Source organism: Ictidomys tridecemlineatus, chromosome 13 (assembly GCF_052094955.1).
Source record: "Ictidomys tridecemlineatus isolate mIctTri1 chromosome 13, mIctTri1.hap1, whole genome shotgun sequence".
In the NCBI taxonomy this organism is placed as follows: Eukaryota; Metazoa; Chordata; class Mammalia; order Rodentia; family Sciuridae; genus Ictidomys; species Ictidomys tridecemlineatus.
The window spans coordinates 86,557,989-86,702,167 of record NC_135489.1 but is presented as its reverse complement, the minus strand read 5'-3'; the positions used below and the strand labels follow the sequence as shown (position 1 = coordinate 86,702,167).

The 144,179-nt window shown below is 36.7% G+C and overlaps 1 protein-coding gene across 1 annotated transcript; it reads right to left on the bottom strand.

The window, feature by feature from the left end:
* Positions 1–42,210: 42,210 nt before the first annotated feature.
* LOC144369948 (3',5'-cyclic-AMP phosphodiesterase 4D-like) lies at positions 42,211–92,293 on the bottom strand. The gene is given in 11 exon segments (XM_078030419.1): positions 42,211–42,624; positions 43,177–43,359; positions 43,852–43,974; positions 44,831–44,985; positions 52,914–53,013; positions 54,082–54,246; positions 55,326–55,362; positions 55,364–55,422; positions 56,003–56,175; positions 57,695–57,788; positions 92,045–92,293. Coding segments are annotated over 11 exon segments (1,752 nt in total).
* Between the last annotated feature and the right edge of the window lie 51,886 nt (positions 92,294–144,179).

Sequence of the window (144,179 nt, the reverse complement as noted above, 5' to 3'; positions counted from 1 at the left end):
AATCAAGTCTAGATACAGAATAATAAGCATTTGTTGGTCTATTTTTTTCTTACTGTGTCCTGGATTATTTTATATTTTATTCCAAATTCATTTATAGATATATACTTTACATATGTGCCTCAATTTCATATTAAAAATAAAATTGAGAAAAGAACTAAGAAATTCTCCTTTCTCGTGAAACTTGCATTCTAGCAACCTCAGGCCTACTCTACCTAGCTATTTTTTGACCAGTAAAGATAACTGAATTCGGACTGGGGCTGCAGCTCAGTGGTAGGGTCCTTGCCTCGTATGTGGGAGGCACTAGGTTCAATCCTCAGCACCACATAAAAATAAAGATACTGTAAAAAACTAAATAGAGCTTTAAAAAAAGATAACTGAATTCTCAAGAGTTATTTTGGTCTATATGAGATTCAGTTGTATTCTCCCCATGTTTACACTTTCTTGAGATGTTCAAGAAAATGAGTAATCATACTTTACCTGCTTAGTTCATTTAGAACAATATCTTCCAAGTTCATCCACATTGTCACCTACTGCAGACTTTCCTGCTTTATTAAGGATGAATAAGGGCCCATTGCAGGCATATATCACATTTTACATGTGATATTTAAAATATTCCAATTCATATAAACAATGAGTAGAATGGTGTTTTCCAGAGGCTGTCAGGAAGGGAAGAAAGGGACTTGTTCAAGGACTCTAAAATTTCAGACAGTAAAGATGACTAAATTCCAGAAATAATCTGTAAATTATTGTATCTATACTTAACAATACAGCATGTCGAACTTAAAAATTTTGTTAAGGTGATAGATCTCATGTTTTGGTTCTAGTTACCACAGTGAAAAAAAATGTTCCAAAACAACAGAATAGGGGCATGAAAAACTTTTGGAGGTGATGGATATACTTGTTATCTTGATAGTGAGATAGAAATAGGTATGTATATATTCAAACTCACCAAAATGTATATATTAACTCACAATAGCTAAACTATAGAACCAATGTAGATGTCCTTCAACATATGAATGGATAAAGAAAACAGGGTATGTATGCACAATGGAATATTATTCAGCCTTAAAAAAGAATGAAATGATGGCTTTTGCCTCTAAATGGATAGAGCTGGAGAATATCTTGCTAAGGGAAATAAGTCAATTCCCCCAAAAAAACAACAGTCAAAGGTTTTCTCTGATATACAGATGCTAACTCACAATAAGGGGTGGGGTAGGGAAGAATAGAGTCACTTTGTATTAGGCATAGACAAGTGAAGGGAGGGGAGGAGAACAGGGGTAGTAAGATACAATGAATTGGACATTATTACCCTATGTGCATATATGACAATGTGACTGGTGTGATTCTACATCATGTACAACAAGAATGAGAAGTTATATACCATTTATGTATGATGTGTCAAAGTGCATTCTACTGTCATGTAAAAATAATTAGAACAAATAAAAAAGTATATACTAAATATATGCATTTTTGTATATCAGTTATATCTCAATAAAACTATTAATCAATCAAAATGTCCTTCCTTATTTACATGTTTTGCAAAAGGAAAGTGAAGGTAGTAGGATGGCAGGAATTAAAACTGCTAACCATTACAAAGGCAAATATGGTCTTACCCTCTTATTTTCTATTACATCCCAGCCAGCTGCCCATCCCTGGGGAAGGTAGCTTTTGGTTTCTAATCAATCTTAATTGGCATATGTACATGCTCCCTCCGTCTGAATTGCCAATCTCCATGGCAAATTCATGCTTCCCACTAACTACTCAAGGAAATTTCTAGGGTGCAGTGATGAGCATGTTTGCACAAACATTGGCTTCTCAAAGATTGTACCACATGATGCAATACTTCAAAATATTTGTTTTTGTCAAACAGGATTTCATTGTAGCCTCTTCTTTTTTTCCCTTCCTCTTTCTTTTCAAGGTGCTAAACACAGGTATTTTGTGTTAGGACAGCCTGAGTTCAGTCTTGCTTCCATCTACTGAATAAGTAGTAGTGTAATTTGTAGTATATTTTAAGTCTCAGTCTCCTTAAGAAGAAGGGTAAACTTAGTTATTTTGTGTGAAAATTAAATGTGATCACAAATGCAAAGTGATTGGCATACTATTTGACATGATGATACATTTAGGTCAAGTTGGTTGCACTGAAAACTGGCGAACCAGGCAGGTCAGGCTGAAAGTAGCGAGCACAGAGAGTGTCCCAAAGCAGTGGAGAACTGCAGGAACTGCTAGGTGCAGCTGTCAGATGATCTCCAGGGAACTGTTGGAAGCAGCTGGCTACTGATCCCAAGAAGGCAACATGAGAGTTGCTACCACTAGGACCTGAGGGTTCTTGACTTTCAATCTCAGGGCTATTAACACTAAGATCTGAGATCCATCAGTTAGTCCTCAGACCTCAGAGTTGGGAGATGTGCTTTGCCTCTTTGTGACTTCTCTTCACAACAGGCCCTCAGATGATTGGTAAGGGAGATGTTTAAGGGGCACAGATCATGGAGAGATGTACAGAGAAGATCCCCTAAACCAAGAGAGGCCTTTTCCATGGGGTGATGAGTTGGGTTTTGGGATATTGTCTATTTTCTCCCAGGATTAGGGGGAGGAGCAGTCAAAATTTGGAAACAAGACCCAATAGATGGATGCTTGTGAGTCCTGGCAACCCCAGTTCTCCCATCTTGGTTCTCACTGCATGGAGGTGCACAGACAACATGGCAGAAGGCAGCAGCTGGAGAAGATTTTTTTCCTACCAAACTGCCTTTATTCCCAGTGACAGTCAAACAAGGTACATCTTCCCACCCAGGATTGAACATTGTGAACCCTCCTCTCAGTACCTCCCACAACCCCTTTTTTCCTGACAACCCACAGGAACTGTCCTGTGTGAGGAAGAACCTTTGGCCTTTCCAGCACAGAATGAGGCAAAGGTGAGATCTTGCCTGAGGGGCAGCCACCCCAGAGGTCACCAGCCACCACGACTGTCCTCAAGGCCTCTTCTTCTTTTGGTTGCCCAATGACATGCCCTTCCTCTTTTGAGGCTGTGAGGTTCAAACCAGCTCCAGATCCACATCTTGCCCTCTGGTGGCCTGGAGGGGAGACCCAGAGCAGGGCATCTTTTCCACATTGAATGAGCATCCAGTGAGAGCACTCTTCATGGACATGGCACCTGAAGGAGGGTGGCAGCTGAGGCGTCTTCTCTGGGGAGGTGGGGCCTGGAGGGCTTGATCTTCTGAGCACAGGCTTTCCATTCTAGGAGTCTGGCTCTGCAACAGTCCCCAGGGCAGTAGGCACTACTTGGAGCTAAGGAGGAAAACCAGGCTTTGGAGGTCATTGTCCACACTGTAGCCATTGGCTGTCTTATGTAGCCACCCAAATGAAGTGGCTTTTCTGGGACCCACCATGCCTTTGTTTCCCAGGTTTAAGGAGGAGGATCTGTGGTTCTGGGGAGGATGGTTGGAGTGGATGTCCCCCAATGAGGAAGACCAGTGATTGCCTTGGAGGATAGCAGTGTCCTTCGAACCCAGTGGCCCTGCTCCTCTTCACAACCTGGAAAGCCACATCTGTGGACCAGTCCTCCATGGTTGTCCCTTGATCAGTGCAATGTTTCTGCTTCTCTGCACCTTTGTTGGTAGCTGCCTTAAAAGACTTTTTGTCCAGTTGGAACATACCATGAACTTGAGGCACCTGCAAAGGTGCTTCTTCACAAGATTCAGGAGGATATGGGCACTGGCCAACTCTTCTTCATGCATGAAATGGGCCATAGGGACTGGGACAATCATATTTCAGTGGGAAGTGGCGCTGTCACTCTTCTTATTCTCAGAGAGACATGCTGAGTGTCTGCCGGCCACCCTCCTGGGCTTCCTTTCTGCTTGATATTCTGAGCCCTTCCATGGCTCTTGTGTCTCCTTCCTTTTTTTTCCATCCTACATCCTGTGTCCTAGAACAGACGCACTCAGGGAGCCATCACAGACAGGATAATGACAACGTCCTGTGGGCCACATGAGTAAGGTCCTGTGCCTTCCTCATCTACCTGGTATCCCTTTCTTCCCTCTCCACCTGTGGTCACTCCCTTTCCTGTATACTTGTGTCCCTTTGTCTCCTAGTCTGCCATGTATTGCTCTGTGCCTTGGTGTCTGTTCTGAAACCCTGGCAAACCTGGTGTCCCTACCTCCTTTGTTCTACCTGGTGCCCCTTTCTCCTTGTCTACCTTTTGTTTCTTCCCAACCCCTGTTGTTCATGGTGTTCCTGCACTTCTTTATCAGGTGTCCCTGCCTCTCTTCTGTATCTCCTACCCCTGGTCTACTGGGAGACCTTCCTTCTGCTTTCTATCTGGTCAGTGGTGAGTCCTTCCTGCTGCTCCAGCTTTTTTGTTAGGGCCAAGATATTTATATATGGTTTGGAGGAAAGTACTTCTTCCAGGCAGCAGGAATGAATCATATTCTCTACCTGGGGATGAGAAGGAAGAGAGTGTGAGTGACCTTGGGAGGAAATGGCCCCAAGTCAGGAGTTCTTCTAGGAGAAAGAGGAAGCACTAATAATCCCATGCTCATCTGCACCATGGGGTTGTTATATCCCAACTACCAGCTATACCCATGTACGAGTCCACATGTGTGCATACACATTCTCTATCTCTCTTACACACACACACACACACACACACACACACACACACACACACACATATACACATAAAATGCTGAGATTCTAGGCCAGGAAGCTCAATTTGCAGGAGGATGTTGGCACTGGAAGACCCCTGGCAACTGCATCCTTGGATTCTCCATCTCCTCTGTAGCCTCAAACTCCATGAACCTTGGTGGGATTGGGGTAAGGGAGGCACTGGCTGAGCTGAGAATCTAGGTTAGCCATAGAGGGCAAGTGCTGGTGTGTGATTCTAGGCTATGGAGTATTCTAAGCTACCAGACAGGAGCTGGTGGCAGGGATATGGAGCTATGTTCTGGGGTGGGTCAGGCCAATCCCAGGAGGGAGCTGCTACACAGGAATAACAGCCATTCTCAGGAAACACTACATCAACTATTACCTGAAAGGAATCAGATATGAGGGACCCAGACAGGGCTCCTAGCTGTCCCTAGTTCCAGCTCTCTCCTGTTTCTTCCAGGAACCACACAATCATATTACTTCTAGAAACTGGTCAGGGATGTGATTTATTTCAGGGAATATCAGGTGTCCTGAGACAAATCAGGGGTATTGAGGCTGGGACCATGGGCCTTGAAAGGATCGCCTGGGAGATCAAGTTACAGGCATGGTTATGTAAAAGTGGAAGCTAAGCTGAGATCATTGGGTTGCTTCCAATGAGGGCAGGTTCTTCCTTTCCCTTGTTAGAATGGCATGGATTGCATAGAACAAAGGGAATAAAGACCAGACACATATCCTCGGGGCACCTGAGGTGCTGGCTGGCCCTGTCCATGCACTCCCCACCACCACTCTCTTCTGGAACATCAGGCTGAAGTAATGGCCACTTTCATGAGTTATAATTGACCCCACTCCATAAAGAGGTACCAGTGCCCAGGCAGGTGGTCTGAGTGAATCCAGTGCTACTTTTCCCCTCTACCGAGCCAGCAAAGCAGAATCAGACCCTCTGGCTGGGCTGTTTATTACCCAAATCCTGATCCTGAACCACAAGGCAGAGTTGGAATCAGGAGTATGGAGCCTGGAGTTTCTGGGATTGTTGCAGAGAAAATGTCCAGGCCTCCAGCTAGAGGGAGCTACTCTTTGGAGAGCTAGAGGCCTTGGAGCCAAACATAGGTAGGTAGGTGACAGGATGTACCATACCTTGCTGTGCAAACCATGGTCACCCACCAGTAGGCTGGTGTGCTGCCATTCCTGCAAATCCTTCCGCAGGCCCTCTCCATGGTCATGGTGGGCTCCAGTCAGGACAGAGTCCGAAGCACTAGGCTGGAATTCACCAGGATCAGTGTCCACGAGGTCACCCTTCTTTATCAGCAGACCAACAACATAATTTCCTACCTTTGTTACATTTGCCCCATCATGTTCAACTCAAAGTATCGATATTGTGACTCCAGGACACTTACACCAAACATGAACACCGAGAGCTGCATTGACCAGCATGATTGTGCTTGGATTCCTCAATGATATGGTGAACTATGTGCTGAAAGTTTTATCCTCCAACATTTACCTGTTGAAGCCTTTATCCCCACAGGGATGGTATCTGGTGATTGGCTTTAGTGCTTAGAGGGTTAGATGAGATCCTGAAAGTGAGGCTTCATGAGGATATTAGTGTTCTTCCTGGAGAAGGAGACACTGCAGAGATGTCAGTCATGAGAGGGTACAGGTAAGCCAGCTGTCTTCTCCAGCAAGGAGAAGAGAGAGAATTCATGGGACTTTAGGTTAAGTACCCTTTACCTTGGAATCCTGACTCTAGAACTGTGAGAAAGGAATGTCTGTGTTTGTGTCTACATGTTCCATAGAATTGTATGGTGGCCCAGGCTGACTAAGACAGTGCACAGACTGTCCTGGGAGCACAGTTATAAACTGGAGCAAAGATGAACATCCCCATCCAGTATCCAAAAACAGCTTCCCCATGAGTGCCACATCACCAGAGGGTCCCGATCAGGAATTCATGACAGTGTGTATGGGTATCTACAGAGTTCTGTGTTGTCGCCAACATCCCTAACTCCATTTGTGGTTGTGATGTCCCCTGTGCTGGGAACAATCAGATCTATGGTGGAAGGTGAAATGATTGGAAGAGGCAGGTACCCCCAGGAACCTCTGACCTCGAGTCCTCCATGTGATGGTGATGATCATTGGAAACAAAGATTGCCTGCACTCACAGGCCTGGATGGGCACCTGACATAAGGCACATTTTATTCCCTGGTGTGAGGGGAAAATATCTGAGAATATAAGTGTCTCAGCTTGTCCCCTCACCCTCAGGACCTTTCTTCCAGTTCCCCTACATCCCAGTCTCCTCTTTCCAACCCGTGTTTTTCCTCCTCAGAACTCAAGGAAGAGCCTGAGGAGAACACTCACTCAAGGAAGAAGGAAAGCACTTCCACATCAGGAGTCTGAGAAAGGTACCTGTGGACCAGGGTCTTGAAGCGCTGCCAGCGCTACAAGTTCTCATAGATGCTGTGAGGTCTGCTGGAGTCATCTGTTAGCACCACAGCCGGGAAGGTGCGCAGTGCGCCCTCCTCATATACTGTACTTGGCTATTGGTGCACTTCATTGGGAACATGATTTTAGGTGGGTCTGTTTTGTTAGTGCAAAGATAACTGGTTGTGCCTATAGGGTATTTATTGGGTATATATGAGCAGTGTGTTTTTTGTATAGGTATTTGCCTGGCCCATGCTGTATGTGTATGCTCAATTGTGGGAATACACATGAATATTTAGGATAAGTAGGGTATTTTTCTCCAAACATTTATGTAGTAACAGGTGGTTTCTCTGTATGTTTAGGTGGAGATATCAAATGTTCACCTGTTCAGAAGCCATGTAGTGCATTTTTGTGTGGAGATGTTAATGTGGTTTTGTTTGTGCATTAAGGTTGGAATTCAACTTAGTACCCTGGGAACAGGTGAATTTTGTACACATATTCTTTCTGTGCTTGAGCTGCCAGGAACCAGCTATGGTAGCTGACACTGTCTGACCTTTCAGTTTGATGTTCAGTGGCATCAGGTCTTAGGTTGAAATTAGTCTTGAGTTAGGTATATCTCATGAACTAAAAGTCAAAGCTTTCTTACTTACTCCTATATATTGTATCTTATTGTTTACTAAAAACCTCTTGTATGCATGTGTGCATGCACGTTTGTTGTGCATGTGTGCTCACATTTATTAATACTAGGCATTCATGTGAAGTAAATGTATTCAGATAACAATGTGTTCATATATTGGAGATTGTCCATGTATTGTGAATGGGGCATCAGGGACCCTTTTGGGAAAGTGTTGATCCTGATCATTCTGACCCACAGCATTGCTCCTAACAGGGATAGTTAATTCTTCAGGGGCAAAGAATCCACATGTCTATTGATTTTTGGCTCTTACTCATGCAGGTGGGTTCAGCAGTGTATGCTACTTAGGCAAGCAGGTTCCTCTGCAGCATATGTGTGGTCTAGGAGTCTCAGTTATAAGATAGCTGTGGAGAAAAGAAACTTTTAAATAGGCATCATGTTTGTGATGGGCAGCAAGCAAAAAAAATGTGAGGTTTTCAAGACAGGAGGTGAGTTGGGAAAAGTCCTTGTCCATGCCAACACACTGAGCATCATCTGGGCAGTGACAGATGCTGGTGGCTACTCTGAGGCTAAGCTGGTGGATGAAAACACTGTGCTCCACAGTGTGAGGCTGCTGAAGCCTGTAGAACCTCTCCCCCACTACCACAGGTGCCCTGGGTGGTGTTTGCTGGTGGAGATCAGATAACCCTTCCTGGAAAATCTGAGGCTTCAGGGCTAGTCAGGACCTCCAGAGCCCCCAAATCCCAGAGAAGATTTGAGTTTATGTTTTGGTAGCTATGTTCCATTGGGTCATGTATTGAATTAAAATTCTTTTTTCTATTCTGAAGGGTAAGGATTCTCTTTCTGTGGAAAGCAAATCCCTACTTCATGTTTGTCTCACAGTGTGGTGCCACCTTCATTTTCTCTATTCCCATTGAGTGGCTGACCTATCAGTTGCATGCTCAAGGTGGTAACCAGGGGACCCCATAATATGCCCTTCCTTACTGGGACTCACCAGAGGTTTTCTGTGCCTGGCTCCTTCGGCTGATTCTCCTTCTGGCTGTGACCCAGGGATGGTTCCTGAGCAGGATAGGATGGTACGTGTGTGTGTGTGTGTGTGTGTGTGTGTGTGTGTGTGTGTGTGTGTGAGAGAGAGAGAGAGAGAGAGAGAGAGAGAGAGAGAGAGAGAGAGAGAGAGAGAGAGAGATTTGGTAGAAGGAATAAGTGAGGGAATCTCAGTTCCCTCTGAGGGTTGGATAATCACCATCTGAGAAAGACTCATGAGTTAAAGTTTGGTCTCTAGTGGATAGTGCTATTGGGATGTAAGGGGAACTTTTAGAAGGTGGTATATATTTGATGTTACTCATGTCACTGGGTTGTTCTTCCGAATGGGATACTGGAACCTAAGCCTTTCCCTCTCCCTACAACCTTTCTTTTTCACTTTTCTTCCTGGCCATAGTTTTTCTCCAGCATATTATACTGCCCAGCTTCAGGTCCAAAAGCAACAGGGTCAAGTAGTCATGGATTGTAACCTCCAAACAATGAGTCCAAAATAATTATTCATTTATGTTGTTGATCTCAGATATGTTAATACTGTGACAGATGACTGACTAACCCAGAAAAAATGGTGTGAATAGTGTGCACATTTTTGTTCAGGTGACTCAAAAGTCTTTGGAACTGGTTTTCAGGATATATTGGCAAAGCTTGAAGAAACAGGCTAGAGAAAGCCTAGAGTGCTAAAAGAGAGCTTTGTAGGTGATGCTGATTTGAGGTTTAGAGGTGAAATGATTGGGTTTTGAGAGCTTAATCCTAATGAGTGCATTAAACCACTGGTATGGATTCACTGGATGGTAATTATAGGCAAGTAGGGTAGACCTAGAAGTATTCAATCTAAGGGGGCATGCCTTTGGGGTTCATAGTTTGTTCCTGGTGAACAGAGTTCTCTCTCTGCTTCCTCATTGCCATATCCTGAGCTGCTTTCCCACTCCCTACATTTTCACGACTATGTTCTGCCTCACCTTGGCCCCAGAGCTATGGAGTTGGTGGTCAGTGGAGTGAGACCTCTGAAACCATGAGCTAAATAAACTTTTCCTGCTCTAATTTTTGTTGTTAGATCTTTTAGTCACAGTGATGTACAATGCAACTAAAATACAGACTGATTAATCCAGCAGAGAATATTTCAAGGCAGTACAGCATCTGAGATGGCCTGGGTGTGTCTAGTGCTTTCAGCCTGATTTACAGTGGGGCTCAGGAGCAAAAGCCAGAGTAGAAAGACTTAAATTACTTGCAGGCTTTTCAAAAAAGAAAACCTTGTAATATTAGGGCCAAGGATGGTGCGGTTGTTAAAGATAGTTCTGATATACAGAAGCTACCTTTAGGCATCTCAGGAATGGGAAGGACCCTACCTTCAGAAGGCTCAAAAACTTGTGGAGAGGAGAGTGTCAGGGTGCCTTGCTTGCTTACAGCAGCCTTGGAATACTTACATCAATATTCATTTTTCTGTGTAACTAACACCATATGGGCTCCCTTAGGCCTTGGTCCAGGTGGGCCTGGCTAATGTTCTAGTTCATAGCTTACCTTGATATTATCCACGTGATGCTGGTTATCAGGCTTACAGAATGAATAGTTGTAGGGTTGTGAAGGTTTGCATCGATACTTCAGAGGAAAGGCTGGTGACCAGGAAGAGCATGTCACAGTCAGAGCGCAATCCAGTAGCCCCAGAAACAGTGATTTGTCAAACTGTGAGAGTGGAGCCAGTGTTGTGGTGGAGACCTGAGTAAGTTAGCACTGTCAAGCTTATGAAATGCCTGCTCAGGGAAGTGAAAGCCAGTGAGCACACCAGCTCTAGGGAGTGGTCCCACATCAGACCAGGCTGGAGGGGTGAGGATGCTCAAGCTCTCGGGGACCCATATCACACCATCAGGTGCCCTAGTTTCACACCTGGAGCACTAGACTTGACATGTTCCCTGCTGTGCTTTTTTACTCTCCTCCTTGCTGGTTTCCTGTTCTTCCCTTTGGGGCTAGTTGTGTTTCCCCTGTGCAGTTGTATCTTGGAAACATGTTAACTTTCTTTTTGATTATGAAAGAAGATTTTACCCGATGTAACTAACTTCAAAAGGTTTGATTATCCTGCTTTGTTTCCACCCTTGACAGCCAGTAACTCAAGAGGCAGAGAGGTGGGAGAGCAAAAGGCTTCATTTGCAACTGTGCAGTGTTTCAGAGATGAATGGCTGTCTCCTGGCTTCATCTTGCTTAGTGCTGCTGAGTGAAAGTGTATATAGTGTGTTATGTGGGATTTTTCTCTCAGTCTTGGGCAGTACGGCACAAGGGCAGTTCACTAGTCTTGACACAATGTCCTTTAGAGGGGGCTGGGGTCGTGGCTCAGTGGTAGAAACCTTACCTGACATGTGTGAGGCATAGGGATCAATTCTCAGCATTGCATATAAATCAATAAAGATCAATTGACAGCTAAAAACTTATATATTAAAAATAATTCCCTTTAGATGAGCTGGGGTTGTGTGGGTCCTATCTGGGTCCAGTGGACACTGACCCATCTTAGACCTGTGAGTCAAAGAAAATGAGATTGTTTAGATGCTTGCATTCTGAAGGTGTGTGTACTAGGTTTCCATGCTAGTCAGTGTCTTCTCTACGCTTCTGCCAATACCTTTTCATTTGGACATTTCCTGTGACATAGTAAGGAGGAGTGCCCAGTGCAAGGGTTAGTCATTAAGATCCTCATATGACTAATGACTAACCATAACTCTATGGTTAGTCATTAAGACAGAGGTGAGGGTGTAGGGAGAAAAGAAAGCTATGCTCATGAATGAAAAAAAAAGAGAGTGGCAGAAAATATCCTTTCAATTCAGGTTTTAGCATCACTGTGTTTCCCTTAAGTCTCAGAGGAGACTTTGGACAAGGACTATTGAGAAATGCACTGTTGATATTTGTGGACTCTTGGAGTCCAAATGCCTATCTATCTATCTATATCTATATCTATATATCTATATCTATATATATACAAATAGATAGATATAGATATTTAATTTATTTAATTTATTTATGCTGTGAGAGGGACATGAGCTTTTGGAGATAAGTGGTAAATGTTCTGGTGTTGGCATTTAGTGTCCCTCAAAGGCTCTCCTCAAAGTGTCCCAGAGGACCTTCATCTCCAGAGGCATTATCTGAGAGTGTTGTCTTTATATTTGAAGAGTTTTCCTCTGTATTGAACAGTTATTGAGTGGCTGGAAAGTACCTTTCAGTTTTGTAGGAGGAAATGTGCTCGCTCCTTTGTACTTTTATAACACCAAGGTATGTGCCTGAAGTCTGCTTCTTCACCCCTCCACCTCTGTGTGCAGGGCTCGCAAGATCAATATCATTGAACAAAAGGCTAACTGGATGTGTCAATGTTCAGATTATGTAAGTGGTGTCTGTGTGTTTGTGTGTGTGTGTGTGTGTGTGTGTGTATGTATGTGTATGAACTTGTGCCTCTAGCACCAGGACTTTGTATTCTCGTGTGTTTCATGTGTATAGGTATGGAAAGGATATGAAACAGGATACCATGAATTATCTTGTGTGTGAGTGTTTGACTGTTGTGTGTAAAGATTGCGTTTGAGTGATTTCTTTGGTCAATGTTGGCTGAGTACCTTTTGGCAGGACATGTGTTTAGGGTTTTAGTGCTGCTTCTGTAGGTGTTGTTGGCATTGTGGACTATTGTGAACATGAGTGCATGCATTTGAGAAGAGCTAGGATATTGTCTTACCATTCTGTGTTGGATCTGTGCATTTTCAGGTTTTAGAATGTATATGTATATTCATGGTGTCTAGGTGAGAATTTAGGAACATAGTCTTTGGTGTACAGAGATTTGAAGAGAATGGAATCATTGGGTATCTTGGGGTGTTAGGAGTTATGTATATGTGGCCCATGGATGTGTACAGATTCTGTTGATAATGTCTCAAGATGGACTGCCATGTATGCTCTTATTTAGGGCTTTGAGGTGATCCTGTTGTTCTTGGGAATGGAGGGATATTCTTTGTGAGTATATAGGAAGAGTTAGCAGTGTCTGTGTGTGTCTGAGATTTGCTGAACATCAAATTCTGATGAAAGTTTTCAACTTACAGGTGATTGTATATGTTTTTATTTGAGAATAGAAATTGATGTCATATATTAATAAGTATATTTGTTTGGTCCGAGTCTATTCATTTATTGAGGGAAGGTTTGTGTGATTGTATTTTGGATGATTCTCACTGCTGTGTGTTTTTCTGGGGTGTGAGAACATATGTATCTGAAGTACACCAAATGTTCCCACCCAAAAGACCATTGCCATAATTAAGCTTCTCCTCTTGTCAGATCAGCAGCATGTCTGCTGAGGTTATTGTGGTTGGTAGCTTCCTCATTCTTGTAAATGCCAGGTTTGCACACAAAAGGTATGACAAAGTTAAAGTCTGTAAACTTGCTGTATAAAAGACATCATCTCTCTCTCTCTCTCTCTCTCTCTCTCTCTCTCTCTCTCTCTCTCTCTCTCTTTTTGGTATAATTTTCTGAAACCTATGTCTGGCCTAGAGGATGGAATGAAAAGTACTTGTCAAGTGAATCTTCGAATCTTCAAGCCCCCTTTCCCCTCATGGGATGTAAAACTCAAAATATTTCCAAAATATCTGTGCAGAGAATGATTCAGGCACAAGCCACACTCTGGACCAGTCAAATGCAGCCAGTAAACATGCTTTCTGAAAATGCCTCTGGTGTCCAGCTTCTTCTGTCCTACTTCATATCTATTTCAAGTGTTTCTTGGAGGTGACTGGAATATAAGACTTTGTAAGGAAGGTTATTGATCATAATTGTTAGGATTTTGCTGTGTATTTGTTTTAATTTAGGCATGAGGAACTCTGGGTTTACAATCAGGCATTTGGATGATAGGAAGTTTATGCAATTGAGGGTTTTCAGAGTTCCACAGTGTTGTGTGCTGTTGACTGTATATCAGGATGTATGAGCAGTTCTGTACATACCCATTAATAGTGAGAGAGTGGCTACATGTACATTGGGTCTGTGGGAGTACTGTGGATTTGTAGATTCAGACAGACATTTGTGTTCTCAGACTGTCTAATCTAGGACTGTGGGTGTATTTAGGAAGTGTGATGGCTAAATATTCATTCTACAACTGTATATGAGTGGTGTGTGTTTCTGCTGAGGGAATGTAAGACTTATATTTATATGGGAATACAAGTTAGGAGGCTTGGGTACTGACAGTGTATATGGGTTATTAATGACATGGTGGGACTTGTGGTTAATCATTAAGAGGAGTATTTAAATGGAGTATTTTTGTGAATACTTTTTGGTATTCACAAAATTTTGAATACTTTCTTGGTTTGGGAAGGATGTGAGATTAGAGAGTGCAGGGATAAAATATGTGTATTAGGGCCACACATATGTTATGTATGTATTAGGGAAATGATGAGTAGATTGTAGTTGACATCTTTGTTATGTACATTTGGAGAGGGTTGTGAAAATTTATTTGTGTTTGGGACTTGGTGTTTGCACATGAAGTGATTCTGGGGATATAGAGTCATATTTGTGTGTGTATGTTGGTGGTTATGCCTGTGTCCTTTAGGGTTATGGTTGTCACATTTTTATAATAAGAATGTATCAAGTTGCATTCAATCTTGGGGAAGTTCTAAGAGCTTTTATGTTGGGAAAGAAGCAATGTTACTTACATTTATTGAGTGTGTATTTCTGTTGAGAGAATAGAGTCTGTGAGATTTTACAGAGGATTTAGGATTTTTTTATATGACTTCTGGTAACAAGTGGGGTTTTGTGTGTGTGTTTTTGTAAGTTGTGTTTCTGTATGTGTGCATACTCAGGGTTTGGTGATATCATGTGCATGTCTTCAGGAAGTTAGAGTATATAGGAAGGTATAAGCCTGCATTTGGAAAAGTATACATTGAAGTTGCATGCCTGTCAGTATGTGGGTAATAACAGGCATGTGCATTTCGGATTATGCATCAAGTATATTTTTTTTTGGAAAGGGAGGGGTGATTCATGTATTCAGAGAAGGCAGATAAGGGCTATTTATGCATCTGTGGTTGGTGAGATTGCAATGAGTTGTGGGTCATGCACCCATTTACAATATTTGCTTTGGGAGGGGTTGTAATGAGTGTGCATCCTCACGTGTATGTGCCTCAGCAAGGGGTGTGTGCCCAGGTGTTTGTGGTTGGGTGGCATGTGTGTGCATCTGTGGCTATAAGGGGTGGCAGGAGCACATTGGTGATGGCAAGCCTTTCCTATGTGCACTGACTCTTGTTCCTGTTGATCTGGAGCTCAAAAGTGATTTCTGCTTTCTCATCTTTATCTGATATCTATCTGCATTAGTTGTGGTGTTGGGTGGAGGTGGATGTGCTTCTTGTGCTTGAGTGGGGCTGGCTTCCATGATCCTTGGCTGGTGGGTGTAAGCTGTCATGGCATGGTGGATGGAAAGTGATCTGGGATGATCCCTCAGGAGTGGTGGGGGGAGCTTTTCTTCCAAGGTGTGAGATATGGCCATTCCTCTCCAGAATGGCTCAAAGGGACTGACTCTGGAAGGAAACTTCCAGGAGTTTCATAGATCCAAGGACAATTGCTGAGAGAGTTGTTTGTTTGTCCACCTGTTGCATCCTCCCTTGAAATTTTTCCTCTGCCAAGACAAAGACCAAGACCCTAAGCACAAGTCTCCACAGAACCCTCCAAGCCTGGCGGTGTCCTTAGCCCATGTGTGCACATGACTGACCTCATGGTGTGCATGCTCCGGCAACACCATGAGCTCTATCATTATTACATAGTCACACCTCAGTCACATAAGAGAGGAGTTAAAAACTGATTGTAAAATTATACTTGCTTTAAATTTTCCTGAGGAGCTACCCTCATTGTATTCTTCATTTCTTGGCATGACCAAGTGAATGATCCCTCCTTTCAACCCAAATGATCCTTTCACATTTCTACTCATGGAGAACTTCCTTCTGATCAGTTCTACAGTAGAGAACTTTCTTGGTTTTTATTTGTGCAGAAACAAATAAAAGGAGTTTAATTTTTTTCTAAGTTTCAAATATTCACAGCAAATTTTACCGTGTCAACTATTTGGGAAGGCATATTGGTGGTGTTCATTACACTAATTTTTCCATTCTTCTGAAACCAGCATGCAATCAGAGTACTTTTTTCATCTTGCAAAATTGAAGCTCATTTATTAGACAATAATTGTCAATTTCCTTCATGCTCTAAGAAATTACCATTTTCTTTTCTGTGTTATTTCAATTACTCTGTGTACTGTACTTCATATAAGTAGGATCATACAGTATGTGTTCTCAAGGTCCATCCCTGCTCTATTGTTGGCCAGGATTTTCTTCATTTTTCAGACCAAATCATATTTCATCATGTGCTACATGTAAAACATTCTTCCTTGGGATAGGCAAAGGGCACAATAGTGGAATGAAATTGACAAAACTGTCCTATATACATGTATGAAGAGACCACAGTGAATTTCATCTTCATGAATATCTGTGAAGCTCAAGTTAAGAAAACTCTAAATACATGGAAGGAAGACCAGTAGAGAAGAAAAAAGGAAACAGGGTCAGGGAGGAGGGGAGAGAATGGGCAAGTTCTCATTTTTCCAAGCATACATACCCCATTTGATTCAAATGTATGATATGTCAAGATGATTGTATTGTCATGAGCAACTAATAAAAAAAAGAATGGTCAAGTTCTGAAGCCTGAATTGGAACAAATTATATTCCATGCTTATGTATAATTATAATGCACAATGAAAAAAATAAAAATATTCCTCTTTAGTGGACCCTTGGTATAATAAATAATCCTGAAGCGATTAAAAGCATATAAATATCTCTTCAAAAGAAGTAGAATTGAAGGATCATTTGAATTACCTTTTGATAATTTGAGGAACCACCAATCAGTTTCCCATAGTTTCCCTGCACTACTTGGAATTCTAACCTACAGTGCACTAGGGTTCCAACTCCATCACATTCTCAGCAGCACTGTTTTCTTCTGTTTCTTTGATGGTATCCCTCATTATGTGGGAAGCTGGATCTCATTGTGATTTTGATTTTTCCACTGATTATTGAGGTTGAACATCTGCCATGTGCTTCTCAGCCATTTGTATATCTTCTTTGAAGAAACATCTGTGGAAGTCCTTTGCTCATGTTAATATTGGGTTGTTGCCTCTTTATATCATAACTTCTAATCACAAATATGATATTCAAATGTTTTTTTTTTTTTGCATTTAGTGGGTCATCTTTTTACTAAAGACTTGATGAATTAAGTTTTCAGGTTGATGTAGTTCAGTTTCTTTCTTTCATTTGATGCCTGCACTTTTGATTTTCTGTCTAAAAAGCCACTGTCAAATCCATTGTCATGGACTTTTTCTCTTGTGAGTTATGAATTTTATAGTTGCAGGTCTTACATTTAAGTCCCCTATCCATGTTGAGTTATTTTTGTCTATGCTGTCAGATAAGGGACCAACTTCCTTATTTGGTGTGTGGCTGTCTATTCAGTTTTCTCAACAGTATTTGTTGAAAAGACCATCCATTTCCATGGAAAGGTGTTGTCAGAAATCACTTAAGAACTTCTGTGAGAGTGGTTGATTTTTTTCTTTCTTTAATTTCTGGATTTTCTTCCCTGTTTTATTAATCAACATTTCTATCTTTTGTGTTTACTCTGTATGACTGGTAACTTTACAGCAGGGAGTTTTGAAATTATGATGTGATAGAATGCCAATGTTGTTCTTGTTCAGAATATTTCAGTAGTTGGTTGCTTTCATATTCCATATCATTTTACGATAGAATTTAAAATTTTCACAGCAAAGAATCTCTGCATCATGTACAAGACTGGGATCCTAATTAGAATAAGATGTATTCCATGTTTGTTGAAGCCACAGCTGCAGCTCCTTATACACAACATTTTAAAAATCATTCATGGGGGCTGGGGATGTGGCTCGAGTGGTAGCACGCTCGCCTAGCATGCGTGCGGCCCGGGTTCGATCCTCAGCAGCACCACATACCAACAAAGATATTGTGTCCGCCGAGAAAAAATAAATAAATGTTAAAAAAAATCATTCATATATTTTAGGGCACCTAGATTGGTTCCATAGTTTAGCTATTTGTGAATCAAGCTGCTATGAACATTGATGTGGCTGTGTCACTGTAGTATGCAGATTTTAAGTTCTTTGGGTATACACCAAGGACTGGGTTAGCTGAATCAAATGATGGTTTTATTCTAAGTTTTCGGGGGATTCTCCATACTGCTTTCCAGAGGGGCTTCACTAATTTGAAGTCCCACCAGGAATGTATCAGTGTACCTGTTGCCCTGCATCCTTGCCAACATTTATTGTTGCTTGTATTTGTGATAATTGCTGATTCTGATCAGAGTGAGATTAAATCTAAGTGTAGTTTACTTTTCATTTCTCTACTTGCTAGAGATGTTGAACAATTTTAATATATTTGTTGACAATTTGTATATATTTTTCTGTGAACTGTTCAGTTCCTTTGCCCATTTATAATTTGGGTTATTTGTTTATTGTGCTAAGTTTTTTAGTTCTTTATATATCCTGGAGATTAATGCACTATCTGAGATCTTTCCATTTTCTTCTAAGATCTTCTTTCTTTAATGTTCTGCAGATATCATTTGTTAGATTTATTCCCAAATATTTTTTCTTTGAGGCTATTGGGAAAGGGACAGTTTTCCTAATTTCTCTTTCAGTGGATTCATCACTGATGTATATAGGAACACAGTTGATTTATGGGTGTTAATTTTATACCATGCTACTTTGCTGAATCTATTTAGGATTTCTAGAAGTTTTCTGGTGGAGATTTTTGGATCCTCTAAATATAGAATCTTGTCATCAGGAAACAGGGATAGTTTGAGCTCTCCCCGCCCCATTCTTATCCCTTTAATGTCTTCCTTTTGTCTAATTGCTCTTGCTAGTTTTTCCAGGACTATGTTGAAGAGAAGTGGAGAAAAAGGGCATTCCTGCCTTGCTCCAGTTTTTAAAGGCAAGGCTTTCATTCTTTCTCCATTTTAGAATGATGTTGGCCTTTGGTTTAGCGTCTATAGCTTTTACAATGTTGAGCTATATTCCTACTATCCCTAGTTTTCCTAGATTAGTGGATACAGTATTTTGTCAAATGCTTTTTCTGCATCTGTTGAGATAATCACGAGATTCTTATCTTTAAGTCTATTGATGTGGTGAATTATATTTGTTGATTTGCATATGCTTGTCAACCTTACATCCCTGGGATAAACCCCACTTGATCATTGTGCACTATCTTTTAAATATGTTTTCTATGCAATTTGTCCATTTTTTGTTATTAGAGAATTTTTAATATTTGTTCTAATTACTAATACATGAAATTTTGATGCATCATATTTAAGTGGAGTATAACTTCTCATTCTTCTGGTTGTACATGAAGTAGGATTACACTGGTCATGTAATCATATATGCACATAGGATCATAATGTCATATTTATTGTATTATGCATCTGACTTCCATACCCCTCCTCTCCTTTCACTCTACTGTCTAATCTAATGTACCTCTATTAATACCTACTTCCACCACCTTTATTGTGAATTGCAATCTGCACAAGAGAGAAAACATTTGGCCTTTGGTTATTTGGAATTGGCTTATTTTATTTGGCATAATATACTCCAGCCACATCCATTTACTTACAAATGTCATAATTTCATTCTTCTTTAAGGCTGAGGAATATTCCATCGTGTGTGTATAACTATCACATTTTCTTCATGCATTCATCTGTTGAAGGGCACCTAATCTGATTCCATACTTTACCTATTGTGAATTGAGCTGCTATAAACATTAGTGTGGCTGTATCACTGTAGTAATACTGATATAAACCTAGGAGTTGTTGAGCTGTGTCATAAACCTTTGGATAAAAACCTAGTAGTGGATAGCTGGGTCAAATGGTGGTTCATTCAATTTTCTGAGGAATCTTCATACTGCTTTCCAGAGTGGTTGCACCAATTTTCAGTCCCACCAGCAATATGCAAATTCTCACCCATATTCTCACCAACATTTATTGTTGCTTATACTTTTGATAACTGGCATTCTGACTGGAGTGAGATTTTAATCTTAGAACTTACTCTAAGTTTTACTTATATTTCTCTAATTGTTAGAGGTATTCACTATATATGTATTTGTTGACTGATTGCATTTCTTCTGTGAAGTCTCTCTTCAGTTTCTTAGTCCATTATTGATAAGATTATTTGGGGTTTTGGTGTTGGAATTTTGGCATTCTTTATATATTCTGGAGGTTAATCATCTATCTGGGGTGCATGTAGTTAAAAAAATTCTCCCCATTGTGTCAGCTGTCTCTTCATGTTATTTTTTCCTTTCCTTTATTGTTTGTAAAGGAAAGTTTCCTTTCCTTTCCTTTTACCTTGATTCCATCCCATTTATTGATTATTTACTTAAATATATTTTTTAGTTGCAGATGGACATGATACATTATTTATTTATATTTTATATTGTGCTGAGGTTTGAACCCAGTGCCTCACATATGACAGATAATCACTCTAACACTGAGCCACAACCCCATCCCCCAATTACTGATTCTTGATTTTACTTCTTGTGCCTCAGGAGTCTTGTTAAGGAAATCAGTTCCTAAGGTGCAGACATAGTGCAGATTTGGGCCTACTTTTTCTTCTCTTATTTGCAGGATGTCTGTTCAATTATTCACTTTGAGTTGAGTTTCATGCAGGATAAGATATAGGGGTTTCATTTTATTTTGCTATATATATATTTCCAGTATTCTAAGCACCATTTATTGAAGAGGCTCTCTTTTCTTCAATGGATGTTTTTGACACTTTCTTCTAATGTGAGATAAATGTGGATTTCTCTCTGTATCCTCTATTCTGTACCATTGGTCTACAAGTCTACCATGTCATTTTTGTTACTATAGCCTTTTAGTATACTTTAAGGTCTGGTTTTGTGATGCCTCCTGCTTCACTTTTCTTGCTAAGAATTGCTTTAACTATTCTGGGTCTCTTATTTTTCCAAATAAATATGATTGCTTTTTTTTTCTTTCTGTGTAGAATGTCACTGGGATTTTAATAGGAATTGGATTAAATTTGTATAACATTTTTGGTAGCATAGCCATTTTGACAATACTAATTCTGCATTTGTTCTGTACCATTGGTCTAGGTGTCAAAACCTTGCCATTTTATTACTATGGCTGTGTAGTATAGTTTAAGATCTAGTATCATGATGCCTTCCGTTTCTCTCTTCTTGCTAAGGATTGCTTTGGCTACTCAGGGTCTCATTTTTCCAAGTGAATTTCATTATTGCTTTTTATAATTCTATTAAGAATATCATTGGGATTTTAATAGAATTGCATGAAATCTGTATAATACTTTTGGTAGTATGGTCATTTTGACAATATTACTTTTGCCTCTCCAGGAGCATGGAAGCCTTTCCATCTTCTAAGATCTGCTTCAATTTCTTTCATTAGTGTTTTTTACTTTTCATTATAAAGGTCTTTCACCTCTTTTTAAAAAACTTATTCTCAATTATTTTGTTTTTTGAAGCCTTTGTGAATGGAACTGTTTTCATAATTTCTCTTTCAGTGGATTCATTACTGATTTACAACAGCGGGTTTGATTTATGGGTGTCAATTTTATATTATACTACTTTGCTGAATTCATTTATGATTTCTAGAAATTTTCTGGCAGGAATTTTTGCATCTTCTAAAGATAGAATTATGTCATCAGCAAATACTGATAGAGTTCTTCTCCTATTCTTATTTCTTTAATTCATTTATTCTGTCACATGGCTCTGGCTGAAGTTTCCAGGACTATGTTGAATAGGAGTGGTGAAAGAAGGCATTCTTGTCTTGTTCTAGTTTTCAGAGGCAACACTTTCAATTTTGGCTCATTTGATGACATTGGCCTTGGCCTTATCTTATGTAGCTTGTACAATGTTGAGATATGTTCCTACTATACTGAGTTTTAGTAGTGTTTTGAACATGAATCATTGATGTATTTTGTCAAATGATTTTTCAGTGTCTATTGAGATGCCCATATATGATTCTTGTTTTTAAGTCTACTGATATCATGAATTACACTTATTGATTTCTCTGTGTCAAAACAATATTTCATCCATGGGATGAACATCATGGTGCACTACTTTTTAATGTTTTTGTATGCAATTTGCCAGTTTTTTATTTTGAGAATTTTTGCATCTATGTTCATCAAGAATATTTATCTGACGTTTTCTTTCCTTGATATATGTGTCTTTGGTTTTGGTATCAGGGCGATGGTAGCCTCATATTTCCTATGATGTCTACTCTGGAGAATGGATGAGTTATTGGCTGATCCTTTTGGGGTAGGTAAATGCCAAGCATGGGAAACATTACTTGCCAAAATGCAAGGATGTGAACCAACCCTTGACACTGGGCTCTGACACTAATAATTATCAGAACTTCCAGTATGATTGGTTTTCTTTTTTTTCTTTTTATTTTGATGAAAGATTTTGCATTTACTTAGTATTTAATGAGTTGAGAATTATCCTGGATTATGTCAAAACATGACAGCCTTTGAAAAGTAAGATGATGTTAGTCACATGTGGGACCCATCTGACAAGCACTCTTTCAGTTTTTTCTTCCCTAGTTTAATAGCTACTTAAAGCTAAGGCATCCTTCTCCTTATTATTCCTGTCTTAGGAAGGAGTGTGGCTCTTTCTAAATGTAAATTTTGACCCTCTTCCAAATCTTTTGAAAGCTTATTCTATTGATTCTTCCCCTCCCATAGTATTTCTCTCATGCTACTGCTTTCTCCTCCTAAAACAACTGCTGTCACAATCTATTTGTCACTTCTGTTAGTATAATTGATTTTCTAGAACCAGCAAGATAGTTGCAGGACTTACCTAACACTTACCTAACAGCAGGATAGTTACAAAAATGTTTTTAATTCTGTAAGTTTTTAGTGCACAAAGAAACTTCTTTTAAAAAAATTTTTACTTTATAAACTTTTAAAATTTGTTTTCATTAGTTATATATGACAGTAGAATGCTTTTATACCTTTTGATATACATAATTAGGGTATAATTTGTCATTTTTCTCATTGTACATGCTGTAGAATAACATCAGTCATACAGGCATATACGTACATAAGGTAATAATGTCTGTCTAGTATCATTCCTATCCCCCTATCTCCTCCCTTCACTCCACTGTCCTCTACCTAATCTAGAGTAACTATTTTTTTCCCAAGCATTCCCACCATTTTCTTGTGATTTAGCACCTAGTATTAGAGAAAACATTCAGACTTTGGTTTCGGGGGCATTGGCTTATTTCACATAGCATATTCTCCAATTTCATCCATTTACTGGCAAATGCCATAATTTCATTCTTTCTTAAAGCTGAGTAATAGTCTATTGAATATATATACCAGACAAAGACATCAAGGATAGAAAACTTCAGACTAATATCCTTGATGAACACAGATAGAAAAATCTAAATAAAATTCTGGTGAATTGCATTCAAAAACATTTAAAAAAGTACTTCAACATGATGAAGTGGGGTTCATCCCAAGAATGCATGTTTCGTTCAACCTATAGAAATCAATAAACATAATTCATCAAATCAGTAGACTTAATCATATGATCATCTCAATAGGTGTAGAAAAAGCATTTGACAAAATGCAGCAAAAATGGGAGTTCATAACCCACTTGAATCTAATGTATGAAATATGATATGTCAAGAGCTTTGTAATGTTTTAAACAACCAATAAAAAAATACAGCATCCATTTATGTTCAAAACGCTAGAAAGCCTAGGAACTTACCTCAACATCTTAGAAGCTATATATGCTAAGCCCAAGGCTAGAATATTTTTAAAATGAAATTATTTATCTATTTTGATTTGTTATACATGATGGCAGAATGCAATTCATTTCATATTACACATATACAGCACAATTTTTCAAGTCATTGATTGTGCACGAAGTATTTTCACACTATTTGTGTCTTCTTACATGTACTTAGGCCAATGATGCCTAATTTATTTCACCATCATTCCTCACCCCTTGCTCCCTCCCATCCCCTCTCTCCTCCTTGCCCTACCTAAAGTTCCTTCATTTCTTCCATGTTCCCTACCCATTTCCATTATGAGTCAGCATCCTTATATCAAAGAAAACATTCAGCCTTTGGTTTTTTGGGATTGGCTTGCTTCACTTAGCATTATATTCACCAGATCCACCCATTTACCTGAAAATGTCATGATTTTATTCTCTTTCAACGCTGAATAATGTTACATTGTGTGTGTAACACACACGTTTCCCTATCCATTCATATACCTAAGGGCATCTGTATTGGTTCCACAATTTAGCTATTGTGAATTTTGCTGCTATAAGCATTGATATGGCTGTGTCCTGTAGTATGCTCTTTTTAAGTCCTTTGTGTATAAACCAAGAAGTGGGATAGCTGGGTCCAATGCTATCATAATTTTACTCTACCAAGAAAATTTTTTAATATTTATTTTTCAATTGTATTTATACATAATACCTTTCTTTCTTTATTTATTTTTATGTGGTTTTGAGGATTAAACCCAGGACCTCACATGTGCTAGGCAAGTGCTCTAGGTGAGCGTACTAGCTGAGCCACAACCCCAGCCTTCAAGAAACTTATTAATACCTCACAAAGCTTGAACAATCTACAATGCCCCTATCATTAAACTTCCTAGTTATGAGGCCCAATATTATAAATTTGTAGAGCTAATTCTGGGTCAATATTCCATCAGAGGGAAGTGTCCCACCTGGCCCCAGCTTTGCTTAAAAACATCTCTGTGTCTCTTTTGTTTTTCTTAATCTCCCATTGCCCCTACTCAAGATCCTTTGTCATTGCCATGTTGCAGCAAGTGGCACCTGCCAAGGCACTCAATTTCAGGGGAACTTTAAAATAGAATAATCAGTTGATGCTCCTTGGAGATGTGTGTAGAAATTTTTGAGATCATGTCAAAAGAAGAGGTCATTATGTAGATTTTCATCCACATTGTCTCATCTAACAAGGGGGTACATGGAACAGGATAGAGGAGAGTATAGCTGCGAAGTCACAATTTAAGACCTCTAGAGACCAAGGTGGAAGCAGGTCTGATTTGATTATGTAGTTACCATTTATATATGTGGGCAGTAACTAAGCAGATTATAGATGGACACCAATACAATTATTTGCCAACTATTCTTGAGGCAACCAATCAAAGAGTGGGCCATGGAGCAAGTGCTGTGACTGCAACACATAGTCCTATACCCAAGGCTGCACTTACAGGGTGAATGATTTGCCACTCAGGGACCCCTAACATACACCACGTATGTAGTGCATGCAACTGTCTCCACATGGAATAGCAAAATTTTGAGGCAACCAAAGAAGATGTCTCAGGTAAAGAGTAAGATATCAGCTTACTCTTAGTGGAAATATGAGATTCTCAAGAGGACCCTTTATGTACAAATGCCCCAACAAAGTGCTAACACCTTAGATGGGAATACCCTGAAGGTAATATCAGATTGGTTAAGCCTTATGTTCTTGATCATCTTCCTGTTAATTTCTGGGATGAATGTCCTATTATTCAGTCCCACTTCAGTGGTAATATCTCAAGTGTTAAATCAAAGTTTTGATCTTACTAAAAGATTAGGTACAATACAACAAGGCAGACTGCTTCCAATCCTCACCTCTCACCAACATGGGTGAGTAGGGCTAGGCTATAATGATTCCTCAACTTTTCATTAGGGGCCTTCATCATTTCTCCGACCCCCCCTCAAGAAAATGGCTGCTGAAATTATCTGATAGCCCTGTTTGTGTTGATCAATGTCCCTTAATGGGAGGGAAACTTCAAGCAGCTCAAATATTAGTATAAGACTAGCTTTTTAAGCTATTTTTATGATTAAGGAAAAATTTGGAAGATGGAGGCAACTACAGGACATTAGGGTAGTCAACTAAATTATGTAGCTTATAGTCCCTCTCCAGTCTACCCATCACTACTGCTATTTCTTTATCCTATTTATTCTGGATCTGAAGAGTTGGTTTTTTTCCCACAATACCTTTGCACCCTGAGGATTGTAAATATTTTGTTTTTGTGTCTGTATGATAAATTTTAAAGAGCCAGCCAAACCTTATTGCTGGAAAATGTTGCCCTAGGGAACACAGAGCCCTACTTTATGCCAACACTTTGTTGAACTAGCTCTCTCCCCTATTCATATAAAATATCAATTATATGGATGGCATCTTAAGTGCTCATGCAGAATTGATAGGCACTTTGTATATATTCTAGGTGACATTAATTGGTTACATCCTTTAAAATTAACTACATCAGTGGCTGTGGTTGTGGCTCAGTGGTAAAACATTCACCTAGAGCATGTGAGGCCTTGGGTTTGACCCTCAGCACCACTTAAAAATAAATAAAGTGAAGGTATTTTATCCAAGTACAACTAAAAAATAAATATTAAAAAAAATTAACTACATCATATTTAGGACCTTTGTTCAAAATCCTCAAAAGATATCCTTCTCTCTCTCTCTTTCTTCTCCTCAACAACTTACTCCAGAAGCTGAAGCTATACTGACTTGGGTAGAGTCTGGCAGTATTCCACAAGTGAAGTAATACCATAGGCAGAACTCCTGGAGACACAGGTTTAGGAGAAGTTTATGCTTAGGTAGGCTGGAGATTTAAAGTCCACATATCTCCAGGGCCCAGAACTTGCTGGTCCACACTGGAAGACTGCACCTCAGAGATTTCCCCTGGATTCCACTTGTGTGGTGGAGCCAGTTCTTAATCTACTACATCACCTGGTACAAACTCAGTCTTTCAAATTCCTGGCCCGGTGCATCTATCAAGCAACCAGTTTGGACCAGGGAGAGTGGGTTAAGTTTCTCCTGTTCACTTAGGCACACTCAATGTCATGCAGTGTGGGTGTGTCAGGCCTGGATTTCATGCCATACATGGAATTAGGTCCCTTTGCTGTCTGCCCCTGAGCTGCTCCTGCAAAATGGTTCCTCCTCCTGTTCTCCATATGCCACTGGGAGAAATGCAGTTTCTTTCCTGTACAAGGATATTGTGCAGTGAGAGCACCTTTCAGTTCAGTTGGGCAGTGTCTGATTTCTAAACTCTCCATATCCATACAGGCCCCTTGTGTTACTTTAATTCCCTTATCCCTTCCCTCTACTGTGCTCATGGAGGGATTGCTCTGGCTGATGCCTCTGGCTGCAGCAGTAGCTGTGGCCCTAGGGATTTCTTACTTTTCCAAAATTATTTTCTTCATTGTAGATTTTTATGTGGTGCTGGGGATTGAACCCATTGCCTCACACATGTGAGGTGAGCACTCTACCCCTGAATCCCAGCCATCTTTCTTATTTCTTGTTTTACTATATCCAAACTCCTTTCTGAGTCTCTGATCAGTTTTGAGTGGCCATTATTAAACTGCAGTAAAGTCACCCCCCACCATTTTTTTTACTCACCTTGCTGCAAAGCTAATTTCTTTGTTTCACACCATGAAACAGATAGGAAACAGACCTCTTTTCCACCATCTTGAAATCATACTCAAACCAAACTCAGCCTTCTGCTTCTTTCTTGCAACTTTCAGACTAAATGGACCCTGTAGTGAAGTCAATTCATGTATCTTGGGATCATGAGAAAAGATCCAAGTTTTTTGGAAAATAGATGATGCACTGATCCCCAGAGAGAAATGCTGTTAGATAACCTAATTAGAATAACATGTACTCCATGTGTGTATGTATGTCAAAATATTCTCTACTTTCATGTAAACTCTATCGTTTTTGTCTCTCATACACCCACAAATGCTGCAAAAACCATGTAGGTACAGTTTTTTTTATATACAACTGAGTCCCATTGTTTTTTCATTAGAACCCATTATAAGGTTGTAAGGAATGTTCAAGTCCTTGAATGCCTTTTAGGGTCCAAACTCCATACTGTTTCTATGAGTGCCCATTCAGAAGGAAGGTCCCATTATCTGTTTACAAACCCTGCCAGTTTTAAAAAAATATACAACACTTATACATTGTTGATGAAACTGTATATTAGTACAAGCCCTATGGAAATCAGTGTGGATGTTCCTCAAAAGAGTAGAAAAGAAAGCACAATATGACCTAGAAATACCATTCCCAGGTATTTATCCTAAAGATTTTAAATCCTCAAACTATAGTGATACATGCACACTTGGATTTAGAGCAGCATGATTTACTATAGCCATATATGAAACCACCCTACAAGTCCATCAAAAGATGGATTAAGAAAATGTGATATGTATTCCTAATTAACCAAAAAGTAAAATAAAATTCTGTCATTTGAAGAAAAATGGATGGAACTGGGGATCATTAAGTCAATCAATATATTCTAAAATCAGAACATCATGGGTTGGATACATTCTCATATATAAAAGATATAGAAGAAAAAGGAAAAGAGTTGAAAACAAGGACCCATTTGGCACCTGCTCATGAAAATCAGAAGCAAATAAATCAGTTGGTGAAAGGTACTATGGGCAAGGAAAGGGGAAGGGGAATTCTATTGTTTAAATTACACTCCTAATTATATATATATATATCACAACCATTTCCTTAAGAAGACTTCAATTAAGCTACATCAGAAAACATCCAAAACCAACTGAATTTATAACCCTAGGCCTTAGGAGCATTAGAAAACTCTGTAGCTATATCCATATGTGATACTAGTAAATATAGTCCTAGATCCATTAGTGAAAGATTCTGCAGTACCTGGTTGACCTGGGATGAGTTCAGGCCAAACTCCAAGAGTGAGGAAATGCCTGTTGGCCATTCCCAGTAAATCCCATAGAGATCCAGAAGAAAGGAAAAGAGGAGGTCAAGTTCTACTTAAGACCTGGAAGGTGAGGGAGTTATCAAAAAAAACTACAACCTACATGGAAATTATCTGACACCCTCATTTTAGCTCCTACTATGGCTATAAAGGTTCAAGGCATTCCAAGTTAGATCAATCTCTACTGGGTAAAACCCTGCTACTTGGATCCTAAAGATATCATATACACCTTCAAAAAATTGATCATGCACCTCTAAACTTCCCAAAGATCTCTGCTTGCTGTTCTGGCATTATAATTACTCAAACTCTGATACATAATTCATAATTATTAAGTGTGATGCATAAAATCTTCTCTTAGATTTGGGGTCCCCAGAAGTCCTGGCTAGGAAGCCTCAGGTTTCCACAGGGAAGGGTTTCCTGTTCTCCACCAGCAAACACCACCCAGGGCAAATGTGGTAGTGAGGCACAGGATCTGCAGGCTTTCAGAAGCCTCACTTTGTGGAGGACAGTGATTTTGTCCACTGGCTTAGCCTCAGAGGAGCCACCAGTATCTGTCACTGCTCAGATCATGCTCAGGGTGTTGGCAAAGACAAGGACTTTTCCTATCCCACCTCCTGTCCTGGAAACCCCAAGGTTTTATGACTGCTGCCCATCACAAACATGATGCCTATTTAAAAATTTCTGTATCCCACAGCCTGGAACATACGCATGCTGAAGAGGAACCCACTTGCAAGAGGAAATCAATAGACATGTGCATTCTTTGCCCCTGAAGAATGCACTAACAATGTTAGGATAAATGCTGTGGATCAGAATTACCAGGATCAACACTTTCCCAAAAGGGTCACTGATGCTCCCCTCACAATACATGTACAATCTTCAAGATATGAACATATTGTTGCCTGAATACATTTACTTCACATGGATGCCTGGTATTAAAATATGAGAAAATACATGCATAAAACAAATACACACACACACACACACACACACACAAGGTTTGTCAGTAAACAATAACATAGAAGGGTAGGTAAGGAAGCCTTGACTTTTAGTGTATGAGGTATGTCTATCTCAAAACTAATTTCAACCTAATTACCTGATGCCACTGAACACTAAACTGAAAGGGACGGACAGCATCAGCTACTATAGCTGATTTCTGGCAGCTCCAGCACAGAAAGAATATGTGTACAAAATTCACCTGCCCCCAGGGTACTAAGTTGAATTCCAATCATAAATGTACAAACAGCACCTTCACATTAACATCTCCAGACCAAAATACACCTCATGGCTTCTGAGCAGATGAACATCTGATATGTCCACCCTAAACACACAGAAACACCATCTGTTACTACATGAATGTTTGGAGAAAAATACCCTATTCATCCTAAATGTTCAAGCACATTCCTTCACGTATTCATACAGGTACAACATCGGTTGGATACATATATGTACAACAAATACACTGCCCATATATACCCAATGAATATCTTACAGGCACAGACTCTGGCAAACCAAAAAGTATGCAACCAGTCATCTCTTACGCTACCCAAACAGACACATGTGAAATCTCACAGTTCTAAACTACACAACACCTGAAGACAATCTATTTGTAAGCACACAATAAACCTCTCACCTCTGCCAGAGTACACACCTCAAGAGCCCCATGAATTCAAGACATGCTCAGCCATCAACAAACTAGACTTCTCAAATGTATGAGACTAAAACATAATTATATACCAGAACAATACCATTCACTAACACAACCAAAATCCTGAAAAATATCATTCCACAATAAACACAAACGCAATTCCTGAGCATCTTATATCCACGCAGATTCTAAATACACAAATCTACAAATCTATGTACATACACCTAATCAATTGGGTGCCTACACACAAAACACAAAAATAGTAGTCTTGTAGGCATGAGTCAGAGAGTTTAATACCAGCACACACGAAAAACCATGCCCACATTAACCTCTATCTATGGATCAATATATACATAATTTCCACACAGGCAAGACAGACACAGAAATATATCCAAAACCTGAATATAGAGATTCCCTAAAACACTGCACATAATTCTACATATTCAGAAAGTACCCTGCTAACCTCACCAGCTAAACATTTCTATTCACACCTAGAAATGTCACGCAATCTCCAAAGAAATTTACTTTGAATACCCATAGCAACCTCATTCCCAATGAAGAAACTTATAGAATCCACAAACCAATCTGCATGCATAAGACACAAAAATAGCTCCACCAAATTATATAAAATACACATAAGCTCACTTACAAATCCCAAATTATCATGGGTGAGTAGAATACACTTTATCTCTACCCAAATTCTAAGAAATAACTGTATCATGTATCCCCAACACATGTAAACACAATTCTCACACTCCTTTGTGTAAATGCACAACGTCACCTCTCCATTACATACATATATCCTTACTTCCCAGTTACAAATAACTTTCTACTTAATACATATATGGCCCCAGAAAGCAGACAACAACTTTCATGTCCCTTAAATGCATCTACTAATGAATACCTAAATTTTCTTCTTCCTCACAAGTATTGCTACTACTGTAACACACACACACACACACACAAACACACACACACACGCACACACACACATACACCTGAGGTGAAGTAGTTAATACAAACTCAATATACAAGTAACTCTCCATAGACATGACATCTCTACACAGCTACTCACTACATGCAAATATACCCAAGTATACACAAAATATCATACTATCTTAATATATAAGCTGACACACTCCCAATATGTAAGCATGGTCAAATCCATTACCAACTTGAACATGATGCCAACAGATTGAGCTAATATGTGTAAAGCTGTGCTAAATGGAGGACAATACTGTTATGGAAGGTTGCCAATGAGGAATTTTGCAAGGAGACGGCTAGGCGAAATGCAGCAGCTGGTTATCCTCAGAGAAATCGAGATATGTTGTTAGGAAAGAGACTTTATGAGGATCTGCAGCAACAAATTGCATATGATCCTGGTGTATACTTACAAATTGCTGTTGATGTGGATAGGGTATGGAAGACTTTACAAGGACATGGAGGTTTACAAGGTCAATTATCTAAGGTAATAAAAGAAGCTAATGAACCTTATGCTGAATTTGTAGATAGGCTTATTCCCAGAGCTTTTGGGAATACAGAACAAGCAATGCCATTAATAAAACAACTGGCTTATGAGCAAGTGAATCGTTGGTGCAGAGAAGTCATTAGATGATGGAAACATGAAGATTTAAATACATATATTAAATTATATAGAGACATTAATGAACAAGGGTGAGTTGTGTCAGCTGCAGTACAACAGGTTTTAGATGCCAGGCCAAAACATGCTACAATTGTGAACAAACAGGACATTTTTAAAGGAATTGCCACATAGGAGGAGGGTTTAACAAAACTAGGTATCAAAGGAGCAGAATACTGGTTATTTACCCACGATGCCATAGAGGGAGACATTGGGCTTATGAATGCCATTCTCAAACCACCATAGAGGGTACTTCATTATCAAAAAATGAACAAGGACCAGGTATCTATCCACGATATCATGGAGAAAGGAATTGGGCTCCATTCCCAAAAAATGGACAGAGGGGCCCAATGCTCTGGGGCCCAAGACCACAAATATACGGAGCACTGGAGGAATGCAGCGACCCCATCAGGGTAGTGCCCAGGACACATTGTCCATTAAATACCTCACTAGACAAACCAGAGGAAGTGCAGGATTGGACGTCTGTGCCTCTGCCAGAACAGTACTAACTTCAGAGATGGGAGTTCAAATCATTCCCACAGGGGTAAAAGGACCTCTTCCCAAAGGAACAGTAGGCTTATTATTGGGACGTAGTTCTTCTACTCTAAAAGGACTTATGATCAGTCCTGGAGTAATTGATCCTGATTATGAAGGTGAAATAAAAATTACAGCCAGTTCTCCAAAGGGTATATCAGTAATTTCACCAGGTGATAGAATAGCACAGTTACTAATAATACCCAGCCTACATGATACATTCTCCTGTTGTACTATAGAAAGAGGTTCCAGGGGATTAGGCTCCACAGGTATAGATTGGGCTATGCTTTCTTTAAATTTAAATTCTTGCCCCATGCTAAAACTAAATATTCAAGGACATGAATTTAATGGGCTACAGGATACAGGTGCAGACCTTAGCATCATATCTCGTCAAGAATGGCCAATGTTTTACAACAAGGCACTCAAACGCTTCAAGGTCTAGGTGTAGCGACTAATCCCCATAGAAGTGCAATGGTATTAGATTGCCAAAAACTGGACAAGGGGAACAATTAGATTGGAAGGATCCTGAAGGATGTGAAGGAACTATACAGCCATATGTATTGGATCATCTTCCCATAAATTTATGGGGACGTGATGTCCTAGATCAATTAGGTTTGACATTAACAAATAACATCAATCCAAATGCACCCACTATTAGGGCTAGACAAGGTTTTAGGAAAGAAAAAAGATTAGGAGAACAAAAACAAGGTATAGCAGCATCAATTCAAATAGATCAAGGAATAAATAGACATGGATTGGGTTTTCCGAAGGGGTCACTGAGACAATAAAAATTACATGGAAATCAGAAAGACCAGTATGGGTTCCTTAGTGGCCCCTGACTAAAGAAAAGATACAAGCAGCCCATGACCTGGTCAAACAACAATTAGCAGAAAGACATATACAACCTTCTATATCTCCCCATAATACTCCCATTTTCATCGTCAAAAATAAATCTGGTAAATGCAGATTATTGCAAGATTTAAGAGCCATTAATAATGAAATGCTTATTATGGGACCTGCTCAATCGAGGATTCCTCAATTGTCTGCTTTGCCAGAAACCTAGTATATTTTAATTATAGATATTAAAGATTGTTTTTTTCAATTCCAATTCATCCTGAGGATAGTCCACGTTTTGCATTTACTATCCCTGCACTGAATCATGAAGGTCTTGATCAGAGATATAAATGGAAAGTACTCCCTCAAAAGATGGCTAACAGCCCAACTATGTGTCAAATTTATATTAACAAAGTAATCCAGCCAGTTAGAAATCAAAATCCTGAACTACAAATATTTCAGTATATGGAAATATTAGCACAAAAAGATAAAAACACATTGCTAGAATGTTATGCCACACTTACAAACTTATTAAAAAATTATAATCTAGAGATAGCAATAGATAAAGTACAATTAAATTTTCCAATTAATTATTTATGAGTTCTATTATCCTCAACCATGGTCCATCCACCAAAAATTCAAATATTAGTAGATCAACTCAAATCACTTAACTACTTTCAAAAGTTATTAGGAGACATAAATTGGATAAGGTCTTATCTAGGTATATCAACAGGAGAGTTGGGACCTTTATTTGATATCCTAAAAGGTCCATCAGATCCAAATTCACCCCAAATGTTAACGCCTGAAGCAAGACAGGCATTAAAAATCATTGGAACATATATGGAAAATATGCATTTGGATAGTTTGCCTTTATTATTTATTGTACTACCAACAAAAAAATATTCCTACAGGAGTATTTTGGCAAGAAGGTCCATTATTATGGATACATTTATCTTATTCTCCTAACACTATTCTTACTAGGTATCCTGAGGCTGTAGGACAATTAATACTCAAAGGAATAAAAGCAGCAAAGGGAGTGTTTGGAATTTCTCCCAATAAAATTATTACTCCATATACTATGGATCAAGTTGATTAGTTGGCTAATGAATTAAATACTTGGGTAATAATCATGTTCAAACTAATGTTTCATTTGATAACCACTTACCATCTAATCCTTTATTGTCTTTTTGGTCATTGCATCAATTCAATTAACCCAGATAGAAAAAAAATTGCATGTGTACAGAACATCTGTACTTTTTTTTTGGTCACTATTCCCTAAATAACATAGTATAATAACTATTTACATAATTTGCATTATATTAGGTACTATACATAATCTACAGATTATTTAAAGCATACGGGATGATATGCATAGGTTAAAGGCAAATACCAAACTATTTTATAAGGGACTCAAGCATCCTTAGATTTTGATATCAGCAAAGGATCATGGATAATGAACAATGATGATACATCCATTACCAATTTGGTGGCTTTAGTCAACACATATTAAAAACCTACTGTGTCCCAGGCATAGTTTAAGTGCTAGGAATATACTAATAAGCAAAGAACTTGCCTTATGAGTTGAGTTTTGGCAGGAGAGACAAACAGCTATGCATATCAATTTTGGGTAAACATTATAAATAAAATAAAGCAGAGTTAAGGGGGTAAGGTGATAGAATAGGGGATGCTATTTTACATAGGATAATTAGGAATTGACCTTAGAACCTGTCAACCTCTCTGTTGCTATCCCTCAATTTCTCCTGATGTCCCAAGTTCATTTGTACCTCAGGGATTTTGCAAATAATCTTTCCACTGTCTGGATCTCTTCCTCTTCCTATTAACTCTTTTTTCCCAGTTACCTCCCACAGTCCCTCTGATGTTAGCCCCAGAACCCTTCCTCCAGAAAGCCTTCTCTGGATGTCAAAACAAGTCAATTTCAGGTTCCCTCTGAATCGTGGCACTGACCTTCATTATGTTGAGCACAATAATAAGGACATGTGCATTTAATCATTTAATTCCTTTGTCTCCTCCAGACTATAAGCTCCATTAAAGCAAACACTGCATTTCTGTTTATTGTTGAATACTTAGAAGCATGGAGTTTGCACATAGGTATCCAACAAATAATTGTTGAATGTCCAAGAAATTTTCAACATGAAAGAATAATGTTAAGCATGGAAAGTGCCTTCTGGAGAGTGCCTTTTTAGAAAACACTGTGCTTGATCTTATAGGCCATATATATAATGTTGGGAAATATTTTGTGTAGCAAAAGTAATCAACAAAATTTAGTTTCATTTGGTTATGAATATCAATACTAACTTACGATGTCCCTATCCTTTTATTTTAACAATGTTCAATACTTTTGGACATGTGTGCAGACTGAACTACAACCTAAAACCAATAATTATTATTTGTAAAAGATCAAGTCATAAATAGGCAGAGTCAACCCATGCTTTTATTTTCATTGCATATAAAAATCTCATATAAAGATATTGATGTACAGTACTATCCCCATGGTCTGTAAGAGAGGCTAAGAAAACCACTAAAAGAATCATCATTTGTAATGCTCACACACAATTTACCACTCTGAAAACATATCCAAAGAAATAAAATTTAAAAACAACTAAAATAAGTAAGGATGTAGTTTGTAATTATAGTGTCCCCTTTGTACTGTTTAAAACAAAAGTAATTAAATTCCTTTGGGCCAGGGCTGCTAAAATCTACAGTTTGTGTCAAAAAATAAAATAAAATAATAGGAGGCTCATTTTTCCTAGAAAAACAATCTCTTCTTTCACTGATGAGTCACATGTTCCAAGGGGTGGGCAGCTGTGGGAGGTTTCCACATTATACACTGGGGAGTTTTCATAGCTTTCAGGAGATGGCCATTGCACAAAGTTAAATGTAATAATTCTAAGTGGATATAAGTTTTGCAGAAATAAATTTTAGATAACAGTGAATCATTTATGCTATATGAATTAGCACCACAAAAATGGTGTTTAAATTGATGTGGGTTTACATACATATAAAAAAATTTGGTTGATCTTTTTATTTTTATTTATTTTTATTTTTTTATTGTTGGTTGTTCAAAACATTACATAGTTCTTGATATATCATATTTCACATTTTGATTCAAGTGGGTTATGAACTCCCATTTTACCCCGTATACAGCTTGCAGAATCACATCAGTTACACTTCCATTGATTTACATATTGATATACTCATGTCTGTTGTATTCTGCTGCCTTTCCTATCCTCTACTATCCTCCCTCCCCTCCCCTCCCCTCCCCTCTTCTCTCTCTACCCCCACTACTGTAATTCATTCCTCCCCCTTGTATTATTTTCCCCTTTCCCCTAACTTCCTCTTGTACGTAATTTTGTATAACCCTGAGAGTCTCCTTCCATTTCCATGCAACATCCCTTCTCTCTCCCTTTCCCTCCCACCTCTCATCCTTGTTTAATGTTGGTCTTCTTCTCGTGCTGTTCTTCCCTAGTCTGTTCTTAGTTACCCTCCTTATATCAAAGAAGACATTTGGCATTTGTTTTTTAGGGCTTGGCTAGCTTCGCTTAGCATAATCTGCTCTAATTCCATCCATTTCCCTCCAAATTCTATGATTTTGTCATTTTTTAATGCAGAGTAATACTCCATTGTGTATAAATGCCACATTTTTTTATCCATTCGTCTATTGAAGGGCATCTGGGTTGGTTCCACAGTCTTGCTATTGTGAATTGTGCTGCTATGAACATCGATGTAACAGTGTCCCTGTGGCATGCTTTTTTTAGGTCTTTAGGGAATAGACCGAGAAGGGGAATAGCTGGGTCAAATGGTGGTTCCATTCCCAGCTTTCCAAGAAATTTCCATACTGCTTTCCAAATTGGCTGCACCAATTTGCAGTCCCACCAACAATGTACAAGTGTACCCTTTTCCTCACATCCTCGCCAGCACTTATTGTTGTTTGACTTCATAATGGCTGCCAATCTTACTGGAGTGAGATGGTATCTTAGGGTGGTTTTGATTTGCATTTCTCTGATTGCTAGAGATGGTGAGCATTTTTCCATGTACTTGTTGATTGATTGTATGTCCTCCTCTGAGAAGTGTCTGTTCAGGTCCTTGGCCCATTTGTTGATTGGGTTATTTGTTATCTTATTGTCTAATTTTTTGAGTTCTTTGTATACTCTGGATATTAGGGCTCTATCTGAAGTGTGAGGAGTAAAAATTTGTTCCCAGGATGTAGGCTCCCTATTTACCTCTCTTATTATTTCTTTTGCTGAGAAAAAACTTTTTAGTTTGAGTAAGTCCCATTTGTTGATTCTAGATGTTAACTCTTGTGCTATGGGTGTCCTATTGAGGAATTTGGAGCCCGACCACACAGTATGTAGGTCGTAGCCAACTTTTTCTTCTATCAGATGCCGTGTCTCTGATTTGATATCAAGCTCCTTGATCCATTTTGAGTTAACTTTTGTGCATGGCGAGAGAAAGGGATTCAGTTTCATTTTGTTGCATGTGGATTTCCAGTTTTCCCAGCACCATTTGTTGAATATGCTATCCTTCCTCCATTGCATGCTTTTAGCCCCTTTATCAAATATAAGAAAGTTGTAGTTTTGTGGGTTGGTTTCTGTGTCCTCTATTCTGTACCATTGGTCCACCCACCTGTTTTGGTACCAGTACCATGCTGTTTTTGTTACTATTGCTCTGTAGTATAGTTTGAAATCTGGTATCGCTATACCACCTGATTCACACTTCCTGCTTAGTATTGTTTTTGCTATTGTGGGTCTTTTATTCTTCCATATGAATTTTATGATTGCTTTATCTATTTCTACAAGAAATGCCGTTGGGATTTTGATTGGCATTGCATTAAACCTATAGAGAACTTTTGGTAATATCGCCATTTTGATGATGTTAGTTCTGCCTATCCATGAACAGGGTATATTTTTCCATCTTCTAAGATCTTCTTCAATTTCTCTCTTTAGGGTTCTGTAGTTTTCATTGTATAAGTCTTTCACCTCTTTTGTTAGGTTGATTCCCAAGTATTTTATTATTTTTGAGGATATTGTGAACGGAGTGGTTGTCCTCATTTCCATTTCAGAGGATTTGTCGCTGAATGAATGCCTTTGATTTATGCGTGTTGATTTTATATCCTGCCACTTTGCTGAATTCATTTATTAGCTCTAATAGTTTCTTTATAGACCCTTTGGTTGATCTTAATCAAAGAAAAATTTTAAGGTTAAAAAAAGGACTTTCTCTATATGATACAGTCTCTTAACATGACTGAAAGCTAATGGAACAGATAACTAACCAAGATGAGTGACACATGGCTCCAGTTTCAAATCAAGTTCATTTCTCTATGAATTTGTGGAAGCCAAAAGATTTTCAATAATCACTGGACAAGAATATATTTCCCCAGTAGTGTCTGAAAGTAAAAACCATCAAACATAACTAGCTGAAGTAGCTCCTTATCTATATCTGGAAATAATTATCATACATGCAGTGTCACTCCATGGCAATAAGTACCTACAAGCTTCCATCTTGAAAGGGTTCCAAGATGTGTCAGAGGTGTTTTGACTTTATAAAATCCAGCTACTTCCAGAAATCCAATCAATTGAAAGCTTGGATATAAATGCTCAGCCCTAGCCCCACTATTACCTTACTTAGAAATGCAGCAAAACAGAATAAAATATTGATTAAAGTTAAGGCACAGCCCTGGGACCAAAGACCTGTAGCTATGTTATTTAAATTTATATATCTTTATGTATTTTATAGTTTTTCTCTAAGGTTACAAGACTATATTACAGGAGAAAATAAAAATGTACAAGGAGTATGTATACACACCATTCATTCTCTCACCAAGAGTTTCCAAATATATCAACATCATCCTATCATGGGATGATGTTTTAATAAGAACTGATAATTTACAATTAACATTACAGTATTTACATTGCAATAAATTCATGGTTGTAAACAGACAAACAAGACTGTATTACAGGTAAGGTCATTTGGTGAGAAAAAAATGCATGGCACAAAAAATAAATATGCATTCAAAAATTATCATAAAGCTTTCTGTATAATCCATTTTATTCAAGTTTTTTCTTTCCTCATCTGTAATTTGTTCTATCTACATTATTTTCTTGTGAATTTTAACTGATGCAAAAGAAAACAAAATTAAAACAGCATTATTGTGTTCAGTAACTTGCAAGCTGAAATGTACTCGTTTTATGCAAACTTGGACATAATTTTTTCCCCATACAGTATCCAGATATTGCATTTTCTTATGGTGTTTTAGGAAATGTAAAGCCACTTGTAAAACCTTCTTTTTAAAGCAGTGTGTATTTCTGAAGCACACTTTGGAGAGAAGGAATGGGGGGTGGGGCATACAGGAGGGAGGGAGAGAGAGAAGGGAGAGGACAAACAGATTGTACAGTGCATTAGTCTCTAACTCTTGGATATTATGCCTTTGCTACAATTTGATTGTCCATTGGTGGGTATCTTAATAACATGGGACCATTAAAAAGCAGAAAACTGTGGAGGAAAGCCTCTATTAGTGCAGTTAAAAACCCTTTCAGGTCTGGATTTTTTTTACATATTGCTGTTTATTTTTTCCATTATTAATATTCTAGGCACTCTGAGAGGGAAATGCCAAGTGAAGGGAGAAAAAGGAAGGAATGAGAGTGATTTGGAAAGAGGAATAAACTAGACATTTTGCTTTTCCTTTTAGGCCTCTCATAGGGAAAATAAAATTAAAACAGGATTAAGTTCTCAAATATTCTTGTGAAACTAATTGGTCAAACATAGACCTCTATGTGCAAGATACCTGTCTATCTTTACAAGGGCAAAAGGGTGGAAATGCAATAATTAGTTGATTCCTCTTCTGTACCATCTAAAAGATCAGAGACATACTTTTTCTATCAAAGGCTGTAAGCATCACTTGGATCTCAGGAAATTAAAACAGGGACTATCTTCAGCCTGGATTATTTTCCTGGCTGATAACTTTGTTCTGCAGTCCCCAGATGGCTCCATGAGAAGTTCCAAATGTGAATGTTTTTAGGATTGTAATTTTTCTTAATGTTTCATGTATTTTCTGTTTAGTCAGATCTCTCTTTTAGTCTCTATCTTAATTTTTGAATATCAATGTGAAAGTGGATTATGTGAGCTCCAAACTCTTCAGAGAAAAGGTAAACCATTTTTTAAGAACTGGGAAGAAAGGTCAGACTAAACAGATGCTTCACGAGTCTAGCTGCTATCAGCAGAAGATACTGGGAATTCATCTTTAATATTAAAATACAGTTCCAGGAGCTAAAATCAGCCAAGAGTAATCTCTATTTTTTTATTTAGGTAGAATCTTTTTACCAATCCAATACTTTAAACTATATCATACCCTCTGGTGCTAGTACCATCATCAACTGCTTCTTCTTCAGCATGTTTAAGGAAAGTAGTTCCCTCCTTCAAGACATAATTATGGATCAATGAAAACTGGTAAAGCAGTGCCTACATGTTACATGACTATCCATTAAGAATGAGTAGCTGCGACATCTTAAGACAACTGCTCAAGGATACTCCTCACATAGTTCTTAATTGCATGGCAAAATCATAAAAGCCAAAGAGAACTTAGTTGTACTGGTGTTTGATAATATATTCAGTTACTATTCTTAAAATCTGTATAGTTAGCTGTACACTTTTCTCTATAACCTCAGAGTGAAAGCTAGTCATGACATACAACTCTCATGGTAGAAAATGAGTGCTAACCCTAACTTGACTACCTGTTTCTTTTCATCCATCAGAATGGAGATAATAGATTTGATAAGACCCCATCTAGTGAACATGGACAGAAGTTCAAACACACATCAAATAATAAAGCAGCACAAAGGGGAAAATTTTTTCTTACTATAACTGGCAATAACAATAAAAATGAGCACACAATGTGTGGGTTATTAGAAGGACATGCAGTTATGAAATGCATGTCTCTTGACAGAGCAAAAAGTCATCAGAAGACACTAAGTAGGAAAATATGTAAAGAAGACAGACCATTTTAGCTACTGGGTGTTTATATATCTCCCATTTGCTTCAGACAACACCAACTGATGATTGAGTTTCTATGAGACTTAAGACACATTTGATATAACACACATCAAAGTATTACAGAACAAATATTCACTTTGCACACTGTGAAGAAAAACATTGATGGAGAGCAACTCTGCTTATCTAGAAAGAGTGATCTAAAAAGCAAACGAAGACTTACAAAAAGGGTTTCCAGCAACATAAAGTTGTTTTTTTGTTTTAAAATATGGAAGTTGTTGGTATATAAAACAATGAATCACTACAAATCAGTTAATTTCTATGAACTATAAGGTGCAAGTAAAATTTCTAAATTAGATTGATCCAGTGTAGCACAGATTTGTACTAAAAACTTGCAAGTTACTCCTTAGAAAAAAATAATAACCAGTGGCAGATGAAGTTCTGAACATAGTTTTTTAAATATAATACCTCAATACATTTAATAATAAAAGTAAGCTCTACAAAAAATCTATTTAACATATCATACAAAATGTAGAGGTGAATGCAGCTCACTGAACTACACTATTCAGTCATGTATCAGGAAGACTTGAAATTAGAAAATTATGCAATTTCTGTAGCTCATCCTCCTCCTGGAAACAGACTCATGCTGTGTCCTATTTGTGACATTTTTGTTGCTCCATCTACTAAGTTCACTCCATCCATGTAATCCCTTCTTTCTTCCAAAAAATATTGCAAACAAATAAAAGAAACCCCAAATCCAATCTACTACTGGGCTGCCTGATGAGCCACTCTCCCTTGAAAACATTTTGGAGTTGATTTTATCTGCTTTGTCAGCTCTCCCAAGCTGAAATTCTGTTAAAATGTTTTCGAAGATATCCCCCTTGCTCTGATGACATGGAGGTGAAGAAACTGGTTACGATATTCCTGAGTGCCAGACTAAGTAGTCAAGGTCAGTTTTGTTCAACAAACTTCCTGGCAGATGAGAGTGAGGTGTGACCATGGTTGTGGCACATGACATGCACTTTGGAAACAATTTTCTACTTAAAAAAAGAGGCGTGGCAGTCTCTGTACTGTTATGTGTCAGGAGAACAATCATCTATTACAGGAGCTTCTGGCTGGCTTTCCTCTTCTCCTACTGCCTCCTCTTCCACCTGTTCATCAAGGGGAATTTCAGTAGACTCTGAGTCTTGAGTACACAGAGTCTTGGAGTCACTGCACCTAGTGTCTTCTTTGACTTGACTTCCACTGTCCTTTTCGGTGTCTGACTCACCATCTTCCTCTAAAGTTAGTTAAAACTGGAATTTCTCCGTTTGACTCTGCCAGCCCTCTTCTTGGTCATCAGGTGCAGAAGAGGGGCTCTGAGGGATCGTGCTCTGGTACCATTCACGATTGTCCTCCAAAGTGTCCAAAATATCCTGGGCATCAGGATGTACAAGGTCTGCCCATGTCTCCCAGAGAGGATGAACAATATAGTCTATGAAGCCCACCTAGTTAAAAAAAGAAATCCAATATGAGCAGTCCCATTGGACTAAGATACCATTAAAAAGATTAAGTAGATCATGGCCCACAAATATAATAGCAATCAGAATACTACTAACCTTAGTTTGGTAAAATAGTCATTATTTGAGATAAGAGACCATATAAAAGTGTTGTTTCTAGCTGGTGAAAGTTTCTAGCCTCTAGAATGATTAGTAGTTCAAGAATATGTTCACAATGCAAAAACATTTTCAGTTATTTACATGGCAGGATATGGGGTCTGGAACTTATTTTAGAATAAAATGTGAATCTAGATAACTGAAATAAACAAATACTCTATGTACATGAACATGGTTATAATGAATGAACAGAATGCCACACCAGTAGAAGCATGGCTATGTAAATCTAAGTTCTACAATTGCTGGTTTTCTATATCATAAGTGGTAAGGTGAAACTGATTCTGTCAAAAACAAATAATTTTAAAAGCCCAGGAAAACACTATGAGTAAACAAATGCTAGCTGCATCTTTCTTCTCTTGGAAGGCTTTCTGTGTCATGCATTACCTGTGATTTTTCCACAGATGCATTGTGCTTGTCACACATGGGACTTATCTCCATGCCACACACCCTCTCTCGGTCTCCTTGGTGGAAGAACTCCTCCATTATCCAGTCTGTCCACTGGCGGTACAGTTGGAAAGGCTTTGTGAGGTTGCTCAGGTCTGCACAGTGCACCATGTTCTGAAGGACCTAAAGTAGACAGAGGAATTCTCTACTCAGCACTTGCTCCATTTTTTTTCAAACTAGAAATTCAAGTTGGATGACTGTGACACTTAAAAATACACGTAGTGTAGGATTTATTTCAAACAGCTCAACCAAGATGTGTCTGTGTGTGGTTCACACTTGTATAAATAGTTCCAAATTATGCCACTTCTACTGCATCTAAGTATCATAGGAGAAGCTGTTTATGAGTGTGGTTAATGAAATTCAGGCCTCGTTATGTGGATGGTTTTTGGGAGGTTTTAGATGTTTTTGTTTTTTAAATATATGGGCAACTAAAAAGAACAGTAAGTTTCTACCTGGTTAATTCTCAGGATGAGAGTGTGAGTAAAAATCCTGCCTATAGTTACTGAAAGTATAAGATGGGAGAAATGAATTTTATCAAAGCAGAATACACAGACACATGTGCATGTGTACACAAACACACACAAACACACAACACAAAATCAAATAATGATTTACCTGAATCCTGTCAGAAAAGTTATCAAGAAGAAGAACCCCAGAACTTGTCACTTTCTTAGTTTCAATCATAGTTTTCAAATCAACCAGTAGATTCATGTGTTTTGACATGTCTGTTGCAAGTACCTTAGAAGATAAAGAATATTTTATTAAGTCCAAAGGGAAAAGTCAGAATTTGCATATGAAAACTTTTTTTTTCCAGAATGTGAAAAGGAAGGAAAACTACTATGACTTCTAATGGCAGTATATGGAAATGAATCCTTCTAGGGGCACAATCTTTTCCCTTTGCTAACGACTCTTGGAAACCTAGCTAATTATGTACACTATGCAGAAACATCAGGCACTGACCACCACTTTCCTGGTGAAAACATGATGGTATCTCTGAGGATAAGATATCATCACACATTTTAAAGTTTTTTCATTCCCTGGATTAGAAAGTGGTTATTGGACTACAATGAGTGATTTAAGGTTGCTCACAGACCACTTCAGAAATAATATTCTGGTTAATTTTCTGCTTATCCAAGAAAAATAATTTCTTTCTCTGTATGTGCAAAGCAAGTAATTTTTTAGAAACAAGATATTTTTCTATGTCTCATAATCACTCTGAATAATACACATAGAGAAAATAGTAAAATCATGTATATCTCTAATTGGAAGGAAAAAGGCAGGGGATATTCAAGTGATAGCCCAAGCCCTCTATTTTTGCTTATTCATCTTTTTCTGTCTGCCATGTGGAGCTCAGAAAATAAAAGCTGAATAATGAGGTTCAACTATTATTATTCTTAAATCCAAACTGTTAAAAGTAGACAACCTGTTACAGAATAGCACTGCCAGTAACAGATGCAGCTTCTAGAACATAAAGGGCCATAGAAGTTTGGAAATACACATGCTTTTACCTAATACTCTCATTCTCACATTTGAATTTTTTTAGACTACTTTCATCACATTTTTTTTGCTTTTTTTGCTTTTGTTAACTACTTACAATGTCAATGACAATTTTCCTTAAAGATTGTCTTTGCTTTTTGGTCAAATTCTGAAAAATGTCACAATTTTCTTCCTGTAGCAACTTAAAGCCCACGGCCAAATGATGGTTCTCTAAGACAGAGGAGTCATTATACATCAAGGCAAGTTCAGAGTCTGAAAGGAAAAAAGGCAGATGATCACCAGAGCTGTTTAATTAGAGCTTATTTTTAAAGTTTTATGATACTTTGGGTTTAGGATGCAATTTCCCCTAAACTTCTCTGCCACCCTTACCATTACATGATAATAACAAGAAGAAAATACATTGAATAATGAAGGAGCAGAAATAACACTGGAACCTTTAGGAGTGGACTCCAATGTTACTGACACGTGGAGGGGCATTTCACTCTGTGGGCCTTAGCTGCCTCCAGACCTGATAAACTCAGTGGAATATGGAATTATTCTTAACATAGCAACATGTCTACAGCATAAGGTCTTATATTCCTGATAATTGTGGATTCTCTGCCCTACAACTTTTATGTGAGGATCATGCAATGCCAAGAAGTGTAGCAAGAAGTCTTGAGCCATGAACTCTAGTAGTGAATCAGGAAATGATAAACATGATCCATTCAGTACCTGGCACACACAAATAACTATATAAAGCATTCTCTATTTTATTGAGGGACCATGCATTTCTTTACAAATCCAAAGCCACAATTTTATTACAGAGAGACTAATTATGCTCATTTGTAAGAACTACCCTGGATCATCAAGAGTAAATTACAACATTCTCAATATAATGCTACTAATGAAGGCATAAAGACCATTTAATCTATTTCTCAGTCTTCACTGGCATGGAGATAGAGGGTGGAAAGGTACTACCACTTAACTGAAGTCATGTACTTCATTTGGCAGACACATACTAAGTGCATGTTCTCAATAATATAATACTGAATGATAGGAGTTGGCTCAGGCAATTATGCAAGCCAGTGAGGACATCATCTGCAAGCCGGAGAAGCAGAAAAAGCCAGTGGTATAATTCAGTTCTAGTGTGACCACTGAGAACTGGAGCATGGGGAGACTGGTGTAAATTCTCTCTTGTAACCAGAAGCACTGATGTCCAAAGGCAGGAGAATATGGATATCATCGCTCAAACAGAAAGTGAGTTTGCCTTTCCTCCACCTTTTGGTTTCATTCAGGCCCTCAATGGACTGAGTAATGCCTACTGCACAGGAGAGGGGAATCTTCTTTACTCAACTTACTGATGTAAATGCTAATCCCTTCTGGACACACCCTCAAAGACACACGGGAAAGAATATTTACCAGCCATGTTGGCAACCTAGTTGAGCCACACATAAAATTACCCATCACAAGGTTCACCCCTTGCCAAACTGGTACCTATATGCATTTCCTTAAGCTGTATTTAGTCTCCAAATAAAGACAATAATAAGGTCACAATTCCACCTAACATGGTACAATTATGAACACAGTACCCCTTCTCCATAAGAGGTAAAGTTCTAGAATGATGTTTACTCTTCTTGTGATATTCCACAACTTAAATACTACGATGCAAAATTAACAATACCTTAAAACTAATGTAAAGTCAAAACATCTTATATTGCATGATGAGGGAAAAGGAGGAAAAACAAAGAAAATTTCCCAATATAAGTATATTTACATACACAAAGGTGTACTCATGATGATTAGAGTCCTCATTTCTATAACTGGTCTTGTGCTCATAGCTGGTAATTATAACCACATTCTCCTCTTACTCATTCTTTATCTCTTTTGTCTTTAGAAAGTACCTAGTCATGGCTCTTTTTCTACTGGGTTGACCCAAATTTTCACTCCTGTGAAGGGCCATTAGTATTTCCACCTGGATTGGGTTGTTGTAGTTTCCCATTGACCTAACTCACAATGGCATAGTAATGTAAGAGATACCATAAGAAATTTCCTGTATTCCACACACACATTCTTCCCTACCTACACTGTGGAGTAATAACCCAGTTTCCCCTTGACAGTCCACATCAGTCCTCACAGTTAACACTGTAACTCCTTTCTTGGTCTCTTCTTCATTTGGAGACATAAGGAATCCAAAGGGGAATTCCTTCTAGGTCAGTGAATTATTGTCATGCTTCCTAGTCATTCCTCCCTATGGAATTAAGACCTATGGGCCACAGAGCATAATGTTGTCAGAAGAGAAAACAAATTTTGCCTGTGGGGTAACTAGAGGTAATAGTGAATAGTGCTACTTCCATGTCCATCTTTGATTTCTGGACTTGTGACTCTTGGTTATGGGAGAAGTAGCATTAGATACTGAACACTGGTTTTGATTACATATGGCCTTCTGGAACACTTTGTCCCAGGCCTGAAAGGTATTGCCACCTGGCTGGTGCTGCAACCGAGGCTTCAAAAAGGCCATTCCACCATTCTAATCAAGCCAGTTGCTTCTAGAGGGTGGGCATCCTTTGGCAGCTCTAAGTGAATCATGGCACAACTACTGAATCTGCTGAATATATGGCTCAAGTGGCAGAGTAACCTGCACAGCAGCCTGCACTTCTGCAGAACCTTCTCTTATTCTGTGCCACCACACAAAACCAGCAGCTTTTTAGATCACTCGGCCGGCCGGAATAACACACCCAAACAAGTAAGTTTCCTCCGAAATCCTAACTGGTACGAGGCATTGTGCCTTCTTCATAGTTGTAGGAGGAGCCAGATGTAACAATTTACCCTCTTCTTAGAAGAGATATCTTACCATGCCCCATACCACTGGATCCTTAGAAATTTCACTAAGGCAGAAGGCCCTTGAATTTTATTTGGATTTATTTCCTAAGCAATGTCCTCAATTTTCCAGTAGACATCCTGGGAAGCTGGGAGCTCATTTTACATTGTATTTAGTCAATAACAGGAGAAGGTTCTGCCTTTGATTTCCAGCAATTTCAGCCCTGCAGCTACAGAGGAGAGGGCTGGCACACCTAGAAGCACTTAGTCCACTGATGGTGGTGCTTGATCTGGGAATTCCAATCCTCAAGCTCATCCCTTTACTCCACCACTTGATTCACTGACATCAGGAGTAACCAATCAATGTTGTTACATTCCTGGGTTTCCTAAAAATGTGTGAGAGTATCATATGCAGAATCACTTCGCTCCTTGCTTCAAATGTAAGTGGTTGATTGGGAGTACCCAAGGCAGATATTTTATGTATGAACAGTTCTCCCCACAGACTATCAGTGCTTTTTCTCTTACTGGAAACAGCACTGCTGTCTTCAAACTTAATCAGATTAAAAAGCCAATTCCAGAAACCCCATAATTAATTCAGAAAAGTCATCCTTGAAACTTTCTTCCTCTACATTCTTAATTAAAAAAATATCTATTATGGGTTATCCAGAGAAAAAGAACCAGTCGGATAAAGAGATATAGATATTTCAATGTGCTTATTAGGAACTGGCTCAGGTGATTATGGATGCCAATAAGTCCCAGGATCTGGAGAAGCAAGAGAGATAGCTAGGGTTGCTATTCAGTCTGAAGATCTGAGTTAGGGAATGAATGGGGAGGGAATGGAAGGAGTGGAGAAAGTAATTGATGTAAGTCCCAGCTCACGTTTGAAGGCCCCAAAAGCAGTGGCATGGATATCTGAGAGCAGGAGAGAATGATATCCCAGCTCAAACTGAAAACAGGAATTTGCCTTTTTCCATATCTTCTACTCTGTTCAGTCCCCAGTGGCTTGGATGATGTCCACTCACAATGATGACCATAACCTTTACTTAATTTGCTGATTCAAATGCTTATGTCTTCTGAAAACATTCTCACAGATTCACCCCAAATCATTTTTGGCCAGCTCCTGGGCACGCCTAAGCCTGGTTAAGTTGTAAATAAAATTTACTCTCCCATCCTCAGACCATAGGCCCCTGAAGGGCATTCTTGTGCTTTAGTACAACTGCAGATCCATTCCATATATACCTATGCTTATATCTTCTTGATGAAAAACACTTTTAAGAGTAAACTAAGTGCATATTCATTGTATCAGGGTTTGAGGTTAAATGATCCTGAGCTTAGAAATCCAACAGACCTGGCTGTGAAATCAGCACCCCAACTCTCTTCCTTTGTTCTCATTTGAAAAGTAAGAACAACCCCTACCAAATTCCTGGGAGGATTATATGCCAGTAACTAACAGAAATGTGGGGGCTTCTAGTAATCCCCCAGGAGTTTCCTCCGCAAACTGCGGAAACCTCATTTCATCAGCTCAGTCTAAGAAGGGAAACTGGAAACAATTTTTTCAACAGTAAGAGCCTGTTTAAAAGGCACAGGAGCAAGAGAAGATTGGGCCTTAATGTGAAGGTAAGAACATCCGTGTGGTGGATCCAAGCCTACAACAGGAGATTGGGCTGGCATGCTTAGGACTGGGGTGAAGACTGGATATGGATACCACAAGTAAGAACTACCTCTCACTGTTACTACAGCTTCACTATGTTGAACCCAGAGCTTGAAAATGACAGCAGGCTACACTGTGACTCTAAGTTACGAAAGACAAGAGCAAAAGTCTTCAAAAGGACTTCTGAACATAATATTTGTCCTTGAAATGGGGAGAGGAAGTGGTGGTTTTAACTTAATATTGGTGCTGAAGTCCAAGGGTTAAAGCTGCTTGCTCACTCCCTCAACTCCTCTTTCTGTGCCACAAGCCTGCACTGTTTCCACTGCCCTGAACACCATCACATGCCACATGTTCACGTAAGCTGTCTTTTCCTGCAGAATGCAGGTTCCTAATAGCCAATGCTCAATTTTGGCCACCCTGAATTCATAGTGCCCAGAACCAAATTTAAATATATTGTTATTGAATAAAATAATCTCAATAGTTACAACTATACCACATTTGTTAAAAATGAATTTACCTTCTTTTAAATGTTAGTTAGGTTTATGTAGAAAAACAAAACTATCTATATAATTCACTAATATGACTATGGGAACTGTATTTTTAAATTACATCAGAGAAATTAAAAAGTATATGCACTGGTTCTTAGACATAACTTCACCTTAATATGATATGATGCTTCTCTGCTCTTAGAAGCCAAAATATATATGCTTTGATTATGTACCTAATGTAAATAAGTCTTTCTCCCCACAACTTGGCCATCTTTGATAGAAACAAAAAAGGATACTTTTCCAAAGAAAATGCAATGCTATGTATATTTTGTACTTTTGATAGTGCTTTATTTTTTTCCAGAAAATAAAGCTGTGAAGTTAAATAGATTTTTAATGACATTCTAGAATGTTCTGTTCAAGACTTGATGATGTAGTACACATTTTGCAGGTTTAATTACCTATATTATCCTTAAAAATAAAAGACTTAAGGAGCTTCCCATGTGGAACTTCAATTTCTCTATGTCACTTTCCTCTATATCACCAAGTTTTCATTAAAGCTCAACCAATTCCACCAGGCAGAAAAGATCTCTCTGCTTTTAGAACCCCCAAGCTGCTTAGAGTGAGTACAAGCACAATTAGTGTCAAATCATTTGGCACCCCAAAGTAACACACATCAAATGATTCATGAGAACCAGGATCACAACTGAAAAACAGGACCATAACTGCACTGTGAACCAGCCCAGTGAGCCCTAGTGCTCCTCTGAGATTAGCCACATAACCCAAGGTATCCCTTTACCTTGCTGCACTCAACAGTCTCCTTTATAGTATAGCAGATAACTTTCCAACTCTGGGTTTATACATCTTATAATCAGGACTTTTTAAAGTTCCTTATTATAAAGAATGGATTCAATCTTTGGTTTTGGGCAGACTGGAGTTTCAGCTCTGAGCCAAGAGCAGAGCTAGTGCTAGTCTGACTCACTGATGCTCAACTCATCCATAAATGTAGGAGAAAATACCAACTTAAGTCTGTTAAGGAAAAAAAAAAGACATTTATAGCAGATCAAAAACAAATTGCCAGAAGTGGCACATGCCTGGAAGACTGCAAATTTGAGGCCAGCCTCCACAACTTAGCAAGACCCTATCTCAAAATAAAAAAATAAATAAATAAAAAAGAGACTGGATATGTATGTGGCTCAGGGGTTAAGCAATCCTAATTTTAATCACTGGTACTAAAAGTAAATAAATGTATAATACTGTTAATTTCACAAAGCTATTTATTACTAGTTATGAGAGATTTCTTTATTGTATGTTATGAAGATAAAACTTTTTATTTTACCAGCTACTAAGCCCTTTCTGTGTTCTTCAAAGGAAAATAAAAGAACCTACCTCACATGATCCCTTGTCAAAAGCTTACTAGGGCAGTAATTCTGATCATGCCCTGTTACTATCATCAACCATGGGATACTTTCATACACCAAATGACAATGCTGATTCATTTGCTCAGGAATAACACAGTCCCATTACACTCTAACATCAAAAATATTAGCAATCCAACCTAAGCTGCTCTGTGGATTGTGAGCTTTCCTGTGTTCCTGTGGTTCGATAGAAAGAAGATCATCACAGCATCACTGGTAGCAAGGAACTTTCAGGTTCAGGATTGTCATCTTTTCACCCCAAGTAGGTGACCAGAAAAATGAGCTTAAGTGGACATCTCTGGCTACTCTCTCAGTATTTATAATCATCCTCCAAATTTCTAAATTATCTGTTTCAGTGCCTCTTAAACTTCAATGGGTATTAAATTTATCTGTAGATGGGCTATGCTAGCTTAAATGACCTAACCTGTATAAATAAGTTCCTAAACCAAGCTTCTAACCACACATCTCTGGACACTTGTTATAATCCTTTAAATATGTGGATCACTAAAGTGTACTTTACTGTAAGGTAGGACAGAGGTTGTTAAAAGAAAGATAAATAGATTTAAATAATCCTAAAGTTTGAGTTAAGTGTCTCAAAGCAAGATTGCATTTAATTTTTCTCTTTAGATCGGAGTACAGCCAAGTATAAGAAATAAACAGTAAGCATTGAGAATTGTACATGGCAAGATGGTTATCACATATAGGAAGACTATTATCTACAAATTCAAGCAGAAGGGAAAAAAAGGCAGTTTTTTTTTCCAAAAATTTTTTTTTGTCTATTTCCTTTTTATTCTAAGATTGGAAAAGAAACAAGGGGGTATCCATATTCAACTGGCCAATTAACTATGGCTTGGGCAGATATCTCTCTTGGTTATCTTCACCTCACAACTTAAATCTTCTTAGTGTGTTTTCTTACTAGGGATAGCCATTGATCCTAGATAGTCCTATATCCATATTTCTCTTATCTTAAAATAAAAATCTTGATTTCCCTTTTAAGAAGGCAGATTATTAACATGAAAAAAACATTTTCAACAACTTTGCATTTTTTTCATATATAAAATTAAATTTATAATATTAATATATTTTAGTGGCAAGGAATTAAATCGCAGTAAATGTTTAAGTAATTTACCTACTGACTTCAATGACCAAATAACTTCTGTAAACCTAAGCTCTTTCCAAAGAAAGAGGTGGAACATCACCTCAACATTTCCTACAGAGGTTTGCTGTGTAGCTCCCAGAGATGTCCACATTGAACAGTCCTACCATCCTTATATTTCCAAATTCAGCAATGACTTGTTATACAGATTTGAGAGGTTACCACTGAGGAGAAAAAGACTTAATGATTAAAATATCAAATTAAGAGAGAAGTTCCTGTCACCCTCATTACAAGATTTAAAAAGGAAAGAAGAGGGTTGGGCCTGCTGAGGGTGGGGAAAGGTAAGCTACAGCTTTTGAAGGGATGAAATGATGATCTACATAAAGTAAAGGTCTACTAGCACTCACTTTCACCTACCTTTGCTTTTTTTTTAACCTTTAAAGGCAGCATAGCTACCTAAATGTCTCTTCCCATTTTTACTTTTGATTCTCCTTATTATCCCTATTTAGTGAAATAGCAACATATTATTTTCAGAGAAGTCCTAAACACATATTTTCAAACATCATAATGCCTCTTGGGATGTAATGATAATTTTCAGAGATAAATTACATTAACATACACTATCATTAAAACACATATTTACACATCTCCAAAGAACTTTATAGACCTGAAAAAAAAATTACACAGATCCTCAGAAAAATTTGCTCTGAAAAAAATCACTGAACTTTACTTACTTGTATTGATCAGAAATTGATTTGACACACCAGGATGATCTACATCCTGTATTGCACTAGCAAAAATTGCTGCAAGAATCTCCAAATCTGTAAACACAGCCTGGAAAATCAGATAATATCAATATTACTATTCTATAAGGATATGAATAAAAAGTATTAATAAAATGACAAATGACTTCCTAGAATTTAGATGGAAAACAAACCTTCAAATCACCATGTATTTTGAACAGACTTTTAGCTAATGAGGTACCTATAAACTTTTTAAGCATAATTCTGGAAGAAAATATTTCAACTTCATTATATCTGCGGATCATCATACCTTTTTAAAAAATAGAAAAAAAGAGTGTCTTAATAAGACATGGGAAATTATTTTCTTGGATCCAAATCAGGATTTCTCGACCTCAGCACTGTTCACATTTTGTGTCAGGTCACACTATGTGTGATGATGTCCTGTACTGGTACATTATAGATACTTAGAAGAATTCTTGGCTTGACCATGACATGCCAGTAACATATATAAACAAAAATGTGGTACAACCAAAAATTTCTCCAGGCTTTCCAAGTGTCACTAGAAGCTGAGGGGAGGGGGGAAAGGGGCAAGAAATCATCTACAGTTGAAAACCACTCATCTGAATGATGAGGTATTAACATAATTTCATACTGAGAACAATGCAAACTATATCCAAAAAGAGAATCTTTCCCAAAAATGATTAAGGAAATCAAATTGCTTTAGTAAACACTTAGCAGAATAACATCTTAGAATTTAAAAAAAATTAAAGTATTTTTTCCTAATAAATTCTATGGAAAATATCAATGCATTCACTGTTTACATTTTATAAATTAATAATTCTTTGAACTCTAACTTAAAAAGTCATCAAAATGAATTTCCAGAAAACAAACAAAAGTCCAGATGTGCATTATGACATATCCACTGGATCATTTCAAAAAAGAAATATAAGCAGATGAATCCCTAAATCTCTGATCCACTTTTATAGACAAATTCATCAAAGCTGCAACTGCTTTATTAACCACAACATTTATCCCCTATAAGTCAACATATTTCCAATAAAGCCAATTACTATATGCATCACAAATTCCTCAATTTGAAAGTTTAAGACACTCATGAATGGCAAGTTAGTGTTCTTAACGTTTTTAAAAACAGATTTACCTCCAAAGCAGGAGTAGACAGTAGCACATGAGTGGACTGGACAACATCTGCAGCATGGATGTTGTTATGATAGGCCACATCAGCATGGTAATGGTCTTCAAGGGTCATAAGGTATGTAATTAGAGTGTCTACTGGAATTTTAAATGTTTTTAACAAATCCCGTTCCTGTATGAGAAGATATCCTTGTAACATTTTTGTCTTTATATTTTTTTTAAAAAATGTTTCACATAGAATGTTAGAACAAACAAACAACCCCCCTTGCACACACACACACACACACACACACACACACACACACACACACACACACACAAAACCACCAGGGCTTCCTACAGATGACTCAGAAACAGAAATAGCACTTTCCCATGTGCAGTGAGAGACATGGAAATATTTGGGAAGATCTAGGAACTTATGGGACAATATCAGAGTTGAGTTGTCCTTCTGGAGGACAATACTGCTTTATCCAAACCTAAGGTCTCAGGAATGTACTACCTACTATAAAAGCTTCAGTATACCATGACCATGGAGGCACCAGCGCTGGAGCACCATTGCCTCAGCCCCACCAGCTCCAACCTCATTCTAGAACTGAAGTTTCCCATTCTAGTCCCAGTGTATCAATAACAGACTCAAATTCTCATTTAAATCTCACTCTGAGCTGAGGCAAGGGCTCCAAAAGAAAATATAGTGGATATGGAAAAGGTAGTAGCAGATTAAAGAAATTATGTTCTGAGGTTAGTCTGCAGGGAAGTTACTCATTTTTTAAAGTTAGCATTCCATTCCCTATGCAAGTCAGGGTCATGAAGATGAATCTTAAACTGTTGTTTTAATGAATTGCTTCATTTTCCCATATCACATCTTTTTCTTAGATGGAAAAAAAACAAAAATAAAATTTATTTTTGTTTTATCCACACTCCACATTTCTCTACCTTTATTTGTCCCTTGGAATAGGAACAGATAAGGGAAAAGATACTATCAAAATGAACAACAACAAAAAAGGGTGGGTGGGGCTGGGGTTGTGGCTCAGCATCACCGCATTTGCCTAGCATGTGAGAGTCAGTCCCTGGGTTGATCCTCAGGACCACCTAAAAATGAATAAACAAAATAAAGGTATTGTGTCCAACTACAACTAATATATAAATACTTTTAACAAAAAGGGTAAGTGATAAGGAAGACAAAATGCATACACTTTTCATAGACTCAACAGTCAGTCCCTGCACAAAAGAGATGTGATAGAACTGCTATACCTGAAATATGGTGTACATGATAACAGTAAGAGGCCGTTCCAGACAACTCAGCTATTCTGAAAACATGAAGACCCCATTTGTTCACATCTTCTAGTTCCTGGCATTGAAAAATTACACCAAATAATTAGAAAGTGGAAGAACATGAGGCAATGAAACGCAAATATTTAAAAATCTAAAAAATTGTTAGATATATTTAAACAATGACTCATTTTAAATATAAGCAATATACCATAAAAATAAAAGCAAACTTTAGGAAAATTTACTTAAATGTACTGAAAACGGTGAAGCATTGCTTAGATTGTAATTCTGACAACACATCACGTTCACAGATTTTGAATATTTGAATATCAATCCCAAAGCATTTCTTCAATGGATAATATTTACTCACAGAAACTTAACTATTTTTGTACAACCCAGAAGAGATGACAGACTTCTAACTTCTTCAGACCAAAAATCAAATGAAGATACAAAAAAGTAAGAAATGTGTACTAAACCACCTGTTTAAATCCACATATTAATAAATTCAAATAACTGAAAGAGCTTTATAAAGTGCTTTTCCATTTTCAAAACAAACTTATAAATTAATGAACTTTTCCATCTATTTAAAAGAGAAGAAATCAAAATTCACGCAAAACATTACTACATACTTATGATTACGCTCTCTGAAATTATCTTACCTTGGCCAGAACATCTTCTTGTTCTGTTTTAACTCCAAACCTTGGGATACTTGAATTAGTCAGACTAGAACTATACATCAATTTCTTGACTCTACTGATCTGAGACATTGGCCTTTTCTTTTTCTCTTTTTCCTTCTGAGTTGGAGAAGAAATTTCCACTTCATGTTGCTTATCTTAAGAAATTTAGAAATTGTTCTACAATTATTATGAATTCTACTTTAAAAAACACAACATGCATAATTAGGCAGGATATAATTAATCACTGGGAAATATTTACAAGTTATACTTTTCTAATAGAGTTGAATATTCATAATTTGATGAAAACTTGATATCCTCACATACAAAATTAAGCAAATAAATTCCATAATAAACTAATTAATATCAAATGCCCAGTGGTTACTTCCTGATAGATCACCCAATGAAAAAAATCATGCAAGACTTAATCATGACAGCAGACTCACAGAAAGTACAATTCTTGATTATTTGCTCTGTTCACCAACTCCATTACTGTATGACAATAATCTAGAGGCTTGAAACTGCTCTTGCCAACTAAGGATTTCCATTTTCAACACATACTTTAAAATAATAAAAACTTCAAACACAAATATAATAAAAATAGCAGTGTACAAATCTAACAGCTAATTAAAACCGATCAGACTATGGGAATTGAAGCAGCATTTTTTGAAAGAAAATATAGTTTTCCCTTTTATTTCCTGTTATTATAGAAATAAGCTTTCTAAGGAAAAAAAATACAAAGGGAAGTAGTCCCTTTTGACATTTGATGAGGTAAATTTAAAAAAAAATTGAAAATGGAAACACGCATATTCAATGACTTGAATAACTCAGGTCCTTTCTTTTTCTATACCACATTAGATAAGTTATGATGTAACCAAGTTTTATAGAAACCACAGAGAATTCCAATTATAAGTTATTAAGTGATTTTACACCAATGCTCTTTATCTTTTTCTACAGTAAAATCAAGATATCTTGGTACATTCATTCTTCCACTATTTCAAGCAGTCAGCAAACCTACCCATTCATGTCTGTTCAGTAATGTGCCAATCAGCCATCAAAACAGTTTTGTTTTGAAAGTAATTTTAAATCAAGGATTTGTTCAAATTACTGATTTTCACTTATTGCACTTCTTTCTCCTGATGAGGTAGAGGGGCTGCCCCAGAACATCATACTTTCAGCTATTATTAGCACACTGTTCTTTAGCAGTTGCACTGTACTTGCTCACCAGATTGCCAGGCATGGTACGCATTAGACAATCAAATCATCAAGGGCAGGACTATTTCTAATTTATCATTAAGTACCTAGTGCCCAGCCAGGGAAGCATTTAAGAAAAATTTGTCAAATGCATGCATAAATATCTTATAAAATACATTGTACTGTTCTGTATTATGAAAAAAAAACTGTCTAGGGATGTAGCTCAGTGGTAAAATGTTTGTATGTGTGAAGACCTGAATTTAATCCCTGGCACCACTGAGTAAATAAAAAAAAATTTACTTTGTTACCTTATATTCTAAGGCTTAGAAGTTTACAGTATCAAATTATTAAGATAATAAATACAAATGGAATTTTTGACACTTATTTGATTTCCAAAATGAGTTGGTGCTTCAATCCCTCTCCAAAAACCAGCAAACAAACAATTCAAAAGAAAAATTTTAAGCTGCATGGAGTTATTTTCACCTAAGAATGTGTCTGATATGTACTCCGACACTTGGTTTCCAGACCGGCTCATTTCAGAGAGATGGGTGAGCTCCCGATTAAGCAACCTTTTAAACTGAAAAACCAAAAGGTAAAATGAAATAACAGAAGAGGAAATTTTAAGTGAAATAACTTAAGCGTATCCTGGGACACAGAAAGATACATCCCCAAAATTTTAAATTGCCTTGACAATTTAGAGGATAACTCTTCAACACAACCTTCTGCAATCATAGGAAAGAACCATAAGCTGTGTCACTTGTGACAGTGGCTGCCAGGCACAGGTGACTGCCACACACTTGAAATGTGGTCAATGTGAACAAGACACAGAATTTTGAATTTCGTATAATTATTCTCAATTTAAATAGTGTGTGGCTGGTGGCTATGACATTAAATAGCACAGATTTTGACAATAAATGACAATTAAAAGTAAAAACAATTATACACTTTAAATGTATTATTGGTATTTAGATAAAAATATAATTTATAAGCACACAAAAGTGTTTTCACGTGACTAAGCATGGTATATTTTTATCATTTGGTTTATCATTACCAGAAATGAATATATAAATAATATTGGTATTATTTTACCCCAAAGTAAACTTTAATAGATTTGAGTACTTTTGGGGAACTGTGGAAAAATAAAACTTAAATAAACACTACATAATATATTCTTTAAAATTTTTTTTCAAGTAAAAAGTAGAAGGCTTATTGGTTCTCAACATTCACAGAATTTGCCAACCCAAATTCCAAGTCATGAAACAAACAAACAAACAAAAACCCCATCAACTTTCATTATTGTATTTTATTACTTTGCAACTTATTTTACTAAAGCTACAGTGCTTGTTTTATCCAAAGATACCACGCGGCATTGCCAACATTTTCAAAGATTTGATACTTCCCTGCACATCCGCTGCTTTACAAAAAAATCTTCAATAAAATGATTTTATTCTTTTACACTTAAACACATTTAAATTTTGTCTAATCATGTATGCTCAACAGTCATACGTGGCTAGTGGCTAATGTACAACTTAGAGATTTCAAAATGCATCCTTGGTTTATCACAATCTAATATATATAATGCATTTACTATTTCCAAAAAAATGATAGAACCTTAAAAATTTATACCCTTCCTGTTTTTTATGTTTTTATTGCAATTTATAAATACCATAACTATTATGCCCACTGTTTTTCAATTATATTTGGCCACATATTTGCCATTTAATTTTAGCTCATCATTTCTTCCTGCCTCAGTTTTTTTTTATTCTGTCAAATATTTGGTGCTTAAAGAACTATTTTTATATTTCTTTAAAGCAGGTGAATTGATGGCGAATTCTCTTATGTTTTCTCCTCTTCCTTGAAAGTATCTTTATTCATATTAGAAATTTTGAAGGCTAATATTGCTAGGTAAAAAATTCTAAGTTGACATCTATTTAACTTCAGCCTTTTTGAGTTGTTATTCTGCCTTTAACTTCCACTGTAACTATTTTGATTGCTTTTCCTTTAAGGGTATTGCTTGCTGTTGAATCTGGACATTCAGTCTATGGCCATACAACCTTGAACATGTCCAATCTCACCTGTATCTGAATGTTAAGATTTTCTTTTGCCACCATATATAAAAAGGTATTCTATTAGGATCGCAGATGTATTTATTCTTCCTTGAATACATCCTCTCTGGAGTTTTAGGATATTTTGTGTATCTTTGCCTTAATGTCTTGTGTCAACAGTGAAGATATTCAGCTAGCAGTTAACACGTCAGATATTTCTTCTAATATATTTTCTCCTTTCTTCTTCCCTCCAATCTGTGCCTCAAGTTTTATTATAGACACATTCTATATTATTTTTCCTTGTTGCTATTATTTTATATTTCTTTCATTCTGTGTGAATATATTCTACTTACTTAGTTTCCTGTATACAATACTGTGTCATTTCTAATATGATCACAAACTCATTTAATCTTAATACCCATACATACAGCAACTCAACTGTTGGAGTAATATACCCTTAAGCATCTTTAGACACTACTCTTGGCATTTTCATTCCCCTTAGGTCATCTCTTATTAAACAATTGACAGTACATAGTAGTTGCTTCTAAATATATCTTTTTTGACTTTTAAAACAGCCCAAATAGGCTTTTAAATATGCTTTTAATATTTCTCTTAATATAGAGAATATTAATATATAGAGTATCTTAATATATAAGATACTTGACCAAAGCCAGATACATCATTCCTTATCTTTAGCAGCCTTTAAGTGGTTGAGCTTCACTAGAAATTCTCATTTAAGTCTGGAGAAGAGCAGTGAATTTATCTTTTAGAAATGTTTGAAATGCAATTATTTCTCAGTGTTAAATTAGCTTATTTAGAATGTTCAAAAAGTACTGCTTCTCTATATAATTGTTACAAATATGATCTAACTCAATGTAGTTAAATCTCTCCAAAAGTCAATCTTATTGATCATCTAAATTAGGCATAAGGATTGAACTCTCCCTACTAAGCACTGCAGAAGGTCATCACAACAACAAATCAATAAACTGCTGGACACAGTAATGCATACTAGCACTCCATGGCTGTCAAAAACGAACTGGTCAAGATAAATACAAGTTATAGTTGTCAATTCACAGGTCTAGGAACCTTATTCTCAAACCCAGGAACACAATGGTTACCTTCTTACTCTACTTTCTTTTTGTAACCTCTTGTTAATTATAAAATGCACATGTGATAGAAAACCCAGAATGCTATACAGAAGAAAGCAAGAAACCATGTAAACCCATTACTTAGAAATAATCACAATCAGTTATATTTTCTTCTATGCCCTTTTTTAACCTCTGTGAGATTTTTCAATTAAAATTGGCATCATATAACATATAAAACATAGTTGCTTCTTGTTTTCACTTAGCATTTTATAGTATCATCTACTAGAAAGGCCTTCTAAGAATATTCGTAAGATGTTTGCAATGCTGTTCAAATTTTTTTCTGTCCATCTTATTAAATTATGTATCCTTGAGTAAATTATGGGTTACTGATTAATTAAGCTAATGGAAAGTGTCTTTTATTTAGTCTGGCACATAATAGTTGCTTAACTTATTTGAGTTCTTTTTCCTAGCCCTCTTTTTGATACTCAGTTCCTATTTTTGTGTGTTTTTTAAAAAAATGATATTAATTTTTATGATTGAAGAACATGCACTTGAAGGACTTGATTATAGTTATGACTAGCCCCCTCTTTATCTAATCCCATAAAAGAATTTAAGACATAGAGGAAACTATGTTCAAAAACATACTATATCATATATAATCTCACACAGGTTGAAGAGTGGACAACACATCTTGCTTTACAGATGAAATACACCTTTGAAAACATCCATTAAATAAAAATACACACACACACACACAAACACACACACACTTAAAAAGACAGTCTGCTATTAACATTTGAAGCATGTATTCAAGTAAGTATCTCTTTGACTAGACATTGTCCCTGTCATAAGCTGTAAGTTGCTATAATCACAAAGTCATTTTATGTAAAAGGTGTGAAATAGGCAGTTCTTTCAGCCTCTGCCAGCCCCTCAGCAGTCAGTATAGGGAAGGTGTCCACCTGCACCCTGTCAATGTAACTAAACACTAAATCTTCTGGGGCAAGTGGAAAAATTAGATGAGGATCCAGGTATTCACAGACCCGTCTTCTAACTTGTGCACAAGCTCTAACTTAGAAGGAATATATTGTCATATGTACAAATAGAAAAATATTTGTTACCTGCAAATCTGGGACACAAATTACTGATGCATAATTTTTCTGGTGATTAAAATATATAATTCATCAAAATAGCCAGTTAGTACACATAACTAAAGCAAAAAATGCCAGAGAATCTATTGTGTAGACTGAATAAACAAGACTGCATATTCCATTGAATATTTTATATCATACACATTATGCCCAGACTATTCTTTTGTTTTTGTTCAAAACAGAAAAATCTTGGGTTGGAGAAATCCATTATCACACATCTATCTCTCTACCAAGGTTTGCAAGGTGCTCCAATAAAGTCAATATTTAATTTTATCATAATTAGAACTGACAGTATTTGAAGCAACCTCTCTCTTCCCAAAGGAAAGAATTATGAGGGATTTCCTATGGAGTACTGTCAAAGCATCCATTAGGTTAAAACATAAGGATATTTTCTAAAAGGAATAAAAATCATTTTACTATTTGGCTATTACACAAAACTTTAAATCCAGGGAAACTAGACTAATAACCACAAAAATCACCACAATTGCTTTCTCAACTATTAGCTGATCTTACAAATTGGTTTTGGAGTGTATAGCCTGATGTACTAAAGAACCATATAATAAAGTATTCAACAAAAATTTTAAAATCTAAGTAGAATTTTTCTTATTTTGAGATAACTCTGTAACATTTACTAAAATAATTACATAAAAATTACCATGACTGGGGAAAAATGATGATTTTAAAAGTTAATAAAATATATTCTTCTTGAAATATCATTATATTTCTTGAATAATAGATTTAAAAGACACAAAACTCTGAATTGATTTTCAATTAAAAATTGGTTGCGATTTAATTGAGCATTTAGTTATTTTTAAAGTAGCCTCTAAATATTTTCTGCTTGGGAATTTCTTGTTAGTTTTGGTTTAAGTAATTAGAAAATTAAACAGAATCATGGTTGCAATGAATAAAAACATGAGGAAGATTTCTAAATCCTTTGTTTTCATTAAGCATCAGAATATCTGTGAGTAGCATTTAAAAGGCTTAAAGGAAAGTGAAAATGCATATCTGAATGGTGTGCTTTACATTTCAGAACTACAGTTCTCTGGTTTACATTCAAGATTGTATATAAGTTCTATATTTAAGATTGTTAGGGCTGGGGTTGTAGACTAGTGGCAGAGCGCTTGCCTAGCATGTGTGAGGCACTGGGTTCAATCCTCAGCACCAAATAAAAATAAACAAATAAATGCAATATGTCCATACACAACTACAAAAAAACTTTAAAAAAAGATTAAGAAAACAAAATAAAACAAATTATGTCCGTCTCATTCCACCATCCTTACCCTAAGTACATGTATGAAGATACGAATGGTGTGACTCCACTTTGTGTACAACCAGAGAAATGAAAAATTGTACTCTATATGTGTGCTATGAATTGAAATTCATTGTGCTGCCATGTATAAAAATTAGAATAAATAAATAAATTAAAGAAACAAAAATATAATTAAAATATTTTAAAATATAGTTTTCTGAAATCCTGAATCATGCCACTGTGCTACTGGATATATATATATATATAAAACATATCCTCCTAGTATACATTCAAGAAGGTGGTACAGCTCAAACAGAAAGAAAACACTTATATTTAGCTATGATTTTCCACTAAAAAATCATTTAATTTGCTGTTCTGTGACAAGTTTGGAATATATCAGTATTAAAAGCTACTTAAATTTAAATTGGCTGCATAAAAATAAAATCTTCAAAATGCATAAGACCACATCTGTATATTTAGATTCTTGGAGGTATTGTTCATACCCAAAATATAAACATAAAGCCTTTAAAAAATGTATCAAATATGAACTGGCTAAAAGCTAAGAGATAAATTGAGGAGTCAGAGGGATTATGGTTTTTTGGGGTTACTCTCTATACTTTTCTGTATTTAAAAAAGTGGAATGAAAAGAAATGCTTAGCAGAATTCACATAATGAAAATCTATATATTTAAAAACATTTAAAAAATCTGGATCATCCATAAATTTAAACATTGAAATGTTTTCTAAAAATTCAAGAAAATCTCAAAAGTAAAGGGGGAAATGTCCTTTAAAATAAGCAAAGAAACAGATAAAATATTTCAAACTTCAAGTCCTTAAAGTAATGGAAAAATGAATCTTTAAAAATTTGTGCAATTGCCTCAATAATCAAGGATGAGCCTCACTTTCTGAAGTGATACTTCACCCAGAACTGAACTAAGTTTTTCTACCTTTCATTACCATCATGGAGGTAGAACACCATGCTATCATTACCACAGAACAGGCAAAAAGCTTGCTAAATATGAACACATTCTTATTAAATTCAGTGTATTAATTCACTTCTTGAGATTAACAAAAGCATCATCATCATACAAACTTTTTTTTATAATTTTACACTAAGATAATCAATTTTCATTTTGAGACAAATATCAGTTAAATATTCAATGTCAATTTTTAATGTAATCTAGAGTTGTATATCCAAAAATGGAAAAAATATCTTTGTCATATTAAAGTAGTACAGGCATTTAGCAAGAGCCATAAATTAACTTTATAACCTTTAAAGTGTTACATGTTAATTGGAATCCATAAATCAGAATAGGAAAGTTGACTAAAAATTATTTGCAAATGAATTTATTTAATTACCTTGATATTTTAAAGCACAACACAAACTTACACCATATGACAAACAGAAGAATCACTGCACATCAAAAAGCTATTTTAACAAACTACACATGATAAAAAGTTATCCAATCTTATCTTGAACACCGAAAACACATATTTGTTTCATAGTTTGTGTAAAAGGGAAAAATATAGAATTGCTTAGAAGGCTTAAATACCATCATAATTTGTTAACACTATCAATTATGTAATCGGAGTAACCAGGAGTTTTCAAAGGAAAAATCAATCTTACCTTTATGTAGCTACACGACACTGATAGCAAATAGTTTGCTTCAGGCATTTTTGATTGCTTATCAAAAATGTTTATATATATGATAAATATGTTCAAAAATATGTGTATCTTCAAATCCTTTATACTTTCATAATCCCCGTAAGCCAGTGTGGGATTTTAAAGATTTTGGTAATTAAGTATACAAAAGAATGCCTCGTATTAGGTTCCATCCAGTCATCTTCCCATTAAATACATGCCATTTGTAAAACTCCAGAATGGAACAAAATTCAACAATTATTCTGAATAAAGAAAATCCATGTGATAAAAGAATAGGTAAAGATCTAAGAGTTTGCATCTTTCTATCTCCCAGCTCCAGGGCTTAATGAATAATGTATATCAAGATGTTTAGCTGCAAGAAAGACTAGCTCTGTCAAAAGGTACCAAATAAGGAACTGCAGGGAAGCTGGGAAGAGTGACAAGAAACCCCTCCCACAGAACCCCAACTATGCACCAATCATACTCCATTCTCCAGAGTGTGAGGGCAGGGGGTGTGGACCTGGCGCAGGCTGCTTTGTGATTGGCTGGCGAGGGGGAGCCTCTGGGGAAGAGGTTTTCCACCTGACCCGGTGAACGCCATTTAATAACGGTCTCCCTACAGCTCGGAGGCTGCCGTGAGAAAGATGAATGGGGCTTCCCTCTTACAGAGATGCATAACAACCATGACACTATTCAAAATCCGCAGCTCATTCTTAGACAAAGACTGACAGCCCTTCTGGAACCATTTCCATGAACTTTAATATTCTTGGACTTTACTTACATCCACATAAATGCTGCTCTGAAAACGATAAGCATGCATTTTAATTACTTTCCTTTCTCTTGGATTTCTCAAATCCAAAACAAGTGGCTTCCTTGGTGACCTAGATATAACCATGGTTCTTCCCCTGTTCATAATAAAAGCCAAGGGATTAGAAAATGTGACCTATGCCCAGAATTCACAAATTCAATGATGCAGCCTCTGACCTGTATGGTATGGCTGGTCTTAGGTCCCTTTTTTTTTGGTGGGGCTATGTGTGCCTGAGCTCTTTAATTTCCAAAATCTTAATGTAGAGATGATTTATTATAAATCTGACTTGGGAGAAAATGAATCCAAAAGCTAACAAGCTGCGTATGGATAAAGAATGCAATGTTTTGTATATAGATTTCAGGATCTATATTTTGATCAGAAGGGAACATTTTTATGGCTGTAAACTTAAAGTGGCTTTTAGGAATACAGAACTAAGTTGAAGAGTAATCACTACTATATAGAATGTGATTCTTTCAGGAAAAAACATTTTTATGTATGGTTTAGAGTAGTATTACTCTGTAATTTTTTATATTAAAGAGGTCTTTTGTATGAGAAAAGGGGGAAATCTTGCTTTTGCCCTATTTTAACATAAAATCCTGCCCATTCTCCCTCATCTCCATCTCAAAATTTTATTCTCAACTCTTTTGTGACTTAATGATATGATTACTGCACATTCTTCCTGTCATTGAAGTACTTCTGTTGTTCAGGTTTGTCTTAGATAGTATGCCCTCATCATAAATACAGCAGTTCTTCCTTGTCTGCAGTTTCACTTTCTACAGTTTGTTAATCAAAAAACATTAAGTGGAAAATTCTAGAAATAAACAGAAGTTTTAATAACTTTAATTTTGGCATATTGTTAAAATTATTCTATTTTATCTTGTTGATCTCTTATTAGGCCTGATTTATAAATTTCATCATTATGTTTATACAAGAAAAAATACAGTATATGTAGGTTTTGGTATTCTTCACTGCTTTAGGCAGGCAGTGGGGGTCCTAGAACATATCCTCTGTAGGTAAGAGGGAGACCACTGCATTTTCTTCATCTTTGAAATTCTGTTGATTCCTTGATCCTGAAGTTCTTAGTTGCTATTTACACCCTTGTGTTTTATTCCCTAAATTTCTCTTAATCCTTTACAAAAGATAAGAAAAAAGGCAAAACTTTTTTAAAAAAAATATGGTCTTTCATCCTCCTTACCTTCTTTGAAGTGTTCAGCCTTGTTTGATCACTCTTAACACTTTCCCTGAACTCCCAGCGTCCTGAACTTCTTTTCTTTCCACTGCTCTGACCATCCCTTCTTTGCTTTCTTCTATTAATCCCCTAACTCAGGATCTCCACAGCCTCTCACCCAGGCCTACACTCTTCAATGACTACTTCTAAGTTGAACATTAGTACTGTATTTCCAAAAATATAATACTCTTCCCTTTCAAATGTCCTGCCAGTCACGTCAAACTTTTTCAAAACTATGAAACATTTTTCTATATTTAAAGTAGTTCTTATCATAACTAACTCCCATTGCAATCAGGGGGCCCAGGTTGTTTCCAGTGTCTCAGATGAAATCCGTGACTCCTATCATCCAATAGGTGTCTCATGTGAGTCACACACTGTCAGGTGTTTAATATAAATCATCTAACTGAATCCTCCAGTAACCCTGACATGTTCCCCTCTACCACATTACCTTCTCTCCTTCACCCATCATCCTGACCAAATCCTGTCTTTCATAAAATGCCATTACTTTCCTTTTGTTCCTTTCTATTCCCACTTCCATCATATCAATCCAAATACTTAAAAGAGTAAAATAGAAAGTACCTTCAATTTCATTCCCACCAATCTCTCATTTCCACATAAACAAAACACTTTGAGAGAAAATATGAATTTCCCCAATTCACCCAGCACCTGGACTCTAATCTTAACTTCTAAATTGGTTAGTGCAGCAGCTAATCTGCAAAAGACTCCTAATGAGTCACATCACTCCACTATGCTGAATCTGAGCTGGCTTGTGTACCCACATGATTATGCATGACTGCTGAGGCTAAGTCACAGAGGCCTTGAGCTTTCACCTTGCTTTCTTTGAATTTGCTATTGGAATCCCTGTGCTGATATGTAGGAAAGTATGGAGTGGGAGATATGGAGAGATTGTGCCTGCCTAAAAACAAGCACACACATCTGCCCAGTCACCAACCAGACCAAGATGAAGAAGCCATCCTGGTCATGCAGCTCAGTTTAGCTTTCAGATGACTCCAGCCCCATACACTATCTGACTGCAACCACAAGGGACCCCAAATAAGAATGTGTAGCCATGCCCACAAAATCATGGAAACTAGTAAAAATAAATTGTATTTCAAGTTTGAAGTAATTTATTATACAGTAATCAATAGCCAGAACAGTTAGGAGGAGTAAATGAAATGTGTAACTCTACATCATGTACAACTAGACAAATGAGAAGTTATACTCCATTTATGTATGATGCATCAAAATGCATTCTACCCTCACACATAACTAATTAGAATAAAATAATAAAGTAATATATGCAAAGCACTTGAAATAATGATATATAATAAAACAAATAGATATCAGATGATATTGATTACAATAATTCCATTATCATATCAACATTTTTTAAATATTGTCTTAGTTGAACACAGACACAATATCTTTATATTATCTGTTTTTATTTGAACCCAGTGCCTCACACATGTAAGGCAAATGCTCTACCAACTGAGCTACCACCCTAACCCCATACCATCATTTTTTAACTCTCGGATTACTACTTCTTTTCTTAATACACCTTGTTTCCTTTCATCTGCATCATGTCACTCTGTGTCTCAGATCTGAAATTCTGTCATTGAATCTCCACTATTTTCTCGCTTCTGACCTTTCCCCCTCCAGGGCAATACTGATTTCCATTGCCAGACCTCATTTCCTCAAATCCAGCCTCAGCCTGTAACTTCAAAGCATCTACATTCCTCTGTGGGATCCAGATTGCTGCCCCTAATCCCTAAATGCAAAACTGTTTTCAGCTGCTCTTTGACATCTCCATTCTGTCCCTGGAAGGCTAGAATTCCAACTGTCTCTTGGACCAGCAGCCCCCATTTCCCTATCTTTACCAGCTCCCTCCTCCTTCCACTCTGCCTGCCTCAAACCAGCCCTTTAAAGTCAGATTTAAGTTATTAAAGTATGTCTCAAACATAACTATTCCTGTCCTTCTCCAAATTTTAATTATCCTTTATTCACCCCTTCATACAAAAAATATTTTCTACTAAGCTCCTACTATATGCCGACCACTGTCCCACATGCTGGGGGACACAGTATAAACAAAACACATTTTCCTACCTGGAGCTTACATACAACAACTTAGTTAGCAAGACAAAACACACCACAGGATGATAAGGGCGATGGAGGAAGACAAAGGAGAGGAGGGCAATGAAGTGTTAGGACACAGAGGATCTGGGAAGCCTCTCTGAGATGATGGTCATCCAGAGATCTGGAGCGAGGCAATCACCCAGAGCCCTGGGAGGGGGATCCAGGCTACGGGCACACCCAGAGCAAAGGCCTCCAGGCAGCAACACACCCAGTGGTGAGCTCCCAATGCATGTCACCCCCTATCATTTAAATCCAAGTCATACTTCAAAGTGGTTCTCAGCAAGCTCAGGCTCACTGTCCTGACTCCTTGTTATCTATCCACCAGTCAATTTTATTCTTTGGTAAGTTAACATTTTCTTTTTACAACAAATATTTCTTGTATCCTGAATTGAAATTCTTAATGACAATTCCTGTAAATATACTTTGCTAAATATAGGCACACAAACTAAATACTCTCTACATAGATAATTTTTCAAAAATAAGTAGAATGGTTTATATCAGTAACATAAGGAGAAGTAAAAGAATTTATATTGAATAATACAAAACATAAATATTGTATACAACCATATTAAAAAATCATTAGAAGGTTAGATCTTACTATTCCTGTCTAGCTATGATCTTGAGGGACTTATTTAAATGTTTCATGCTTCAATTTAGTCATCTTGGAAATGAGAATAGTGTCCACCTCATAGAGTTGCTGTAGGAATTAAATCAGTGCATATAATCGAAGCACTTGGAACAGTAAAAGCTATGTAAGTGTTCACTGTGATTTCTCCGATATGGAAGATGGCCATGAAAGTTACAGCAGCATAAAAATGAACACACAGAAATTATATTAGAAAGACTGTGTTTTTCTCCTGAAATGGTTAGGATTACTCTCGGAAGCCTTCAAATATAACCAAGTACAAACTTCACGTAACATGATGCTGTTGCTGCATTACTGAAAAGCTAGTGTGGATTAAACCATGTAAAAATATTTCGTGTGTGCATGTAAAAAGGAGCTGGGTTCTAGGCTCAGATTATTATAAGGGCATTTTTTATCTACATGAACAGCTGCTGGGACTTTCATCTACATGAACAGCTGGAAGTCCTGTGGGTGGGAGAGAGCAATTCTTCATAGCAAAGGATTTTCCTATGGAGTTCAGGGTGTCCAGTCTCCTTAGCCTCTGGCTCACCAGAGAAGCACCCCACACTGTGTTCCCCCAATTTTCTGAATATTCCAGTGTTAAGAATCTCTGTTCTAGTTGTTTCTATTGCCATGAGTTTAGCCTCTACAATCAGAAGGTAGAATCATTGAGAGAAAATATATATCTTACTCTTTTTCTATATTTCTTGAGGTAGTTAACGATCACAATCGTGAAAAGGTTGTTCACTGATGCAAAAGCAAAAAATTAGCAACATTTTTAACCACCTATAGGAGATAGGAAAGGATCAGAGGTGTTACCCTCAGCAATGTCACCAAAAACATATAAAACAAATTATATATGGCAAAACCACAGAACCTGTCTTAAAAATGACCCAAAACCACATATGGTTTCCCCTGCTTCTGACTGTCCACTGCCCATTCTCTTGCTGAACACAATGGTGTCTCCATTCCACAAATTTCCATCAGCAACAACGTGCACTAATGCTCAGAGAGGTGTCGAATTTGAATTGATTCAACTGTAAATCCCTAATATGCTGCCAGAAGATTACTGCAAGTGTTAAGTAAAAAGTACCAAGGAAGATTTCCATATTTCAAGGGAATAAGAAGTCTTTTTTAAGCTCCAAGCTAAATTAAAACTCATTTTATTTTTTTCCCATTACACAAAACAGACTAGAAGCTTGTTCCTACTGCCATGGTAGGAAGAACTTGGGGAGGATTCTAGACAATACAGAAGAGAAATTCAGATGGATCCAGAATGGTGCAACTCTTACTGTCAGACTTGACTTCTGTGGATTTTAAACTGTCTCAAGTTATTAGGCATCTATTATGCAATGAGAGTTTTATATACCTTGTTTCTTATCTTTGCAACATCTCAGTAAGATAGATACTCTGCCCATTTTAAAGTCAAAAGATGGACGTTCTTAAACACTTGATAACTTGTCCCATGGATGACAGCTAAGGCAAACCCAGTCCTCTTTCTGCCTTTGCTCACCATGGTCTGTGATGGTTCATCATCTAAAAGGCTGATGCAAGCTCTATGATCATTTATAGGAATCCAGGAGCAAATTCTTTTACCCTCAATTCTTCTGCTGAATCTATAGCATCTTGAATGAAAGAACCATAGTTACTATCTCTGTGGTCCCATCTCCAGACAGGGTGGATCCTATCAGCTAATTTAGTTAGGAAGCGGTGCCCAGATACGCAGCCACACCCAAGTGAGACATGCCTGTGTTTGGGAATGTACTATGAACCAGACAAGGATGTGCTCTCATGCAGAGTGGGGGCAACACATTCAGAAAAGGAACCGAGGTCCAGAAAGTCCTGACTATGCAGTATGAGGGGCAGCACCACAGCTAGAATTCAGATTCCTAGTTGTAATCTGCCGCTCTTGAACATGCAAATGGCTTATAAACATAGATGTTGAAACAGAAAAAAAAACTTTCCATTAGCATTCAGTTCCCTGTTCCTAATAATTCTCTTGAGAATCACTACATCCCACTCTTCTTCTTCATTTTCTCAGTCCTTAATAGATACTCCGAGCAATCAGCAAGCTCTCTGGAGTATTTCAGGATACTTAAAATTCTATGGATGAAGTTGAATCCTTGACACATTAACATATGGCTGGCATCATTGACTTTAGAACACTGGTCGAGACAGAAAAGCCACAGTTTTTAATAGGGAAAAAGAAAAACCAAAACATGAGGTAATTGGGGTTCAGAGAAGTCAAGTGTCTTGCTCAAGGTCACAAAGCCAGAAAGTAGTAATGCCAAAGTTTAAAATCAGGCTGTCTGGCTTCTGCCCAAAACAGTATTTCACAAGACAAACACAGAAAGTCAAGTACTGTATGTTCTCCCTTCTGTGTGGAAACTTAAAAAAGACCTGAAAGTAGAATAGTGATCACCAGGGACTAGTGAGGGGAGGATGGGGGGTGATGAGAAATGGATGATTTGGTCAGTGCAGGATATATGTATGTATGTATGGAAATATCATACCAAACTCCATTGACATGTACAATTAATATATGTTAATAAAAAATAGCATTTCAGACTTTTTAAAATGTTTATTCCAGAGTCTACACTAAAGGTCTACTAATATAATCAATTCTAAGCTAAATATTATATTATTGTACTTGAAATATTTAAGAAATATTAAGATGAACATATATTCTCTTAGATTTCTCCAACCAAAGGGATTGTCCTGGCAATAGCATTTTTTTGTAGAACTTACACTATTGGAAAATATTTTATTCTATCTACTTCTATAATTTACCTACTTTTATTTTACAGCTTTCAATTTAGAATCAACTTCTGGTAATTATTATTAACCAAGAACCAAATTCATATAAAGTAGGGTCTCATATATCTGGTACTGTTCAGTTTCACAAATGCAAATACAATTACTTAAATGCCCCTGGAAAAATTCTGAGGCAAAGTTTAACTTGAGATATTAAACACAATAGCTTTAGCAGTCAGTGTCTCTTAGAACTATTTTTAGAGGTCGACAAACACACAATATAGACATATATACACATACATACATAAATGCATACATACATGCTTTACCATGGTGCTGTATCCCTAGTCCTTTTTAAAGAATTTTGAGACAGTCTAAGTTGTTGAGGGTCTCACCTACATTGCTGAGGCTGGCCTTGAACTTTAGACTCTCTGCTCTCAGCCTTTTGAGTTGCTAGTGTGTGACACCACATCCAGCTAACACCAATATTTTAAATCACGGGATTTTCAATCTATTTACACATTAGAAAAACGGTATATAACTTTGATTATTGCTAAAACATGAAGAAACCTCAAATAAATGCACTACATCTGTTTGTGTTTACTGCCCTCTAGGGACAAAGGACCCACATTTGACTTATAAAGCAGCTCTGTTCCTGAGTTATATTTCAAAAAATGAAAGCTCCCTCACAAGTTCTAAGGATGACTGAGATTAAGAGGAACAGCAAGTTGGATCTTAAAAATTGAATAATAATCTAGAAAACAAAGGAAGGTTCATTATCTAATTAATCCGGTCTGAAATCTTTCACCCAAAGGGCTTTATTTAAAAACAGGAAACACTTGCAACATTCATTAGAAAAGAAATTCCAATTTAAAGAAAAAATGCTCCTTCTTCACTATAGGGTATGCTTTGTGAAATGATTTAAGCAGAGAAGGCCTGTCTTCTGAAGCAATAAGGACAAATGTAAACAGGTTTACTTCTAGAAAGGCATAATTTTCACATGCACCCCTCTGCTATGTGGATCTTAAAGTAATTTTAACTCACAAAATTTGAGCTATAATTTTAAAAAATGAAAGGATACTCCTTTCAACAAAAGATGCCTGAACAAAAAATCAGACACCAGCCACAAAACAATGCAACCCAACATTCACCTGGCGCTTAACATTTTCTACTTAATACTTCCCAAACTATTTCAAAAATTTGAAGAGGGGGAGATTTTTCCTAATTCATTCTGTAAGGCCAGCAAAACCTCAATATCAAAACCAGACAATGATACAACAACAAAAAAGAAATCTACACGTTGATGTTCTTGATGTACTCAGATGCAAAAATTCTCATAAAAAATGAGCAAACCAAATCCAACTGCATGGTAAAAATGATTATTCATCATAATCAAGTAGAATTTATCACAGGGAAGCAAAGTGGCTCAACATACACAAATCAATAAACTCTCCTGAGAAATATACCCCAAACAGAATGAAGGACCCAAATCATGTAGGATTCACCTCAATAGAGACAGAAGATCATCTCAGAAAATTCAACATCACACACACACAAAAAACAACAACAACAACAAAAAAAAACTTCCAACAAAAGCTTGAACCTACCACAATAAAGACCATATGTGACAAACTCAAGACCATATGTGACAACCTCATACAAAATGGGGAAAGTTGAAAACTTTTTCTCTAAGATCTGGCACAGCACAAGGATGCCCACTTTCACCTCTTTTATTCAACATAGTACTGGAAGTCCTAGCCAGAGGCAATTAGGCAAGAGAATGAAAGAGAGGGCATCCAATTTTGAATGGAGGAGGTCAAACTGTCCTTCCTTGCAGACATAATCTTAAATACAGAAAAGCCTTAAAAGACCACATACAGGAAAAAAAAATCTGTTAGAACTAAAAAATGAATTTGGTGAAATTGCAGAACAAAATCAACACACAAATGGTAACCCTGGGCCACTATTATTTGTTCATCATTGAAAAGGCAACAAATAATTATTGTGTACTCAGTCTAGGACAAATACTATGCCAACTATGAGGGATAGAAAAATCCATTAAAATGGGCACAACTTTTTGCACAAAACTGAAGAGCCTCAATAGGATTATTCCTTCTGAATCCTTTTGCTTTTATTTTATTTTTTCATAGTTTTCTATTTTTTCCAGCCTGGACTCTTTACAGTCAGTATAAATTTGCTTCCTTATAGTCAGTATATGATGCTTTTTCCCCTTTTAGGATGAGCTTTTGTCTAAGGCAGCATGTCCCAGAATGTGTAATGAAGGACAGCAATCCAAAGCAGCACTTTGTAAAGACGACTTCCACTGTCAAACAAAGCTTCAACGTGGCAGTAACTTCTATGGAATCTGTACATTAGCATAGTCAAGGCTCTGCCAAGGACTTGACACACAACCTTGCCTTGTTGGTTTGACATGGCATTTCCCATATTTACTCTTCTATCAAACTGTTGATATTCTTAACAAGGAAACAAAACCATAGTACTTAGGTTTCATTAAAAGTTCTTATGAAAGCAATGGGCTTTAAAAATCAGACACTTAAGATTTTTAGGATGGTTTTATTCACCTATTCACTCACTGATATTTATTGCACAGCTACTGTGTACCAGCCTTTGGGACACAGTAATGAACAAGAAAGATTCTCTTTGACCATGTAAACTTCGGACTCCTGGAGCAGAAAGACAAAGAAGGAGAAAAAAAATTAATGAAAAAATAGAGGCAATATGATACTGTGATGGGGACTGTAAGATTAAGTAGTGAGGAAAAACTGTACCAAGAAGATGGTATCTGAGAAGAGACCCAAATAACTAGGAAGTCAATTATTGCAGCAGTACTCACAATTACTAAGATATGGAAACACGATCTAAGTGTCCATCAAGTGATGACAGAGTAAAGAAAATGCGGTACACATCCATCGTGGAATATAATTCAGCAGAAATATTTTCACGACATGGAAGGAACTGGGGAGAATTAAGTGAAGTAAGCCAGGTACAAAAGATAAGTAACACATATATGATCTCACTCATATGTGAGGAAGTTTAGAGTGGAATGGTGGTTACAAGAGGCTGGAGAGTAGAAAGAAGGGGGGGAGCTGATCAATGGGCACTAAATTAGAGTCAGACAGGAGTCAGAAATTAGGATGTGCTATTGCACAGTAGGGTACATAGATAATGCTACATTTCAAAAAGCTAGCAGAAAGGATTCTGAATGTTTTCACCATGAATGATAGATGATTAAAGATAGATTATGCATAATCTGATTTAAATGTTATATAGATTGTCCTAATCAATCGATCAGTCAATCTATCTATCTATCTACATATACTGGTACTAAAATATCACAAGGTATCCTATTTATATGTACAGTTTTAATGTTTTAAAACTACAATTGAATTTAAAAATAATGATGACTCAGAACAGACCACTCACAGTAAGGCTGAAGGAACCAGGAGACAGGGGAGAATGATATCGGAGGCAAGTGAAAGCAAGATGATATGGGACCCTGGAAGACTTCAAAGGGGTGGAAGGATACCCCCGGAAGGTTCTAGCACCAAGTAATGGAATATCATGTAGATTTTGAACATGATTCACATTTTTTAAGTTATTTCTACAGGGGATGGCTTGTAAAGGGGTAAAGGCAGATGAATGAGATAAGGAAGAGAATTAACTCCTAACTTCTGTTCTGATGAACACCTGCTCTGAGATGGAGAAGACTGGGGTCACAGAGATATGGAGGAAGATGAAGAAGAAAAATGAGACCTAAGAGCCAAGCACAGGAACATCTAAATAGATGTAGGTTCAGTTTTAACTGTTGAGGAAACTTCTGCACCTTTCACCAGGTTCATTAAAGAGGTGTGAACAAGGAAAGGTGCCAGAGAGCAAAAACCCCAAAGACATTACATTAGGATAGACCACTTCCATCAAAATCTTTCAAAATGTTTTAGAATAATTTAGCAAAGGGGCAAGAATAGATAATTTGTTTTTAAAATCCTTTCACCATAGTAGATTAGGACTGCAAAAGCCCAAACAACTGCTCACACAATATAATCAAAATTATATGAAATTCTGATTATAGAAAATTTTGATGAAATCAGGATTATCTATGAGTTGAGCACTCAAGAGTGGACAAATTTTTATTGAAATCCCATGTCTTGTTTAAACATTTTATGAATGAAAACTTAACTGAAGGCCATAAGAAACAGGTAAAAGTAGTGTAGCAATGGGCTGTTCTGTTGTCTGATTTGCCACAATGACTAAGTTGCAGGGACTGACATTTATGAGATGCACCATGGTATAGAATACAGGTTACTCTGGCTGACTTAAAGTCCCACCTCCTGTGAGCCCTGAAACAGGCAGCATGTTATCTAAGGGCTCTGTGCTGTGTGGAGGAATTGGAGTTAATGTGATCTAGGATAATCTATAAAGCATGTGCCAGGAGCTCAGTGAGTTATATTATTGCCAGAAATTCTGAAACTTGTCACAAAGAAAACATTCTGATTAAAAAGGCTGCTTTATGGGCTGGGGTTATGGCTCAGTGGTAGAGTGCTTTCCCAGCATGTGTGAGGCACTGAGTTCGATTCTCAGCACCACAAATAAATAAATAATGAAAGTCCATTGACAACTAAAAAAATATTTAAAAAAAAGGTTGTGAGCTGCGGTTGTAGCTCAGTGACAGAGAGATTGCTTTGTAGATGTGAGGCACTGGGTTCAATCCTCAGCACCACATAAAAATAAATAAACAAAATGAAGATATAGATATATAGATACAAAGGTTGTTTTAAGATGGCTACCATTATACCTACCCAAAGGTTTATGTACCAGTGGTTTGTCTAGAAGTTATCAAAATCTCCCAAGCCAGACAAGACTGCTCCTGGAGATCTCAAACACACTAAGATATTTTTTCTGACAAATATAAACAAGGATATTTTACTCTGGGTAAATGCAGAATAATACACTGGGTTTATACCATTCTTCAAAAGAAGCTCTTTATAGACCCCTTAAGACTGATTTCACAATGGACCCAGCAAATGAAAATAAAATCCAGTTCAGGGATTGCATTATGGGAGTGTCAATGAAGAGAAGAGTAGCCAAGATCCATAACTGTTCATGTAAAAGCACTACAGACCTGACTAACGGTGATCAACAGCTGGACATGATCAATTACAGCCTGGGCAGTCACTTCCCCCCACAGATAGGGAGGTAAGTATGTGGATCAGAACACACACTCTCCCATCTGGGGTAGTAAGAAAAGACTCCAAGTTGCGGGCTTCAAAAGCCTCCAGAATACCAGACCTAACAATACACAAAACTGTCTTTTCCTAAAACAATAAAAGAATAATAAAAGCTCAAATTTATTGAGTGTTTACTATGTGCTGAGGATGGTGCTGGCTATACTACTGGCGTTATCTCATTTATTTCTAATAAAAACTTTATGAGTGAGCGCTAGCATTATCCCTGTCTTACAGATGAGTCTGAAGGCTTCCAGCTATCAACTCTGTGGAGGCAAAACTCTAGTAGAATCTTGCCTTTTTCCTGGAAAACCAGGCCTGACAATTGAAGGCCCAGAGTGCATTGCAACTTAGACATGGAGTCTCACCTCTATCTCATGACTAAAAGTTTAACTAAGATATTGTCCAACAGCCCCCATCTCAATCTGGCTTCTCTTCCTGATCTACTGACTATTATCTTTCCCATTATTTGAGTTTAGAGTTTCATACTGTCCTCTGGCTGCAGTCCTGCAGTCCTGTAGGACCCATCACCCTTCCTCATGCAATCTTTGTCCTGCCCATCTTTTCTTTTCATTCCCATCCTACTTCAGGCCCTTGTCACTCCAGTAGCTAATTCTCTAACAGACTCTTCCTGTTTTTAGTATGTCCCCTCAGTAGGATCCATCCTGTACACTTTTACCAGATTTACCCTCCCCAAATCACTTGGTTGTTCTATTTTCTTTCTAATATTATCTTTATAATCAAATGCAAGGCTCTGCAGGATTTGTAGGAGAGCTGCTCATGTTTTAGCTGGGCATTTAACACAATCTGCCATGTGGCCCAATCTGCATTTCTCACCCCTGTTCTGGCCTTAAAACCAGATTGTTCAGCCAGGCTCACGCTTCCATGATACCCACTCATCCTCCACCCCACTAATATACAATAACACTAAACCTACAGGGTATTCTATCCTACCCAAATTTCTTCTAGCCCCTATCATATACCTCCTTCCTCATTAGCAACTAATAGGAATCCTCAATGTTCACGATCCAGATGTTCAAGTAGCATGTTCCCTGGAATCCTTCTCATTCTAGTCCTGTGTGGGGAACTTCTCTACAGGACTGGACACCCTAAAGCATTCCATGACTCATTAAAATGCAACAGGCTGACTTAGAAGACTAGCTATATTTTCAGTGGTATGTCTGTATGTTTTGGTACTTGTGTACCTGCCTGTTTGCATAAAATACACTTATGTGAAGATCTCATTTCTCCTCTAAGAACCTTGAGCAGATAGATATCCTGTCATCTAAAACAAAAGGATAAAACAACAACTCAGTGAAAGCCTGAAACCTGAACTGTGGTTGACTTCAGTCAAAAGGTGCAAAACAAAACCAAACCCTCCTAATTGTTTATTTCCTACATGAAAGTGGTATCTCATCTAGAGAATGGTCAAGGATCAAACAAAGTAACAGAGACATACCAAATTAAAAATGTCATTTGAAAGTGATGGTGCCCATATAACCCCAGATCAGGGCTATATGACCAACAAGACCAAGTTTGTATTCTCCATAAGATCAAAGCCCTGAAACACAGAACTGTGTTGACCTTGGTTACTTTCACTTGGCTATTCCTTGTTATTTTGCTATATCTGTATAACAGGTAGACCTCATAAATCCCTAAGGAATTATGGAACTGAAGAGGGAAAAAAGAGATTATTAAGCAAACTGAAGTTTGATTTCTCCGCAACGTGGCTGACATTAAGTGGAAAATGGAAAGGAACCAATTGCCTATGCAGTGACTCATGGTCAACCCTTATAACAACTGCACCACTAGGGAAGTTTTCTCTTGATGGCTATATCTAGTGTCAGACTCATGACTAAGACCTCATCATGGGGCTGGCACTGGATTCAAGGTCATCTCATCCACACTTGTGTTTCTCAGCTGGATTGTCATTTTTAATCTGCAAGGATTAAAGGGTCTACTTCTAGTTCGTTTCTACTTTCACCAGGAAAAAGCACTTGTTATCTTCACTTTGTCTGATATTGGACACATTTTTAAATCATGACTTCGCTTTTCACAGAATCAGAAAAATCATTTGAAGGGGCTTTGGAGGTCATCCAGGGAAGAGAAAAACAAAGCACAAGCAAAGGACCAATTTTTAGACAGATAAATGAAGATCTACGTACAGCTTTTATAACATTAGTAAGTCTTTTTTTGTGGCCACCTTCATAGTATCCTTTTAGAGCCAACCTAATGAAGAAGTCAGCAAGAGTGTAAATAAAAATATGCTATCATTGGGTGCTAGGTAACCAAGATAACACTAAAGTAAACAAATCTGTGGGCATCACATATGCAAGCTGGTAAGGTCCCATAAATCACCATGACTGGGTATCAGGATTTAAAAGGCACACTCTGTAAGCCCTCTCCAAGTCTGTTGATTCAAGCCCCAATTGCATTTGGTTACCTATATGGCAGTATATAAAATTGACCTTTTAAGTTTAAAAATAGTCACAGTCATCATCCCTACTAAAGATAGGCCATAGTGCCTGCAATGTTTAAAAAATTTACATAAGTTTTTATTTAATTTTCACAACAGTACAGTGAGGTAGCTTATGTTGTCTTGATTATAGAGAAAACAGAGGCTCAGAGGGGTTAGAGTAAATTAATGATCCAAGGTCTTAACTCTAGTGTGGAGCAGATTCATACCCAGAAAAGAAGTTGCTAAGTTCATCAGAATTTAGGAGGTGATTTAAAGGAGAATTGAGAATTTGCTCTTCTGTTCCGTTTTACTCTCCTAGCATGTAAGTTAATAACAAGTCTATTACAGTGAATCAGCTGATATTTATATGGACATGGTCTCTTTTCACCCTATTGCAGCTTGCACCTTGCTGTCACGTACCCTTCAACTATTCCCTTTTCTCACTCCTGGGCACCAGGATCCTTAGGGGATAGACCAGCCATTGAATTTAGCAACCCATCCATGCTGCTACTGGGCTACTACTCAAGGAGGCAACAGGTGAAGGAGATGACACTAGGTCTTAGTGCTAACAGAGACCTGAGCCTCATGAAATACACTGTCTGTTAATCTCCCCAAGCAAGTCGGTCCTCCCCTCCTCCCCCAAAGCTGCTGCTGATCATCCTCCTTAGAACATTTGCACCCTCTTGTTGACCTGTCTGATTTTTTTTTCTTCAAAGCTGTCCCCAAGGCTCATTACAACCAGATTTTACCATACAAACCCTGAGGCAGAAGGAGGTCAGGAACAGAAACCGGTTCCTTTGCCTTCAGCCAAGGAAAGCCCTGACCCCAGGCCAGCGGGATCAGATGTTCTGCCTTCTACCACTCCTCCTGCCCTCATTGCACGCTAATAGCTTCTCTGTATTTCTTGCAACCTTTCTTTCCCTCATTTTTCTTCCTTCCTACCATCCATTGGTCCACATTCCCTTTCCCATTTTGTCCCTAGAGGAAAACAGAATTTCAAAGACCCTCATAGTAACAGGCTATTTTTGAAACCCTAAACTTTCTTACACCTTCTCTGTTGTTGCCTTACTCACCACCAATATCCTTAGATTCTCTGCCAGCTTGGCATTATAGATCTGCTTTCATCATTTGGTTTTCTCATCTCACCAACCTCATTATCCTTTCATTTATATCTGTGACCAGTTAACTACCTGCCTGCCAGGGTGGCTCCTGACCAGACACACTGTCTCAACATCATGTTTTTCTTAGGAGGAAGGGGCCAGGTCAGGTTTGTGCCCATTTGACATAACTGAGAGAAGGAAGGCAGAACAAGATGTACTATAGAATTCCCCTTGAGTAATTAGCTTTTGCTGAAATTGCTCTTGCTATTTTGGAATCCAGTACTCATTAAATACATATTTTAAAATGTTTTGAATATTTTGAACATGTAGTCTGAGAACAAACACTTATGTCTCTATATTCACCCAACACTTTATCTAAAAAATAATTACCTTTACACCTACTAAAATCCCTGCAGAGCACTTGCCAGCCTGCCTGCACAAGGCCCTGGGCTCCCCCAGTATTGCAAAACATGTGCTCCCTCCACGTGGATCTCAGGTAAATTTAAATGAGCCTCAGGTTTTCATCTTTAGAAATGGGAGAAATTGTTTTCATATGTAGTATACTATTTCTAGGACTAAATTAGAAACTTAAGGTTTGAGGTATGAGAAAATAAACAAAATCCTGCCTTACATTAGAAGGTAAGGCACATATGAGAGTTTCCCGACCAGTGGTAGTCAAAGATTGTTTATGGACCAAATGGATAACACTATAATGTTTGGCATTGAGTCTTTTCTTTGTAATTCTGTGTAATTCAGTATATTTTATAATTCTTTTAAAAGGTACACAATCATTTTTATGTTTTTTTCTCTAACTTCTCACTGTTCTTCCTTCTTCAGTGAGTTTGAATTAGAAGGATCAGGTAACATTTTAAAACAGAATAACAAAAGGAAACACTGATACAATGAGTAATTGATTCTTCCACTGAATATGACTTTTCAGATAATAAATTCCTTTCATATAGGAATTAACTGTGTCATAACACAACTCTGTTCCCTTTAATCATTTCACTTCTCATTAGCACTAAAGCAAAATTAAGATTTAGGCCCAAATATCTTTCAGGAAAAACTAAACTAATCTTCTCCTGATATATAGAAAAGAAATAGGCCTATTTCTAGTATAAGATTCCTCATGAGTTACTGAAACCCAATTATCACTACTCTTATGAAGATCTAAGAGATCGTGCTGAGAATATAACATTAAGAAATCAAAGAAAGAAAATAAAAACATAGGCTAAAGAAAATATTAATGTTTCATCTTTATCACAGCCTGCTGAAAATGACTTGAAATATTCAAAAAGATGGAAGAGGATAGGTGCTTAGTTTAAAAAAGGGAAGGGACTAGTCAATGAATATTCACTAAATACCACTTCTATGAAAGGCAGGGAGCAAAGCATAGTTTTGTTCACTCTATGCAACTTTTAGCCTCTTTTTGTGAAACAGGGATTCCCTGAAAATAATGACATTTAAATCACATATACATAATTAAAGCACCCACGACGAAAGAATTCTCTTAAACTGTGAAAGCCCTCCCCAAATTGAAATTCATTCTCTTTCTAAATTATTGCTTCAAAGCCCATCAATTGTAAAGGCAGTTTATTTTTTCCTGAATATAGAAAAATGAAACTAGCAAACATCAAATACAACCTATCTTGCTCAAGTACTCCTTTTCTAAAATGTAGAGTTGATTTATAGGCATAAAAAATACAATATCACCTTACTAAGAAAAAATATTTTTTTTTGTAATTCTGTGTAATTCAGTATATTTTATAATTCTTTTAAAAGGTACATGATCATTTTTATATTTTTTTCTCTAACTTCTCACTGTTCTTCCTTCTTCATTGAGTTTGAATCAGAAGGATCAGGTAATATTTTAAAACAGAATAACAAGAGGAAACACTGACACATTTCCTCAAAATATTTTGAAGAGTATTTCTGTAAGACAATTATGAATAATTAATATGAATAATGCTCATTCATATTTGTCTAAAACAAAAACAAAGCAACCAGAACACTGCTATTTACAGAGAACACACATTAAAATCAAGCAGTTATTTTCTGAAGTGAAGAAGGCACCCATGGGTCTGAACTTACTCCACTATGGCAGCCGCATCTTTGCCTTGTTGCTATGGTTACATCCCTATCATGCCTGTGCTTTCTACTTTCCAGACCTGTTTATGACAGGCAGAGGTGTTTCCTACTATGGTGCCTATGTCTGCACAGCTAACTGATTGCCAGGAATAAGAACCAGAGGCTGTGAAAGTAGGGATTACAGTGCAGCAGCCCCTAGATGCAGACGGTAGCTCAAGCACATGCTAGGAAAAACCTGACAGATTAGACCCTAAAAGGTGAAAAAGATTCTCTCTCTCTCTCTCTCTCTCTCTCTCTCTCTCTCTCTCTCTCTCTCTCTCCACACACACACACACAAACACACACACACACCCCTTTTCATCAAAACTGAAAGAGCATTCAGATAGTTCCAACTGAAAAGGATCTAATAAAAAAGAGGTTATTGCTAAAATAGATATGACAGAAAACAGTTTGCAGCTATGAATATGGTCCATCTGGCTTTTGCCTAAACACTATTAACTTTAAATTCAAATGAGATAAGGCTAATCTAGTATATCCTGCAATAACATTTCTGAGAGATTAGTTCTCTAGAAGCAAAACTCAGATTCTTAAGGGAGAAATACTAGGAACTCTTGTCAATGAACGAAAAACATTTTCTTAAGAGGCAGGAATGATAATGCTTTGACTCTTAGTCTACCAATCCCAGCTAGAAATGGTATTTACATTAACTACTATCATGAGCCCTGTACTGACTTACCTGACTACCTAACAAAGGATGATATTGACACTCCCTGGGTTTAGACTAAAAGTAGTGTAGACAGCCTCATCAGAAAAATAAAACAGAGGCAACATATTGTACTAACAGTGAAGAGAATCCCAGATAAAATCATGTGGAAAGTCAAAGAGGATAGATGGAATATCCAATGGGGGAGGGGGCTGTGGAGAAAGACTCAGGAGGAGACAGGACAAATCAGGCTTCAGAAGGAGGTCAGCATTCCAGACAGGCCTAGAGGATGCTGCCGAGTTTTTACATCACCTTTTTTGTTTTCAAATTTTTCGATTTACAGAAAACTTGTGAAGGAAGTACAGAAAGTCCCCTATACTCTACAGTCAGGTTTTTTACATTAGTATGGCACATAGGTCACAATTACTGAGCTCATATTGATGCCTTCATTGCACACTTTTTTTTCTGACTTCCTTAGCTTTCATTTAGTGTTCTTTCTCTGTTCCAGGATCTCACCTAGGATACCTTGTTATATTTACTTAGCATGTTTCCCTAGGCTCCTCTTGGCTTTGAGTTTCTTCTTAAAATTTTCTCATTTTTAATAATTCTCACAGTTTTTAGGAGTTCCGGTCAGGTATTTTGAGGAATATCCCTTGAGTGGAATTTGCCTGATATTTTTCTCACGATTAGACTGGGGTTAATTGCAGATGCCAAGGAAAATAATAGATGCAAAATACCTTTTTCATCAGATCATATCAAGGATACAGATTCTTAACATGACTGTATCATCGTCAGTGTTGATCCTGACAACATGGGTGAGGTAATATCTGTTGAGTTTCTCATTGTGGAGTTACTTTTTTCCCCTTTTCAAAGAGTACCTTTTGGAAGGAAGTCAATATGCACAGCCCATACTTCAGGAGAGGGGAGCTATGTTCTTCCTCTTTGTGGGTGCAGAATTTATCTATATGTTATTTGGAATTCTCCTGCACAGGAGATTTGCCAATTTCTCCCATTTAATTATTTATTCAATCAACTATTTCTATCAACATGCACTCAGGGGTTTTTATGTTATATTTTGAGACATAATATAGTACTACTTTTATTTGCATGTATTGTTCCAGCTTTGACAATTAGAGCTCTTTCAGTTTGCTCTTGTATCCCACTTATAGGACCCTACATTAGTATATGATTTTGTTCGTTTGATCTCATCCTTACTTTCTGGCAGTACAAGATGCTCCAGGCTCATATTGTATATGTCCTGCCTCAGTCCCTAGAATCCGACATTTCTCTACGGAATCCTACTGTCTTTTACAGGACAGTAGTGTTAGAAATTAAAATGGGGGTGCTGGGTGCACTCATACTACCAGGGTGTGGTTGCTTCTAGGTCCTCTCACCTGACAGAATGAGAAAATATTTGTGGTGTACGAGATGGTTCAGATGTTGAGAGGTGGAAACACAGGCTAGGTTCTCAATATACTTTTATTAACATTAATTATTAATAAGAGATTGTGAGCCTCTGTTATTTCCAGTTTCATTCAGAGGAACTACAGAGATATATTCTTTTAAGAAAAAGAAAACCCTCCACTGCTTTATGCAGGACTTTAAGAAGAACTAATAATATTCCTTTATAGCTGGAAATAAATGGCTTAACATACTCAGTATTTACCATGTTCCTGTCTCAATAATTCTCATCTTTCAATTCATCAAATCATCACAGCCACTATTTAACAGATGAAGAAGATGGGAAAGTGGGCCCATGTACTCTGAATATAAGGCAGAGAATGAGTCCAAACCAGGCAGCCTGGCTATAGAAGGGTGGTCAAGATCCACAGACCGTTCTACTTGAGGAATGAGTATCTAATGAATGAGAGATTTCTAATGAAGAAATTTTCCATTTCTTCTAGAAGGGAAATTCCATTGAAGGCAGAGAAAGAACATGGTAGGTTGTTTAAACCAAACAAATCATTCTAACTAAAAATGACTTTAAATAATGTTTTTGTTACAAATTCAGATGACTATGTCCAAAAATATGGCCACAGTCCATAAGTAGTAAGCTAAATGTCATAAGGTGGCCTTCAAATAAATGCTTTCTTGTTATATATTAATTATAATATATATTAGAAAAAATAAGGTGTTCAGTTTAGTATTTATGTTTTTTAAATAAATTACTTTAAATTAAACCTTTAACATACAATTGCAGATATGAATGTATACTGAAATGATGGTGTATACAGAAATGATGATTTGAGAAACACTAATTAAGATTATAATTTAGACTATAATTTCTTACAGAATAGAAACAAGAAATATTACATTCTTACACTGCAAGGAGTATAAAACACAAGGTTTTATTGATCTTGTTTTTTTGTGTATATTCCAGACAAGTGAGCACATATAATTTATGGAACATCCAGTGTGTGTTATCCTCCAGAATGAACTGTGCACACTTATAGCTATTATTCTTACAACATTTCAACTTATTTCCCCTTCTATTATCACTACTTTTAAATGAAGAAAATAGAACTTCAGAGAGGTGAGACATTTGCCCAAACTATTAAGTAGGAAACAGCAAAGCTGAAATTTGAGACCAAATTCACCTGACAAAAAACATCTGAGTTCTTTCCATTCTGCAAAGTTGCCCTAAGTATCATTGGTGCATACTCCAGGTCGGGAGGTAAATATCACTTGCCTTTATCACATACAAAGTAAGCAAAACAATAAAAAAAACCTCAGAATATAAAAACAATAATAAATATAAATATTCTTTTAAAAATAAAGTATTCTTTAAAAGAATATAAACCTATCATTATTTTAGCTATTAATGTAATTTAACTAATTTTCTAATGAACACAGAACCATTTGTGGTTTAAGCAAATATCAAGATTCATCCCCTATTCCTGTTAGAGTGAATAAAATTAAATGTCTTCTTTCAAAACTCATGTGACTAGCACAGCATGGTGTTGCTCACAGGCCTGTAATCCCAGTGGCTGGGAAGGCTGATGCAGGAGTATCACAAGTTCAGCAATTTAGTGAGGCTCTAAGTTCAGCCTCAGCAATTTAGTGAGGTTCTAAGCAACTTAGCAAGACCCTGACTCAACATAAAAAAATAAAAAGAAAGGGCTGGGGATGTGGGTCAGTGGTTAGGCACCCCTAGGTTCTATCCCTGGGGCAAATAATAATAAACTCAACTCGTGTGACTATTAAAATGAAAGACTGTCTGTCCGTTTTCTAGAAAGATTTCAAACTATGCCAATTAAGCTATGATGACAAGTAACTCGGGTAGAACTATTGCCCTACTAGAGCCACAATAAACCCCAGCAATGAGCAGCTTTAAAAAAGCTGATCTCCCTTACTAAACAAGAGAAAATCAAGCTCTACCGATTTTATGGAGCAACTAAAAATCATGACACTAAACACATTTCACATCTACTATATATATATATATATATATCTTTTAAAACAGTGACAATCCATGTGACACTGCAAAAATCTTAAATTGAACAAAAGCATTATCATCCTTGCTATTCAGAGAAAAGTTTATTTAATCTATCCATAATACTAGTAACAGTACTATTTTATCTTAGTTAAACCTTATGTTTTAATATATATATATATATATATATATATATATATATATTTTTTTTTTTTTAAAAGTGAAGAGTTCATAAAGTTATCAGTTGGAGCTACCATTTCCCATGAATAAAATCAACATGTAATAAATTAAAGCAATTTTTCTAGCAATGATTAATTTCTTGATTCATAACAATGAAGAATTTTTGATAATTTGAGTGTTAGGGATATTTAAGCTTACTGACACTAGAACTGAGTGGATGGCAACAGAGACAACTTTTTTTTCCCTTTTAACCTTAGTGTCTTGGTGAATTAAAGTCAACTAACTAAATATTCGATAAAACAAAAATACCCATTAAAAGTGCTTCCTTATTTCTATTATTACTTTATAAAAAGAACATTTTTTATAAAGACAAGGATTTCTCAATCTTTTTTGTATTAACTTTAAGAAACTATATGTAAGTTACAAAAGTCTTTCCTAAAATCTACCTTTATTAAATGGATGAAGGATCATATATCAAGTTCAAGAAAACAACAAAAAGTTGAGTTTCTATAGTTAAACATTACTTTTTTTTTTTAATCTAGAGTTTTTCTTTAGGTACCTCAATTAACTCTCAGCAATTCTTTTTTCAAAATTTAATATTTTAATGTAGAAAACAAGTGTTGCTATAATGTTTCATAAATTAAAAATGTCTTTTTCAATTAACTTGAGTTCCTTCTTAGCAAAAATTCAACACTGATTTCTATTCTGAGTTATTTTACTTGTGCAGTGCAGAAATACCTTAAGATGAGCCACTTCTATGAACATATATTCCTTCCAGCAGACCTCCTGCCCATCAAATATATCAGCAGTCCCAGAAAGTGCTAGTCCATGCTATGTATTGACAATCAAAAAGCAGCAGGGGGAGCAACCAAGGAAAGCTCTAAGAAAAAGCACCCCAGAAAAGCAATTTAATTTATAGGCAACAGAAACATACTAGGGATAATTACTAAAAACCAAAGAGACAAATAAATTCTATAAAGAAGTCATATCCACATTTGCAAACTGGCCTAAGCACCTCTGGAATGAATTATAGGACAACCTGAAGTTCCTTAGAAGGACACTTGAATCCTAGTATCAAGACAGACTTTCAACTTGAAGACCATTAGTTTCCAGCAATGCCAAGCCTCGGAACTGCCCCTAAAATTAGAGAGGAGAAACAAAATGCATTTTTTATCTGGGTATGTGGTGGAAAGAATCCATAATTATTTCATTTTCTCTTTTAAACATCACTGCACTTACACTGAAGGCCTGGTGAAATGCACACTATTAGGTCACAAGAGAATTAAGTTACCAGGTTCCACTGCAGTCTTTGAAAGTCCTGAGGGCCAGATTCCTGCCCTCCTTGCCACTCCTTCTACCCTCAATACACTTTCCATGAGAGACAACTCAAAATACCATGAAACTATTCCACATTAAAGGATATTTTTTACCAGAAAGGCACTTTACTTTGCAAAATCAATAAAAGGATGGAAAAGTGCCCACCAACCTACATGACATTTACATGTTCTAAAGATTTATATGGCTTTTGTTTTCAGTTTTACAGTAAAACAGATAAAATAATTCGTTTTTCTGTCTGGAATTTCATAGCTGAATTATTTTTAAAAGACTAAACTTCTAATAAGGACTTCAAATCTTCTAATAGAATTTTACAGACAGTTACCTAAGAATTATAAAAATATCTATGAAACAAAGTGTCTAGCATAACTTATGGTTAAAATAGGCAATCCGTATGGTTAAATCAGTATGGTTAAATAGGTAATAAGTAAAGTTTGATCTGATCCCTAAATAATACCAGTAACAACAGATATAGTGCTACTCTTGACAGACACTGAATTGCTTGCTGTTAAAATATATATATTTTCCTTTAAACTCTTACATTGACCTTTAAAAGTATCTGTTATTATGCCTATATTATGCCAAGGAAACTGAAGCTAAAATGTTTAAGTTGCTAATGTAACTCATCTAGCAAAGAACAAAACCATGAACTTCCGGGTCCATTTGCCTCCAAAAGCTCTGATAACTCACTAAAATTTCCCTCAATTGTAACAATGAGGTTCCAAAGGAAATCTGTACAACTCTCAGGCAGATTAATGTGCTTATAAAGGTAAATGCTATAGATTTAATCACTCAAATTAAATGCCATCTGGAATCTCTTACCAAATTGGTACAAGCATCCTACAAGCCAACTGGACTTGGCCAAGAATTCAATAATGTTCCTACCTCAATAGCATCAATAAGCAGTATGCACAGTATAAAACCAATACAGAAAATATAGCTAGTTACTTCTATGGCAATATTTTAAAATTACTATCAGGTTTCTTTTATTAAAATTTTTAAATATATAAATTGTTAACCCAACTTGTTAAATGGATTTGAGCAATCAGTTTCCTTCTTCCCAGTACCCAAATCCATCTCATAATTAGTATTTACTATTATCACTTTAAAATCCTGGTTTCTTACTAGTGTTTTTATTGTGCTTTTTAATCTATTAGAGTATAATTTTAAATATCTCAAGAAAGGGGAAAACTTTTCCATGGCAAAAGATAAACCCTGACAGAATGGATAGCAATAAGACTAATAACCAAAAAGCAATGTTGAAGATTTATTCATTCATACTCAAGAGAGATGGTGTGAAACAAATTGTCTGCATTTCCAGTCCAGACTGAAGGTAGGGCATCACTCACAGGGACTTTCAGATCAGCTGCTCCAGCTCAGTTTATAGCTCTTGTGGCTTTGGTAACTTTACAAACTTTACCAAGAGCTTTAGTTTTAATTTTTTTCATTTATAAAAAATTATGTGAGCATAACACAAATTTAAAAATGAATAAGTTGAAAAAGAAATGAACAGCCTAGAAATTAAAAGTTGAAGCAAGAGCTTTGGTTGACCCAAGTGTCATGTCAATAATCTTTCAACCACAGGATATAAGCAGAGCTAAACGGCTGCACTTTGAAAAAGTATTTTCTTATTTATTTGATTATTTCAACCAAATAAACCTATCTTCCACACTAATCATGTAAATTAACTCAAGGTTGAGAGCCATCACAGAGAAGATTTAAAAGCAGAAAAAAATACCTCTTATTTGGTGCTTGTAAAAGAAAGCTGTCATTTTGAGCAATTGCTGTGACCCCAAATGTTTTTACCTTAAAGTATAGATAAATTATTTCACAGTTGAAATCACAATATATTGTTAGATTTCACATCAATTTTTAAACTAAACCTAAGTTTCACCATTAAGAATATGAGTTTTAAGGAAAGTGAACTAGCTTTTCAGGTACATTTTGCTTAAAAAGTACTGTCAAATCATCTAAAAAACATAAATAAATGCATGTATCTCACTAGATACCCAAATTTTGTTCTGCCTTTTACTACATAGAATCAATCTAACAGATAAAGAATTAAGATCAGATCCAGTGCAGAATGCTCTCACTCAGCATTTAGGACACTGGAGATACTTGGCATACATCTCCTGTTATTATGAATCAAATTATGAAAAAGAAAAACAATCTCTATTTCTAGTTTATAAAGATAAGATTTTTTTTAGCCAAATGAGAACAATGGCATCTAATGCTACTACAGGAATTAAGAGTCCCAATAAGAAAGCAATTCTAAGAGAAGCCATGCCAAATTTAGAAATGAGACCCAAATTTAAATAATAAAAACCTGATTTGATCATCAGTGTATACATGGGTAGGTCACTATGCATAAGGGTAGGTTACTAAATTCAAGCAGTGGCTGGGGACCCCTTTTATTTGCTTGAAGCCAACTTTTTACTTAAACAGCAATGCTATCTATATAAGAAATGTTAACAGATAAGACAAGTGTAAAAACTGCACTTTTTTTGTAAAAACTGCATGAGGAAAAAACAGGTGGGATAAAAACTATAGTAAGCTAAAAAAAAAAGCATCACTCATTGAAATACATGTACACATGAAGAGTAAAATGGCCATCACCTTCCTGATCTTGCAAATAAATGGGTGGCTAAAACACATAAGTATCTTTAAGAAACAAGTATTATTAATTGAACACAATATTATCAGTCCTTACTAGCTGCATCCCTCAGATATCTGCATCCAACATGCACATGCCTCCTTTCCTGCCCCTTCAGTCAATCAATCATTAAAACACACATAATCCAATTTATTTCCTTGCATAACTATAGACAAAAAGAACAGGGCTTATTTTTTTAAATGCAGCAAAACTGAAAATACTCTACCTTAACTTCCAGGCTATTTTATGGCTGTTTCATACTGAAGATTACTTATCAGACCCCCAAATTCCATTAACTGCCAAGACTAGCACTTTTGTACATATGGCACAAATGTCCAGCTGAAACCTCCTTGAAACTAAATGACCTCAGAAATCTGGTCTTCTTCAAGATCAAAAGAAAAGGCAATGATCATAATGAAGCTTCTAACTGTGTATGGCCAACAGAATATATAAAGGCAAAGGTCTAACAGGGTATCCTGATAACTAGATAAATGAGGGTTAAGGTTCTAAGTTCTGAGTTTGAGTGCAGTAGGTGGTGAGATCCAAGTGATTTCATTGACATCCACCAACTCTTATTTCCAACCAGGAATCCCAAGAATACCTTTAAATATGCAAGGCCAACAGACCCTACTGGGTTTCTCCTTGCAAGGGCAAAATGTCACTTAGGAACCTTGTGTCCTGGATATTTGATCAAATTATGTCAAAATTGATTTTGCAAAATGTTTAATTTATCTATAGTGAGTGAAAGAGAGAAGGAAGGAATGGAAACAAGAACATCCCTTCTAAAGGGAGCATAATAGTTAACATGCAATGAGCATGACAAATATCTCCCTGTATTTCCTGGGGCCACAGGGACTGGTGCTTCACCAGCGTGGGAATCAGCAGTCTAGGGGCATCAATGATAGTAAAACAGGGACTTACCTTGTTGGAGGCCATCTCGCTGACAGAGTGCCTGGTCTGCAGGGTCTCTAGTTGGTCCAGACACCAATCCAGTTCCTTCAGGGTCTCGCTGGCCAGTTTCTGGTAGGCCTCCTCTGCGAAGAGATAGGGATAGGGGGACTCAGTTCTCAAGCGCTTCACTGGGCCGCCAGCGAGTTCAAAGGGGGACATCCTGCCATACCCCGCCATGCTCGGATGCCCGGTGCCTGCACATGAGGGCTGCTCCTTCATATTGCCAAACCCGGCAGCTCAATGGGGGCTGAGTATCCACCCGCGGGGCCGTTCGCGACTGGAAGGCTTAGTTTCTCCAGCTTGACGTCGCGGGTAGGCCCTCAGGGAGGGCGTGCGAAGTGCAACAAGCCAACTTTTATTACGGGAACGGAGGTGGAATAACCACGATGCAACTTTTGGACAGCGCGGCGGGAATTCGTCCTAGTTCTGGAGGATGACGACTAGCAGCCGTCCCACAGAACGATGTCGGGTCCACTGCTGGGTCTTCTCGGTCCCCGGCCCCGCGCCCGCCCCGCCTGCCAAGCCTTATGCTCGGCACTTGAAGCGAATGAATCAGCCGTGGCCAGGTGCGCGGCCAACACGTTTCCTATAGCAGTGTAGAGGCAGAGTGGAAGGCTGAGGTTTGGAGGTGTCCGTTTTAGAGGCTACAGTGATAGTGATAGAGCAATGGATAGAACTCATGTTCACATGCTGACTCTGCAACTCAACAGGGATGTGGAGAACATGGGCAATTTAGCTACTTTACACCTCAGCTTTTTCATTTGCAAAATAAGATTGAACATTCATCCTCTAGAAGGTTGCCCATGTCATTTTTCACATATCATTTGAATATTAAGACTAACTTTAATCTAAAAATCATGTATCCGTTCCCAATTTCTTTTTTGTTGGTTTCAATTTGCAAACATGATTTATCTTTTTTTAAAAAACTGTATTTATGAGCCTATTACCTGTTTTTTATTTGGGGAGGGCTACCAGGGTTTGAATTCAGGGGCACTTGACCACTGAGCCACATCCCCAGCCCTATTTTGTATTTTATATAGTGACAGGGTCTCACTGAGTTGTTTAGCATCATCCTGTTGCTGAGGCTAGTCTTGAATTTGCAATCCTCCTGCCTCAGCCTCCTGAGCCACTGGGGTTACAGGCATGTGCCACTGTACCTGGCAAGCCTATTGCCTGTAACACATGGGATGCTTTTTAAAATAGCAATCCATTTTCTCCCCATCTATTCCTAAAACACAATACCATCAGAACAGCCCTGCACATATTTTTGGTACTACTGGGACTCAATTCCTATACCTCTCTGAAAATTAACACAATTAACAGTATTAATTTCATTTACTTCTTTGAAAAATCAAAATTGAAGTTTTCTTAATTAAGCAAAATGCATGAAGGATGTCATTTATATTTTATTCAACTTTAAGATTAGTTTTTAAAAATCATACTATTCCACAATTTTTATTATTCAATGCTAGGGAGTAAATTAAGGGTCTTGGCCTGCTAGGCGAATGCTCTACCATTGATCATTTATTTTTGATAATTTTTGATATGATTTGATCTTGTAAACTTAAAGTTTAAATACTGCTCCATTTCTATGCTTAAATGAGAGCTCTGTGGTAAGAGAAAAACAATTGTATAGCATTTTTTCTTCCCACTGTCTGAAAGAATATGGATGTAAATATACAATGTACATGTTGTATATGATGCATGTATAGCATTCATACATATAGCATATATAACATATGTGTGTATATATATATATATATATATATATATATATCTTCAGAGAATATTTGCTAGCTTAAGTAATTTCATGTAATGTATGCACATTTTGCATTGTGATAATTGAGACATTAGTATGAGTAAAAGGTTTTCAATTTAAAACAAGTATAGGGTTTATTAAACTTAATTATTATTTATGACCTTCTTTTGACTTCATATTCTTCTTCAATAGCCTTTTATATCTTAATTCTTGAAGTAAACTTTGAAATTGTTGAATTTTTATGAATTCTTCAATTTTCTAACACTACTATATTCAGTGCATCTACTATTTTACTTAAAATTATTTACTTCATTTATATAAATTTTTGTTATAAACCTAACCCATGAAGAATATTCTGAACATTTAATTCTACCTTGTAATTTAAACCTGTACATCTAATTAATTTTCAGATTTGTCTTTGCTGCCTCAATAATTATACTTGTTCATCTTGAAAGTGTCTTGTCTTCATCTCCTTCAATACCCAACCATTGCTTTTTGGTATTTTGAAAGATCTTCCAACGATGACCATGACAGGAACTTCAGCTCCTCTGAAGCCCTCCTTGTCTTGTGAGGTCCCAGGCTACTCATACATGTTTTTGGAGGTGAGGATTTAAATGACATTCAATAACTTACATTTTGTCAGTGAACCACAGTAAAAACTCTGTTTTGTACTATGACACAGTAGACTTGTTTCAAGTGGGAAGTGCCATGAATATTGTTGTTGATTGTGCCCATTCTTGAAGATATGTGGGCATTGATTCCTAGTAGTATAAAAAATGTGTATAGGAATGGAGAAGGTTTTATTACCTGTATTTTTTTAAAAAGGGATGGTGGCACACTCCTACCATAAACAACATTTGTGTGTTGTAATGCTCGTGGCAAATTTTGTTTAGAGTCCTTGTTTAACACACTGCACTTTTCAGTTCAAGTGAAACTAACAGAAGAAACTCCATCTATACAATGTAAAGGAAATCTAAATACAACTGAAGCAGTATATGCAACACACACACACACACACACACACACACACACGTATATATTTGGTACTGTATGTAGAAACTCGGAACATAACTTAACATGAAGTAGTATTTACCCTTGCTATGTACCGTTTACTTTAATATTGTGTATTTGTATGGGTCTTAGTGACCAGTTTGCATCTCTGACAGCAATAGTGCTTAGTACTAGTGACGGAAACCTTCCTGAGAGTATTTTACAAAGAGCTCATATGGACAAGATAATTTCAAAGTAGAGAAATTGAAGTACTTTTACTGGGCAGAGTGGTGATGCGGAGACTCAGCCCTTAGGAGACTGTGGTGGGAGGATCACCTGAGCCCAGGAATTCCACAACAGCCTGAGCTGCACAGCAAGACGCTGAGACCACAACTCAAAAAAAAATTTTTTTTTCCTGGAATCTGTAGTCATTTGAACGACTATTTGGTTTGGAATCAAAACACAGAAATTCCTTTCCTGACTCCAATAGTGACCCAGGAATGATCTTGACCAAATGATCTCAGCTGTCCCTGGACCAACTGGACCCCGAAGAGATGCAATCTGAGGAATGCACTCTGACCAAAAATACTTGAACCTGTTGACCTAACAATGACCTATGACCCAGCAGAACCAGGATCACTATTTCTCAAAGACTACCATACATTCTCACCCTTTCATTGATGAATGAGTAGGAAAGACACATCTTTCCATTTGACCCTCATTTTCCTTTCTAGCCCTTCAAGTCTTATATTTTTGGCAAAACTACACATTCTCTACATTTCTGGTGTTCTCCTCTTTTAAAACCTCCTACATGATCTTATATTCCCAAAGCACAATAATAATAATATTATTAAATTATTAATATTTTAACAGTAATAATATCTCTCAATAATAATAATAATTGTAATAATAATATTTCTTCTCATTGAAGACCATATTATAGGTTTTTAATGCCTAAAGTTTTCATCAAACTTCAGTTAATATTTTGAGCCACTCTAAAAGCCACCTCACTTCCAGCTTTGTCCCCTGTGCCTGATCCCACCTCCACCTCTGCACTTTGTCAGTAAATTTTCTCAGAGTCTCAACTCTGCATATTTGATCATGCTGAGTTACTTTTTAAGATTCAATTTATTTTTTGTCACTTGATCATCATTCAGTCTGAAAAATCAGCTCCTGGCTTTCCTGGTCTGCTTCCTTTATGTGAAATTTCCTTCAAATCTCTGCATAGACTCAGACGACCCAGATGACAAGCTATATCTAGTAGGAGCAGGAGGGAGTCAGTCCTGAAATCAGTGGGGAAGGGAAACAGAAGGAGGTTCAGGGCAATGGCTCCCAGGTTTGAAAGCCATTAATACCATACTTTATTGGTTTTGGTTTTAACTGGGATGAGTCCTTACCACTGACAAAGTTGAAAACTAGAGGTTGTTAAATGATTCATCCCTGTCTGCTTAAATGTTGGTTTGACTCATTACTTCTCAATAAATACTTGTTGAACCCTTTTAAAGACAGCAAAACTGGTATTCTATAAGAAACTCATAATAAGAAGCTTAGTTCAAAAGACATTTGACTTAAAGGTGTCTATAGACCAGAGGTCCTGATAGCAAATTAATAATCACCATGATTTCTAAATAAATTTCTGCATGCTTCCCAGACATGTGACCAGGTCAGTAAATTCAGACTTCGTGGGAAGGGTGTCCATGTTCCTCCCCACTTAGAAACTAGTGATCAGAATTTGCAAAATATGTTATACTTTGCACTCATAGGTGACTGTGGAAAATCCGGGATATCTCCCTAGAAGGAGTTCTCTATAGAGACTGGCAAATATGTTCAATGCATTGATAGTTAAAGCAGAAGTTAATTCTTTAAGTTACTAAATCTGTAAAAAATCTGTTGCAATGATTTGTTTAAGACTAGAGTGAATTTCTCCAGGGTTGGGACCATATCAAATTCTGGTGCTAAATCCTTATTGTCATACACTAGGTATTCTATAAATGTTTGTTGAATTGAACTGAACAGAAAACATATGCAGCATTTCCCTTATGAAGACTACCTTTCTATAATGTTTCTGTATCTTCTCCTGCATCTGAGCATCAATAACTGGACTTTTCAATGGATATAAATATGACCAAGGTACTTTTAAATTTCATACTCAGGGATTTCATATGACCAGAATAACTTTCATGCCAGGGGAGAAGAATCACTGGTAGGATAACTCTTATCACCTATTGTTCTCTCCTGATGATCCACTAATGCTTTGATTCTCCAGGCACATTTACTTGTTTTAATATCTACTGCCTCTGTACTTTATGGGTAGGGGGTGCACACCTCCCAGTTGGCCTGGAGCTTACCAGGTTAAATCTGTTATTGTAGCATAGTTAGCAATACCATTGCATTTCACTCTAAAGTGTCCTGGTTTGGATGCTAAATCTTACGGATGCCCTATTTATGGGAGAATTCATTGTCTATCATTTATCTTCCCAAGGCTACCCTGCTTGGAAGTCTACTACTACACCTTGCCAGGGCTTTCCTCCATGAGGGCAGCTCTCCTAGTCCCTGAATCAGGAAGTTAAGTCCCCGTCTGAAAAAAAAAAAAAAAAAAAAAAAAAACAGAGATGCCTGTCTATAGAGAGACTCTTGGTAGGAAATAAGTCAGATCTCTAAATTTAAATCTTCCCTTTAATCTTGGGTCTCCAATGCACACAAGAAACAAAGAATTCCTAATAATTACATTCCTAAATTTAGTGAAATCTAGAAGATATACCCTTTTGGAAACTCCCGAAATTAAACTTATGTGTCTCAGGTTAAACTGTACCTTAACAGCATGGCTTATTTTGTAAAAATCAGTTAAAGCCCTCTAATGTGCTTTGAATAAATGGACAGACAAAAATTAAAACATGGCTGGTCAAAGTAATCCAAAAGCTCACTTCATTCACTCAATAACAATGGCCATTTAATGGATTCTTTTTACTACTGGATGTAATTGTGCTGGGCTTTAATTTCTCATAATGACGGAAAAAATGAAATGACTTCAGACTTTTAGGAACATTTTGCTACATCATGTTTGGGTGCTCCTATAAACACTGTTGGAAATTAAGTCAGCTCTGTGATTGCTCACCCTCCCTAGTAAGGAGCACGCCTGCCTCATGTCAGCAAAAAGCTAACTACGTCTTAATCTAAGACACTGCAGTAGAGGCAAAAGAAATTACCACCCTGCCTCTCTCCTTTCAGATCTCCCTATTTGTAGCTATTAAATTTTGGCATGCTTGCAGCAGCACCATCTTATCAGAATAAGCACCATAATTCTCATGTGAGATGTTAGGACTTTCTCTTCAGTAAGGTCAAAATGTACCTGTGATTCAAATTTAGATGAGAGTATGAGCTAATAAGAACATAAAGAGAATCAGTTTCAAGAACTCAAGCTACTATTATTTTGTGCTACTGGTTTCTCCTTTCCTAATTCCAGGTGGACATGCAAGCTTTGAGGTTGTCATGTGCCATTAAAATTAATCAGCCTCACACATTTCATCTTTAAACCTTTACCCAGGGTAGTAAAAAAAAGAGTCTAACAGAAATGAACACACTTCTTGAACACTGCAGCTGCTAATCTCATGTGGTAAAAGAGCATCCTATAAATTATGTGCAAACAGAGTGCTAAAGATGGATATGAAATATTTAAAATACATGCAGCATTATTAATAACTATAGTATGACGAAAACTGTTAGCTGTTTTTTATACTGGTGCTTTCTTCATTAGTTGTATTGGAATCTCAATTTTCTCCTAAGCATGAATGTCCCAGATAGAGCAAACATTCAGACACCTTTATGGCCAAGTATTGCCATATAACTAAGTTCTAGTGAATGGGTTGATAGTAGAACCATTATGTGGGGATTCCAGGAACTTTTTTTAAAAAAGATACTTATCATATACCTTTATTCCTTTCTCTTTCCAACTGGTTTGAATATGAATTTGATGACTGGAGCTAGAGTAGCCACATTAGATTGTGATTATAATTTAGGTACAGAGTTCACATCTAAGAAATCAACAAAATGGAAAGAGTGTGTGTTCTTGAAGACTTTATGGAATAACATGTCCACACTAGCTCTGGACTGCCTACTTTTCAATTTAACATGAAAGAGAAATATTATTAAAGCCATTTCTACTTAAATATTTGTATTCACAACTAAATGCAATTCCAGTAATACAATTACGAATTATAAAACTCCAATTCCCTCATGGTTTAGGGCCATAGCTTAGTTTTAACAATAAATGTGTTCACATAGGCCAGGCTGAGATTTGGATATTGGATGACTGGATTTTTAGCTTACAGGAATAAAAAATATTGTGTAGTGATACATTTCTAGTTAACTTCTTGCTCCAGAATGATTAAAAAATCATTTTTAGAAAAATCTGCCAAACAAAATCCTACAAGAACCACCTTGGGATTTCCTGTAGGCTTCAGAGATTTGTCTTTCTGGCCTTACTTGGAACTTATTCCAACCTGGAAGCCATTTTGATGAACCAAATTCTCCTTGTCTTAAAGAAGAAAAACATTGTCTACATTGCTAGGTAGTTCTCCTTCTCCAAAACCCCCTTTCTCACTCATTTATACATTTGAACATATGGAAGTTTAAAATTTTCTTTTTACTTAGATACTCAATCTTTTGAGTTATACTGTTCTTGTTAAGTCTTTTAAAAAACTGAAGAGCTGGAGGGTTTGGTGTTTTTTTTTTCCTTTCTGTTGTTTGTTTTGTGATCTTGTCAGTGCTGGGGATTGAACCCAGGGCATTGGGCACAGCAAGCAAGTGCTGTACCACTGAGTCACATCCCCAGCTCTCAGAGGAGCTTTTCGAACTTATCACTTTCCATGCTTTGCCATCTAAAGCCACTGTTTTCTCCCCCTACAAATGTGACAACTTTCAGGCTAAAATCTGATGGATTCAAGTTATGCCTGAAAGGTTTATTGAATGACATATTGTGGTCATATTACCAGAGCAGAAATATTTCTCAAGGCACAATATTTTAAAGCAAAGCTATTTATGTGTAAGCTCTCTGAGGTTAAAGAACATGACTATCTTATTTATTGCCAAATCTCTAGCTCCTCAAAGAGTGATTCTCCATATAAATCTGTCCACTGGATAAATGAAGAGTTTACCTAGAGTAGTAAACTTGTTATTTGTATATACTTGACACGCTCTCTGTGTGGACAATGTCAATGAGTCAGCCAGGGAGGTGACTTTATAGGACTCTGTCTCTATGTTGTCCACTGCAGTTATCAGGGACACACTCAACTTTTACAAATTGTTCCAACATTATACCTTCCTCCTACAAAGAATCTTTCTGCCCATTATGAATCCCTGAAGCACTGGCTGTCTCATTTGGATTCCCCACTGCACAGAAAGATGGTTACATATACTTGGGTGGAGAAGAATGTCATGCTCAAGCTCCCTTATGCGGGAAAAAAAATGGCAACTGTCATAAATGCAAGCTGTCAAATTTAGTGACATAGATTATGAAACATACATTTCAATTCTATTTGCTCATAACAGTGAAAATCTGTATATTTGTTATCTAAGATTTAACAAATCTATATAACAAAGTTTTAAGTACTGGGGAGAGGGGCTCCACCATCTGCTCCAGGAAGGGGATGGCTGTTGTCTCATGTCAGAATCATTACCCACTGGACTGCTGCATTCTCTAAGACCCAATTCAGCATCACCAGTGTCCCCTCTACTTCTCTCCTGCTTACTGTTGATGGCATTGTCTAAGCAGAAACTATTGCAGTCTTTAAAACTGGAATTATATTATCACAAGAAGAAAAACAAGTTACAAAACACAAAGAGACAAATAAATGTGGCATCCTAATAAATGCTAGCTAACTATAATGCCAGAGATAAGTGTATAATTAAAGAGAAATTTATTAAGGGGAATCTAAAAGTCTAAATATGGCTATGAGATGTCACTTGGTAAACCTTTCAGGCATGACATAGATTCCTAAAACCAGCATTTAGTCATTTCCCATATATTGGTATACCATGTACCTTTGCCAAATTTAAAATACTAGTAATATGACTGTGTCCCCCTAGACATTTGAGCTGTTCCTCAACTAATAGTTGACCTGTTCCTTCTATGATTCAATGTCTGTGTTAAAGCTTGAGGTAAAATGTTATAAATAATTGATGCTATAAAATTCAAAGACAATCAAATGTTTGAGACTATGCTAGAGTTACATAGGAAAGTATCCTCCTTCTTGGGAGGTATACACTAAAGAGTTTGGGGATAAAAGGCCATGATATGCACAGTTTTCACTCAGGTACATCAGAGAAAAAATAATGTATGTATATATCTATGTGCATGTATACATGTGAGTGTGTGAGTGTGTATGTGGGTGCCAAAAGAGAAAGAGGCAAAATGTTGGGTGAGGAATGTGTATGTTCTTCACACTATTCATGCAGTTTTCTAGTATATATTAAAGTATTTCCAGTGAAATGTTTTTTAATAAAAAGGCATAATAAAGAACATGACAATATCTGATTCAATTATTTCCTATTGGGGAATTCTTTTCCACCTTCCCCCCGCCCCCCGCCCCCCGCCCCCATGGACACATGCTACTTGCACACATAGGATCACATGAGTGACACTGTACTTTTTGCCTATATGATGCACAGTGCCTGAGTAGGAAATTTAGTCTTCAAATCAAGCAATCAAGTCTTCTAATCATGCAATCAAGCCCAAAGTAATTCCAAAAGACTTTTTAGGCAATGATTTGACTTTTAAGACAACAATTTTGAAGAGTTCATATAATGTCATCCTTTATAAACAAGACTGACCTTTTGTCCTTTCAGATTTGGTTGAAACCGGCCCACAGAGTACAACTACCTGAGAACACATCCTTGAGAAAGACAGCCAGGCACATTGCCCAAACCACAGGCTATTGAAAACTTGGCCAAAGGTGACTATTCTGGACGGTTGACCTCCAAAGTGCTGATGAATACAATGAACTGTGGAGGATGTATGATTTGTTTTGAACACATTTACTATGATTGATGGTCTGGATTTGGCAAGTTAGTTCATTCCCAGTGGAGAGGAAGGTTTCACTGTCTTGCCTCTTTCAACATTCCTGTTGAGACAGGTTTCACTCTTATTGGCCAATGTACTCAGAAATCACTTAAATTTGCAGCATAATGAATTCATTAGCTACACTGGATCAATGCTGTGCATAAGATTCCTGAGTCAACATAAGCTCTTAATTGAATTTCTTTATTATAATGCCTTTGGAAATTTTCCTTCAGGCTACTAAATTTCAAGGTATGAGTCTATGTGTCAACCGGTAATTATGCTAGTAACTTTTTGAGACCAGTCAGGGCCAGGGCCAGAGTCAGGTTAGGAAGTGATCTATTATGAATGGCAGGTTATAAAACATACATGTGATCAAAACACCCACAAATGGACTCACACCATTCTATGCTTCCAGTTATTCTGACAGAGTATCAGCCTTCTGCGCAAGCCAATTTCAGTTACTCAATTTTTTTTAAATCGTGAAATAAAAACTGAGATAATCAAGTTAATGTCAATAATAATGATGTGGGGACTGAAAAAGAAGTTTAAAAGAATGAGACTATGACAGTAGTGGTTCTTTAGTATGAAACTGAAATATTTATTTTTAAATTGGTGAATATGATGCAGAAATATAAAAAGAGCAGAGAGAATACAGGAACTTAATTCTAAGGTAACTGTAAGGAAAAGGCTGCTTTTCTGACCTGGATTTTGGCCAGAATCCAAGTTTGATTGTTTTTGTTGCCATTTTTGCTGCTGTCATTAAATAAAGAAACATGATCAAAAAATAAATGTTTTTTTCTTTTACTCAATAGGAAAAAAAGAGGGAGAGATGGGGGTGGGGGACTAAGTCTAGAAAAAGATAAGATCCAGATTTAAGATCCCAGAGAATGTTATATTTCTGATCCCTTCAAAATATCAGATTTTGTTATTATAACACATTGGAACTATTTTTAATTATATTTTATTTTTTAATGATTTGGTAGGTCAATTAGTGAAGACGACATTTTCATCCTTGCTACTCTCTCAGAGCAGTGTGGATTGCCATCCCACTGCAAAGTCCTAACCAAGCCCTCACTGACCCACTTTGTACTAGGTCTCCCAAATAAAAGACAGCCCTCTAACTGTCGTAGCTAAAGGGCACTTTGCTCTCAGGTCCTATAGGTTTCTCTTGTCCCCATAAAAAATAACAATAAACCAAATGGGAAGGAAATATCTAGCTACCAGTTATAAATCTATCAGCAGTGAATTTACTGTATTCTGTACACAATGGTGATTTTAAAATTCAGATTGGGATTCTTTTTAACTAAATTTGTTAGTCTCTGACATGTCAATAAACTCTCTTCTTTGAGTGGTTAATCAAATAATTTTTTCAGAATGCATTGAGAATGTCAGTAACACTTGAATTAATGTAGCCATTAGTTATCATCCCCCTTTTAAACTTTTTTCTCCCCTGTGCTGTGGATTGACTGAACTTAGGGTCTCTTGATGCTAGGTAAGCACTCTACCATTGAGCCCTCTAACCTTATTTTTCTTTTTAGGCACTAGTTTTTTTTTGTTTGTTTGTTTGTTTCTGTCCTTCCTATTTGAAAGTCAAATAGTCTGACTTCCAAGAATAAGAAGTACTTCAGTTGTAGAAATGTTCAGAAGGTACCCTACTTTCAAAACAAGAAATACATCAATCTAGCAATCTCACTTCTTGGTATATATCCAAAGAAACTAAAATCTGGATCTTGATGAGACATCTGTACTCTTATATTCACTGAAGCATATTCACAGTAGCCAAGATATGGAGACATTCTAAATGTTCATCCACAGATGAATCGACAAGGAAAATACAGTATACACAATGGCATATTATTTAGCTTAAAAGAAAGGAAAATCCTATCACTTGCATTAATATGGACAGACATTTTGTAGGACATTATGCTAAGTGAAGTAAGCCAGATACAGAAAGACAAACAGTACATGTTCTTGCTTCAATGTATAATCTAAAATAGTCAATATCATAGAAGCAGAAAGTAGAATGGTGGATGCCAGGTCTAGGAAAAAGGGGCAATAGGGAGGTATTGTTCAAAGGAGAGAAAATTTTACTCTTGCTAGATAAGCTCTCGAGAGCTACTGTATAACATATAGCATGTGGTTAAAAACACTGATTTGAATCCTTAACAAACTGTCTAAGAAGGTAGACATTATGTTAACTACTTTTCCAACAAAAGGAAAACTCAAGAAAACCAAAACAGACCAAGAGAACAAGATAAAACTTTTGGAAGTAATGATGAATCTATGACATTGTGATCTTGGCTGCATGAGTATATACTTATCTCTAAACTTATAAAGTTGTATGCAATAAATATCTAAAGCATTTTATACCTCAACAAAGTATCTTAATTTTAAAATCAGAAAACAAATTTATTAAAGAAGAAAAAAGAAGGTTCTACTCTTGCCTTACTCAGTGGCTTCGTGTCTACCAATGTCTAATTGTTGGATTTGAGGAGATTTGCTGCCTTCTATACATAGAACTGCCTTTTTTTCTTGGCCACAAATGATAAATAAGATCTAAACTTGTTATATTTGTATTAAAAATGAAATATCATAAACTTTTCTTTGCATAATAAACATTTTAAATCTATGGTTTCTTTTGGAAAGATCAGAAATAATTGTCAAAAGATACACAAAATATTTTTCAAGGAGCACCAAGTACACTGAAACCTAGAAGTCCTCTTCTTCTTTTTGACTCCTACTGTTTCAATCACATGATATCCGGCATACGGTATTTGGAAGGTATTGAGACATTTCAACATGATATTGCCCTTAGAATCTATGATTCAGGTCTATTATAAGAAAGTTCATTCTATAAAATAATAAGTACATAGAGTTTCAATGGTGGTTAGATTAAATAAAGATGTCCCAATTTTTCCTATTTACTTTTCAGATTCTGTTTTAAAATGTATCTTATTCAAACTACTAGTGGAAAACCCACTAATTCATTAAATCATGTTCTTTCTACTAAACCCTGAATAAGATTCTAGAAATGCAAAGAGGAATAAGATAAATCCCTACCCTTAGAAATCTTATTAACCTGGTGAGTGTGGTTGTGTAAGCCTGTGATTCCAGTAACTTGGGAGGCTGAGGTGGGAAGATCACAAGTTCAAGGCCAACCTCAGAAACCTTTAAGTCCCTGTTTCAAAATTTTTTTAAAAAAATATATAAATATATATACACACACATATATGTATATATAAAATGTGTGTGTATATGTGTGTGTGTGTGTGTGTGTTTGTGTGTATGGCTGAAGACATAGCTCAGTGGTAGAGCACTCTTGAGTTCAATCCCTAGTACTCTCCAAATAGAGGGGTGGTGGGTGAGAAAGAAGAGAAAGTCATAGTATGATCCAGCTTAGTATAATCCAGAAGAGAGACAGGCTAATAAACATAATAAACAATCCAGTCTCAGTACCACTGTGATAAGGGCTCCAACAGCACATGCAGGAACACCTAGCTTGGTCTTGGAGGGGTTTCCTCAAGGAGGCAATTCTTGATAGGCTACAAAGAAGGAAGTCTCATGAGGCAGACAACAAAAATGGAGCGAGGACAGGAGTGGATCCTAGAGGATGGATCTAGACAGAGAAAAACATAGGCAACTGCAAAGTCATGGGAGCACAGTACATTTGGGAACATGCCTATCATCTTACAGCAGAGAGTGCATGTGTGGAAGGAGATAAAGCCAGAAAGTTGATCAGAAGATGATCCTGAGAGATTATAGTGACTAGTAAAGGGAGTTGGTTAAGTTCTCATGTAGTGGGCGAGTAGGAAAAGATTTTTAAGATACGTTTTCTTCTTCTTTCTCATTGCATGGAGAATAGAAGATACTAGATCTAAATGTTTGTGTTCTCAAATTCATTTGTTGAAACTTCATCACCAAGGTGATGGTGTTAGGAGGTGGGGTCTTTGGAAGGTGCTTAGGTCATAAGACCAGAATCCTTATAGATGGGATTAATATGCCCTTATAAAATAGACTGGAGAGAGTTGTTTTGTCCTTTCCATCATGTGAGGACACATCTATGACCCAGGAAATAGGACCATGCCAGATAGTGATGCTGCCAGTGCTTTGATCTTGAACAACCCAGGCTCCAGACCATGAGACATAACTTTCCATTGTGCATAAATCACTTACTTTATGGTATATTGTTGTAACAGCCTAAACCAAGTAAGAAAAACAAGAAAACATGCATTTATGGACAGAAATTGAATGGTAGAAAATAGTTAAGTGTTTCTGAAGAGAGGAAAAGATGTATGATCAACACCCTGTTTCAATCAGGATCTTTTAATTTTTATGTAATCACATACCCTACACATTTCTAGTTTATGTGATGACAGTAAAATACTGCCTAGGTTTATGATACATTTTCTGGAGTCTGAATGTCACTGCAAAGATGAATAATTCAAACAGATTGGATTCATGTGGGTTTGCCATGAGACACACTTTTTTTCCCACATAAGATTAGAGGAAAAATTGACTGCACTCAATTTCCTACCTTATTTGGGTTAGAAGTAAAGTTGGTGCCATTATCCTTTTTCCTATTCTTTGTATTTAAAATCTGATGTGGAATTGTGCAGCTATGGATAAAAAAAAATGTAATGCCTTCTGCTACCTCTTATTGCTCATGCATTTTTATGTAAAAGCGGGTAGGGGAAACAGGACGTGGACTTTTCCTTAGCAAAACCACATTATTTCAACTTTAAGAACTTTCAATCATGCAATACACATGTTGCTGTAGTTTGATTTTAAGTAGCATCCAGAGGATCCTGTGTTAAAGGCTTCTTCCCTAGAGCAGCACCATTGTTTTGTGGTGGAAACGCTTAAGATGTGGGGCTTGGTGGGAAGTTTTAGGTCACTGGGACGTGCCCTCTGTTTTAGTCAGCTTTTGCAATGCTTTCACCAAAATACCCGACAAAAACAACTTAGAAGAGGGAAAGTTTATTTGAGGCTCATGGTTTCAGAGGTTTCAGTGTATAAATGGCCAAATTCATTGCTTTGGGCCCAAGATGAGACAGCATACTATGGGGGAACGGTGCCCTCTTGGCATTCAGGAAATAGAGAAGGGAGGGAAGATCTAACAGGAAAATGCATCTTTCCAGGGCACATTGACCTACCTCCTTCAGTCATGCCCCACCTACCTATAGTTACTATCCAGTCAGTCCATTCAAATTTGGAGTGACTAGTTAGGTTAAAGCTCTCATAAGCTAATCATTTCACACATTGTCACATTAATAGGAGCTTTGGGGAACACCTCACATCAGAACCACAACACCCCAAGAAAGACTGTGAGACCTCAATCTATTTCTTTCTCTCTCTCTCTCTCTCTCTTTCTCTCTCTCTCTCTCTCTCTCTCTGTCTCTCTCTCTGTCTCTCTGTCTCTCTCTCTCTCTCTCTCTCTCTCTCTCTCTCTCTCTCTCTCTCTCTCTCTCTCTCTTCCTTGCCATGAAGTGAATGGCTTTTACTTCCTCATAGGCTCCTCACTGTGCTGTGTTGTCTCACCAGAGGCCCAAAAGCAATGGGGCCAACCAACCATAGACTGGAACCTCTAAAAACTGTGAGCCAAAATCAACCTTTTTTTTTCCTTATGAGTTGATTGTCCCAGATTTTTGTTATAGTAATAAAAAATTGGATAACAGAAATATTTGTTAACTTACTCAATAAAAGATTACATTATTACATGGTGTTTGGTGGCTCTTATGTGCTCAATTTTTAATAACTAAAAATCTATGAAAACCTCACAAGTTCCTCAAAATGAAGTTAAATCATAGAACCTAGCATGACAAAACATAAACCACATTTGTCTTAAGGTTCAGAGCTTAAAAGTGGCATTTAAGATCTGGTTCAAAAACTGCCTGAATACCTGTACAGCTGAGAATTATAAAGTTGTAGGAACTGTAAGAAAGTAAAAGTTCCCTCTAACTTATACTGCTAGCATGGTGAGATTCCCATGTGGTGCAGATTTCATCTGATTTTACATGATTGTTGATATTGGCAGTATATTTAACATAAGACGTTTTTTTAACCCATATAATAGAGATGATCAAAGTTAAAAAAATTATCATTTTGTGAGGAGCTAGATCTTTGCTAGGAATTCTGCTTCATTCATTGGCTCAGTCATTTGTTACTTCATTTATTCACTCAAACATAAATTCAGTAATTTCTGTATGGCCAACACTGTGACAGCTGGTGAATTCAATGATGAGCAAAGCATTACCCTCTGTCTGCTCAAGAATTCTGCCCTGTGAAACATCAGGCAAAGAAGATCAACAGTAAATAAAAATTTATATCTGATTACTGTTATGTATAAAAACACAACCCCTCCAAAGAAGACAATCGATCTCCTATTAAGAAATGAAGACAACCCCATAAGGAAGCTAAACATGTAAGCAAATAAAAAGCAGAATTATCAACAGCTGATGTGGTTCTTAAAAAATAAAATAAAATAAAAGGTATTTGAAGGAGTGAATCCTGGATTTGGATTTCCAATCTAGCTGTGTGCTCTTGAGTCAGTTACTCAATTCATCTAAGACTGGGTTTTCTCCTGGGTTATCTGATGGAGCAAGAATGTGGTTAAGGCCAGGCAGCTCATTACAGTTGCTCTAATTTTAATTTAATTTTTTAAAGTAAAGGAAACTTCATACTAATCAGAACAATTTCAACTTTGGAAGATTAAGAAGGAGTTCATGTGTTAGGATAGCACAGAGAGAAGGGACAAAATATGCAAATTTTAGTAGCCAGAATGAGAATGCTTTCATAGCAATGACAAATAGATTTGTGAAGCCAGACCATAATATCATCTAAGTAATGTTTCAATCTATCTCTCAACTAATAAATGCAGGAAACATTAAAAAATCTATTCAAATCATTTTGCTTCCTTATGCATCTGTATTCCCCATACCATGGAAATAAATCTCTACCTCTTATAACAACTCAGTGTTAAGAAACCTGGTTCATTAGGATCAGCAGATTCTATAGCATTGAACCAAAACAGAACAAAATGTTCATAGCAATCAAGTTCTACCTGAGAGCTTGGATGCTCTAGTAGATTCAAAAGATGCAACTAAAGAACTAAACATTGGTGTAGGGGCATTTCAGTGGTCCTCCTAATAGCATCCTAAGCATTATTTTCTATCTGAATACAGCCTATCCCTTATTTACTTGTTGTACTTATGGACTCTGCTCCGAGACAGACAGACAGCTCATTTTATCCCACAGGAAGCCTTTGCCTTCTCCCCTGGGTGATTCCCCAGGCAATCATGAAAAGAGCAGTCATATGCCACACAGCTTGTACTTGCACAGAACCTCTCTTTCATGGCACTAGGGCTGACTCACACTTCCAGATGGCCTTCTTAGCTTTTCTCCATGCTTTGTGCTATTAACCTGATCTGGTGTGCTTGCGATAAATAACTTTCTCCATTATGAGGGTGGGAGTTTCTAAAAATTAAAAATTTTATTGTTCTAATTTATGAATATAAAATTGCCAAGGTCTCGGCTTGGCACCAGAATCACGAGCCACCACACACCTTTGTAGGTTCAAACAGCAATTCTTTATTCCCGCTCTCACACTGCCTCCACACAGGTCCAGGGGCAATCTCGTTCTGCTGTCTGCCCCCACAATTCACCTACTCCACGAGGCTATCTCCAAATCCCATTTTAATCTCACGAGAACTCAATGGGAACAAGCAGCAGGAACACCCTAATCCCAGCAATAATCTATAACCTCCAACTTCCCTAAAACCCATTATCTTAAACTGGCAACGCCTTAAACTCAAGAAGCCGGTTACTTCCTCAAACCTGATCAGCTCTAAACCCAGATCTGCCTTGGTCCTTGAGCAAGGTCACCTTATTAAAGCATGCATGCAATGTCCCATCGAATGTCCTCTAAGCAGCATGGGGTACGCTTGGCAAGAAAATTTCGATGCGTCATTCCTACTTGGTAATGGCCCCCAGCATAAAATGAGGGTTTTTTTTGGTACTGGGGATTGAACTCAGGGGCACTTGACCACTGAGCCTCATTCCCACCCCTATTTTGTATTTTTATTTAGAGACAGGGTCTCACTGAATTGCTTAGTGATTCACTTTTGTTGAGGCTGGTTTGAATTCAAGATCCTCCTACTTCAGCCTCCCGAGTTTCTGGGATGACAGACCTGCACCACCTTGCCTGGAAAGTCTGTTTTTATTATAGATTCTTTGAACAATGAAGATAAAAATAGAAAGAATCCATCATTTTGTTATCCATATTTTTACCATTCAGAGGTAAATACTGAAAATTTACAGTCTTTACTTTTTTTTTTAAAGTTGTAGATGGACAATACCTTTATTTTATTTATTTATTTTTATGGGGTGCTGAGGATCGAACCCAGTGCCTTGCACATGCTAGGCAAGTGCTCTACCACTGAACTACAACCGCAGCCCCTTATTTATGTTTTTAATGTGGTGCTGAGGATTAAACCCAGTTCCTCACATGTGCTCCACTGAGCCACAATTCCAGCCTCTTGTCTTTTTGTCTTAAGTAGATCCCTAAGAGAGATTTGCCAAAGAGGAAGCAGTAGGTGAAAGGGAATAAACATTTTTAAGTCTCTTCGTGTAAAACTATTGAATTATTGGAGAAATGTTATACCAATTTCCACTTTTAGAAGCAGTGTTTGAGAGTGATGTTATATGATATTCTCACCGATGCTTATTGGACAATGCTATATGTAAGAAATTGTTCCTGCAATAATTCTTGTTTAATTAGAGCTCCTTATTATAAATAAGAGTGATCAATTTTTAAGTTAAAATTTTATTTTTAACAAAATTTAAACGAAGTTTAAAGAATTACTCAATTCAGTATTGTAAAGATTAAGAAAATAAGAAATCTTTTGAACTGTCACTCCTATCCCAATGTATGAACACGTCTTCTGCTCCCCAAAGGTAACTACCTTCCAACTTTCAGCTGTTTTTATTATAGATTCTTTGCTATATTCCACTATATTTTTAAATGACACACCTTCATTGCTGTCTTAATATGTCAGTTTTAGGCATTGATTTTTGATATTTCATGGTAGAAGATGAGGATTACCTCCTTATCCATTCATACTTTTCATCCCTCACCTTTCCAACATATATTGTGATTTTAGTTTAATGGGCAGTTGTGAACGTCTAGAGCGTTGGGTCCCTGGGTAAGGGTCGCGAAATAACCAGGACACAGGGGATGCAGAGCAAAGGCAGCAGTTGCAACCGCATGCTGAGGTTTATTTGCAAGTTCCTTTTATATTCTTCTTCTAACAAAGCAAGCAATTCTTCAATAACACTTTACCCGCACTGCCCAAACACCACGCCTCAGGGGGTACACAGAGCTAAACTCAGATCATTCCTGATCATTTGATAAGCACCCCCCCCAAAGTTCTTTGTAGACATTATCTAATCCCCTGAGGATGCATTTGTTTCTTTAGAATGTATGGTTCCCAGGACAAGTATGCAGGAAGCTTCTTCCTCTTGGCCAAACCATGCAGAACTTGTGACTTGCGATAAGGGGAAGAGAACTTTTCCTCCTCCTAACTGAGATTTGCCTCAGCTGAGCTAAATCACAGCCACAGCTCTTGCAAAATGTCAGGCCTGAGGGAGCTAAACTCTGCACACTCAAACCCCAACAGGTAGTTATTGTTTACACTTTAGTAGAACAAAGGGAAACCTATAAGCAGTTTATATACCATACTTTGATTGCTTTCTTTCTGCACAAGTTTTTGCTTTTCTTATTGAAAGTTCTTGCCTCTTTTTTTCTTTATGTGTTTATACATTTATCAGAAATTGGATTCCAAACAATCCCTGCTGCAAAAATCTAAGTATGGTTCAAAAACCTTAAGAATTTTATCAACTTCATCTTCTTGAAGTACTCTCTCTAGAAACCTCTATAATCTGTAATCTCTAGTGTCGTCAGGGGTCACTTTGGGATATTCCTTCATCATTATACGGAAGATGTCTTCACTCTCTTGTTTGGATGAGCATGTTTTCTAGCAGCTTCCTGGGTAAGTATGCACCAGAGGCAAGGCACTGTTCCATGCTCACTTCTGATCAGTGGTTTAGTTGAGTATAGAATTGTTGGTTGAGAATCATATTCCTTCAAAATTCAAAAGGCACTGTTCCATTTGCTCCTAGGTTTTAGTAAGAGTCTTGCGAGGACTTGTGCCCTTTTGATTTTTGATCCTTTCTCTATGGCCTTATTTTTTATTGCCACTTATGCTCAAAAATATAAATTTTATGAATTTTAGAAGGTAGAGGAGTTAAAATAATATGCTAATTGCTCTAGCTTTAATCAGGATCTCAAATTTTTTAACATTCTAACTTGTTACATGCATCTTCTTTTGTGAATTGCCTGAATGTGTCTCTACTGATATATTATTGAAGACTTACTGTGTTTTTTTCTTATTTGCATGAGGTCTTTTTATTTTGTTCAGGGTACTAACTGTCGACTGCAACATCTTTTAGGATGACTTATTTCAACCAGTGCTAAGTTTTCTGTGATTTTTATCATGTATGCAGGTTATGAACTACTCAGATGGAACAGATATAAAGTAATTCTGATTATTTCAACAAAATATATTTTAAAACATATAAAAACAGTCTTCAACCATGAGGCTTTGAACTTGTAGCAGAAAATATTGACCTTTAACTATATGCATTTTATACACAGTTGTTGAAGAGTTGACAGGTGTAAAGAACCCTATCCTTGAGAATGCAAATATGAGAAAACTGAGTCTCTTTCCTACTGGAGTTTTAGGAGTAAAAATATCAACAACTAGTTATAAAACAATAAGAACTGATTCAGATCAGAAGCACCAAGCTGAGGACATTGCTAGACCTGCTGAATTCAGATCAGAAGCACCAAGCTGAGGACATTGCTAGACCTGCTTCACAGTGAAAAGTGAGTCTTGAAATAGGAATGGCAGTTTTGTCAGCATGGAAAGGTGACAAAAATATTCCATCCTGTATAAAAGACAATGTGCTAATGCTGCAGACATTATAAATGTGTCTTTAGGGAATGGTGAGAAGTCTCTGGGGGTTGCTGAAGGTATAGAACATAAACAGGGAAATCGCTGAAAATGGGGAGCAGAGGTAAGTGCAATTCAAATTGTGGAAATGTATCTAAGCGTTGCAAGTTGTAAAGATGCTGTTATTGTCAACCTGGGAGTTGTTCAGGTGTGAGATGTCAGTGCTTCAAGGAAAACCTGGCCCATCCTGGTGCCAGGATGAACCATGATTACTGCTACCACCAATTGTATGGCATTTCTCCTGCCAGAGGATGGTTTAAGCATATGATGAATTTCTTCCAAGTAAAGATCTGAGAAGGAAATCTGTTAGAGAGCTTCTGGGAAAGGTTTTGTATTTCTTACAAAAGGAGAAAAAAGAAGTAGTGTGAATATATAGTGCTTTGAGCTGTTGCAACAATAAGGTAAAAAAAAACAAGATTGAGAACTGAAGTGCTTAGGCTGAGTGAGTTCAAAGAAGTAAAGAACCTGGACTCTTGAAGCATGTTCGCACCTCTGGACTCATTCCATCACTAAGCTTCTTGTTATGCGATGCAGTAAATGTCTTATTTAAGATATTTTCAATGGAATCTTTAGTCTTTTGCAGCCTAATAATATGTCCTGATTCAACATCCTGGCACATTCTTTAACAAATAATTCAAAGAACACTTGTTAGCAACTTCATAGATGATTAATTTTTCAAGGAAACTTCATCTTTTCAAAAATTCTGGAAAGATGATAACACACTATGTATTTTTATGCATGTTACTACATCTACCTGTAACATGAACTACCTTGAAGTGGTAATAAAGAGCAGTAACTTGTGTAGAACTCTAGAAGAGAAAATATTAGTAGTTATGAAATGGAGACTAAAGTGAGTTATGAAATATGGGAAGGAGAGAATATAAAATGTAAAAAGAAATCCAAAGTCATAGAAGATTAAATAGGAAAGGATTTTAGAAAGAGAGTCTATTCTAACCTTAATTTTACATTTTGGAAGTCAGTCCTAGAGAAGTTACAAGTTGTGCAAGGTTCCTCTGTTAGTGATGGAACAAGGACTTGCACACAATGTTCTGAATTCCTTCAGAGCATTTTTATTACATCATGCAGTTTTTTATTTCTTACTAAAAATGCCAATTATTTCCCTAAGACGGAGTATAATAATAAATGATCAGAAAACTTGGAAGACACAGACTTCAGTTCTAACCTGATGCTAACAACTCTTCAAAGTTCTTTGTGGAGGAGAAGTCTGAGGGTTACAGTAAGAAGCACAATTTCTTAATTACATCTACCAGGGACATGATGGAAGATAATCCATATAATTGTTTTTCATAAGTGGGAACCAACTAATGGGGAATGAGAAGTATAAAATGAAATGAAAATAATATACTATATGTAAATTATGAATGGCCTTATTTTTTGCTTAGTTTATATTATGAGAATTATTCTTTAAAAAGTCATTCAATTTTGTACTGGTATAGCTGAAACCTCTCTCCTTTCTCAACTCTGATTTTTTTTGTTTAAATGAGCACTTTTGGATGACAGATATGCTTCCTATTCAGTATTCAGGCTATGCAAAACTGTTTAACTATGTTTAAGCATGAAATTCATTATTTAAATTCTTTCAAATAATTGGTATGAACATTTATTGCAAAGAAGACTCAACTTGTGAAATTTTGCTCATTTTCTTACTCAAGCAAATAGACATTCATTAATATACTGAATTTCCTTTAAATAAAATAAATCATAGATTTTTCTTCAAACATGCACTTATTTTGAATAAGCCACATAAAAGGAAAAGACTGTCTATATATAGAATTATTTCAATGAGGCCATTTACTTTTCCATTTTTCTATTTCTTGAAGTCCTCAATGTCATTGCAGATCCTTCTAGACAGCACTTCTTAAGAATTGTGTCTTACTTTGGAGCATTAAGAATTCTTGGAATAAACCAGAAAAGAGGCCAATGAGACAAAAGAATACTATAGTTTCCTTAATCTAACAGAATCCTCTGGCTCACTTTGGCAATCAGTGTAAACAATAGTGGCCATATCACATCAGTTATACACATTTTATACAATATATACTTTATATTGATATTTGAAAAGAAAAACAACACAATTTTTTAGCTATAAGGGGAGTCTCTTGGCAAATAAAAGAAAAACTTATTTCCATTAGTGGAATACTACACTTAAACCTAGAGAACAAGTACCCAAGAAATCTAATAAAGAAAGTCTGGATGTACATCATGGATAAGCAACTAGGTTTGGGAATATTGCAGTGTAATCACAGAAAATACGAGCTGGACTATTTGCAGTTTTCAATGACAACAAGAAAAAGAAAATAATGAGCTAACTCCATCAACAATGAAAGTATGGAATCTAAAGAGCCCCCGTGGCCAGAGTGATACATCTTTGTGAGCCTATTTATATACAGTAAGTTTAGTAAGTTTGGTAAATATCATTGTTACTCTCAAGTTGAAACAACTGTTCCTAGCCAAGAGCAAAGAATTGTTATTGAGCATATGGTATTACTTTTTTGCTGATTTATGTTCATAAAATTCAATCAATGCCTTGCCTTAAAAATGTCAAATAATCTAGATTTCAGGATAATACATACCAACTAATCTGTTCTGCTTATCTCAACCCTATCACTTCCAATTATGAAAGTTCAAGCAAAATGGTATAAGTGACACAAATAAAAGTGAAATTATTTCTTCTTAGTTAAATGGTCTAATTTATAATTCATCATTCAAGCATCTTACAAAAGATACCATAATTGAAAGCAGTAATATGTCCCAAACTAATTGCCACCCATATGAAAACATTTGATTACCAGCATATAAATAAATTGGCTTACAATATGGTGTTAGGAGCTAGAATTTCAAATACATAAAAACCTGTGTTCAAATCCTGGCTCTGACACTATGAGCTATATGATATTGGTCAAATTCTTTAAACTCTCTGATCTCATGTTTCTTATCTATAATGCTGTGATAGCTTTTATAAACCTCTTTTGAAGAATAAAAAGTCATCTTACATATTAAACTCTTTGGATCATGTCTGCATAGATTAAATCTTTATCAAAATTATAGCTAATGTTTTCTCAGTTACTGGACAACTGGAGTTCTAAATAAATTAAGAAGCTCCTAAATTTTCTAGGAAAAATTTTCCTCTCATTTTTCACTTATTTGTTTGCAGGCAGCTGACATAGTTATAGTGTACATCCACAGGACTGACAGTGGATTTCCAGGATTTGGAAAGAATTCCCAATATTTCCTTCTCCCATATATGAGATGACATCACCATGAACATTAGTTCGGTTAGCTACTTTGGGAAACTGCTGCAGGGATAGGACAGGTGATTCAGAATAAAACTCGTCATGTACCTTTTCTGTTCACCATCATCACCCGCCTCCTCCCTTCGCCACCCCAGGACAACAGTCTTCCAGCTGCAGATCAAAGGAGTTGTTCTTTTCTGCACAAGGGCAACAAAGACCAAAAAAACATCTTGGTAGTGTGTACTGTGAACTTTTACTAAAACTTCTTCTGAGAACCCCTGGATTCTTAAAACACTGTCTCTAAGTGAGCATCAGAAAACTTTGGGAAAGTTAATGAATGTTTTGTACTTCAGAAACAATTGATTCTAGTCCCTTCAATGTTGTCTTACCTTATGTTCATCTCTCTGTTACTGCTTTCCCCCATCTTTACAACTAATTAACTGACTTAAAAATGCAATATAAAAGCAAGCATATATTACAATGTTCAGTAAAATATTGTTTCAATATTAAAAAAGTGCATCACTAGGAAAGCAGTTAAATCAGAAACTGAATATAAATATTGTCCTGCATTTTAAGAAGACTGCATAAGATGTATAGTAATGAAGCAAAATAATCACCAAAGCATATTAAATACAAAATTCAGTTGCAGAATAACATCTGTAGAATATCACTTTTGATTAAAAATAACCCATGATTATAAATGTTCATATATAAGTATATTCAGTTTCAAATTCCAGAAAAAATATTTCTATAGTTTGAATGTGTGTCTCCTCAAAAACTAGTGTTAAGATCTAATTGCCATTTTAACAGTCTTACAATATTAGGAAGTGGGACTCTCAAAAGGGCATTAGGCCATGAGAATTCTGCATTATTGCTAGAGTGGATTTTAAAGGACTGAGTTCGGTCTGTCTGTCTGTATGTCTGGCTCCCTCTCTCTACCTCCCTTCCTTCCTCCTTCCTTGACTTTTGTCATGTGCTAACAAAGCAAGAAGGTCCCCTAACTTGATGCCAGTACCTTTCCATCGAACTTTCTAGTCTCCAGAACTATAAGCCAATAAATTTCTATTTACTGTAAATTACCCAGTCTCAGGTACAGGTTGAACATCCCTTCTCTGAGACACTTAATGCCAGAAGTGTTTCTGATTTCAGAGTTTCTCAGGTTTTTAAATATTTGCATAGACTTTACCACTTGACATTTTTAATCCAAATCTTGAAATACAAAATGCTCTAACATCCCCAAATATTTTGCAATTTCAGAATTCAGAACATTTCAATCTCAGACTTTAGGATGCTCTACCTCTGTCCTGTTATACCAGAACAAAATGGACTAGTACATACCAAAGGTAGTATATATTGCCAAGTGGATATTTCAAGAAAGATAGCAATACCAAAGGAGCATGGAACATAGGACTATCATATATATATATATATATATATATATATATATATATATATATATATATATATATACACACTCTGTCAAAATCTACTAGAACTAATAAATAAATTCGACAAGTTTGTAGGATATGAAAGCAACGTTTAAAAATCTCTAATGTTGTTATCTGCCAACAACTAAATCTAAATCTGAAAAAAAGAAATAAAGAAAGAAATCCCAATTATAATAGACATCAAAAACACATAAGAATAGTGCTTGGGTTGTGGCTCAGTGGTAGAGCACTTGCCCAGCACTTGTGAGGCACTGAGTTTGATCCTCAGCATCACATATAAGAAAATAAAATAAAGGTGTTTGTTTCCATCTGCAACTAAAAATATTTTTAAAAACCATAAGAATAAATTTAGCCAAAGATGTAAAAGATCTATATACAAAAACTATAAAACAATGATAAAATAAATGGAAAAAGATATTTCACATTCATTGTTTGGAGGAACCAATATTGTTAAAAAGTCCATACTACAAAAAAAAAAAAAAAAACAAAAAACAATCTACAGATTCAATGTAATCCCTACAAATATCAATGGTATTCTTCACAATACAAAGAAAACAATCCAGAAATTTTTATGGAAACATAACACACACACACACACACACACACACACACACACACACACACATGCCAAAGCAATCTTAAGTAAAAAAAGAAAGCAGGCATTGCACTGCCCCACTTCAAAATATGCTACAAAGGGCTGGGTGCAGAGATGCATGCCTGTAACCCCAGCCAAATGATCTTTTACATGGGAAGAAGGCAGTATCTTCAATAAATGGTGCTGGGAAGACTGAACATCTATATACAGAAGAATGAAACTAATCCTGTTTCTCACTAGCTACAAAAAAAAAGATTAAAGACTTAAGTGGAAAACCTGAAACTACTAGAACACACAGGTAAGCTGCTTCAGGAAGTCAGAAGGTGATGAGTTTTTTTTTTTTCAAAAACTCAAAGTGAAGGCAACAAAAGCAAAAACTGACAAACAGGATTATATAAAACTAAAAAGCATCACAGCAAACGAAGTAAATCAACAAAAATATGAGATAAAGAACTGGAGAAAATATTTGCAAACTCTATTCTGACAAGGGAGTGATATACAGACTATATAAAAACTCAAAGTGTTCATAACCCCTCCCCACCCAAAAAGAATCAAAACCAACTTGATTTAAAAAAAGAGTAGTATAGTGTTTGTATCTTATATATTCCTGGGAGGTCAAGGGGAAGTACTAGAGACTGGATTAGAGCAAATTATATTCAATGCTTTTATAATTATGTCAGAAAGAATCCTAATGTTATGTATAACTAATATGAACCAACAAAAATGAAAAAAGAAAAGAATATTTGGATGTGATGGATATGTTTTACACTTTGTTTGTGGTGGTAATATCATGTGTATATGCATAAATCCAAACTCATCAAATGTATGGATTAAATATATGCATTTTATATATCAATTATAGCCCAAAAAGCTTAAAACTGTGGAAGAGTGTATATTCCTAGGCAAACTATTCTTAGCATTTCAAAGCTATGGCCATGACTCAATTTTTTGTGTAGATAGCTAAAATTTGGAAAAAAAGGCAAATTTGTTTAATATAAAATTCAAAATCATTAATGGTAATGACTTTTACAGCCTTCCTACTCAAAAGTTTTTTGTCTTTCATTTTTAATGACTCGGTACAGGATTTTCAGGAGAAATTAACAATTTTAATTAAAACCATACACTGAAAAAAAGAAATGGGCATAGACCAAAACAGACATTTCTCAAAATAAAAAATACAAATGGTCAATAGGCATATGAAAAAAGGCTCCACATCACTAATCACCAGAAAAAATACAATTCAGAATCACAGTGAGTTATTACTCAATAGGCATATGAAAAAAGGCTCCACATCACTAATCACCAGAAAAAATACAATTCAGAATCACAGTGAGTTATTACCTCACTTTAGTTAGAATAGCTATTACTGAAAAGACAAAAGGTAAGTGATAGCAAGGATGTGGAGAAAAGGGAACTCTTACACATTGTTGGTGGGAATGTAAACTAGTACAACTATTATGGAAAACACTATGGAGGTTCCTCAAAATATTAAAAATAGAACTATTAAGTGATCCAGCTATACCACTCCTGAGTATATATCCAAAGGAAATGAACTCAGTATATCAAAGAGACATCAGTACTCCATGGTCCTTGTAGCACTACTCACAATAGTCAAGAAATGGAAACAACCTCAGTGTCTATCAGTTGATTACCAGATAAATAAAATGTGGTACCTCTAGTACATAATGGAATATAATACAGCCATAAGAATAAAAGAAGTTGTATAATTTTTCACATGGATAGACATGGAAGCTACTATGCCAAGTGCAATAAGCTAGGCACAGAAAGTCAAATACTTCGTGATCTCACATGTGAAATCTAATGAAGTTGATCTAAAGAAGTTGAAAGTAGAATAGAGACTGGGTTGAGTTGGGTGGAGAACAATGGGGGAAGGTTGATCATTGAGTAATGTTACAGTTAGACTAGAGAAATAAGTTTTGATGTTGAATGGTACTGTATGGTGACTAAGATAATGATAATATATGGTATACTTCAAAAAAGAAGAAAAGACTTTGAATGTTTTCATCATAAAGAAATGATAAATATTTGAGGAGATGGGCACACTTGTCCTGACTTAAACATTACACAGTGTGTACATGTATCAAAACATTACCCAGTGTTCCATAAATCTGTATGATTTTTATATGTCAATTGAAAGAAAGAAGCAAAGGAAAGGAGAAAGAAAGAAAGAAAGAAAGAAAGAAAGAAAGAAAGAAAGAAAGAAAGAAAGAAAGAAAGAAAGAAAGAAAGAAAGAAAGACTGATGTAGCATGAAGTACTTTCCTATATTCTTAATTATTGAAGTATTTTATGTCATGGATATATTTATTTGTTAGTTTTAAAACTCATGCTTCTAAAGAAATTCTTGTGGTAGTCATTTTTCCAATATATTTTACATACATATGAACTGACTCAATTTTCAAAACATGACTGGGTCTCTTATTGACCTCTTACCCTAAAAGGTTTAAAATACATGAAAAAAATTTATTTAAATTCCTTCAAAGAAACAACACTAGAATCTATGGGCCAAAGTAAGCTGAGCTTAAAGCTCAGCTGAAGACAGGATGCATGGGACAGGGACACTGCAGCCCTACACATGCATCTTTTCCATATTCCCAGTCACATCTGTGGTCAGGGAAGCTAAAGATTGAGAACAGCACTGTCTCCAGTTGCTGACCTAATTCTAACACTTTACTCTGGTTCATTTTTTGTGTGACCTCAGAATGTGTCATTGTAAATTCCATAGTAAGACAGGAGCTCCTCCTTTTGGAGTGTGGATTCCATGTGTGAGTTCTGTGGGCCTCGGTTTCCTCATCTCTAAATGTATCTCTACAGACCTCTGAAAGTGTGATGCACTATAAAGCACAACAGTCACAACAAATGGACCACCATAGCGTGGTCCACTCTCTGAGCTCTTAGGATCCTCAAACCTTTCGGTAAACCCACTGTACTCCTTTATGTGTGGTACTTTTTTTCAGTTCTCCAGAAGGTTCTCTGGATGGAGAAGGGGCATCTCTCTACCGACAATCTCACATTGTTTCTTACTGTTCACTACTCAAAGTTGAAAAAAAATATATAAAACCTGTAGCAGTAAGTACTCAAATGAAAAATGTGGCTTTCTTCTTAGGAGAAGGCTGCAGTGCAAAAAGAGAGGCCACAAAGCTACCACCTGAGAGTGACAATACAGATGAGCCCTGGTTTTGATCTTCTTTGAAGTTTATTAAAAACAAACTTGAATCTGCACCAATCCTGACAGGAACAGATGGCATATTCACAAATGAGAAATGGCAAGCTTTCCTAAGATGCCTTTTAATCTTACACTATATATGATGAATCATATTATAATGCAACATCTGAACCATTAACATGAAGAAGATTGCACATTAACATATAATCTTATTGCAAATATAACTAACTAGGTAGAAATCTTTAAAAACGAAAGCATGGCTCTCTATCAGGCACTGGGAAGGAGATTAGTGACAACGGGCTTCATCAATCACAAGAAGTTTGTTAAACACTTGTAATTGAATAGGGATACATTAAGTTCAAGTAACAATTAATACTCAAATTTTGGATTATCATGATTGGGAATTTATTGTCTATAGAATAATAAAGAAAGGGCATAAAGTCTACTGCCTTCAAGTAGAATTTACATTTCTAAATGAGGCCAAGTGCAATACTGTCTGCAAAGGCCCAGGTGTTAAAAAAGCTTATTTAGTAGAGGTGGGCCTTGGTGGGAGGTCATCTGGTGGCTGGGATTTTTCTCTTGAAGGGGACAGTCAGAACCCCAGTCCTTTACTCTCTTTGCTTTTCTGCCATGAGTGAACACCTTTGCTTGGACATGCACTACCTGCCATGAGGTACCATGTCACCATGGGCCTAAAAGCCATGGGACCAACCAATCATAGACTGAAACCTCCATAAGTGTCCACCAAAACCAATCTTTTCTCTTTATAAGTCTCAGGTATTTGTCACACTAATGAAATGTTCTCCATAGTATGAAAACTCATTTACTTTTTATTTGAAAACCACCAGAATGAAAGGCAGAGAGCCAAATATTATTCAAGCTATATTTTACAGAAACTACTTAATTATGGAGAGAAGTGACTAGAGTTCCATTTCTGCTATTCCTTATTTCAGAAGAGAAAGTCAAAAGACTAATTTTTAAGGCATAGTATTTTGTTGTACAGTTTTGTTTTTTATAAGCATATATAATAAGTAACATAAGAAAAAAGAATTCTAGATAGGGCAGAGGGGTGGGAGGGAAAGGGAGAGGACAGGGGACTAGCAAGGATGGTGGAATGTGATGGACATTATTATCCAAAGTACATGTTTGAAGATACAAATTGGTGTCAACATACTTTATATACAAATAGGGAGATGAAAAATTGTGCTGTATATGTGTAATAAGAATTGTAATGCATTCCACTGTGATTTATTTTTTTAAAAAAATCAACAATAAATAAATAAGATTTAAAAAGAAATATATTTTTTAGCAATTATATAAAAATTCTATTCAATATTAATTTGTTTTTTAAATTATTTTGCTTTCAAATATTCTGAGTTTTATGGGTAAGAAGTACTCAGGAAAGAAAAGTGGATTTTTTATCTTATGTATCTCTTAAGTTCAGTCTTTCTATAGGCATTTCTCCTACTTTTTCTATATGATTAGACATTTAAAATCATGGTAAATTACTGAACATTTTTTACCTTATCTTCAAAATCACATTTGCTCTATTAGTGGTTTATTCTCTCAAAGTATTGTTTTCAGCACATTGCTATGACAGTCCCTCTAAGCACATAATTGAGCCCACAATTTTTATCCTACTATCCAACAATGCTCAGTATGTGGCCTATTACACTCGTTAAAGAACTGATAGTAAAACAGTACTCCTAGTACAATGAGAATAGAAATAGTTCCTTAACCTGCTAATGAATAACTTTCATCCAATATCTATATCCATAATTTAAAACAAAACAAATTAGAAACAAGAAGATTGTCTACTATCTCACTATTATTTAATGCTGCTCAGAAAATTCTAACTTAAGCAATCAAACACAAAAACCAAATACACAGTACACAAGTTTGAAAAGAGGGAGCAAAATTTTTACATTTTCAGATGACAATTCATTAAATCAAAATTCAGGAGAATCAACCAAAATGTAGAAGGAAAGCACAAAACTATGATTTATAAGAAAAGCAAAATATTGCAAAATAATATGCAAGGTAGGTTTTCTATATATCAACTAGAAAATGAAAACATGAGCTTATTTATGATTCTCATATTCATAGAAAATATTTATAATTAATTAATAAAACATATAAAGTTTTTATATAAATAACATTACAAAATATCATTGAGAAACATTGTTATATTTTTGAAAAAAATCTATTTTCCAGCATTGGAAGAGTCAATAAAGTTATCAAGACTTATTCCTAGATTAATGTGTAAGTTTTCTGCAATTAACTTTGCTCTAAAATATTATAAAGTTTTTATAATAATGAAAGTTGAATTTTGATGTCTATTTTTTTCTTGAAGTCACTTTTCTTAAAACCCTCTAATGACTCAAATTCAGAGTGCCTGTTTTCTCGGCTTACCATACTGTTGTTAATACTGCGGTTTGTTTTCACAGAGCACCTATGTTGGTCCCTTTGGGGTTCTCTGTACCTAGGTTAATTTCTCTTTTTCTTCTTTTCTTGTTTATTTAGTACTGGGTATTTAACCCAGGGGTGCCTTTACCACTGAGATGCATCCCAACTCCTTTTTTATTTATTTTGTGACAAGATCTCTCTCTCACACTAAGTTCTTTAGGACCTGGCTAAGTTGCTGACACTGGCCTCCAAATTGTGATCCTCCTGCTTCAGCCTCTAAAGTTGCTGGAATTACAGGCATGCACCATTGAGCCCAGCTACCTAGGTTAATTTCTAAGTTGGATTATTGTGGCACTCTTTTGTTTTTGCTTGAGGACATCTTCAAGTTATACTTTTCTTCTTCTTCTTCTTCTTCTTCTTCTTCTTCTTCTTCTTCTTCTTCTTCTTCTTCTTCTTCTTCTTCTTCTTCTTTTAATTAGGAAGGGTGTGTACGAGGTGAACTTGTAATCTTGAGCCCTTACATGTTTCAATACATCCTTAGTTTGTCCTAACACTTGATAGTTCAGCTATCAACTTTTGGTTCCAATAAATCTTCTCAGAACTTTGAAACATTTCCTAGTCTGTTACAGCTTTTAGCTTTGCTAATAAGAACTCTGATAGCTTTGATAGATTCTTTTTTGGTTTTGAGGAGGTTTTCAAATAAATTTAGAATCTCCTAGAGTTCCAACATTTTCTCATGCTTAGTATAGTTTATATATTTTCCCCTGTTGGACATCTCAACCTGAAGACTCCAATTACCCTTCAGATCAAGGAATTTTTTTCTATTTTTTATCCTGCCTGTTGCCATTCTATTTCCACCATAATCTTTATCTCACTTTAATTTTTGATCATACTTTATACCTGAACTTTTTGTTCTATATTCTAAGAGATGTGCTGGACTAATTCAATATTCAGGCATTTTTAAGTCTTTCACCTATCTTTTAAATTATTTTTCAAAATCCTGCACCTATCTCCTGGAAATCTGATCATACTTCATAGATATACTCTATATCTCTGAAAATTTAATATTTTTTAAAAAATTAACCATACTTTTCATTGTGTCCCCTGGAAAACTGAAGGCATTTTTTCTTCAAAATAATAGAGTTGTCCTGTTTCATTATTAGATTATTTTCATTCAGCTATAGTTTTCTTCAAATGTTTGGTGATCCTTTGTTGCCTAGTAATATTTATATTCAAACAAATAGAATTTTCTCTTTTATCCTATTTTTTTTAACCTGATACTTGAGATTGAACCTGTATGCTCAAACACCAAGTTGCATTCCTAAATCTTTTTATTGGTTTCTTGAGACAGGGCATAGCTAAGTTACTTAGAGCCTTTCTAAGTTGCTGAGGCTGTCCTCGAAGTTTTAATACTCCTGCCTCAGCCTCTGGAGTCCTGGGATTACAGGTGTGCTCCAACACCTAACAGAGAGGAAGGACTCAAGGATCACAGCTGGCAGGGGTTTCTTAAGAACTGTGTAGTACTTAGAAGCTGTTTATTAGCAACTTAATGTAATTTCAATAGAAAATTAATGAGTTTTTTAAGAAGAACATGACAAATAGATTATAAAATTCTCATAATTTAAAAACTAATTTTTAGAATTTACCACACCTATATCAGAAAAACTGGGGAAATCCTAAGAAAGAAAATTGAGGGCTGGGGATGTGGCTCAAGTGGTGGCGCTCTCGCCTGGCATGCGCGCGGCCCGGGATCGATCCTCAGCACCACATACAAAGATGTTGTGTCTGCCGAAAACTAAAAAATAAGTATTAAAAAAATAATAATAATAAAGAAATAAAGTGGGGTTTCTCAGGCTCAGGCCTAAGGCCATCCTAAAATTTATAATAATTTATAATATGGGGCTTTATGAATCAGGGCAGGCTATGAAGATTAAAAACAGAACCAATCACCCTTGAATTTATAAAACTGTAGCAGTGTCATTTCAAGTCAATAAGGAAATGATGAATATGCAATAGTATTTAGACAATTTAGGAAATCTAGGAAAGAATATCAGAATTCTGATTTAAATTAAAATGAATTCTGTAATTACTAAAGACTTAAATATATAACATAAAACATAAAAATAAAAAAGATATAGAAATATATGTTGGGATAGCAAAAGTCTTAAAATATATTTATATGTAGACAGTATAAACAATTTAAACTTATGTTTTTCAAAATGAAGTACCCAAAAGAGTAAAACTAGAAATGAACATAAAAGTAAAAAACAGGGCTGGGATTGTAGCTCAGTGGTAGAGTACTTGCCCAGCACACATGAGGCACTGGGTTCAATCCTCAGCATCACTTATAAATAAATAGAAAATAAAGGTCCATTGACAACTAAAAAATAATTTTAAAAAGTATATATATATATATATATATATATATATATATATATATATATATATATATATAATAAGGGCTTAATGTCCTTAATCTCTAAAGACCACTCTAAAATCAATAAGACAAATAAATCCATGGTGAATCATCAAATAATAAGAATAGGTGAAGATGAATTAATTCATATTTAAACAAGATGGCACTTGATTAATCAAGCAAATAAAGTAAGTATAATGTATAGTCAGTAGTCCCTAAATAAATATTTGCTGCTAATTTTTAAAACTATGCATTATATTTGGGTTGTTCATATAATTCATCATCTAAACCACCACCCTTTTGAGAAAATTAGTGGAGGCACTGTAAATGACAAATTCACATAGAGCAAGCACATCTGGATGACCAGCATACACAGTCACAGACACAAAATATACAGATACCCTAAGGATACATCTTGACATTATAAAGCATACAATCTTTCTTCATGAGGCAAGATCCAATGAAACTATTAGAAAATAATCTCCTAACAAACATCTAAGGTTATTGGAGGTCTAAGAAGTAATAGGCAAGAGAAGAATTCAGTAGTTATTTGTAGAGGAGAGACAGAAGTTGATAACTTCCAGGACACTGAGCTTGAGAGAGGAAGGACACATGGATCATACTTGAATTCTGGCTTTAGTGACCATGTGAATAACGGTAGTATCTCCTCTCAATAAAATAGAAAAATTGCAGATTGGATACACATCAGTGTTGGAAATAGGGTTTGAGGTGTTCTTTAACGTCCAGGTGGAAATTTCTGGTGTACATCTTATGTACATGCTTTGCATATAATGGTCTAATAATTATTTCTTTGATAGTTTCTGGGAACACAAAAATAAATAAGATATCGTCCTTGCCCCCAGAAAACACTCTGTTATTGTATCATCCTTTCTTTCCTCACTCTAATAATTTAGTTTTGTAACTCTTCCCTCTTTATCATCTTCTCTATGCCTCACAATTCTAAAACCAAAGTAGAAGTTCAGTGTGCGTTTGTGGAATAGTCTTCTGTTGCCTTTTGGGGATACTTCCATCATAAATTCATGCTGCAGGAAAACCTGAGTGTGACACTTCAGGTAACAGTGGCAGTTGATAGACTTTGTGGCATATTTGGAGAGAGGGTGGAACTGTGAGTTTAGGAAAGAAAACAAGTGCTGTGCATGATTCTATGTCACCTAGTTCAGCTCCACTGTGATCCTGATTTCATTAAGATTGAAAGATGAGGGCTGAGGCTGTAGCTCAGTGCTACAGCACTTGACTGGCACGTGTGAGGGACTGAGTTTAATCCTTAGCACCACAAAAAATAAATAAATAAAATAAAGGTATTGTGTCCATCTACTAAAAAAAGGCAGAGAAAATATTTAAAGAAAAGATTAAAAGATAAATTCATATTGATTGCTACTCAACATAACATTAGTTTTGTAATGATCAGGAATACAAGGGATGACTTATTGATTTTTATGTTTACAAATATTATTGTTCACTAATACTAAGGAAAGATAATATCAGAGCTACCATCCATTAAGCCTTTATGTAAGAACAGTCCATTTTTAAACATGTTTGTATGTATTAACTTATTGAATCCTCACAACTCTTTCATATCAATTTTAGTGTCAGGGTGGGGCATGATCACGTCAGTAGGTTACCCCAGGTCATTCAGCTGGTTCTAAGAGAGCTGGGATTCAAGCACAGGCAGTCCATACTCCTTATACTTGTAATTTGCTGCTCATAAAAGAAACACTGCACTCATTGTTATGAAACCAGGTTTTTAGTCTTAAATTTACCAAGTGGTAGTGGAGTGAATTTAAGGATGCCTGTTTATCTTCTGAGTTTCATTGTCTTTATATCTGGTGAGGAAGAACCTTTGTTGTCTTCTATAAAATATACAGTGTTATGAATTCAAGGATTTCTTATACTACATTAAAATTACTTTGAATAGTCTGAGAAGTCTTCCAGAAAGACCACATGAAGTCAGAGAGGAGGTGAGACAGCAGCACTGAATGTTCAGACACCTCCTAACCCAGTTAAGCTTCATGTTTTATTGCTAAACCTCATGGAGAGATTATAAAGGAGGAGAGTGAGAAGTAAGAAATATGAAGTCTGGGTCTTTAGGGACTCATATAAATTATTTTTATGATTGATATAAGAGTACTCACAATTAATTGGGGGATTTAACAAAGTGAAAGGGGTGGGGAAAGGAGTAAAACTACAAAAATATACTTAAGGTTTAAAAATTGTCAAATCTGTCTGTAAAAGCATATGCAGTCTCATCATATATCTTTTCTTTAAAAAAGACTTCATGTTCTTGTCAATTGCTATTAGCACTCCGCTGGTGAACAGTGCTCATGTTTCATGTGTATTAAAGTCAATACCCTGTCCAAGGCATTTGGCATTAACACCTAAGTTAGAACAGAACCTGAGTTCTGTTCCAAGCTTTGTGCCTTGTAAATGCAGAACTGGATCTCTTCCTCTGTGATAAAAAGGAGGTTAATGCACTTGCCTCCTTATCCATCCCCAAAGGATGCTTTGAAAATCAGTGAGGCAATAGGAGTCACACACAGACATCCTGATACGAGAAGCATTATCATCCTCTATTAAGCACAGGAGCTGTGAGGAAAGCAAGTCTTTAGAGCAGTTCTATATTATAAACACATTAAGTATGGGGCTGGGGATGTGGCTCAAGCGGTAGCGCTTGCCTGGCATGCGTGTGGCCTGGGTTCGATCCTCAGCACCACATACAAACAAAGATGTTGTGTCCACTGAAAACTAAAAAATAAATAAATAAATATTTAAAAATTCTTTCTCTCTTCTCTCTCTCTCTCTCTCTCTCTCTCTCTTTAAAAAATATTTTTAAAAAACCCTATTAAGTAGGAATGCCAAAGTTCAGAAGAGAAGAAACAAAAATAATGACAACATTGAATCCAAACTAAGCTTTGATTTCACAGATGCCTTCACTGGATGTTCTGGAGAATTATCAGAGCAATTCTTCTTGAGAGATGGGAGTAGAGGTTAAAGTGATAAATGGTGCTAAGGCAGGAGATGCTCTATTCCATTAGATATATATGGCAAGCAATTGATGGATAAAGTTGTCTTGCTCACCACCATGTTGTGGCAGGTACTCTAACTTATGTAGTCTTTTGTTCCCTAAAAGGTGCTCAAAAATGGCTTCTAGAAAGTGCTTTTCTTGAAGTATAGCAAAAGAAACTAAAAATGAACATTCGATGTCTACTAAATATATGAAAGTAATTGGTAACCAGTGAAATAGAAAGATCTCATTGTTGATTCCCACATTTGAAAAACAAATAAACAGACAAACACAAAGGAAATTCTAACAACCCAAGTGTTTGGATTAGGATATGGAGCATCAGGAACTCTCCTGCACTTCGCAAGTACTTTCTTAGCCTCTTTCTCCTCATCTAGTGAAATTAAGCGTACACTTGATTTAAGATACCACTCCTAAATATATTACCCTGAAGAAGTGTGTTCATATATGCCTCAAGATATGTGCACATGAGTATTTGAAATACCTTACTCATAATATCCCAAACTGAAAACTTCCCAGCTGTGTCACAGGAAAATATTGGAGAAAGAAATCATTCTGTGTATTTAGACATGAGGATTATGATGTACTATTCTCAGGCATATACAGTATTGATGAATCTTATGAGTAGAATGCTGTGTAAAAGAAGAAAGACACAAAAGTATACACAAGTGAGCCCATTTACAGAAAATATAAGAAACAATCTATAAAAACTCAGGGAAAAAATGGAATGTCAAATGCTAAAATGTTAACAAAGAAATGAATTATTTTGTCCCTCGAAGTATCAAGAAAGTCTGGTTTAACCAAAATTGATAGCAAAGAAAATATTGCATACTTAATTAGATTTTAACCTCAATGATCTCTGAGCCATGTCTGAAACAAATCTGTGCAGGTTCTTAAAGAAACTGGCATGATCTGTTTTCATAATTCCAAGTGTACTTCACTTAAGAATCTCCTTTCATCAAATTTTGGCTGGTTATTCTTTCCTTCCACATGTTTGTGTCATATATACATAACTTCCACCTCTCTGCATATGATTTAAATATAGATATAAAGAGTGTATTTGTTTTGCAGAGAAGTAATAGGACAGAACTCAAATCGATTGTCCATGAGTTTGTATAATAATGAGTGCTTAAGTATAATGAAAGTCCTACAGATGCAGCATTTATTCATCTAAAGAAGGTTCTTTTACCGTTTTGCAAACCTGAAAGCATTTTAGATTAAGAAATTATTAAATAGAAAAATAATAGAATAGAAAGTCTCCTACATCATGAACATGAAAAGTGATTCTGTACAATGTATGTGCTTCATAGGAGGCAAGAGAGTATGACAGTTGAGAGAATGGTTTCTAGAGTTGGGACTGGAATTAAATAAGAGTTGTCATTTTATGTCTCAGTATGTGTATCCTGGTCTTCTTATAAGATCAGGAATAAACAATGCAGCAAAGCACCCAGCACATTGTGCACACATATTTTGCATCATTATCTTGCAGATCATTCACAAAGCTGTCCCACCCAACTTTTTTCTACTATAGGTGCTCTTGCTAGCCACCTTCTTCCTCAGCTGCGGCTCCCCTGGATTTCCAGTCAAACAGAATGAAATCATACATGCTTGTTATCTTGTCTCTTTTTCCAGTACTTCACCAAAGCAAAATTAAAATAAAGCACAAAGGTAGAGACCATAAGGGAGGAGAGATCAGCAAGGAGAGACTTCAATGATTTTTTCCCTTCATTCTGGGATTGAACATAGGGGTACTCTACCACTGAACTACATTCTCAGTCATTTTTATTTTTATTTATTTTTTTATTTTTTTGTTCTGAGTCAGGATATCACTAAGTTGCCCAGGATGACTTTGAGTTTGGGATCTGCCTGCTTCAGCCTCCTGAAAAACACAGAATTACAGGCATCTATCAACCTACCCAGATCAACAAAGTCAGAAAATGGATAAAAGGGAATAGAAACTGTCATAGTACAGATGGAGAATAAATTCCAATATGTGTTCCTCCAAACCCAGAGAAAGTGAGGGCTGAAAGTCCATGAACATTATATAGAGCATTTGAATCCCACCAATTTCCCTCCTCTGCTGGAAGCTGAGTCTTTCTTTTCTGCAGAAAATCAACTAGAAATATTTCCAAGCAAGGACATTAGGCACTGTGGCAAACAAATTGAGGCCTCAGAGCCTAATAGAAAGTCTGTAGAGTTCTTGTGAGATATTCAATGTTACATGTCATGCTCTAGGAAGAGTAGCAATCATAGATATGCCCCAGGCAGAAGTCTCCCAGGCAATAAGCAGGGAATCCTCTGAAAATGGCACTGGGAAACTTTCCCAAGGATTTTCTGGCTGAACAACCAATCATGCAACAGTGAAACCCTGTAGTTAATAAGCCCTACATATGTTTGCAGAATTTTGATGATGAATTATCATCATTGTTATTGTCTTGTTGAGGATGTCTCACTTTTAAAGAATGAATAGCCTTTTGAAGAAACTCTCCAGAATAAATAAGAGGAAGAGAGACTAGAATAATCAGCAGCATCAACCAAAGGAAGAAATCCAAAGGAAACAGAGAGACCGAGGAAAAAATAAAAACAGATGCTATTTAAAAGGAAAAAAAAAACAAAAAGTTTTTATATATCATGGTCAAAATGAATACTGAAAGGTAAACTTGAACAAAATTTCTAGAAGGTATAACAGATTTATTTTTTTAAACTGGAAAATAGGAAGACAACCATTAAGGATTTGGGTTTTAAAAGTCCAACATTCAGCTAATAGGAGTTCAGGAAGAGAAAATATATGGCATAAAATTACTAATGATTAACAAGAGAAGGTTTTCCAGACTGGAAGTACACATGTGTCTGCAGTCAAAGGCCTAGAGTATGCTGGAAGAAGACCGGAACCAAGGCGACTGGGCATGAAATACGGGATCATCAGAATGGAAGCTCCTAAAAACATCTACAAAAAAAGTAGGTCATGAACAGACAACAGGAAGTCACCAAGTTTAGAAGAAAACAGTGGCACAATGCCTGCAAAATGTTGAGAAAATACCGTTGTAACTTAGAATTCGGTTGCAGTGAATGAGGACCTGGGATGGGAGGGAGTGGTGGTCACTGAATAGAATATAGGAAAGGTGCCAGAAGAGGAAATATGAAAAAACTAGTTTTTATTCCCAACTTTGGTCCTAAATACAGAGACATAGGCAGGAATTAGGAGAACTCCAGCATTACTCTGAAACACTGGAGCTCCTGAGAACAAGCTTTCTTTTTTGCTAATACCATTGAGTTGGAATCAAGAAGCTGACCACAGTTATAAAGTCTGACTTTGCATTCCTGAAAAGATAGTGTACTATTTTTTTTACATAGATGAGACATATAAAATATGGATCAACAGGTGATAGGCTATGATAAATTACAGCCAAATACCCCTTCTGAAGTCAGTTTTGTTTATACTTTGTACATTGATAGCAAACTTTGCAGGTCCTAAAAATAACTAATAACAAATGACTTTTTTTTCTATGAACTAATGATGCAGCATTCAACTATCTTGTATGATAAAATAGAAAACATTCTCTTGCCTCTTAAGTTATGTTGGAAAACATTAGCTAACAATTTCATGAGAGGATGTGATTTTAGATGCTAATTCTTACTAAAAGGAATAGTAACAACAACAACAACAAACTAAAAACAAACAAAACAAAACAAAAATAAGAATAAAAGCTTTTCTTGGTATTCTAGCATTATTTTACAAAGGATACTCTTTATCACAGTAATTGATTCCCTCTTTTACACTGGGAATATTATACTTATTAAATGACTAAAGGATAAACTTAGGTAACAGTGGAGCTATAGTTCTTTCAGAAGAAAGGTAAATAGCTCTGAGTGCCAAGAATACTCACTTGGAGCATTTCTTTGTACCCTCTCATTATTTCTGGCTACCTAATTGACAGTGCTCACTGCTTCCTTCTGGAATCACTTCAAATCTGCACTGAGTGTCCCTAATATTACCCCAACGACCAGGGGGAAAAATGAAGAAAAAATTCTCTTCACTTTATTGACAAGATATGTTGAATGGGTGATAGCATTAGTTTTTTTTTTTCCTGCTAAATCTTCAGACTATTTTGATAATTGGGGAAGACTATTAATAACAGAGTAACAAGTGTGAAATAAGTATCATAAATTTTCCTACTGAAAATGAGAAGAGTTTCCAGAAAGAAACTAAAAGCAGAATTAAGGCTGAGTTACTGAATGGGCTATTTCAGGAGTTCTCAACTCATTCCTGATGATGACAGGTAGCCTTTCATTTCCCTTAAGCGATCTTTCTTTATTTCACAAATGTTCTTCATTGTTTACCATGTACATAGCATTGTGCCAGGTACCCTGGAAGAAATAAAGGGGGTGGGGACAGCTGGTGCTTTTCTTCAAGGCAGATGGGGAAATCTATGGGATTTAATAATAGGGATACCTATGAGGAATTGCAGAGCAGGAGGGACTAGGGAAACTAAGAAGGAGCAATTAAGTTGTGAATAGATGGCCAGAGCCACACTTCATTGGGTAATGAGTGGAATGGGATTTTCAATCCTGATCCCCTCTTCCCTGACAGTACCTTTGTGATAAAAATAGATGTTATAGACAAAGTTCAAGTGGGCAATAAGAATCTACCAGCTGACTATGATTAGTTGAGTCTGCCATTGAGGGGTAAACAATGGGAAAGTGCTAGCTCATCAAGAAGTATCAGGTTCTTCCAGTGAGCAACTAGTTTTTCTGGATGCTGACCATTTATTCTGCCTTCCTTTTGAAAAAAAAAATCTTAATTTCTTTTGTGGAACCTCTTTACAGTCAGATAAAACCACTATGATTGATTGATTCAGAGTAAAATATACCATTAATCATGTGTGAGCTGCTAGAGAGAGAGATGTTCTCTTTTCATATTGGGTATATAACCCAGAAATTGGTGACACTAGAATTCTGATACTGGTCTTGTCCCAACATGGGTGGAAGCTGAGAATGAAGCCTACAGTGGGGAGTTCAGATAAAGAATCTATGGACAACCCAACTACTCATAGTGTTCTAATTGGAATGATGTTCCTCACCCACATAAACACATTAATAGGGAATGGGGCAGTAAAATCTTCAATATACTTATGAAGAAGAAGTCCGTACAGGAAAAGATTTTATCAAGTGTGACAAAAGTGTGTAATGGTTGTTTGTGGGTGTATACTATTCTTTACTTTTATCATCCACGATGTCAAATTGTGCCCTTTAAATTCACTCAGGACTATTTTCAGAGTTGGCTATCAATGAAGGAATATCCTTGGGTAAATAGAAAGTCAAACTGGCAAATGACAAGGATTGTGATTTTTGACACATACAACTCAAGAAGCAAAACCAACCAAACAGGAAAACAGGTGAAAAAGAAGGCACATCTGATGGTGGAAACATACAACTTCATAAGACTGCTGGGTATTTTAAGTGCTGATACGTCATGCGAGTACTTTTATTTAAACCACAGTGACCAGTGTCTTCCTGAAAATAAGTATGCCCTCTAAAAAAGAACAATATGTAATTTGGGACCAGTGCAGGTTTAATCACACCTGCAGAGATGCAAGGTTTCTAAACCCCTCCCCCCCGTTCATAGATTTCATGAAGACCCATCCCTCCTACCCCCTCCACATTCTGAAAACACAAGCAAATCACAACAATGCACAATCCCTGAGGAACAATGTAACTTCTGAGCAAGAAGCCAAATGGAGAAAAGAAGCCTGATTGTATTAGAAGAGGGTTATTTTCTTAAACATTAATTTTCCTACCATAGAGTGATCACAGAAGCAACCTAGTAACACTAAAGTGGCTCTCTTTTAGCTTTTGCTTATTTGTTTTTTAAGAATCTGTTTAAGAGAATCTGCTTAAAAGCCAAATACAATGATAAATGTTTACTGATAAATCTTCCAGGTGGATCTACTTTCAAGGAAAGTCAATTACAAGCCTCGTGTCTCTCCTTTAATTATATCCTTTAATGATCCTCTTCCTTTCCCAGAAAATTAAGCCACAATAATTTAGGCTGAGAATGACCTAGTAATCCTCATAATCACGCTGCAATGACAGATAAGATCAAAGTGCAGGTGCACTGAGAAATGGGGGTTTCCATCCTACAACAATGGGAACTCACCACTAGTGGATCTAAGGTTCTTTTAGCTTCCAAATTTCTGAATCCTATATTTAAAAAAATTTATGGTTTCCTTATGAACAAACTTCCCTCAATTTCACCCCTTACAATTGCTTCTAAACATCACTAGTTCTTCACATTTTGTGCCTATGTTTCTACATATCCAGTAAGTCATTAATTTTAGAAATTTGATGAATTATGTTGAAATAGCACTAAGAAGTTCCCAAGCTAGTTAATAAGCTATTGTCTTCAATACTGAATTGAGAAAAATTTAGGGATGGAAAATTAGATATAAAGAGAATCTGACAGGCTTGTTGGCGCATGCCTGTAATCACAGTGGCTCAGGAGGCTGAGGTAGGAGGATTGCAGGTTCAATTTAGCCTTAGCAACTTAGCAAGACCCTGTCTCAAGATAAGAAGTTTTTAAAAGGGCTGGGGATGTGGCTTAGTGGTTAAGCACCTCTGGGTTCAATCCCTGGTACCAATAAATAAATAAATAAATAAATAAATAAATAAATAAATAAATAAATAAATAAATAAACAAACAAACAGACAAACTGATGTAAATATATTTATTAGAAAGCAAATTAGACAGTTAGTAGGACCTTCCATAAGAGGGATATTGCTGCTGGATGCAGTGGGTCATGCCTGTAATTCCAGAAATTCAGGAGGCTGAGGCAAGAGGATCACAAGTTCAAGGGTAGCCTCGGCACCTTAGTGAGAAACTGTTTCAAAAATTTTTTTAAAGTAGTAATTTTTCGAAAAAGACAATTTTGAAACAGTAATATTCCAGAAATAGCTCAGTAGTAGAACATCCAGGCTTTAATCTCAGTATTGCAAAAAAAAAAGAAAAAAAAAACCTGGTGTATTAACATTCTCAGAAAATAAGAGAGAAAATCTAGAAATAGGTCAAAGCTGAAATGATGACACCTTGTTCACCAGGGACCTACACTCCATCATCTTCCTGCCTCACCATCTTAACATAAGCCTTAGAAGGCCATTCAGATTACAAGATGGTCTCTGATGCTCCAGCCACCATATAAACATTCCCAAGTCAGTATTACAGGAAGAGGATCAAAGGTAAAAGTTAGGGTTCTGAGGTAGGAGCTCCTTCTGCTTACATTTCACTGTCTATACCCATCTCTAAGGGATTCTGACAAATGTAGTCTTTTGGTTAGGCAGATGCCACCCAATATAATTAATTATGCCACTTCACAATCTTAATTATTTTTTAATTACTAAATTAAAAAATCTGTTAAGGATATTCAGTCAGCACCAGAAGACCTTGGCACAGCACAAAATCATTAATTTCTCAATATTAGATGAAATTTGATCCAATGTGTTACTTACAGTTTCTCAGATGAAGAAACTGAGAGCTCTAAGATGAAGTGTTCCCCAAACTACAAAATTGTTTAGTCAAAGATCTAAGTACAGCATTTAGACTTTTGATATAACATTAAAATCCAGTCCTAAACCAAGAAAACAAACTCCAATAAGTTTAGCCCAGGAAATTCAACTAATTAAGATGAATAATAACACATCTGTGTACCTGGGTCAGACCCCATGACTCACTTCAGGCTTTACGGTCACAATGGTTCACAAGCTACGACAACCACCCTCTTTGGTTATAAAGTGAGAATCACCATATTCATCACAGGTCCTGTACATGTTTATGTGGACCCAAATTACTAACAAAACAGCAGAATGAGAGATGAACTGTCCAATGTAATAGGACAAGTTACTGTTAGTAGAACAGAATGTTCCATGCTCATGGGCAAAAACTGGTACTTGAATTTCATGAGTCACTCTAGGGCTTTTATAGTGATGGCTTTTAAAACACACGGAAACACATTACTGTGGTGTCTCGTGAAATTGACATTCTCAAAATAGCAACCACCATTACATAAAGGACATGTGAATGTTTGGTGGGGGCCTAGTGTTACCTTTTAAGGCATACCTCTTATCTCTTCTTTGACTCTGGCCAACACTTCCCCAGACTTTCTTCCCAACTGCATTCACAACCAACTCCAGTCTGTGATCATGACTCATACTGCATGCTTTCTTCAGCCCTTGGAGCCTCATCATTAGGCTCCTGACCTCCTATGTTAGTTGTATTCTGCCTTGAGCTTCTGGAAGGTGGGGTCTCACTCCTGCTTTATTTTTCATAACACTCAGCATGCAGTGATGGCATTCTGGTTGTCCTTTACAACATCCCAGCACCCTCTCAACCAGTCTGCCTGCCTCCACTGGGTCCAGGATCATCTTATCTGACCCCTATTCACAACTGAGGTCATCTGAGTGATTTCTCAAAGTGACACAACACAGCAAGCCCCATTTATACTTCTTCGCAGGTGCCCTTCTGACTACAGACATTAACTTTCTTAGAAGGTGCCTTCATCTGCACTCAGACCTAGTCTTTTTCCTTAGTTCACTTTGAATCCCAGGTTATGATGCACAGGAAGTACTCAACAGGGTGAAAAATAAGTGAATGTCAATTTTCATAACTAGACTTGGATAATTTTCTTGAAATGCTTACAACTTGTCTTAATAGATCTGGTCTCAGTTGATTCTGTCTTCACAGAGGTAGGCATAAGACTTAGATATAAATATTGTCACATGACCTTTGTTTTTTCAGTTGTCTTTCTGGAGCCCAGAGCTACCCTGTCAGTAGGAAATTCAGTCTCTCTCTCCTTAAAAACTCCCCAGTCTTCAAATTTTCCAAGAACCTCAGGGGTTAGTCAGTCTAAAGCAGACTCTTATTCTAAACTTCTGGTGGGAAGCTGGTCAATTATCATGAAGGTTCTAAGCTTGTCACGTGGTATCTGAGTTGAACAATGGTCCTGCTCAATCCTGTATCTGTGAAGCCAGGTATCCCAAGCTTCCAAGGGTGGCCCCATCCTGGACTGGAAAACTGTAGTTCTTTGGTTTCACTTGTTCAGTGAAAATCAGCCCAGTTTCTCCCCCAACCCTTTAATCCCTCCAGGGACTTTTGCAATGATATTCCTCCTAAGAATAGAACAGATAAACTGCTGGGATCCATTCCCATTGTTTCCCTTACCTCTAATTGCAGAGAGAAGGTTGGTGGAGGGTTTTAGCCTCTGCTGTCTGTAGACACCTGAATTTCTTGGGTAATTCTGTCCACTTTCAACTTAAATTATACAAATGATTGGGGCAACTTCTTGTCACACTCCTCTATCCAGGTAAAGAGATGACTATAGGTGTAACATTTATATAACTATGGAACTATTGGAGTTACTTGTAGGTCTGACTGTCTTTCTCCTTTTTTATTGGCATCAGGGATTGAACTCCGGGGCACTCAACCACTGAGCTACATCCCCAGCCCTTTTTAGAGACAGGGTCTTACTGAGTTGCTTAGTGTCTAGCTGTTGCTGAGGCTGGCTTTGAACTCATAAACTTTTTACCTCCGTCTCCTGAGTCACTGAGATTACAGGCCTGTGCCACAGCACCTGACTGGCCCTTCCTTCCTTCCTTCCTTCCTTCCTTCCTTCCTTCCTTCCTGCCTTCCTTCCTTCCTTCCTTCCTCCCTTCCTTCCTTCCTTCCTCCCTTCCTGCCTGCCTTCCTTCCTTCCTTCCTTCCTTCCTTCCTTCCTTCCTTCCTTCCTTCCTTCCTTCCTTCCTTCCTTCCTTCTTTCTTCTCCTTCCTCTCCTTCCTCTCCTTCCTCTCCTTCCATCCCTCCCTCACTCCTGTACTTCCTTCTTTTTTCCCAGGGCCTTATGCATGCTAGCCAAGTACTCTACCACCAAGCTGTATCTCCAGCCCTTGCTTTTCTAGAAATGGATAAATATATGAACTGTCAGCAGGTTTTCTGATAATAGAAAAGGGGACAATAGGTGGAGCATAGTGACACAGGCTTGTAATCCGGGGCCATTTGGGAGGCTGAGGCAGGAGGATCACAAATTCAAGGCCAGCCTAAGTAATTTAGCAAGACCCTATCTCAAAATAAAAAATGAAAAGAGCTCGGGATGTACCTCTGTGGCAGACTGTTCCTGGGTTCAATCCCCAATACCAGATGGGAAAAAAAATAGGGCATACAGATTTAGAATTTCTGCATCTCCAGTAACTCTCTCAACTTTTCATGAAATTACTCTTTAAAATTAATAGTGATTTCTCCAAATACTTTTATTTTAGGAACAATAACTTATACCATAAAGGCAGGCAGAATTAGGGCAATTGAGCACCTTTTGTCCTAAAGGTCCTTTCCTGATAGGCCAAGGACATCATGAATCTAATAATTTACCATTTTTTTAAAAAGCACATGGCCTACCAATCCAATGAGACAAAAAGAGATTCATTCTGAGGTAAGGATTAGGCATTGCATGGTCACATTTGAGTTGGAGAGCATGACTATGAAAACAATAAATTTCAATTAGATGACAAAGTTAGCCATAGGTCACAATACCAACAGTGTCTTTCTCACTAAGAATTGGTAAAGGCAGACTTAAAATTCACCTTCTGTTTGTTTAAAACAGCTCTCTGGAATCCTTCCTTCAAATGTATCCATCCAATTGAGTTTATATAATCCAGGGCAAACCACCCCCAAATTGAGGCTTAATTTATTGAACTGCAGTGACTCTGAAAATGAAGATCTGCCCCCACGTATTTTTTTCCTGGTGCTGAGGATTGAATCCAGGACCTCCTGTATACTGGGTAAGTACTCCACCATTCAGTTACACTCCTAGCCTCCTTCCCACTTTTTAAAAAATGTATAGTTTTAGTTGTAGTTGGACACAATACCTTTATTTTATTTATTTATTGTTATGTGGTGCTAAGGATTGAACCTAGTGCCTCATATGTGCTGGGTGAGTGCTCTATCACTGAGCCACAACCCCAGCCCCTCCTCTCCACTTTTTACTACCTCTGAAACCCAAGTGTGATTTACAAGTGTGCCTTGCAATCAATGGCATCTTGAATTTAATGCAATAAAGTAATTCAATGTCATAATTGAATCCAATGGAAATAATTAAATCAAATATTTTAAAATGTAAATAGATAATCTAGAAATTGTCCAAGCACCCAGGTTCCAGCTCCAGGATCAGGATTTGATCCTATTACTGTGTAGGCAGAGTAAAGCAGAGACCCAGAGAGCAGTGATATTCTTCAAAGGGGGAAAAGCAGTTTGCTGAAGGTAAATATGAAGTGCTATAGTTCTCAAATGTGGGTTCTTCCCCAGAGCCCAGCACTAGCAACAACGGCACTTGTAATTCTCAAGTCATAATGCAAAATTCTCAGGTCTCACCTCTGTGCATGAGTTGGAAAATCAACTCATAGTATAGCTAGCTTAATGAGACATTTAATCAGCATTTATTCAGCATATCTGAATATGGAGGAAACTAGTAACATACTAACATTTCAGCCCAGAGTTAAGATGGTCATAAAAGCTAGGCATGGTGGCCCCTCTTGTAATCACAGCAGCTTGGGAGGCTGAGGCAGAAGTATCACATGTTCAAAAGTAGCCTCAGCAACTTAGTGAGGCCCTCAGCAATTTAGCAATACCATGCCTCAAAATGAAAAAAATCAAAAAGGGGTGGGGATATGGCTCAGTGGTAGAGTATCCCTGGGTTCAATCCCCTAGTACCAGAGGGGGAAAAAAAACTAAAAGGAGGAAGATAATCCATAATCAGTGCAGGCAAGCATTTTAAATTCACTCAGTTCCTAGTTTCTGACTCCATATATGTCAACACAGTCTCTAACTCAAAAGTTTGTTTCCCAAGTGGCTGGAATACAAGGGAAGCATGAACCCATCAGACCAATATGGCATGCTGCCTACCTGTCAATACAGTTCTCACTCTAAGAGTATATATGTTCTTGCTCTCGTATTATGTGACTTCTGAGTGTTAGTAACAGCACTGAATCCAACTGGGTTCTAAGCAAATCCAATTGCTGGACCTGAAAAACTAAAAGTTTGTCTCTGCAATTTGGGAATATTATGAAGACACAGCTCAAAAGGGCCCACTACATACCCAAGGCATTTAAATGGACAATTTACCCTGTGAAGAGAAGTGGAGAGTTAAGGGCAATTAGGTCAAGATTGCAAACTGGCATTCCTCAGACCAGATCTGCCCCACAAATGTGGTTTGTTTGGCCCACACACATTGTTTGAAACTTGGGAAATTTCACATACAATTTTGGATTTCTTCCTCTCATAAGAAAGCTAAAGGTTTGACAGTAGGGAGCCCACAAGAAGATGCTTCAGGGCTAGCCTGCACCTAGCCCTGAAGACCAGGGTCCTAAGGTCCTTACTGTCATACTTGGCCAGTGTTTCCTTTGTCATGCCTGCCTAGTGCTGGAACATTTGAGTTTGAGGACCACTGTCCTATAAATCCATTTTTCATGAAAAAGATGATTATGCTAATTTGAATCAAATAAATTACTAAGAAAATTAACTATTTACTTCATATGTTTCTAGCTATTTGTGTGTACATGTGAACAGGGATATAGAGGCAAATTATCTTTCAAAATAGACACAGGTTTGGGATAAAACTTGCCAGTTAGAGTAGAAAGACTAACATAATTGGTCCCTAATCTGCCACCTACTAATGTAAAATTATTCTTGAGCCTCAGTGTTTTATGGGAATAATAATATCTAACACACACAGGACTTATTATGATGCAAAAATTGAATCAGATAATATATACTCAAGTTCCTGACCCCACAGAACCTCACAAATATTAGTTGAACTGAATTTTGATAGTTTTATTGACTACATTTTACTTTAGGAATTATTCTTAAGATACACTTGGGAAAAAATGGAACTTTTGATAGCCTTACATTGTGACGAGATAAAGGAATTGACATTGATTGACTATCAACTATAACTGAAGTATCATGCTTTACATACATTGTCTTATGGAAACCTCACAGCAATACCAAGAATTAGTGCTGACCCTCTTATACACATTAAAATCCCAGGGCTCAAAAACGTCCAGGTATCTTACCCAAAGACAACACAGCAAGTCTTGGTAACCAGGGTCCATCTTACTCCAAAGCTTTTACCTCACATGTAGTTACTTTAATGCTTTTCAAGGGCCTGATTATAAGAATTACTGTCAACTGGTTAAAAACTCAAACGCTCTGACTCCTTCCCAACTTTACTCACTTGGAGGAATCTATGGGGAGTTACCTTGGAATCTACATGTTTTATCAGAGCCCAGAAAATTCTTAATAATAGCATGATTGAGAAAGCTAAGACATAGTGGAAGTAAACAAAAGAACTGATTTGTATTATACTCAGTGGAAGAAAGAAGAAATGTATGAAGGAAGGGAGGATGCAAGAAGAGAGGAAGGAGGAGGAAGAATGGAAAGAAGGAAGGGAATGAGGGAGGGAGAGAAGAAGAAGAAAGAAAGTGGGGAGGAAAGTAAGAAAAAAGAGAGAAAAAGACCCTGGGATTAAAGTCTAGAGCATCTGCAGGACCAGGAAAACGCACTTAGTTAGATGGACACTTTTTCTAACTGCAACCAGCCTGTTTACTGCAAACCTACCAAGCCAACCAACAGGAAGCCTAGCTTGACACTGCATAGGAGTAAAGCACTTTGAACTACAGACATCTTGTACACCAAATTACATACTGTGATACACACTGTATTTGAGCTGTTCCACAATACAGAAGCCAATTATTCTTTGCACATACTTCTGTCATGCTATCCAAATCACCATCCCTCACATGTGGAACTGTGCCACATCAAATGCACCAAGTCATAAATTCCTTAAACTCTGAAATGAAAGTCCAAAACTAGGGAAAAAGATAGTTCACTCTGCACAACATGTAGTAGAAAAGATGCATGCTTAACTTGGGGCTGCTGGATCTATTATGAAAAACTGCGACAGCAAAATTCTGCCTGAGCTTTTTTTCAGGGTGTAAACGGAATTCTTCCAAGGTAATTCAGTGTAATCATTGCATCAGCAAATCTTAGTAAAGATATTTTATTTTGGTATTCTTATTTTCTTTTAACAAATACAAGTTATTGTCAAAGGGAATAAATGGGTTTTTTCAACAAACATTTACAACATCACCCTTCCTTGGCCATAGTACTTAAGATGAATTATAGCATGTGTGTATGTTTACACACACATGTATTATGTGTTTGTGTGTGTGGCAGGGGTGAAAATTGGGCATGGGAAGATTAGAAATAGGACTTAGGGCAAAAAGAATAGGTCAGTATCTGGACTTTATCTCCTGGTTTGAAGAGAACCTTGTATTGTGCTTCCCAAAATTCAACCTTAAAAAAAGTTAACAAATTAGGGATTCAGTAAAGTAGTTCCCCCTTATCCAAGATTTTGACTTATGTAGTTTCAGTTACCCATAGTCAACTGTAGTCTGGAAACATTAAATGAAAAATTGTAGAAATAATTCATGTTTTAAGTAACTTTTATTATGGCATATTCTTTTAGTTGTTTCTAATTTATTATTACTTATTGTTCTTAGTCTCTTACTACATCTAATTTATAAACTAAACTTTATCCTAGGAATGTATTTATAGTAAAAGAGTATTGGATATATAGGTCTTGGTACTATCTGTAGTTTTAGGGTCCCACTGGGGGTCTTGGAACATATATTCCATGGCTAAAGGGAGATTACTGTTTGTGTGTGTGTGTGTGTGTGTGTGTTATGTAAGCATACCTATACTAAAACAAATTTACATAATATAATTTCCTGTGTGTGATAACACTTTTATTTTTCTACTCTATCCCATTTATTCTTTTCTAACAGC